General features: G+C 39.7%; 1 pseudogene across 1 annotated transcript; it reads left to right on the top strand.

Moving 5' to 3' along the window:
- The first annotated feature begins 37,874 nt into the window (after positions 1-37,874).
- On the top strand, positions 37,875-126,214 carry LOC149175404 (kinetochore protein SPC24 homolog; annotated as a pseudogene). The gene is made up of 5 exons (XR_016258551.1): positions 37,875-38,609; positions 39,432-39,577; positions 39,705-39,802; positions 124,974-125,047; positions 125,722-126,214. The product of XR_016258551.1 is annotated as a kinetochore protein SPC24 homolog (transcript).
- The last annotated feature ends 17,965 nt before the right edge of the window (positions 126,215-144,179 follow it).

Here is a 144,179-nt window from a genome sequence, read left to right as displayed (position 1 = left end):
CATTAGATATCTAATCGCAGAATGATCAGTATGAATAAAAGTTTCATAGCCTGTTATATAGTGTCTAAACTTATTGATTGCATGAACAATAGCTAAGAATTCTTTTTCAGTTACAGTATAATTCAACTCGGTGGGAGTCAAATTTTTACTGGTATAGTAAATGGCATAAGGAACTAAATCTTTTTGGCCCAACACAGCTCCTAGAGCTGTATCTGAAGCATCTGTAGAAATATGGAAAGGGAGTTTCCAATTTGGTCCTCTCAAGATAGGCGCTTCAGATATCCTTGTTTTCAAAGTTTCAAATGTTGATTGACAATCAAGATCCCATTTGAATTCATAGTCTTTTGTAAGCCGTTTGAAGAGTGGAGATGCTATTTTAGTGAAGTTTTATATAAATCTTCTATAGTATCCAGTAAATCCTAGAAAAATTCTAACATCTTTTTGACAATTTGGAATAGGCAATTTGGAGATGACTTCAACTTTTGATCTATCAACTTTAATCCCATCCCCTGAAATATGATGTCCTAAAACAATACCTTCAGTAAACATCATAAAGCATTTTTCATGGCTTAATGAAAGGTTTGTCTCTTTACATCTTATAAGGACTTTTTCCAAATTTTCTAATGCTTCTTCAAACGAATTACCATAAACTGTAAAATCATCCATATAAACCTCTACACAATCATGGATTAGATCAGAAAATATTCCTAGTACTACTCTTTGGAATGTTGCGGGTGCATTACATAATCCAAAAGGAAGCACTCGATAAGCAAAAGTTCCCCGTGGACAGGTAAATGTGGCCTTGTCCTGATCCTCAAGTGCTACCTGAATTTGATTATAACCACTAAAACCATCCAGAAATGAAAAGTACTTTTTGCCTGCTAATGTATCTAATACTTGATCGATAAAGGGCAAATGAAAGTAATCCTTCAAGGTTGCTTTGTTCAATTCCCTGTAATCAATGCATACCCTCCATTTACCATTCTTTTTGGGTACTATAACCAAAGGAGAAACCCATCGGCTATCTGAAATTGGATAAATGAAGTTTACATTGAGTAGTTTTTGGAGCTCTTCTTTCACTATCTCCCTAAGATTTGGATTCATCCTTCTCTGAGGTTGTCTGATTGGTCTACTGTTTTCCTCAATATAGATATGATGGATGCAAGTCTTAGGGTCAATACCTTTCATATGAGTATACTCCCATGCAAATGCAGTAGAACGTTTTTGCAAGATTTTGGTTAGCTCTTGTGATTTTTCCAAGTTTTTGTTGATATTCAATGTTTTACCTAGAAAAATCTCAATGGTAGAACTACCAAACTCTTCCATAGAGTAAAGAGACATTTGTCTTGATGATAAATACTCAATGTCAGAATCTAACTGAAATTGTGTGTGGTCATATTCTGAAGATGTTTCAAAATTTTCTAATGTGTTCAGAATTTGACTATCTTCACTGATTTCAGAAATGGTAAAAACAGGTTGTATAGTGTCCTCATCATCAACCCATTCATTGTCTCCTACTTCTGTAATTGCTTTTGCTAGAGGATACAAATTGAATTTCTTTGTCGAACTACCATCAGAAATGTACATATCCCCAGATCTACAACTAATGAAAGCATCAACTGTGGCTAGCCAAGGTCTTCCTAAGATGAGTAGGTGCCCTCCTAAATTACTCTTGGGAGTCAAAATCATGAAATCTACTGGATATTCCCAAGAATCTAAGGACACTGAAATATCTTCTAATACACCATCTGGTTTGATTATTGAGCTATCTGCAAGTTGCAGTAAGGTAGATGTAAAAAGAAGATTAGGAAGTTTTAGCTGTTCCATAGTCTGTCTACTCATAATATTGATAGCAACCCCTAAGTCAATCAAAGTATTTGGAATTTCTATCCCATTTATATGTGTCTTGACAATTGGACTACCTCGATCTACATATTTCTGCATGGTAATTTTTCCCATCATGATATCTGCAATTTTTCCTACCAGGTGGATTCTTCTTGTATCTCTTGGTTTCCTTCCTGGTCTTTCGAGACTCAACTCCTTTATTGTTTTTGCTAGAATAGGAATCTCTCTAATGGCTTGTAGCAAGGGAATCTTGATACAGACATTCTTTAATTCATCTAGAAAATCATAGTCAGGAAACAAGATTTGTTTTTCCACTCCTTTGTCAATTTGTAATCTTTCAGGGAAAGGAGGTGTGGATGAAGATGCAGGTTGCTCAACTACAGGAGTTGTGGGGGTTGACTCTTTTTCTTCTTTTTTTTTGAATGGTTGGGTTTTGAAGAGATGCTTCTTCAGAACCTTTATTGGCTTTAAGAGAATCCTCCTTAGAGGTATCTTGCTTTTGAACATCTATAGAAGGTTTTTCTAAAACTCTACCAGACCTAAGTTGTACATCGTTGAGAGGAATAATCATATAGGTAGGAAATTGTTGTCCTTCTACCATGTAAGCATTTTGAGGATTTTTGTTATTGGGATTTGGTAATGGCTGGGTTGCTAGTTGATTTGTCTTTTGTTGAAATGGAAGCAAGAGTTGAGAATTTGGATTTTGTTGAGAAGGTTGTTGTTGCGGAAATGGTAATGAAAGTTGTGGGTTTTGATTTGGAATTTTTGGATTTTGTTGATTTTGAAAAGATGGAGGATATTGATAAAATTGAGCAAATATCCCATAAGGATTTTGCATCCCTTGTGCCCATGATTGGTATGGATTTTGAGATTGGGGCCAAGGTTGTTGCCAAGAATTCCAATTTGGTGGGAGCTGAAAATTCATAGGATTGTTAAATCCTTGATTTTGTGGCCCCTGCCATGGTCTTCTTGAAACAAAACAAAGGGATTCTACTGAATTTGGATCTTCCTGAAAGACATCTTTGAGCCCAGGAATTGAAGGACAATCCTTGGTCTCATGGCTTTCTGAGCAAATCACACATGTCACTACAACTTTTGCATCCAAGGGACATTCCCTTAAAGCATGTTTCTTTCTACATTTTGGACAAAAGATGGCTAAGGCTTCGGCTTCTTCTTTCTGCTTGTTTTGTATTTTAAGGGTGTCTAGTTGTTCACTAAGGCTCCCTAGAATATCAGTTTTTAACTCATCAAACATATTGCCAATCTCTGCCCTACTTACTGATCCAGTTGCAGATTTGTTTGCTCTAATAAGAGAAGGATCTCTAGGCCCTTTTCCAGTTTTAGATTTTCCCCTTGAGAGATGGACACATAGTTCTGCTATGTCATGGAGTGGAAGTTGAGAAATATCTCCCTTCCCATCATGTTTAAAATATCTATCCATTCATCTCTAATGGCTTTCAATAGAAGGGATTTCAAGGTTTCCTCATCTAAATTACTCATTTTTGCTCTCTTTAAGTTGTATTGAAATCTTTCAAGTAAATCCTCCAAGTTTTCATCTTCTTTTTGCATCATCTTGAATACCTCATCCTTATGATTGGTGGGCGTACAATAATCCAAGTATCTATCCAAAAATGTTTGTTTCATATCATTCCAAGTTCTAATAGATTGAGTGACTAATCCCATGAACCATTTCAAAGCTGCTCCTTTCAATGTTGAAGGAAACAATTTGAGTTTTTGAGAGTCTTCCATATAGTCATAGGTTCGGCACAAGACTTCAAACTCAAATAGAAATGTTTCAGGATCCTCACTTCGCAACCCATAAAAGTTTGGGAGGACAGATGGTGAAATATTTTTCATTGTTGTATGGGTCTCCTCATCGGCTATAGGAAATCCAAATGAGTTATCTCCATCCCTATTTCCCCCATTGTTACCTCTACCTCCTCCATTGTTTCCTCCTCCTCTACCTCTACCTCTACCTCCTCCTCCAAATCCGTTTACTACTTCCTCTGTCATGATAGTTTCCTCAGAGTTCTCAGAGTCCTCTGGTTCTTCTATTAATGGCGAACGAGGAGGAATTTCTCCCTCTTCTTCTTCAAGTGATTCTACTTCTTTGATTACAATATGTTCCCCTGTAGAAGTGAAGAAAGGTTCTTTCCCTAGGTTAGATTTGATGGATAGTGTGGGAGAGTCTCCTAATTCAGCTGTTGCCCCTTGAATTCCAGGAATCCTAAGGCTGCGAGTGTGAGTTGGAGATGATGGAGGTGTATCTTGTCTATGCCTTGAAGTAGTTGGAGTTGTAAAAATCGAATTTTTGTCCCTAGCTATAAACCTTCCCCTAGAATCTCTTGCTCTATGCATGTAATTTTTTTATTTTTAATTTTTTTTCAAAGTCGGGCTAATAATTCTCTTTCTGATCTTCTAGGTCACACTAGGTGCAAGAAGAGAGCATAATCAAGAAATTATTAAACTAACAACTCTCTTTTCTGATCCTCCATATCACACTAGGTGCAAGAGGAGAGCATACTTCAAAAAGTTATCAATTTTTCCCCTTTTTTTTTAAGAGATTGGCTACCTAGTTACACTTCCCCGGCAACGGCACCAAAATGTTTGGTCAATTTAGTGTGTCCTAAATTGCTACATTAATTATCAATCCGGGAGTCATAAACTGATGAAGTGTGGCGCACTATATGTGCAAGATAGCCTCTTTCTTATGTTTTTGTCGTTTTTCAGTTTTTATTTTGTTTTGGGGGATTTTATTTTCATTTATCTCCTAATGTGAATGGAATTCCTATTCCTGAGTCTCTAGAAGGCAAGTATGGTTATAGATTTTAAGGCGATTGTGTCCTCTATAATGGTTCCCAAAACTTAACACTTCAGAAGGTCTTAGAACATACTAGTGATGAAAGTAGTACTTGAACAAGAATGAAAATGTGCTGCTATTTAAAACAAGTAAATAATGAACTACTGATCATGAAACTATCATCTCTGCTGCTGTCTAAATACAGAAAAATGATTTAAGCTACTGCACTCAAAGAAATTAAAAATTGCAAGGAAAGTAAAACTAAAATCAAATTACACATTCATAATTCGATCCCTCGCCAGTAGTCCAACTATGGCTTTCGGAGGTAATCATCAATGTCATGAGAAATATGATATCTAATTGCAGAAAAGTAAAAATAAAATCAAATTACACATTCATAATTCGATCCCTCGCCAGTAGTCCAGCTATGGCTTTCGGAGGTAACCGACAATGATATGAGCAATTTAATATCTAATTGCAGAAAAGTAAAACTAAAATCAAATTACACATTCATAATTCGATCCCTCGCCAGTAGTCTAGCTATGGCTTTCGGAGGTAACCGTCAATGATATGAGCAATTTAATATCTAAGCTAACTAATAAAGCAAGGAAACAAAACTGAAATCAACAAAACAGAACTGGAATTAAAAACTAGGAAAAGCAAAGTCAGCAGAGAATTAATCCCATGTCATTAGTCATTGTGAAAATTATATGCAGATGCCTAGGCTGCCTACTCTATCCTGAAACATACATGCACTGATCAGTGTTATACAAAGCTGTAAAATCATGAACAGAAGTGGAATGTTAATACCATGACAATTGAAATATACACAGGTGGAATATATGCAAATGGAAATAAGAAAACAATGCAGGAAACTTTACAGCAACAAGAGAAACAAAACCTCAGCGTACAGGGGCCCTCTGCACAGCCTCGGTCAACAGGCTATCAATCCAAGATTATGTTCACGCAATCATGTAGAAACAGAGTCTTCTCATATATTTCATAACACAGTTACAGCAATAAAACTAGTGTCACAACACAGTGGGCTTGAACAACAAAAATTACATTCACAAAGACTAAGACTATGCGTTATAGAAACGCATTATTTATAACAAAGTTTGCGTAAATGTTTACATAATTGTTTTCTTGTAGAATTGCATGAACAGGGGACACGTAAAAGACAGTTTCCATGGATTTAACATACTGGTTGTCGAAAATATTAAATCTATCAACTTGTGGTTGTTAGATTCTTGTCATGGGTAAGCCTAGAGGTGGAAACAGACCCGAGAGAGTTAGGAACGGCCACGCATCCTTCAAAATCCTTCACGTGCTGGAAAACAGAGTCTGGCTGCCGTAGGACTCTTACGTAGGACCACCGTTGACCATAGCTTCCTTTGATGAATTCGGCTGAACCAATAGGACCTGATCCATGTCCAAGTCATTTCTAACTTGCCCACATGGCTTGTTTTGCTTGGTGACACCTGCAAAATAGAGTTTAACAAAAACAGCTGCGGAAAGTGACTGGATTCCGCAGCTAATGAGCAAGATCTAGTTCAAACAGCAAACACAAAACATAGTTAGAAAACCACATTAAATGCTCTTTTAGAATCAATATGCAATGATTTTGATAACTTAGGAGGTCCAGGTGAGGGAAAAATTCTGGGAAAAATGTGTAGGAGAGGTGTAATTTCAAAGCTCTACAGAATGCAAATTGTTTCAAAAATACATAAATGAGGAAATCGTTCTCTTTTATTTTCAAAACAAAGAAATAAAAAACAAAAAGTATTCACTTTCAATCCTACCAAAACAATTGTAATATATGCTTGACAATGGAGTAAAAGCAATCTTCAAAGCATCAATATGACTCAATACTAATGAAAATAACTTCACATTAATGAACTGAAAGCAACTTGAAAAAGATGTCATGACTGTAGGAAGAATCCTAAATGGAAGAAATCAATCTCAGAAAAGTAGACGAAGCAATGAGTAGAGGGTGACCTAGAGACCCTAGAAACCCTAGAAGGCAATCAAGCTTCAAACACACATTAACAAAGCCAAGAGACAATTGCAATTATACAAGCACTACAATCAAGACAAATACACTGTAGTTACACTGAAAAATCACTTGACAGAGTTCAAAAATATTGAAACCAAGAAGAAACCCTATTTTTTATTCTATCCTGTGGGATCAACGCGCCTGTTATAGGCAAAAGGGTTATGCGAGGTGAATTAGTGTGATTGTAATTAAAAAATCAGCACTGACAACGCTTCTGTTGGAGCAAAAAACGCATTGGGCTAAAAAAAAAAAACTTCAAGACTGGATCAAACTAAATATCCTCGGACAATAACTAGTGATCGCAAATAGCTACAGTAATGCACATAAGCCAATAAACTAACGGGTGGTCAAACTCATCAGAGACTTTTATTGAAGGAATGGATGGAAAGGGTTATAGCTTCCCCAGTGGAATCGCCATTTTATTGTCTAGGAAAATCCTCTTTGCGGACAGAGACCATCCCTCTATCCCAATGAGTGGGACTAGCAACCTACGTGATAATCTACAAGGAAACTTTCCTAAATTACAATCGAAATGAGAGAAGAGGAAGATGTCCTGCTTCGTTTTGATGTTATAACATACTCCTTTGTTGAAGACCTCGAATCGCTTGTGCCTCAAGCTCAACTCCACTGCTCACAACGTTTGGATACCTGCACAAGATATCAAAGACACACCAAAGCCCACAAGTACAATAAGCATAATCGAAAGTAATCCACTTAACAGATCAAGGAGCATTAAGATAAATGATGCATTAACACAAACATTTATGGAAAGTGAACCAGCAGTTGTATATATTAATGAAATAAAGGAGGAAGCATGCAACCAAGCCTTGATGTCAATAATATCTCCTTGAGTGAATGTCTGAGTCCAAGCTCAAGCTCTTCGAGCACTCCTTGGCATGTAGGCATTATCTCAACATAAGGGTGCAAATAACCAAATACCAACCATTTGGGAATGGGAGAGGATGAATATAAAGGCAGAGAAAGGGAGTTATGATCTCTCCAAACATAGGAGAAGGCCCTCATCCCAAGGAGGTAGCTCATATGGATAAGATCAAAGGGCAATATTGGGAGAATTTGACCACATCCACACCGAACAACCTCTAGCTCGTTGTTCTGGAAGCCTCTAGAACACGAATATTCTTGTCGTCTTTGGGAAAAAATGCCTTTTAGGGATCATCACAAGTATCCAAGCAAAAAGTGCACTGGCATCGCGAGGTTTATATAGTTCAACTAGCGATCCAACATGAGTTTCCAGTGTCAAGGTTGTGCTGAACCTAAAATTAGGGTTTTAGAGCTCACTTCTTTAGGGAAGGCTCAAGGCATGTTTTCATCTGTGTTTCAAGGAGGATCTGAATTGTATATCAGTATGGGTACACTGCATGACTGCCAAGTTTTGGGCACTTCAGGGTATGACATAGGGAAGTGTAGGAGGCGTGACAAAATACCATGTAACACATCTACTCCTTCTGAGCCTAGCTCATCAAGTATTTGCATGCTTGAAGCATCGCGGGCCGCCCTTAAACGATCTGCCATGTCTGCACAACAATCCACACCTTCACAACCTGCTATGCCTGACTCAACCATGCCTAACAGTACAACTCCTCAAGGAACACCTCCTTTTGCTAGTGTCTCTCCTAATCCTTTTTCGCCTGAATTTGTTCCCCCAACCCTTAACCATGCGGGAGTTATTCCTCTAGGTCATTACCCTTTTGGTCAGATATCGTTCTTGTTTCCACCTCCCAAAGTTTATTCTACACCTGTCATGGCTACATTGAGTCTAACTAATATCACCTTCGAGATCCCAGTATGGTACATTGATCCCCCTGCAAACACTCTGCCTCATCAGTTGAAACCTTACACCGCTTTGACCCTGGTCCAACCGGTCATTCCTACCCTTGCCTTTGCTTCAATTCCACAACAACCTCAGCAGGAGCCTACTCCTACTATGAAAGCATCTGGTAAGGGAGGCAAATCCCGAAAAAAGGGATCTCAAGACAAGGCTCCCCCAAAAACTCCACCTACCCCTAAGCCCCTAAAGCATGTTCCTCCTTGCTTTGTGTGATGTTGTCGGTCATGCCACCAATAACAGTCCTGAACTCCCTCACATTAAAGAGGTTGTCACTGACACCTTTCCCGATCCTAACATCCCTAACGTCCAAGTAACATTTCCTCAATCGGCTAAGGGAATCTTCTCGTTATGCACAAACCACCCTTGCGCTTTGTGCGATGACTACGACCATTATTCCCATCATTGTCCCCGTCTTGAATATTTTCGTGATACACTTCAAGTACTTCGCGAAATAGAGGTCATTAGTTCTGAGTCCCCTTCTCCTTTACCTATAGAGTTTGGTCCCACCCCTACTCCAAAACAGGAGGTCTCCCAACCACCCATCATGATCCCTCCCCCTGATGTTGAGATGATGGACAGTTTTTCCCCCATCATCTACCTATCATCATTCATGAGATCGCTCCCTGAGAATTCCCTAGATATCTCTTGTGATTTTGTTGAACCTCCCTCAATAGACATATCAGTCTTAACATTGGTAGATGTCCCCTTTATTAGTCATATGTCTCCCAGTCGTGACGATGCGTATGTGAACCTTGTTTCTCATGAAGATGCTTCAGGTAGATCTTCCTCATCGTGTTGTTTTTCTTCCTCTAGTTCGCCCATCTTCCACTCTGACGAAGAAATCATGGAAGCCATGACCAATCCCGATTATCGTTGGGATGATATGCACCATCGTGCGTACTTCCTCCCGCAGCAAACCCATGACCAATATGTTGCGGAATCCAAAGACTTCACCCATAGTGAGGTCGATTGGTTCCATCACCCCTTACCTCAAACCCATGAATTCGAACCACATCCACCTTGTGGCCATTGCATTACCACTCAATGTTTGGGTAAGTAGGCATCCCTTTTTGAGAGTCCAAGAGAATTAACTCTTTCCAACCCTCCCAGTGCATCTGATAGAGTCAACTCTACTACCATTATTCTTCCCCATTTAGAAGAACCTCTAGAGTCTCATATCACTTCAGATCACTCTTGGGATGATCCACTTACTCATCCCTCCATCTTACCTCAACAACCCAGTCCCTTAGACATTGTTGTTGTTCAACCACCATGTTTTCTAGGTGAGCATCAGTTCATTATCTCTGAAGCCACTCTTTGGTATAGTGACACCATGTATGCAAACCTAGAAATTCAGTCCATTTGATTCATATATGCAATACCAAACGAGATTGGTAATCCACCATTTCCTTTCTCTAATTGTATACATCCATTCTTCCCATACGAATCCTAATATGAACTTAAACAGGAACACAACAATTTACAGATATAATCATAAACACAGAGCTGCAGCAGAAAAACACTTCATTTCATTAATAGAAAAATATTGAACTATGCTTACAAACAAAATGGAAATAAGATAGCTCGAGCGATGGTAGATTATCTATGAGAAGAGATGTGGAGGCTACATGCCCCTGAACTAAGTTACAATAAGGCTCAAGGGCATTTTTATTATTGAACAATAATAGAAAACCCTAAACAACAAAAACCCTAACCTGAGGAGATGTAACACCAAGACTTTATAGGCCCTATTAGGGTTAGTTGGGCAGCTAACTTCCCAGGGTTGTAACTTGGTCATATTATCTCTGTTTGACACGAATGATACCTCATTGGAAAGATGTCTCCAAGAACTATAGCAGTTGATGTGATTTCCATAGCAATCGTTGAACAATTTTTCCAAAAAATGTTGTTTAGGGCCTCAAAACGGCTTCGGAAGTTCAGGACCCAACAAACTGCCAAAAATAGTAAACTATGCTACGATTTAGGAAACTAAAAAGCTAAAAGAAACAATGGTGAGGGTCCAAGTGGAATGGGTGAGTGGCCACCAATATCCACCTGGATAAGTCCTCCCCCCTAGGAAGCAATGGTCCCCATTGTGTTGAGTTCCTCCATGAGATGAGGAAACTTCTACTCAACTTGGTCCCTAGTGAGCCATTTGCCTTGGTGAAGGAGTTTGCCTACTTTGACAACTCGATATAGCTATATCCTATGTTGCTGAGTGTTCTTGATCTGTGTGTCCATGATTTGATCAATTGTGGCTTGTTCCATGCAGTCCAAGTTGAGCTCTGATGATGTGAGTTGTTCTGCAATGTCAGATGTGTCCAATAATGGTGGACAGTATGGCCAAAGGCAATCAACATTGAACACTGAGTGCAGACCAAGGAATGGTGGGATGCTGAGCTCGAAGGCATTGTCACCGAAGGCCTTGGTGATGGTGTATGACCCATATCGGAGCCGGCGAAACTTGTGGGGGGTCCAGCAAGGCGCTCCTTCTGCAAATGTAGCCAAACTTTGTCGCCCACCTGGAACTTCTGCGACACTCAATGTTGATCATGACATTGCTTGTACTTAGCATTAGCTCTATCCAATATATCATGGACCTATTGATAGATGTGTTGAATGCGCTCAATTAAGTTGTTAGCCCTTTCATCTTCGGACTGCACATGAGACGAATCTACCTGAGTGGCTGCAAATGGTATGGCCACATCAATGGGGCATAATGGATGAAATCCCAGCCCTACCTTAAAGGGGTTTTGGCTTGTTGAGTTGTAGAGAGCTCTACTGTAGTTGTGTTGGACATAGGGGAGAATTTCATCCCATGTGCATGGATGCTTCGAGTTGTACATGCGCAAAATGTGTACGATCATCCTATTAACAACCTCTGTTTGGCCATCATTTTGGGGATGGAAAGTCGTGGACTTAGTAAGTTTTGTATCTAGCATCGACCAAAGACTTTACCAAAATTCACTTAGGAATCTACTGTCTTGATCTGACATAATGGACTATGGGATCCCAAAGTGTACACACACTCACTCAAAGAAGAGCTTAGCAGTGGCCTCTGCTGTGATACTCTTCTTGCAAGCCGCCATGATGGCCATCTTAGAGAATCTATCGATGACTACGAAAGCGCAATCATTGTCATACTTAGTAGAAGGAAGGCCAGACATGTAATCCATGGAGACAGATTCCCAAGGCCGACTAGGAGTAGGTAGAGGAGTATACAAGCCTTGCTTCTTGATGGTTGGTTTGGAAATGGCGCAGGCGGTGCAGGATCTAATGTACTTCCCAACATCCTGACGAAGTTTCGACCAATAAAAATACTTCTGCAATACTGCCACTATTTTATCTACTCCAAAATGTCCAACGACCCGACTGTAGTGTGCCTCCCAAATCATCTTGGCACACTCACTTGAAGGAACACATATGTGTCCCAAGTGGCATAATAGTGCATCCTAAAGGTGAAATTTTGGATCTTTCTTCCCTTCTAGGAGTGTCTGGTATATGATGTCGAATTCTAGATCGCTCTTGTAAAGATGCAGTCACCCCGATGTCTCATGCCCACAGGAGTCGAGCACAGTGATTAGCGCCATGACCGGTGGTCGGTTGAGGCAATGAACAACATTATTGGTGCTGCCCTTCTTATACTTAATGTTCAAATGGAACTATTGCGAATAGCTGGACCATTTCTAATGGCAATCGTTTTGTAACTTCCCTTGTGTATGAACTGTAGAGGTCGATGTTGTGTGTGGATGTCCATTTCCTTCCACATAATGTAATGCTTCCATTGACGGTATGCCTACACAATGGAATACATTTCTTTGTCCTAAGTGGGGTACTTTCAGACTGTGTCTGAAAGTGTATAACTGTGGTAAGCCACTGGATGCCCATGTTGAGTAAGAGTTGCACCAATAGCATAGTCAGAGGCATCTATTTCAATCTAAAATGGTTATTGCAGGTCTGGTAATGTGAGCACTGGTGTAGAACAGAGGTGATTCTTCAACTCAGAGAACGCTCATTGTTGGGTTTCCAACCAAAAGAACTTTGCTTTCACTTCGCCCTTGGTCACTTTACTTAAAGGCCAAGTGATATGAGAGAACCCCAACACAAACCTACTGTAGAAATTGGCAAGACCCAAAAATTTGCGGAGCTCTATTAGCGTGGTTGGGACTGACCAATCCCGAATGACTTGTAACTTGGATGGGTCCACATGCACACCCTTCTCTTCAATGATGTACCCCATATATTGAACCTAGGTAAGGCCAAAAGTGCATTTCTCCAAGCTATCACACAACTTGTGTTGTCAAAGGGTTTGAAAGACCTGTCGAATATGGTGGAGGTGCTCTTCCCAACTCTGAATAAAGATCAAGACGTCATCTAAATACACCACCACGAATAAGTTGGTGAAGGGCCGCAAGATGTTGTCCATCAGTCTCATGAAGGTTGCAAGGGCATTTGTCAATTCGAGCGGTATGACCAACCATTCGAAAAGTCCCTCCTTGGTATTGAAGGCAGTTTTTCACACATCGAGGGTTCAATAGGCACCTGGCGATAACCTAACTTGAAGTCAATCTTGTTGAAATATTTTTTCCCCTTTAGTTGGTCTAGAAGGTCATAAATTCACGGGATTGGGTACCTATTCTGGACAGTGATCTTGTTTAGTGCCCGATAGTCAATACAAAGCCTCCAGGACCCATCCTTCTTCTGTACCAATACAATCGAGCTCCCATAGGGTGATGAGCTTGCCCTGATGTGCCCTTTCTACAGTAGTTCCTAAATCTACCTCTTGATCTCATCGTTCTCCAGAAAAAAGAGTCAATAGATCGGTCCATTGGGCAGCGCCATGCCCAGGGTTAGATTGATGGAGTGCTTGACCTGACAGTGTAGAGGTACACCTGTGGGTGAGGCAAAAATGTCCATGTACTCCTCCACGACCTTGTCCATCTACTGTTGTTGTGTAGAGGAGCCCTGCCTGGAAGCCGTGGCCATAACCTTCTTCTTTCCTTGGGGGCGAATCATAAGAAAAACAAATTTCCTGGTTTGGGAAATGATCTTACTGCATTGCTTTGCAGTGATCAAAGAGATGGTGGTAAGTGGGGCTACCTCTGGTATCCTGTACAACTTATTAGCCAAAGTAATAATCACAAAACGAGGTCTAGACTCATATACAACATGTCGCTTCCACAAGTATGGTTGTCCTAACAATACATCAAAAACTTCAAAAGGAGCAACATCACACAATACCTCATCCGTGAAGGGCTTGATGCTGTAGGGAAGGTGACACTGCTGGTTGATGCAAAGATCTCGTCCTTAGTGAAGCCACCCGATGGTGTATGGCTATGGATGTGTTGTAGTCTTTCAGCCCAACCGCTTCACAACCTCTGCTGAAATGAGGTTCTTTTGGCTCCCTCTGTCGACAATGAACTGTAGTGGAGAACCCTTCACCAACATTTGTGAGTGGAAGAGTCATTCCCCCTCCTCTGGATCTTCAGGCTCAATTTTCTGGATCTTTGTGGTGGCCACGGTGGCACTGGGCTCTGCATCAATGATCTTCTTCCCTTTGTCAATTCCCTTATCGGGTTCTAATTCATAGTCGGAACTTACGTCTGATTCAAAAGCCTTAAGCTTGGCCACCAATGACTACTTGGCCCGACACTCACTTGTATTGTGAGTGGAGCTCTTATGGAACTCACACCATTTTCCTGTCCTTCTTCATCTTCGTGGTGTTGTTCTTTTCTTACGGCTTTGACGGGTTGTCCTAGGTAGCCTCGCCTTGGCTTGGTCCTTTGTTTTGTGGTTTGGGGGCGCCTTTCCCTTGCTTTGGATTCACAGATCCAAAGTCCCGCTTCTTCTGTTTAAACTTTTGCTTAATATTTATAGCGTACCAATACGTCGTGCCGAACGAGGAGATTTCTAGGAACTCCATCTCATCCTGGATGTACTTGTGTAGAGTACTTGAGCACCAAATGTCGCTTAGTATCCTTGATACCCAGCTTTGTGCGAAGGGTATGGAAAGTATTTGTGAACTCTGGCACATCTTGATCCCTTCCTTGTCATAGTGTGGTCCACTTTATGTATTTATCTTCATAGCTCCCGATAGGGTAATATTGTTCCTTGATGGCATCTCGGAAAGAATTCCAAGTGGATACGACTGAAAATAGCGAGGGTTCACTCTCATCCTTTTGTTCGCAGCAGGTTTCCCAAGAGTCCTTGACGTGTGGGGCGGCTTTGAGAAGTGCAAAAGTAATCTTTTTTCTGATTGGAAAAGTCATGAACTAAAAAATATCCTTCCAATAGATTTAACCATTTATCTACGACGTCTGCATCTATCAGGCCTTCAAATATGGGAATATCGAAGTTAACTTGTACCTTAAAAGGAGTGGCGCCTCCAGAGTGGCTGTTGGATGAAGATGCATCGCCTGTGGGTAGTCGTCGAAGGATTTGGGCAAAGTTATCCATCATCGCGTCCCTTTGTCGCTCAAGGGCTTCCTCGAGCAACATTTTGAAAGGATATCCTGCCCCCTCATCTTTCTTTTCTTCTTCCATGGGAGGTCGTCGGGTTTTGCGAGGCCGCTCCTGCAATGGTTCAACCGGATTGAGCCCCAACTCCTTATACCCTAACCTTGTTGGGGACATGCAAAGAAAAACAAAGAAAGAGTAGACCACTCTGATGCCGCTGGTCCAAACTTAAACATGAATGCAACAAATTACAGATATAATCATAAACACAGAGATGGAGCAGAAAAACATTTCATTTCATAATAGAAAAATACTAAACTATGCTTACAAACAGAATGGAAATAAGATAGCTCGGGTCATGGTAAATTATCTCTGAGAAGAGATGTGGTGGCTACATGCCTCTAAACTGAGTTACAATGAGGCTCAAGGGCCTTTTTATTATTGAAAAATAAGAGAAAACCCTAACCCGAGGAGATGTAACACCAAGAGTTTATGGGCCCCGTTGGGGTTAGTCAGGCAACCAACTTCCCAGGGTCATAACTTGGTCATATTATCTCTGTTTGACGCGTATGATACCTCGCTGGAAATATCTCTCCGAGGACTACAGTTGCCAATGCGATTGCCATAGCAATTGCCGAGCAATTTTTCCAAAAATAATAAATGGTGATACAATCAAGGAAACTGAAAAACCGAAAGAAACAATGGTGAGGTTCCAAGTGGAATAAGCGGGTGGCCACCAATATCCACCTGGATCAAAGCCATCCATAAACAAATGGTGAACCACATCGTGAATAACCATATTATGTACCATCATCAAAATGTGTTTTGAGTCCACTACTCTAAATACATCCAGTATGCCCATAACATACTCCATCTATCCCTACTGGTGGGCACATATGCCCCTACATCTATCCATCTGGGGTGAGATGCTTGAATCCCTTATTTAAGCACTTGGAACACAAAGTCGCTCCACAAACTCCTCCTGTTAGGGGGCATCATTCCCACCTTTGCATCCCAGATTAGTCCCCTCCATGACATATGTTAAGGGGCAATATCCCATGCTTGGGGGCATGATGGTTTCCCCCCTTAGCCACATTCTCACTTGATCAACATAAGTCTTGGCCTAGACCCCAATGATCTAGGTATGGTCGATTATCCTCTCATTTCTTGGATAGTTTGTCCTACCAGCCTCTTTGGCGAGCCATATTCATATCACATATCATAGATGCTTGATACCATATCTTCAAACATTCTACTCTATGTGATGCCACACTTACCACCTGGTCCCCATGTTTGACTTGGTGGGCGAGGATGATCCTAGACCTTCTCTAGTAGTTCATTCTTGTATTCCTTTCTTACCTTGATTCTTCACCAGGAACCATCTTTCCAAGAAGCATTAAGGCCATCTTTAGACGAGTAAGGCCACCTACCTAAAAGTCATAGATCCTGATTCCAATGGTCGGTTAGTCTGTTATGATCTCCACAAGATTTAGGACCTTATCCTCCTCTCCAAATTCTTCACAGCCCACTATGCAAATGAATTAGATTTGGAGGCAAATTTATTTTTTTTATTTTTTATTTTTTTAACTCCGTTTGACGAACCGTTAGCACCGTTGGAAAGCTCTCACCGATTTCTAGTAATTTGGAAAGGGTCTCTCTTTGTTTTTAGTAATTTGACACTTCACCCATAAGTAATTTTTTCCATGAAGTTTCACTTTGTCCCCCTTTAAAATCGAATCTCTTCATTTGAGCCACCCGTTCTTTTGTACCACTTTACCTTTGCACTGGTTGACTCTTGTGTCAATTTTCGTCATGAGTAACCATCATTTACTCATGTTTTTATGGTCCCCGTCGGGCCTCCCCCCATGTGGCAGCATCATTGATTCACCCTTGTTCAGAGCATCTGAGATGTCTCACCCTTGTACTTATGGAATCTGTTGAGTCCCCATTGTGTCCCGTTACAGTGTTTCATTTGTCGTCATGCCACATTTCTTCCATCATACTTTTATTTGGGCCTCCAGTTCTTCTACTCTGTCTTTGTCAAACCCTAGTTCAAGTCATTGACCACCCCTCTTGATTTGAGTCAATTGTTGCCATGTCAACCATTTTTATTATGCTCTAACAAGGGAAGTTGTATGTCCACCATCCATCATGTTTTCTTCCATCAGTCACTCTGTTATATTCCCTCGTGCCTTTATTGAGGATTCATCATTGCCTTAACTCTGGAAGGCTCTCTTCTGTCGACCTCAACACATTTATTCTAGAAGAGTAGTCTAGAGGTCGACCTCCCTTAGTTCCAACTTCCATATTTGTTTGGTGCCTCAGATCAGGAAAAGGGACTTATTATTTCCTTTGACTTGGTTGTTTCTCACATGCTCGGCATCGACTCCTTATCACACGATTGAGATTTGTACGCTTCATGGTTCAGTGATCCATACTATTGTTCCAATGATTCCCAGGTGTGTGTGAAATGTTTTCAGACCTCATGAGGGCGTGGCCCTTTAGGCAACCCCCCACATGCCCGAATGACCACAAATATTGATCCAGTCTTAGATACAATTCCATAAATTTGATGGGTTCGGTTTCCATCGCTTGCAGCGCTCACATCATGCATGTCTCCTCCAGATGATCCATTCAGATTTTCAAAGCCCTTTCCTGTTCAACAAGGCTTCCTTGGTTGTGATCCCCCCTCCCCATGTCAGTTTGAGGGGCATTGTATCTCATGTACTCATATATTATTGTATTCAGTCCTGACCTATGTTTTTTCCAGGCGCATTATGTATATGGGATCTGTTGTATTATTTTCTGGCCCATTGATGCTAGTGTATCATGTATCATGTACTTTATAGCTCAGTCCCACATTGTTGGGCTCACCATTATTCTTTGTACTCAGTTATCTCGGCGGGTATGGATATGCCTCCCCTGCCCCATTTGAGATTATGTACTACCACATAAAAGGAGACTTCTCTGAGTATTGTAAGCCTTGCCTCCTTCGTTATTTGTCCATCCTTGACTTGCTTCAAATCTCTCTCTCTCTCTCTTTGACTCCCCTTTTGGTGTCTTATGGGAGTCTAATCTACAATGTATTTCGGTCATACGATTTTCTCCTAACACTCATACATGTGGGGGCAATCTGTTATCACAAAAAAATGGTCACCTAGCCATTTCTAACTAAGTGGATCAAAATACACTATGTGGATTTAATTTTACCATAGTAAAATCACTTTCATTGTGGAAAATACTTTAGTAAACCACTTTTATTAAATTATTTTTTATTTAAATAAAAAAACCCCATGAAAATAATTAGATAAATCATTATTTATTTAATTTTCTCTAAGAATTTTTTATTTTATTTTTAACAAGAACGGTTATAGGATTTCATTATCTGCTTGGCTAATGGCCACACAATCGGTTACAAAGGGAGGAGCAATTTCCAGCGTGCCTTTCTACCAGGAGGGAATTGGCTTTTGCTCTTATCCACTTCCTCTTTTTACAATTATCAAAGTGCACTTTTGTTGCTAATTGTCCTAGCTGAAAGATACAGACGAACTGATTTAAAAGATAGCAGTAAAACATGGCTTTTTACGGGATAGGTGCCCACAGAGTTTCCTTATTTTTGAGAATAGTTCCAGCCTCTAAGTGGACTGCAATGTTTGCTTGGGTGTCTGCTGCTTTATTATTTGTTCTCAGTACATGAAAATAAGTCAAGTGTAGAGACTTTGATATGCTTTTGATTCTTGTAAATAACCTTGCTAGCTGCAGATCTGTTGGGTTGGAGTTAGTCGCCACTGCTCTTATGATTACTTGGGAGTCTCCAAAGATATTTGCTTCCCGAATTCCCAGCTCTTTGAGGAAGATTACACCTTGAAAGAGGGCCAACGCCTCGGCTTGCATGCTAGATGTGTGGCCTAGACCCCAGGCGAAATTATGTGGAGAAGTGTTGTCTGGCATAATAATGTGTCCTCCAGCCTCGGCCTTCCCTGGGTTCCCTTTAGCTGCTCCATCAAAGAATAGGGAGGGAATTGATTGCTTGGACAGCCAAACCTGAAAGTCTATCTCATTTTTCCTGATTTGCCAATCTTCAAGAGCTGGGGGTGAGCTTCTTGGCTTGTGGAAGCTAAGCTTAAGGGCAGAACCCAGTTCTCTGTCTTGCTGACTAAGATTTGAATCATCACCTGTGCCTTCCAGCCACTCGTTTAATTGGCATTTCACTGAGTTGGCTACTATTCTATGATCCTGAGCTTTGTTACGGAATATCCTCCTGTTCCTTTCTAACCAAACCTGCCAACTAGTGAATTTTGGCAATGCACTCCAAGCTGATCTGATCGTTTTGTTTTTTGGTTGAATACCTGGATATCTGGCCATCCAGCCCGCGAACAGATCTTGAACAGAAGTGGGAAAATTGAGATCGAAATTCCAAGGTTCCAGCAGCTCCTGCCAGATAGAGATTGTGTAATTGCATTCAATCATAATATGGAGGGCGGTTTCAGAGTTTGCCTTGCAAAGAATGCATCTGGACGGTCCATTGAATCCTCTTTTTTGGAGTCTGTCCTCAGTGAGGATTTTTTGGTGGCAGAGAATCCAGCAAAAGTGGTCTATTTTGGGAATAGAGGGGAAATTCCATATGCCTGCCCAAGGGGCAGGATTGGGAGGCACGTGGGGGCGCTCTAGATACTTAGAGTATCCCTGCTTGACTGTGTAACCTGCTCATTTTTTCCCCCAGCCTCTCGCGTCCTTCCTGCATGCGTGGATAGGGGCCAGTCCGTGTAAATGAGATCTGAGCACTGTCCATTCAGTTTGCAAGATGCTGGGCACAGATAGTTGTTTCCAACCCGCCCAGGAATCCTCTGTCCACAACGAGATGTCCCACAGAGTGTGGACGTTTGCTGCAGCAAGCCAGGTCCTTAACGCTGTAAAATCTCTCGATTCTTCCAGAGGAGGGCGATCCAGTATTCTGTCACTCCATAACTGTATTCGCTTGCCGTTTCCAGGGATCCAATGCGCGTGGTTTTTTATCATCGGAGCGATTCTGTTAATGAAGCTGCTGAAGTGTGTTCTGAATGTGTTTTTTGGCTGATCTAAACACCTGAGCCTCGTTCCTCTAAAATATTTCCTCCATAATGCGATCTGTGCCCAGTTTGGATTAGGGGCAATAATTTTCCAAATTAATTTGGCTCCCATAGCTAGATTTTGAGCCTTGAGGTCTTTAAGATTCAGTCCCCCTTCAAGAGTTGGTTTTGTGACTGTTTCCCAATTGATTAGGGAGAATCTCTTATCATTTTTCTTGCCGCCTTTCCAGAAAAAATGCCTGATTAATTCCTCCATCTTATTGATAATTCCCACAGGTGCCAGGAGGACAGCGAATTTGAAGATCGGAAGACTGCTGAGAACTGCCTTGATGAGCACTGCTTTGCCGGCGATGTTGAGCCAAGAGGATCCCCAGGCTTGCATCTTTGCTTTGAATTTGTCTAGAAGAGGAGACCAGTCTTTGCTTGACGCCCTCTTATTGAAGATTGGCAACCCAAGATATTTGAATGAGGACCAAATAGTGGAGGCTGCAAATCCCAGACATCTAGCTATGGAATTTGCAGTGGAAGCAGGGATATTCCAGCAAAATATTTGACATTTCCCCTTATTTAACACACTGCCTGAGATCTTACAGAAGTCGTCCAAAACTGCTTTGAAGTTAATAGCTGATTGCGGTGTGGCAGCTCCCAGCAGAAGAGTATCATCAGCAAAAAGGGCATGGTTGATGCGTTTCACCCCTCTTGCAATGCACAACCCGGTAATAGCATGTTCTTGCTGCTTTTTATTCAAATAGAAACTGAGAACAGAAGCCTGAATGACGAAGAGGAGGGGTGAGAGAGGGCACCCCTGCCTCAGCCCTCTAGAAGCTTTGAAAAAATCAGCGGCCCTTCCATTCACCAGAGGGGCAATCCAAGGTTCCGATATGCAAGCTTTTATCCACTTTATGAGGCCTTGCCCGAATCCCATTTTATACATTACATCAAACAAAAACCTATGTCTAACACGATCAAAGGCATTAGCTAGATCTAGTTTGATAACCATACCTTTTTCCTTTCGGTGTTGGCTGGAATGAATTGCCTCTTGCACCAGCACGAAGTTGTCCACCAGCTGCCTGCCTTTGATGAATCCCCCTTGATTGTCCGGTATTATTTTAGGGAGGAATCTTTTCAACCTGTTTGCTATCACTTTGGTGATCACTTTGTACCCAATGTTACATAGTGAAATTGGGCGAAATCTGCTGAAGGAGTTTGCCCCTTTTTCCTTAGGGATGAGGGCGAGAAATGCCGAATTTGTGCAGCCTCCAATCTTCTGACAGTCCTGGGATTTCTGAATCATTTTGAGGAATTCCTTCTCAATTATCTGCCAACAGGTTTGTAAAAATCTCGGTGTGAAACCGTCCGGTCCCGGGGCTTTATCCGGGTCCATGGCGAAGAGGGCCTCCTTGGTTTCCTTGTGCGTGATTTTACTTTCTAGAACCTGGTTCATTTTGGGGGTGATGAGCTTAGGGACAGCATCTAGTAGGCTGTCATTTTGTTCAGCTCCTATATCTTCCCTGTACAGCTTCTCAAAATGTTCTGAAGCTGCCTTTTTTATGCTTGCAAAGTCCTTTAGAACGCTGTTTTCTTCTTTTATTTCAATGATGGAGTTCTGTCCTTTCCTAGCTTGAGCTTGTTTGTGGAAAAAGGAGGAATTCCTGTCTCCAGCTTTGAGCCAAAGACTTCTAGATTTGAGCCTCCAGTACTCCTCTTCAGCCAGGCATGCCTTATGGAAGTTTTGTTGAAGCTTGGCCTCCTTTTCTAGATCTTCTTTTGAAATTTCAGCTGTTTCAAGATGAAGATGCTGGCTTTCAAGTTCTAATTGAGATTTTTTCCTTTCCGCAGCTGGGTTGGGCAGGGTCTTGGCCCAATTTTTTAGCATGGCTTTCACTCTTCTAAGTTTTTCCTCCCACACAAAGAAGGCAGAACCCTTGACTGGGTCTTTCCAGCAGTCTCTGACCTTATCCATAAAGTCCGCCTCCTTGATCCAGAGAGAGCTGAACCTGAATGGAATAGGCCCCAGATCTTTAGTGGTCAGCAATTCCAAGCTGATAGGCTTGTGATCTGATGTACTGCTGTGAAGGATGTGCGATCTAGCTTCTAATCCAAGGAGCAGGAAGGAACTTTGCACCAAGAAACGGTCCAGTCTTGCAGCTATGTGTCCTGGGCCAGCCCTCTTGTTTGACCACGTGTACTTGCCGGTAGTTGGCTTAATATCTATCAGATCCCAATCCTGCATGAGATCCTCTACTGTTTCTCTTGCCGGGTCTCTGACAATACTGCCTCCTCTTTTTCTGATGAAAGGAGGGTGAGATTGAAATCTCCGGCGATGATAATGTTCTCCAAAACTTCCAGATCTGCTAGGTTTTTTATGGAATCCCAGCATAATTTCTTTTCACCTGCATTATTAGGAGCATATACATTGACCAGACTAATAATTTCTTTAGATTCTAAATGCTGCAATTTTAACAAAATCCAATGAGTATTTAGGGACTCAGAGATAAGGGAGAACTTATTTGGATTCCAGAGTGACCCAGGTCCTCCTGATGCTCCCCGGGCAGAGGTTGCATGAGCTCCGTCTTTTTTCCAATTTTCTCTAAGAATTCTTATTAAATCATTATTTAATAATTATTCCTTGTCTCATTTGACTAAATCCCTTAGGAATATCTAAATAAATCATTATTTATTTGAATTTCCTTATTTATGTTATTAGAATAATTATTAAATCACTATTTAATAATTATTTTATTTTCACACCTTTATTGTTTCTCAAGAAATAATTAATAAATCATTTTATTTGTTAATTATTTCTAAATAAAGGATTTTAACCATTTTAAATTCTTCCCCCCACCCAATAAATATAATAAAGTATTCCAAGTAGTTAGATCTGAATTTGGTCAATAATATTTTATTATTCTCTGTTTTCAATATTAAATCCATACTTTGTTATATAAAGGAGGGTTTTTCATTCATTCCTCACCATGATCATTATCATTGTCAATATTATCATCATTTTTTTCTTGAGCTCCCATTAGAGTTCTTCACTTTGTTTAGGTTTTTCACACGATTCTGAAGCTTCAAGGATATCAAAGGACCCATCCCAAGGAGGAAGATTTACAAACCAATATGTAGATATCCTCTATCAGATGTTATCAATAAATATTTATTTTTTTAAAACTGTCTTTCCATTCGGTTATTATTCTGGATCTATCATTCCGCTGCTATTTCTTTAAGATATTGTTTTCTTTTACTGCAGATTTTCCATTTGTGTTGTAGATCTAGAACGACAACAACCATTAACTTGTTGTTAGGGTCACTTGTCACCTAGTGACTTAATTGAAAGTTTTTGGTACATCTTCCAGGAATTTTCATACTAACACTTTGTCTCAGCAATCTTGAAGGGCCCAAACCACAAGAGGTCAAATTTCCCATGTTTGCCTTTATCTTATCTTCTCGCATCCCACCTTAAAACTAGATCTCCTGGCTGAAGAGGTCTGTCTTTGGCCTTTATATCAAACAAGGGCTTTACCTTTTGCTGGTAGTTCTCTAGCCTGTGATTCACCTCCTCTCGGGTTTCCTGGAGCTCCACCAATTGATGTATCCTTATAGTTAGAGAGTTGGGTTCCGCTTTTGCATCCTGTAGTATATTAGCCACCAACATAACAAGTTGAATGGGGAATACAACAACTTTCCCATAAAATACCTCAAAATGGGATTTTCCTGTGGATCTTTTTGGAGTGAATTGGTTTGCCAATAGTGCGAATTTTAGCTGGGAATCCCAATTCCTCTGACTTTCTGGAATTGTCTTCTTGAGGATTCTTACCACTGCCTTGTTGGAATACTCAACCATCCCATTCCTTGGGGCTAGTAAGTGGTGGAATGGCCAACTGTGATGTTATATTTATGAGAAAAGGCATTAAACTTTGCAGACTTCAAAGCTCGGGTGTTGTCAGTCATGATCTTTACAGGGCACCCAAACCTAGCCAAGATATTCTCCTCCAAAAATTTCATAACCATATTGTTAGTTTCATTCTTGGCTAGAACTGCTTCTACCCATTTGGTGAAGTAGTCTGTGGCAATGAGGATCTACTTGTGTTGGCCACTAGAAGGAGGATGTATTTCCCTGATGAAGTCTAGTCCCCATTTTATGTATTAATATTATAAATAATAATAATATTAAATTAATGAATAGCAATTTGACCTAGGTCCGTAGGTCAAAATTAGCCGTTGGTCGATTTAGCCGTTGGAGTCTCTGCTCAGACTATTTAACATGCTAAGCTGGATCTGTTTCTTCAACTTGTCCTGACGATGAACCACACTGGTTGGTTCGAAACGCGTCGACAAAGGTCTTTCCTCATGTGATTTTCGCCGAAGTTCTGCTTACAACTATTATGGATCACAGAAGCCTCAATTCAATAACTGTTGACATTCCCTAACATAAGAATGGACATATCCAAATAGCGTGGGCCAATAGAACCCTGCTTTGAGTATCTTATACGCAGTGATCTTCCAGCTGTAGTGACTCCCACAAACTCCATTATGGAAATCATCCATCACTCTTTGAGTTTTTGTTTCAACCAAACATAGCAACAACACTCCCACCGGGTCTTTCCAGTATAGTTGCCCATTAGATATAACAAAATTCTGGGCTTGAGCCCTCAATGCTCTGTACTTGTATCTCTCCACCTTTGTTGGGTGTCTCGGAAATAGTAAATAGTGGATGATATTTTATTACCAGGCCGAAGTTTCATATTTGATATGAATCTTTTGGACTACGGTCTAGATCATGGGTTGTGTCCCCTATTCACCCTCTTTAGCTAATAGATTTATCCCCAATGCTTAACAATTTGATTCTACTAGGATTTTAGCAAGTCCTTGTCCTTTGGTAAGCTTTGTGGGTCTTACCTCCATGTCGTACTCATGGATTCTTGCAATCCACTTAACCCTTTTACCCTCGCTGTCTCCCTGCACTAGGATGTCCTTCACCGCCGTCGTTGGGACATAAGCCATGATGCTCGAATGTAACACATGGACTCTGAAAGCCTTCAGAGCTTTGACAAGAGCATATGCTTGCTTTTCCAATACATCATATTTTAGTTCAACATCTCACAACACGAGGCTGAAAAAAGTTATGGGCTGCTCATGGCATTTCTTATTTTTTTGAAGTAATACATCATCGATAGTATGGGGGGAGGCAAAAGAAAAGATATAAAATGGCCTCGAATAGTCCAGGATGACTAGCACCGGAGCCTTTGCGAAAACTCTTTTGATTCTAGAGAAGGCTTATCTAGAATCAGGGCCCCACTTTACTTCATTTTCCTTTTTCAACATTTAAGTAATGCCTTTGACAAATTGTGTGTAGTTAGGCACAAACCTTCTCAAGAAATTAATCCTCCCTAAGAAGATTTGGACCTCTTTCTCATTCCTTGGTAGGGAAATATGACTGATCGCCTCCACTTGCTTAGGATCGATCTTGACCCCTTCCTACGTTACAATGTGCCCCAACAGTTTGCCTTCGCTCAAAGCGAAATGAGATTTCTTGGGGTTCAGAAAGAGCCCATACTTTCTGCACTTTTCAAAGGTAAGCTTCGGGTGTTTAATCTGTTCTTCATCTGTTTTGGAGAAAACAATGATGTCGTCCAAGTATACCCACCACAAACTTATCTTTCTCTCCAACGAACACTATGTCCATCACCCTCTGGAACATTTGTCCTGCGTTTATTAAGCCAAATGGCATCCTATCATACATGAAAGTCCCCCACGAAGTCGTGAATGCAATTTTCTTTTGGTCTTCAGGTTGCACAATCACTTGGTTATATCCAAAAAAAACCATCCATCATTGACATCTTTGTAGAGCCAACTACCTTTTATAAAATGTGGTCCATTTTAGGCAATGGGTAGTTGTCCTTTAAAGAAGCTTTGTTTAGGTTCATAAAGTCCACGCACAGGCTAATTTCTCCGCTCTTCTTTCTAATAGGAACGATATTTTCCACCCATTATGAGTATCTTAAGGGTACAATGATCTTTTCTTGAAGCAACTTCTTAACTTCCTTCTCGATGAATGGGAGGATAAGTGGATTGATTTGTCTGAGTTTTTGTTTATAGGGCTTTACGTCATTCTTTAGGGGAATCTCATGTTTCATAATATTGACATCAAAGTTTTCAAGTGATCGTAAGACCAAGCAAAAACATCTTTATACACTTTCAGGAGATTTAAGTACCTTTGTTTGTAGTGTTGGGGGATCTTGGTTGATAACTTAACCAACCAGGGTTCATCCTCTGAGCCTATGTTGTAGTCCTCTACGTGTTCCTTAGGTTCCTGTTCAGCAGGCTTTGAAGCTACATCGTTTGGTTTGAATATCCTTTCCAAAGGGACTAGACCCCATGGAATGGCATTTCCTTCCAACTGCAGAACCTTCTGTACAACGACGCTTTCCTCCCATGTAGTTGGTTACTCTTCTGTTATTTCTTCCTCTCCTCCGTCAACCACGGAGTTTGAGAATTCCTCGATGACCTCCATTAAACGCTTGATCTGCTCATCATCCTCAAATACTTGCCAATTTTTCACATTATTTGGCATCAAGGGTCTATATCCGACTTCAAATTCATATTTGAGCAGAGGATTTTGTGGCAGCTTGAAGCTATTGGCAGCAATGGCTAAAGGATCAGCCATTCGATTTCCTTCTCTTGGAAGGAACTGTATATTGAAAGCCAAGAAGAATTTGTCGATCATGTACCAAACCTCATTTCTGTAGGTCCTCAAACAAGGGTGTTTGGTTTGGCATTGATCTTTGATCTGCTTGACTACTATTTCAAAATCTCCAAATACTGCCAGGCAGTCAATATTTAGATTCTTTGTTGCTTGTAGGCCCAGTAACAGTGCCTCATATTCTGCCACATTTTTGGTGGCCTCAAACTCCAATTTGAAAGATAAAGGAATTAAGTTACCTTCTAGAGATATCGGTAATACTCCTGCCCCATTTCCTTCTTTTGAATTTGCCCCATCAAAATATAGCTTCCACACCTTGCTACATTCTTTGAGCAGTCTGTCCAATTGGATTGCAGGATGTATTTGTGTTTCTTCTAGGATGAATCCATCTTCTCCCAGCATGAAGTAGGAGATGTCTATTTTTGTTGTATACACAGGAGCATTGTCTGAACAATCAACTTTGGTGACTATTTTGATGAATCTGGATTCCCTATACAACCTCCTTTCGTCCCCACCAAAGATAGGAATGGTAGCACAAGTCAAATCCAGCTTCATAGACCCTCCAATCTTAGATCCCCAAGACCTGGACAAAAGCATACCAAACCTTGCTGGGATGTCAACAACTACAATGTCCATCACCACACTTTTCTCTGGGATCGGGGCCAAATTAACCACCAGGTCCTTGATTATTCCCAAGCACCTGACCCTCTTAGAGTCAAAGGAATAGAGGTCCTTATACGGTCTGGTTATTTCGAGACCAAACTACTCCATTAAGGATAATGGCATAAAATTATGGGAAGCTCCAGAGTTTAACATGTAGTTTTGCAGCAGGAGGTCATGTACTACCAGAGTGACATAAAAAGGTGGTGTGGAAGGATATTGCTTGTCAACATGAGGTCCGAAGACTACCATAGGTCTTCCTTCTTGCAGGTTTAGGCTATCAAGGGGTTGAGTTGGACTTGAAGGAAACAAAACTTGAGAGATTTGGGCCTTATAAGTGGTATGTTGCAAGAGATCAAGCAATGGGACTGGGATCTTGACTTTTTCAAGCTCTTTATGAAGGTTAAAGAGCGTATGATTTCTTTCTCTAGTGCTAGTTTCTACAAACTCCTATTCTTTTTCAAGGAAAAGTTTAGTGGGGGCCGGTGACTTATCTCTCTTAATGACTTCAAGTTGGTGGTTGTTTTGTTTAGAGGACTCTTTCTTCCTTGATATAATTGGGTCTACAAGTCCTTTCCCTTTATCCAAAGACTTAAGGGGCTTCTGGGAGGGAATGCCTTCATTCTGATCCTACACTCTCAATCTCTTTCTGGATGATTGAAGATCGTACTTCTTGTGCAATTGAGCCTGCATGAAGTCAGCGAACTGCTTGCAATAGCCATCTATCCCATCATCACCCAGTGTGCCCTATAGCTCCTCCTCCTCTTCATATGTCTTGAGTTCTTGCCCCTCCTCTGAGAAAGAGGAGTACAAGTTCCCCTGAAAATTACTTGGTTCTGGTGACAGTTTCTCCGGATCATCTTATATATACAATGGAGGATGAATATGGTCCTGTTTCTATTTCCTCTCCCTTTGCATTAGATGTAGGGGAGGTCTTCTGTATTAGGGATTGTAGCCCCGATTAGCAGCTGGGAAGTTCTGCCTTTGAAGGCTTTTGTTCTCCAGCTCCATCTTTTTCAGTTTACTAGAAAAGTTATTTTATCAATTTATCCATTTCTTCTATCTTCTGATCTCGAAATTCTCTTCCACTTGTGGAAGCTACCTCCACTTTTCCCTTTTTCTTCTCTCTGAAGTCAATTCTACTTCTCGACTTCCCTGTGGAGTTATAGTTTGCCTCTACTTCACGGGCATCAGTTTGGATCTGATCTAAGGTCGGAGACCTTCTTTCTCGAAGAGTAAAACCGAAATCTGAATCAAAGGCCACAACAAAGACCACTCGGGCAACGCCTCGTGGAGGTTTGATTTCAACAGGCAGATTATTGTACAACTTATTAAATCTTTTAATGAAATTTGAGATATCCTCACCAGATTTTGTTAGGTCCCTATAATACTAATGATTACCCCATTACTATTGTAGTTGTATCCCTTATTGTTATTACTGTGCCCCATAGAATCCCTCTATTGTTATTTTTGTGCCTCTATATTATTATTGTTAGGTCAACTGGGCTATATTGTGACTCCTTAGACTCCTATATATAGAAAGGAGGTTTTGTCATTTGAATCATCAAAGAATCACTCATTTGTGCAATGTAAAGGAGGTTGCCCCCTCGAAGAGGCTGAATTCTAAGGTGTTGATCTAACTTTTCTATTTTTTTGTGAGCTGGTTTCATAACATTTGGTATCAGAGCTTTGGATTCTAGGGTTTCGCTGCTCCAAACAGGTCATCGTGGCATTTTCGCTATAACTTTTTTTCTGCGACGTTTCAGAAGCGAAAAAAACCCATTTGAGACGAAATCACACTGAACCTCAGATCCGAATTTCAGATATTTTCGTGCTATATTTGCGGAGATATGATCTGAGGAAGTTGGTCTTTTTGCAGACTCCTGAATTACATTCCAAACAGGTGACCTGGGGAAAATCGTCATAACTTTATCTTTGAGCATCATATTGAAATTTCGTAAGAAGGTACAGAAAGAGGACGGACTGTAGTTTCTTGTATATATTTTTAAGAGCCAAAGGTCAAAACAACAACATGTGGCATGTCGTACAAGTTTTCTCTACTGAACTAGTCTATAATGAGGTCACTGTGGGAGATTTGGCGTAACTCTTCCCTGGAGAATCCAATTTGGATCAGACTGGTGGCATTGGAAAGAGGACGCAGAGGGCTACTGCAGGTTGAAATTTTCAGGACTGGATGATCCGAAATTACAGAGACACATCAAATTCAATATCAAGCTCCTACAAAGTGAAAAAAGGTGTGTAGTTTTTTTTTTTTTAATTTTTGCATAAGCTTGGTTTGAAAAATTAGTTTGAAGGAATTCAATGGGCATAGTAAAGCATTATTATCGGTAATTGATGCCCTGAGGAAAGAAAATGCAAACACCTAGTAAGCAACCTGAAATCTCTAGCATGACTCATGAAGAAGAGGAAGAAATGCAACATGATATATCAAAATTACGAGACCAAGTGCAACAAGTGTCACTTGCACAAAAAGTAACAGAATCTAAGATGGATGGTTTAAAGAAAGATGTAGAAGCTAAGATGGATGGTTTAAAGAAAAGCGTAGAAGCTAAGATGGATTGTTTAAATAAAGGCGTAGAAGCTAAGATGAATGACGTAGAAGATAAGATGGACGATTTGAAGACAGATTTGAAGACAGACATGGAAGATTTGAAGACAGATTTGACAAAGTTTCTACAAGAAATGCTTACTAGTGGTGAAAGGGTAGTAAAGGAAACTCATGATGAGAACAAAAGAAATGCTAATCATGATTTCATAGACTCTAATGTTGGATCGAAGACCCACCATATTCCAAAAATCGATATGAGGAAGTTTGATGGCAAGGATCCCACAACATGGATATTACTGATGGAGCAATTTTTCGATCTCAATAATGTGCAAAACAAACAAAAGGTACGTATTGCAACTTTATATTTGGAACCAAATCAGTTTGTATGGTATCAATGGCTTTGCTCTCGTAAAAAAATTATCACTTGGGCAATTTTTACGGAAGAATTGACAACACATTGTGAGGATACAAAAAGAAACACTTTTTTTAGCCAATTGATAAGTCTCAAACAAAAGGGTTCAATAATGGAGCACATTGAGGAGTTCCAAAAATTGAACATAAAGGTAACAAATATTCCAGAGGAGCATAGGATTGATGTGTTTATAGGGACTTTAAAGGATAATATCCAACATGATGTTCGCCTTTGGGAACATGATTCATTAGAGAAGGCATTCAGGCTAGCAAGAAAAATGGAAAGCAAAATTATGGCAACCAGGAAGCATACCACTCACAACTATAAAGATGGAAGTGTTGTTGCCCCTAACCTTCCACAACCTATAAGGTTGACACCACAACAATTGGGAGAAAAAAGAGCAAAAGGGCTTTGTTACAGTTGTGATAGCAAATACACTAAAGGTCATAAGTGTGCTGAGAAGAAATTATTCTACATAGATTGTGAAGAGGAAGAAGAAAATGAGCAAGAAAAGCCAAAAGAAGAGGATATACTCCAAGAACAAAGCCTAGATAAAGAAGAAATGAATCTGACCATATCTTGTAATGCATTGGCTGGAATTACCACTCCTCAAACCATCAAGATAGAAGGACAAATCAAGAAGAAAAAGGTAATAGTGTTGATTGATTCAGGAAGTACCCACAATTTTATTCATTGTAAGATAGCCAAAGAATTGAATTGCTTCTTATATCCAGCACCAGAGTGTCAAGTGATGGTTGCAAATGGAGGAACGATAAATTTCTCTGGAAAGTGCCATAATATCAAGCTATCCATGGGAGAATATGTATTGACTAGCCCAATGCTTTCCATTCTAATGGGAGATGTTGATGTTGTACTAGGAGTCCGATGGTTACAATCCTTGGGTACAATAGCTTTTAATTTTCAATAAATTTTCATGAAATTTTCTGTGGAAGGAAAGGAAGTTGAATTAATGGGTATTGCAGGGAAACCGGGAAAGATAATCAGCTCTAACGGTATGACAAAGCTTCTAAAAAAGGAACAAAGAGGTGTAATTGCACAATTATGTTTGCTAGATGTTTCCACATCGAAATCATCTATTTCTCAATATCTCCAAAAAACCTTGGACAATCATTCCAAGGTATTTGAGACTCCCTAAGGTCTCCCACCTATTCGTGATCATGATCATGCTATTCATCTGATTCCAGGAAGTGTTCCTCCAAACATCAGGCGGTACAGATATCCGTATGCCCAAAAGAGTAAAATTGAACATATGGTTGCAGAAATGCTAGAGGTTGGTATAATTCAACCTAGTCAAAGTTCTTTCTCTGCTCCAGTAGTATTGGTGCACAAGAAGGATGGATCATGGCGCATGTGTTCGGATTATAGGGAGCTCAACAAGCTCACTATTAAAGATAAGTTTCCCATTCTTGTCATTGATGAATTACTGGATGAATTGCATGGATCAATTTACTTCACCAAGTTGGATCTTCGTTTAGGATATCATCAAATCAGAATGAAGACCGAAGACATTCCGAAAACAACATTTAGAACTCATGAGGGTCATTATGAATTTTTGGTCATGCCTTTTGGCCTTACCAATGCACCTTCTACATTTCAAGGTTTGATGAATTCCATTTTCAAACCCTTCCTTAGAAAATTTGTGTTGGTATTTTTTGATGATATACTAATCTACAGCAAGTCTTGGAAGGATCATGTTGAACATGTTGACAGGGTGCTACAACTATTGGAGGAAAAACAATTATATGCAAAAAGATCCAAATGTTTCTTTGGAGTACAAGAGGTGGAATATTTGGGTCATATTGTATCTTGTGAAGGAGTTAAGGTAGACTCTAGCAAAATTAAATCCATTAAGGAATGGAAAATCCCCACATCCATAAAGCATCTACGAGGATTTCTCGGGTTGACAGGGTATTATCGCAAGTTTGTTAAGAATTATGGAAGAATAGCAGCACCTCTAACAACATTATTAAAGAAAGGTGCATTTTCATGGACTCCAGAAGCAACAAAGGCCTTCGAACATCTTAAAGAGGCAATGTGCCAAGCACCGGTCTTAGCTACACCGGACTTCACAAAAACCTTTATTGTTGAATGTGATGCTTCAGGAAGTGGAATTGGTGTTGTTTCAATGCAAGATGAAAGACCCATTGCTTTTGAAAGTCGTCCAATCAAGGGAAAGTTTTTACACAAAGCTATTTATGAGAAGGAAATGTTGGCAATACTACATGCACTTAAGAAATGGTGACCCTACCTAATGGGAAGACACTTCAAGGTAAAAACGGATCATGATAGCCTTAAATACTTTTTAGAACAAATATTATCCTCTGAAGAGCAACAAAAGTGGGTCACAAAGATGTTGGGTTATGACTTTGAAATCATCTACAAAAAAGGGAAGCAAAAATGTGGTGGCAGATGCACTCTCAAGAAAGGATGAGGATGTGGAAGCATTATTGTGTGCCATTTCTATTATCCAACTAGATTGGATAAACGAAGCAAGGGAGGAATGGAAGAATGATGAAGAAGTGTGGGGACTTATTTGAAAGTTACAACAAGATTCCAGTACATCTGATACATTTAGATGGCAAAATGATTCCTTATGGTACAAAGATTGCTTATACCTTTGTAAGAATTCCCAACTCAAACAAAAGATTCTTATGGAATTGCACACTTCTCCGTTAGGAGGGCACTAAGGATTTTTAAAAACTTATCACGGGGTTAAGAAGGAATTTTTTTTGGGATGGCTTTAAATTGGATATTCAAAAGTTTGTGGCGGAATGTTTGGTTTGCCAACAAAATAAAGTTGAAACAATTAAGACCCCGGGTCTATTACAACCTTTATCCATTCCAAGCCAGCTTTGGGAGGAGGTTTCAATGGATTTTATCACAGGTTTACCTAAGTCTGAGGGAAAGAGTGTCATCATGGTGGTAGTTGACAGACTTACCAAGTATGCACACTTTTGTGCATTATTACATCCATTTAAAGCCAGTACAGTTTCTATTGCATTTATGGAAACAATTCAAAAGCCACATGGAAACCCAAAGATTATTGTAAGTGACAAAGATCCCATTTTCATTGGAAAATTTTGGACAGAATTATTTTCTTGTCTTAGTATTCAGTTAGCTCATAACTCATCTTATCATCCTCAATCTGATGGGCAAACTGAGATAGTAAACAAATGTTTGGAAGGATATCCTCGTTGCTTTGTATCTGATAAACGGACACAATGGGTCAAATGGTTGCCTCTGGCTAAATTTTGGTATAACACTTCCTTCCATACAACAACAAAATGACCCCATTTATGGCACTTTATGGATATCAGCCACCATCCATCACATCATATTTAAGAGAAAATTCTAAGGTTCAAGCAGTGGAACATCACATTAAGCATCAACAACAAGTCCTCCAACTCTTAAAGGATAACCTCGTGTTGGCGCAGAATAGAATGAAACAATAGGCAGATCAACGTCGCAGCGAAAGAAGTTTTGATGTAGGTGATTGGGTATTCCTACAGCTACAACCATATAAACGAATGTCCCTCAAGCAAGCTAAGAAGGATAATAAATTATCACCAAAGTATTATGGTCCGTACAAGGTGTTGCAAAAGATTGATACTATGGCATACAAATTAGAGCTTCCTGCAACTTCTCGAGTGCACCCAGTTTTCCATGTTTCATGTTTAAAGAAGGTTATAGGCGACAAGCTCCCAGTTCAAACAATATTGCCAGAACTTGACGAGGAAGGAAAAATTATATTGGAATCGGAAGCAGTCACAAAAACAAGAACTTGAGAGCTACGAAATCGATCAATTTCGAAGTATCTCATCAAGTGGAAGAACTTATCCGCTGAAGATTCCACATGGGAGGATGAGAATTTTATACAGAAGCATCCAAAACTACTCAAGCGTTGAGGACAACACTTTTTTGGAGGAGAGGGGCATGTTAGGTCCCTATAATACCAATGATTACCCCATTACTATGTAGTTGTATCCCTTATTGCTATTATTGTGCCCCATAGAATCCCTCTATTGTTATTTTTGTGCTTTTATATTATTATTGTTAGGTCGGCTGGGTTATATTGTGACTCTTTAGACTCCTATATATAGAAAGGAGGTTTTGTCATTTGAATCATCAAAGAATCATTCATTTGTGCAGTGTAAAGAAGGTTGCCCCCTCGAAGAGGCTGAATTCTAAGGCGTTGATCTAACTTTTCTATCTTTTTGTGAGCTGGTTTCATAACAGATTTCTCCTTGATAGGGTTGAACTCAGTGAGGATATACCCATGGTCTCCTTTCTCACCCCATCTCTACAAAAAAGAATTCTCTATTTCTTCCCGAGTGTTGATGGAAGCATTTGGCAGGGATTTGAACCATTTCTTGACCTCCTCTTCCAGAGATTAGACGTAAAGCCTCAACATTACATCCTGATGTTCAACATTTTGATTCCCTACAAAGGCACATAAAATTTCTATGTGTCTCTGTGCTATTACATCAGATTCCTTATTCTACCTGGGCAAGCGCTCGAGGTAATCTTGGGGCATGGAATGTGGAGGTTGAGGTAGGCTTAAGGGAGCATACTTATTTAGAAAGAAGCCTAGGACAACCATTTGGATTAGGGGTGCTTGAATCCCTGGAGGAGCTTGAGGTATCACCAATGGTATGATAACTGACAGACAGTGGAATAAGGGATTGTTCACACTGTGGGTAGGGCTGCCTTGGGATTTATTTTTTATCTCCTCAACTTCTTCTCTATCCTCTAGGGAGGCTGCACTAAGGGGTGGACCACTCTCGGGGGGATATACTAGAACTCTAGGAGGAGATTCAGAACAACGAATTGCGATCTTCTACGAACTAGATAAAGATTTATGTTGAGAGGGGTTTGCACGGGTATGGGGACTTTTAGGAGCCATAATGAAAAATAAAAACATAGATAGTGGAGTTGCCAAGGTGAAAATTCTTCAACCCACACTTCCCTCGCTCACCCAATAGGGGGAATGTAATGACTCGTCACACCCAGGGAAAAGTATTTCATAATTCCTTCCCCGGCAGCGACACCAGAAAGATGTTAGGGCTTTTCCCAACACTTGGAGCAGGGTTGCTTCCAGGGATAGGAAAGCTTCCTAGAGACAATCTCTGGGTTGATTATAGACCAGTGCCTAGGACATATTAAGTAGTGTTGGTAGATTAGTCTTGGGAGCTTGCAACACTAATAGTTTTCTATCACGAATAACTTGAAAGGGTTGGTTCAGAACCACTCATGAAGCACACTGTAAGAAATAACATGTGTGCATAATTCCATAGGGAGTAATACTCAAACAGTGGTGGCCAAAGCAGATTAAAACTCACAATGAATCAATTGTTAATGGAGATGGAATAGTAGGAGATAATAATGAGAAAATCCATCAAAACAAAGCTTAAATTTTAAGAATTTTGTATCACTGGATCTAGAGGAAAACAAGAGCAATGAGAGGTTTATGAGATGTTGAGATGCATGGAGCGCCTTTTAAAGACGTTATCACCATATCAATATAGACATTCTTTATCAAAGATTTGACTGAAATGAATTTGCATATAATGGAAATATATCTAGCTGCTACTTACACGCAATTCTAGGAGAACATCAAGCACATAATGAAATACTGAGAGAGAAAAACATACTGCAAATCAAGGAGTTTAGAATCACCACAATTCTTCCATTAAATTCTCTGATAGAGTGCATACATCAAAGTTCATACAATGCCTCTATGAAGCAGGAAAAAGATAAACTTAGGAGTTTCTTTCCCAAAATTCTAAACTTTTTAAAGAGTGGCTTCCCTCTATTTATAAGAAGAGGGGAGCTCTAAACTATAATTACAACAAATATCTCGGCCCATCCTTAGCTGTCGGATCAACTAGCTGTTTCGGCCTAGGATGGCTCTGCGGCCCAAAAAGACTACAATCAGATTAATTGCCTCAATAAATTATGACAAGTACATGATAAGAAAACAAGTCAATTTACAAAGAAAAACTTCTACAAAATAACTTAATGCCCATCCCTGTGATGGCCTTTGCTAAGGTTGTTGCTTGCCCACGGTTTGGCCTCCTTTGCTACTCAGTTGATTCCCGTCGCTTCTGCCTTTATTGCTTGAATAATTCGTTTTCTAGAGCTGCGAGTGATCGAAAATCAGTTTAATGACACAGTACAAAAGTAGAGGTCACTTGGGTAGTACTTCATCGTCCCTCTACATATAACACCATGCTGAATCATCAAGTCCTCTCGAGTTTTTATGCCTTCATTTACTCTATCTGTGTTGACCCTGATTTTGTGTCACAAGGGGCCTTACAAGGTTAGCCCATGTCGATTTTTGAATGCTCCATCTCCTTCTTAAATGCCTCAATTGCCAACCCACCATGCCGTTAAAGCTTTGCATTACCTTATCACGCAGTTATCACATTGAGATTTCCCATTAAAAGTCCTTAACGGACGGGGCATTTTGATCCACTTTAGCCCCTTTTGCTTCATGTGACCCGGGGCTATGACTAGATGCTTAGTTCTCGGGTGCTAGGACCTTTGGACTCGTATCTAGGAGATTCGTCGCTTTGCTAAACATAATCCCTCATATCGACGATTTCTAATGCTTGCCTTTGGTGCCTCCTCCCCAACGTTGCAATCTCCGATGCATGATGTGGTCTGGCCCACTTAGAAAAAGAATAAGGGAAGGTCTGTGCCCTCTATAGTTTGCGATTGTCGAATGCTAGTTGGGCCCACCCGGGATATCACAATCGACACATCGAAGATTCCCAGGCCGTGCCACTGACGTGACCTGCCTTCCTACGATCGTCGACTGTGGGACTGCTCCTTAACACTCAGCCTTCGGTCCTTTGCTCCTCAACATGATTGTGGGCTAGCCCCTGTATTGGGGGTTCGACATTAACGAATTCCGTGTGATGCACAATGTGTTGCTACCCCCGATTGCCGATATGCAGGATTCTCTCTTTAGGCCTTTTCTCCTTGGCTTTTAGCTTTCAAGGGCAACTCTGATTTGTTATAACTTTTGATTCCAGGGTTGATTTGAGGGGTTCTATACGTCGTTGGAAAGCTAATTCTGAGCTTTACCCATTGGAGGAGGTTCAATCAATCTTTGACTGCTTTTGTGACCTTGAAGATGGCTGCAGACTTTTCTGGCCAATTGCACATTTTTAATAGCTAAAGATAAGCTTTGCAAAAGGTGATAACATATTGATAATATAAACTTCTAAGATAGCCTCTGGCCATCCACGTCATGCCGTACACACCTAATTAAAAATAAGTAAAATCTTACTTGTTGAGAATCATAATTCTAGCCTTAATAAACTTAGCCCCCTCTTTGATGGCCCAATGTTATATATGAAAATAGATACATGTGAAAATTCATATCTAGTAGCTGCATTCAATTCATTTTGTTTGGGTTTTTAGTTCATTTCAAGGAGTATGTGTTATACATATGCCTTTTGTTATGTGCGTTGAGAGGGTTAGACTCTTACTATTATAAGCACAACTCGCAATTTTGTGCAAGTTTCTTTGGAGATTTCGGTAGTTGGGTCACCCAAATTTGGCGACTGGTTTTATACATATTTCTTCGGCGGGAAGGCCAGAGTTTGAATACAGGTTTTTTTTTCAGGGTCTTGGCTATATTGCACAACTCGCAATGTTGTGTAAGTCTCTTCGGAGATTACGGTAGTTGGGCCACCCAAATTTAGTGACTGGTTATCGTTCCTTTATACATGTTTCTTTGGCGGGAAGGCCAGAGTTTGAATACAGGTTTTTTTTCAGGGTCAGGGCTATATCGCTTCTTCGTATCATCGAAAGAAAACGAGATCTTCAACGTCTACTCGCTATTATACGCCTGAATCCACATATGCTACAATCCTCATTTGTCTCGTCTACTCGCCATTCTACGCTTAACTCGACAGGTGCTACGATCATCATTTGCTTCGGGAGGACACAGTTTTAGCAGAATGCCGACCACCCATTTAAGTAAACTTCACACAATTCAAAACATAAACACCGACGATGTTTTATCCCTCAGTGATGACTTAATCCGAGTCATTGACAGCGCAAAAGATGGCGCGGCTTTAACCGAAACACAGGAAGAAGTGAGCAGGCTTCAATCTGCTGTAGATGAAGATTGGTCCCAGGTTCAAATCCTCTTAAAAGGTATACTGTTGTTGTATTTTTGTTAGCCTATTTAAGTCAAGATCTCATTCATTTGTTTGGGGCATGGTTCTGTCCCAGACTCTGAATTTGCTTGGGTTAGGGTTCTGATTTCTTCATCTGTAGAGCCTTTATAATTTGATTTCTTGCAAATCCACGGTTTTAAGGGATTTATATTGCCAATTTTCTCTCCAGCCAACCGAGGTGAATTGGGTAGGTGAAAGCGGGGTCTTTTGTTGTAACGCCATTAGGATTCGATTCCTTTGAAGCTCACCGGAATGCTCTCAGAAGGGGGCATTATTAAGTTGTTGAACTATCATGGTCATTCAGTCTGGCCGAGTGGTCACATGCCCCACATAATAAACAGTGTCCCACTCTTCACAGGGGTGTAAGGTCGTCATCAAGTATCAAGGAAGCATCTAGTGACTTCTACTTTTCCCAGCTGCACTTCCTTTGCTTTGCTATCTGTCCTTTTGTGCATATTTGACTCATGGAAACCAGGTGCTCAACAGCCGGGGTTGGGGAGATGCAGTTATTTCGTGTGTGTATGTTTACCTGTAATGCATCCGCCACCGATCCACAAACATAATTCTATTTCAATTCTGTATCTTTAAGCACTGTGAGATTCACACAAGATTTTTTTTATTTTTTTTTAACCCTTTCTGTTTTGAATGAATCCAATGATTTTTAAATCCCTTTCGTTGCTCAATGAAAACGAATCCAGGGATAAAATGGATCTATGCTATTATAAACAACCATTGGGAGATATACTTTTGTCTATATTTACACAATCATCTGAGGAAGTTGAAATTCTGAATGACGCAGAGATTCAGGAAAATGTTTTGGCATGTGAGCGAAAAATCAAGGCAGCAGAGGAGGAGGGTGTGGACGATGCAAAACTGGAAGCACTGCGTCGTGAATTGAAAGAAGAGCTGCAAAATGAACAACTACTAAAACTAGAGCTTAGATAAGTTGCCAAAATCTTTACTGACTTCTTACTATTTACCGAAAACTCTTTTGAATCATTGGGTTACTTTATTGTTGGAGATGTCTCATCTTAGCACGACCTTCTTCTAACAAAGCTATTCTCACACACAGATCGAGGATGAGATGAATAGATTGGAGTTGCAACGTGTTAACATTGAAAAACAAAAGAAAGCATTGAAGGATGCAATGACTGAAGACGCAAGGGCACGGTAAGACTATCATTCATATTTCCTATGCATTCTACAGTCTGACATTTGATTTTTAGAAGCATTACTATACTCGCCTTTTCAAAATACGGAAGTGTTTTCATCATATGATAGCTTTAATTAATATAGCACTACATTAAATGCTTTTGTTTAAAATAGACCGTATTCTCTTAAGATCTGCTTATATGATGGCTTTTCTGTGTAAAGAGACCAGATTCTCTCAAGGTCTACTAATATAATGGCTTTGGGGTCATCATTTAAATAGATGAGCTGCGAAAGGTTGACTGGCATTAGAAGTATTAGAATAGTTGTTAAATTTGGCAACTAGGGTCAAACTCCACCTTGGACAGCTCATATGATGAAATTGATATTTTTATTGGATTCCTCTTTCCGAGATGTGTAGGATTGATCTAAAGATCATCTCATTTTGACATGTACAAATGGAATTATGAATTTATTTCTTTTATGGACAAATTGTCAAGGTCGGCTTGCAAACTAATGTAGGCTCAGAAGCCCAAAAGTCATGTCTTTTCACCCTCAACGTTGTGTATATATAGAGGAGTCATTTTTCTCATTCGGACACACATCAATCACTCATCTTTCTCTCTCCTCTCCTCATTGGTTCGTACAACAAGCAGGAACAGCCTTCTTCTCTATGTGCTGACTAAAATTGCAGGCCGAAATTTCAGATTTGTTTTTGGGCTATATTAGGGACATTGATCGAGGATCAAACTCCATCTGTTGACTACATTTTTTAGGCAGGAAATTCATTTTTCTTAGCCACAGCTCCTTGCACATAAATCAAGGTGTTTGCAATTGTTTGATCAGCGTTGATTGCAAAACTGTTGACCACAGAGGTTGACTGTGTGTTGACCAAGTTTGACCAGATTTTTCGGGACTGTTTTGGGCTGCTTTGGTCTATCTTTGGAGGCCGAATTGATTGGTTTGACTGCGCTGATTTGGAGGTGAAATTCTGCTAAGTTGACCAGCATTGACTTTCTAGTTAGGGCATCCTGTTGACTGCAGTTTGACTGGACAAATTTCATTGTGATTAGGTAAGTGAATTTTGTATATTGTACTCTCTCTTTGTGCTGAACTTTTGAAGAATAATAAGAAGACTTGATCAAAAGGTTTCTCCACATTGGGGTTTTTCTCTAGCATCCGCGAAATATTGTGTCCTCTTGTCTTGGCTTGTCTTATGCTTTTTATGTATGTTCTATTTGCATTTAATGTCATGTTGATGTGATTGCTAATCTGGAAATTGATATTTGGCTAATAAGAAAAATTGAAGTAAATTGCTCTTAAGCATAAAACATATCATTGTTATCTAAAATTAACATGGTATTAGCGCTGAGGTGAAGACAAAGCCCAAGCTTGAGTGAAAAGAGAAATCACTAAGATTTGTTGGACAAGGACAAGAGTCAATGGCCTCCGCATCTTACGTCAAGCCTGATGACAAGCTCAATGATAAGTTTGATTATCATGCACGAAAGATATCTCTTGATTTGACTTTGGAAGAGCAGGATGTTATGGATTATGTGCAGGGAAATATCACTGAACCTCATTCAATGCACTAGTTGCCGTTAAGACAAAGTACAAGAAATGTGAAGTCAAAGCTAAGAAGATCATCAGGTATTCTATTAACAAGCGTTTGGTTGCATACATCTCTGATTTGAACACATCCAAGAAGATGTATGACAGGTTGGTTGGCATGTTCAAGGTTAGCAATGCAAACCAAGTTCTTTTCCTCAAGAACAAGTTGAAGGACATAAAAATGGGAATAGGTGAAGATACCCAATCCTACTTCATGAGGATTACTGAGATAAAAAATGATCTTCTTTCAATTGGAGAATTTATTGTTGATAGGGAGCTCATTTTCATTGCCCTTCGAAGACTTCCTTGTGAATGGCATTTGTTCAACACTACTATCCTCAACAATGATAGGATTCCAGGTTTTTATGAATTGTTGACTAGATGCACTCAAGAAGAGATAAGGATGATGGAGAGAGACATGCCTTCAAATAGGAATGAACCTATTGCATTCTTCGCTCATGCTAAAAAGAAGAACAATGCAGGTTCAAAGAAGCAATGTTAAGGAAGACTAAGATTCAAAGATGGAAGGGAGGGAAGATGCTTCATTTGTAACAGGTTTGGCCATTATGTTAGGGAGTGTCCTAATAGAAGGGATACACCTCATGATGATGACAATCACAACCACAACAATTTCAGGAGCAACAACAATCAAAGGAATGACAGATTCAACAACAAAAAAAAGGAATGCTCCTGCTACTCAACATGGAAATGGTCAACCTCCCAAAAGATCAAGAAACTCTAGGTATGATGAATCTAATGTTGTATCCTTTGTCCTCCATTGCCAAGATGGATACCGGATTCTTCTTTAGATCGGGTACATAGAGTACTTCTTGTAGATGAATGGTGTTACTTTGATTTAATTGAAGAGTAACATTTCCAACTCCTTTCACGGGATAGGTGGCATTGATCGATGGAAAAGTACGCGTTTGGAATAGAAATTTCAAAAAAGCATTTACTCTTGGATTAAAGGTTGATAGCCTATATCAAGTTGGAGGAAGCTCATTGGGAGCTATGTCTTGCGACACATCACTTCAATCTAAATTATGGCACCAAAGGTTTGCTCATCTACATTATAAGGCTCTACCTGATGTAAGGAAGATGGTGACAGGTATGCCTGAATTTAAAGTAGAACATGAAGGTGTTTGTCATGGATGTGTTGAAGGAAAACATACAAGGGGACCATCCCCTTAAGTGATAGCAAGATTACCGATATTTTGCAATTGGTTCATTCTGATCTATTTGGTATGTGACATTTTTGGGAGGATATTTATATTTTGCTATTTTTGTGGATGACTTCTCTCGCAAAACTTGGATATATTTCTTGAAGAAGGACAAAGTATTCTCATGGTTCTATTCTTTCAAAGCCTTGGTTGAAAATCCAACACGGAAGAAGATCAAAATATTGAAGACCAATAATGGAATTGAATATGAATCAAATGAGTTCAATGACTATTGTAGAGAAGTTAGCATTAAGAGGGAGACTACTACCACATATACTCTTGAGAAAAATGGTGTTGTTGAAAGGAAGAATCATTCTATTATAGAAGCCACTCATGCCATGCTTCATGGTTAAAGCCTTCCGCAGTTCTTATGGGCTGAAGCTGCCAACATTGTTGTGTACATTCAAAATAGATGCCCTCATCAAGCGTTGGACTCCAAAACTCCCGAAGAAGTTTTCACAGGGAAAAAATCTGATGTTTCTCATTTTAGAATTTTTAGTAGCCTTGTATATTTTCATATGCCGAAAGAAAAGAGAAGCAAATTGGATGCATTTGGGAAGAAAGGAACATTTGTGGGCTACAATGAAACTTCTAAGGCATATAAAGTCTATGTGCCTGGTCAAAGAGAAGTGGAGATAAGTCATGATGTCACTTTTGATGAAGATGTTGCCCTTGGGAAGATTAGTAACCTTTCTATTCCAAGGAAGGACAAAGAAGCAGATACAAGAAAGTAGAGAGAACTGCAGGATGAGCCGATGCTTGATGTTGAAGGACCAATGGATCCCATTGATCCACCTCCTCATGAGCCCTCCTCCTCAAAGAGGAGACCCTCATGGCTTAGGGAAACTCTCGAAGATGCCGAGAAACATGTTGCACCAAGGGGGACATTTTGTGAAAGTAAGAAGCCAAATAGGTAACAAAGGTACTTAACTGCCATGAGCACCATTGTTCAAACTGAGCCTTGAACATTCGAAGAAGCTGTGAAGCACCAAGTTTGGAAGGATGTTATGAATGAAGAGTATGAATCGATTATGAAAAATGATGTCTAGGATGTGGTCCCTAGACCCAAGAATAAATCTGTTCTCACCTCGAAATGGATCTACAAGATTGAGCATGGAGCTGATAGAAGTGCTGAAAAATTCAAGGCCATGTTTGTTCCTCAAGGCTTCTCTCAAAAGGAAGGTGTGGACTATGATGAGATATTTGCACCAGTTGCTTGATATACCACCATTTGTTCGATTATAGCCTTTGCTGCCTCGCAAGGTTGGAACTTACACCAGATGGATGTCAAAATCGTGTTCTTGCGTGGTTCAATTAAAGAGGAAGTTTATGTAGAACAACCCGAGGGGTTTGAAGTTCAAGACAGTAAGACACATGTATGTAGGTTGAAGAAAGCCCTCTATGGGTTGAAGCAAGCGACCCAGGCTTGGTATGAGAGGATAAATAGCTATTTGATGAAGTTGGGTTTTATAAGAAGTGAAGCTGATCCAAACCTTTACTTTAAGGTTGAGAATGACGTGCCTCTCATCTTGGTACTTTATGTGAACGATCTCTTTCTGACAGGTGCATACCCTCTTATTCATCAATGTAAGAGGGAGTTGGCTTTCGAGTTTAAAATGAAGGACCTAGGACTAATGCATTATTTCCTAGGGTTGGAGGTTTGGCAAAAGCAAGGTGAGATTTTCCTTTCTTAAGGAAAATACATTGTGAAGCTACTTGAAAGATTTGGGATGGTGGATTGTAAGTCTGTGACTACTTTGATGGAACTTAACTTCAAGAAGTTATGCAAAAATGTTGCTGGGCCCGATTTTGGAAATCCTTCGGAGTATCGTCAACTTGTGGGGGCCTTGATGTTCTTAGTGAACTCCCATCCGGACATATGCTTTGCAATAAATACATTGAGTCAATTTATGGGCGAGCCTCATCGCATACACTGGATTGCTGCCAAGAATCTTTTGAAATATCTTCGGGGCACAATCACCTATGGATTGAGATACACTGCCGGGAATGTGAGGCTCCATGGTTATTTTGATGCTGACTGGGCTGGCAGTGTGGTGGATCGTAAGAGCACATTGGGATGTTTCTTCTCACTAGGTTCTGCTTTGATATCCTGGATGAGCAGGAAGCAGAAATCGGTTGCTTTGAGCACCGCCGAGGCTGAATATATTGCTGCTAGTATGGCCTCCTGTGAAGCTGTTTGGTTGAGGAAGCTCTTTAGTGAGCTGTTTGGACATGTGCTGGATACCACTGTGATCTTCTGCGACAACCAAAGTGGGATTTGTCTTTTTGAGAATCTCGTGTTTCATGACCGCTCCAAGCATATTGATATCAGGTACCACTTTATCCGAGATATGGTACAACAGGGAGCAATAAGGCTCTGTCATATTGGGATTGATGATGAGGTTGCATATATTCTTACCAAGCACCTGGGGAAGGTCAAATTCTTAACATTTTGTGAACAACTTGGAGTCGTGGAGAGACCCTCTTATGAGGGTCTCGTTTGATTTGGATATTGACCTCTGGGAGCTTCGGTGGAGGGGGGGCTTGGGGTACTTCTTGGAGTGATGAGTGACCATAGGGTGAGTGGTTCATCTTCCCCTAGTGGTGCACGATGTATAGGGTGAGTGGTTCACTTTCCCTTGTGATACCCCATGATGATTGAGATATGCATAGGATAAGTGGTTCACCTTCTCCTATGGCATATGAGTAGGATGAGTGGTTAACTTTCTCCTGTCGATACATCCTACCTATGTAGTCTGAGACTCATAGGAAGTACCTCTCATTTGGCCAATGAGTAGGGAAATGAAGATAGGGACCATACAACTACTGATAGATGCATCGTGTAGTACTGTACTCCCTATGCTAGGATGTTTGATATTGATTTGGATCAATGGAGATTGACTTCGGGTCAGTGGAGAGTGGTATGATACAACCTTGATCATTGGAGACTAACTTCGGGTCGGTGGAGTGTGGTATGACACACTCTCGATTATTTCTTCTTCATATTTTGTCATGGTTCAGCAGAGCAGAGCAAAGTATGACAGGGATGTTAGAGATGGTATAGATTGATAGATAATTTGGCAGGTGGAGTTCTCCCTAGTTGAGAGGGAGTATTAAATTTGGCAACTAGGGCCAAACTCCACCTTGGACAACTCATATGATGAAGATGATATTTTTATTGGATTCCTATTTTCGAGAGGTGTAGGATTGATCTAAAGATCATCTCATTCTGACATGTACAAATGGAATTATGAATTTATTTCTTTTATGGACAAATTGTCAAGGTCGGCCAACAAACTAATGTAGGCTCAGAAGCCCAAAAGTCATGTCTCTTCACCCTCAACATTGTGTATATATAGAGGAGTCATTTTCCTCATTTGGACACACATCAATCACTCATCTTTCTCTCTCCTCTCCTCATTGGTTCGTACAACAAGCACGAGCAACCTTTTTCTTTATGCATTGACCTGGGTTGATTAAAATTGCAGGTCGGAATTTCAGATTTGTTTTCGGGCTATATTAGGGACGTTGACCAACGTTGACTGAGGGTCAAACTTCATCTTTTGACTGCATTTTTCAGGTAGAAAATCCGTTTTTCATAGGTCGCAGCTCATGGCACATAAATCGAGGTGTTTGCAGCTATTTGACCAACGTTGATTGCAAAGCCGAATTTGGTCTATCTTTGGAGGCCGAATTGATTGGGTTTGATTGAGTTGATTTGGAGGTGAAATTTTGCTAAGTTGACTAGTGTTGAATTTCTGGTTAGGGCATCCTGTTGATTGCAGTTTGACTGGACAAATTTGACTGTGATTGGGCAAGTGAATTTTGTATATTGTACTCTCTCTCTTTGTTGAACTTTTCAAGAATAATAAGAAGACTCGATCAAATAGTTTCCCCACATTGGGGTTTTTCCTTGGCATCCGCCAAATATTGTGTCCTCTTGTCTTTTGCTTTTTATTTATGTTCTATTTGCATTTACTGTCATGTTAATATGATTGCTAATCTGGAAATTGATATTGGGCTAATAAGAAAAATTGAAGTAAATTGCTCTTAAGCATAGAACATACCATTGTTATCTAAAATTAAGTTAGTTAATATTTCCAATGACTTGACATTTAAACCATACACATCTGGACATGTAGAAGGCTAATGTTGTCGTGCTTGAATTTTATTTTATTTTTTTATTTTTTAGAAATGCTATTGACTATTATATTATTTAGCAATGTTTAGATATGACCTAAAAAAAATGCAAGAAAGTAGAGTCATAAAGAAGCAATAAATACCTAACCCCTTGAAAAACTAGGGTCTAAACGCCAAGGCATGGCATTAAAACTTAACACTCTACCAAATCGTATTGCAACTAACTAATCATTGGCCTTGGGCCACAAAACACTGCACTATACAAAACATTAAAGTCAACATTGAGGTGTGTTGTAGAATCTTGCCAAAATCATAAATGCTTGAACACATGTAGTTGTTACTATTACAACAGCCTATAGGTCATCATCTTTGTGTTTTAGGGGCAATTTTTCATTTGAGGTGGCTTATCTACAACCACTGCCCTTCAACAACCACTCTTTTCTTGAGGATCAGGCACATCAAAGATGGTGAAAGAAATAAATCTTGCCTGCAAATAGGTGTGGTGCCTTATCGTATTGACCATGCAACCAACTTTACCTCCTATGTTGCTATTAGGGAATTGGCTTCTTGCTTGGTCACAAGGTTGATAATGGCTCGAGCCTTGATAGAAGGATGTAGTGGTGAATTGTTATTGTGATCAATCAAGTGGGATTCAACTCATTGTACAAGGTGCTTTTGCCAAAAGTCAAATCATGGTGAGCTGATTTATTACTCAAGAACTAACCTAAAACCTAACGATTGTGAAGGCTGAAAATGCCAATTAAAATTTCTGATAAGTGTAGCTAACCTACAAACACATAGAATAGGCAAAATAAAGCAACAAACCCAATTTTCTAAACACTCAAAACTACATCTAATTTTTCTATTAATTATGAAAATAGGAGATGAAAGGTACGATGCAAAATTCAAATTCTCGAACCTCAATGATGCAACTTGCATCTCCTTTATAGACTAGAAAGAAGAGGGATACAATGTATCTAGATGCATGCACAACGAGGCCTTAATTGGCATAAAGAAATGATAAAATCAGTAGAAGTGTCTTTAGTAGACACATAATTTTATTAATCAGAAATAGAACTTACATAAGGTGTGAGAGGTATAGCATATATATAACCTCTCTGGCCTTATATCAACATGTTATGTGTCCTTGATCGACAACTCAAGGATAATCACCATGACAAGGCTGTGACAAGGCCTATATATCACCTAGGAAATACAACACTTCTAGAATTCACTTTATTATTCTAGAACTAATACATTCTAGAATAACTTTATTTATCTAGAAAAACTAATTAACTAATTATCTAAATAAACTTTAGGATTAGGTGGTTAACATCCCCCCCTTTAATCTTGAAGTTTATTTTTACAAATGCCAAGTTCTTCTCTAAACTTGGTGAATTTTATTTTTCCTAACGACTTAGTGGAAATATTAGAAATTTGATCTTGAGATGGACAATACTTTGGCTTGATGATGCTATATGTTGATGAGAGCCAGTGTTCCACCGACTTTCAGGATGGGGAAGTGCGGGAGAGGGGATATGCACAAGGGGGATGTATATCAGCAACCCCAAAATTTAGGGAAATGTCGAGGAAACAAGGGGATGTTAGAGTCATAAAAGTTATAAAATTATTAAAAATTTAATATATAAAAATAAAAAATAAAATCCCAACAATATGTTATAACTAAATAGTAAATCTTAATAATTATGCAAAGTACATTTAAATTGAAATTCATCATTTCGTATTAAACTATTATGAATTATCATTTCTGCAATGTACATCTAAAAGTAAATCAAATCCATCTTTTGACATTATGTAATGTTCCATCTAAATTCATCATTTGGCATTATGCAAGGTACATCTAAATTAAATTCATTATTTGACAATTGAAATTATGCAATGCACATCTACAACTACCTTTTTTTGAGGTGGAATGTAGGTTATGTAAGCTTTAGAGGTCTCATTGTAACCCATAAAGATTCCCTTCAAACTAGAAGGCTCTAGCATGGTACTTTTCTCAATAGGAATATGAATGTAGATAGGACAATCAAACACAAAAAGTGTGCTACTTGAGGCTTCCCACTTGTGAACGCCTCTTCCAGTGTCTTTTCCTTGAAAACTTCATGAAAACACATGTTCAAAATATAGACAATGGTATAACATGCTTTTTCCCAAAGACACATGGGTAGCTCTAGATCACGATTCATAGATTTGGACCTTGGTTGTTATGATGGATATGTTCTTCCTTTCTGCAACCTTGTTTTGTTGAGGGCTACAGGGCATTGTCAACACCTTCTCAATTCTTGCTTGCTTGCAAAAGAAGTGTCAAATTTCTTCGATGTATACTCCCCTCCATTGTTAGATCTTAATGCCTTAATCTTCGTTGTTGTCTAATTTTCTATGAGAACCTTTAACTCTTGACTAATTGTCTAATTCATAGACTTGCCTTGGTTGTCTTTATGATGGTTATGTTCTTCCTTTTTGCAACCTTGTTTTGTTGAGGGCTGCAGGGCATTGTCAACACCTTCTCAATTCTTGCGTGCTTGCAAAAAAAAGTGTCAAACTTCTTCGATGTATGCTCCCCTCCATTGTTAGATCTTAATACCTTAATCTTCGTTGTTGTCTAATTTTCTTTAAGAGCCTTTAACTCTTGAAACTTCTCGAAGACCCTATCCTTGATCTTCATGAAGTAAGTGCAAGACTTCATAGAATACTCATCAATAAGTGACACATAATGAATATTCCCTAATAAGAATGTCGAAGTCAACGATCCACATTGTTAGAATTTTAATATCAACCTTGATTTATTTTATCTCAACAATTAATGCAAAACCTGGAAACTATTTTTCGGAAATAAATTTCAAAATTGCTATAAACTAAATACACTGATATTCTAACGCAATAAATTAATTTGCAGCGGAAAATAATTGCGGGAAATCAAACATGCAACAACATGCAACAACAGAAACTTCATCCAAACAATTTTTCGTCACTTTTATTAAAATTTGGAAAATCTGGGTTAGATCCACAGAAAAAATTTTACATAGAGAAATTTTATTGCTTCAACAAAACCTATTACTTGGCCTCCTCTTGAAATCAACCACAGAAATTCACTATTAGCTGGAAGAAATCAGCTTGCAAGAATTTCGGCCTGCTACCTTGTTGCCTCACATGTGGGCTCGACTTCTTGTTGCCACATGTGTGGACTCAACTTGTTGTACTTGGCCCGCTCTCAACAAATGCACTATCTCTCGCTGTACTCGGCCCTTTCTCTCTCCAACGTGGCTCCTCCAAATTTTTCTTGAAATCTCTTCAACATTTTTCTCCTCTTCCTCCTTATTCAAGTCGAGCCTCTCTCTTAAGAAAATCTCTTGCTCAAGTGCTCAACATTGTCTTTCACCTCATCATTAGGCTTATTTAATGATTTCATTAGGCCAAATCCCTAACCCTAATCTCCTAAGTGATCAATGGCTAGGATTAAATCCTAAGATCACTTGAGATCAATAGTTGAGATTATATCGTCTAAGTCACTTAAATAAAGTAACTTACTTATCATTAGACTTAGGCCTAATAGTTCTCAATAATTAATTATTGAACTTTTCCTAAGTTAAACTTAGGAAAGAAATAAAAAATCACTTACACCTTGCATGCAAGCACCCAAAGAGGCAAATCGAAGTCTTCTCCATGCTAAGACACAAAGCTAGAAGAAGACCTTCCGTAGCTACAAAAATCAACACAAATATGTTTGAGTGGATTAGGTCAAGGATCTCTCTTGATTCATTCTCATTAATAGGAAAAACAACCTTCACATGCTCGCTAAATGCATAACCTTTGCACACTCCTTTTCTTCTCAACATTTAAGTTTAGTATTCCTTACACCATGTCCTTCAAGATAGACAATGCTTCATAGTGCACTTGACCTAGCCTCTTCTGCCAAAGCTCACACAAGTTGTCATGATCCAATGTACAAACCAATGTTGCATTAATCGTTGTCGGGATTAAATCGGCGCGGGGAAAAAAACGGAAAAAATCGGAATTATCGGAAAAAATCGGGAAATAATCGTTTGGTACAAAAATATTCATTTTTTTTCAATTTTTTTAATATCTAAACCATCTACAACATAAAATAAATACATTGACACATAAATATGATAAAAAAACTAATATATAAGATGTTTAATATCATTTCTAGCGCTAAAAGCACACATAACATTGAATCATGCCCTGAATAGTAAGTCCTGACTCCTGAGTCCCAACTCAGCCTCAAAATATCAACAAAAAATATGATAATGTATCTCATCATGTCATAATGTCATATACAATAAAATGAAGAAAATAACTGAAGTCTAATCCTATTGATTTCCTCTGTCCCTCTTGCAAGAAAATGCCACAACTTTCCCTTTCCCTCTAGATGTAGATGCTGGTGCTAGTGGAGTTGGCAGTGGAGTCTGCTATGCTCTAGAAGTTGAAGAACTAGAAGTAGGAGCTATAGGAGGTAGACCACGTCCTCTACTGGTGGCAGGGGTAGCCCGGGCAGGTGGTGTCACCTGGAAACATTACAATCTCCCAATCCTGAAATCCTGAAAAACTGATAAGTCTGCTGGATTTTGAATGAAATCTAAAATTCTACTTTCTCCATATGAAATCCAATGAGGTCGGAACCACTCTCAAACATCCTGAGTTATTTCATGGTAATGTTAAAAATTTAAGTAAAAGGATGAAAATGAAGATTAAGGAGAATGTCACTTTTACTTTAAGAATTTAACATTACCATGAATAGCATATCAATACTAGGGCCTAGACTTGATCATTAAGCTGCCCCACTCAAAAATTATTTGTTTCTTTCAAAAAAAATTGCATTTCAAACATTTAGCATCCTTTAAAAAACCAAAAAAAACATTATAAAACCTCGCTGCCATCTGTCGCGACTGTTGGGCGATTTTTTAAGTTTTTATCGCGATTTTTTTCAATAAAAATCGGCAAAATATCCGGCGATTTTTTCGTTTAATTATCGCGATTTTATTGGAAGAGGGGAAAAATCGTGATTTTTTCATTTTATCACGATTTTCACAACATTGGTACAAACCGCCTCTCAAATTCTTTTCACAAGATCTTGATGAAGATTTGAGCATCTCTTTTAGATGAGGGCTTGTTGATCATCAATCCCAACCATATATCCTAGATTCATCATTACTTGAGATGGATCTTGGTCCTATTATTGGATAAGTGGTGTCATCATCAAGTTCCACTTACATGCTTGCTTCTTGATCTCAAAGCTTATTAAAGGCCTTATTGTTAGAGGTCATATCTTTGCAACATTCTCTAGTCTCGTCTCCTCGTAGTTGAAGTCCTCCCTTATTTTTTCAAATGTGGGAAACTTTTCTTAGGCACAAACCACATGGACAAAACATTGCTAAGAAGAAGAAAGCCCATGTAATGTTATGGGTACTAACTCTTCACTCTTGACCTCTTCTCCAATAGTTTCACAATGATCACGAAGTTCATTAATCTTCATCAACTAAGTGGCTATGGTATTTGGCTTGCTCATGTGTGTGGCTTTAAGTGTATTCACAATAACATCTTTTGATTGGTATTCTCACTTTGATATAGAGTGGCTAGAGCAACAAGTATGCCATTTCTTGTGGTCTTCTTGACAATGCAAGGGATTAAATTTCTCTTCATAGAGTTCTTTGATGTAATTGGTTGAAAGATTAGGCTTGGAGTTGCAAGGGCCTATGAAGCCCTTTGCTATCTTGAACATCACAATAATGACACCTACAATATATCCTTTGGTGTTGCTTATAAAAAATAGAATGTTGAAATTATATATCCTACATGCTTTCTCACAAAAAGTTCACAACCAAATAATATTTCCTATTGTAAAACTTTGATTGGAATAAAACTTAGGTGATATTGATAAGAAATCACAAACATGCACTTCTTCCAGTGTAAAAAATAAGACTAAATCAATGATTGTCATAGTTTGAGGAAGGTATAGTGCCTTTGTTTTGTTGCTTGGTCTCTTTAATCAAGGATGCAATGCTAATGAAGACAATTCTAAGATTCTTCTTGCTCTTGCATCTTATTTTCATTGGCGTCTAGATGGTGAACTGTAAGAAATGGTATGAGTTAGGAGGGAGGATTAATTCCATATCTTCTACTAGACATTTATTCATCACTTGGAATTCTTCAAGGTTGTGATCTCATGACTTATGAAGCTGTATTTGTTATCACCCCAAGAAACTCTCCGAGGTTGTACCTCAGAGATGTTCGGGAACATTACAAACTCAACAAAAATGTTGGAAAATGGTGGATGAATGTAAGAAATGATGCATATTCAAGCCAGATAACCACTTCTACTATGCTTAACCCTAGACATGGGTGAACACCCCCAGACTACAAGGCTTTAGACCACCAATTACTCACAGTTTAAGGAATAGGTGAACATGGAGAATACTGACCACTCCAGCAGATGCACAAGACCATGTGATGGCTGGCTGCAACCAATAGAAAGGTCTGTAAATCTATTTCTTAATGCACAGACAGGATGATAGCTCTCTGGCACCAAGAAAACAGAAACTTGCATACACCTTCAATAATACATATTAGATTTTAACATAGAGGTGGGATGACAGCCCCTCTAATGCTAAACATCAAGAGCACATGAAAAATGCATAACAGGCACAACCTGGAACAAAGAAGAAGTGGAAAGTGAGCAATTAACAACAAAAGAAGCTTGCATTAGTTGAAAATGAAGACCAGACGTTGTAGGTATCACAGTAGTTACAGTGTCCAGAAGTTGAACTTTACATCAAAACAATATCCATCAACTTTGATTACATTTGTGTTCTGGGTATATATAGAGGTTGATTACAAAAATATCTGCTATCCTATGTGTGGAGGGGTCATAATGGACCACCAACCACATTAACTGTCTGATATGGGTCTCTGATACAATCTGCTGCTTTAATGAACAAAATTTGACATTCTCTGGTACTTAGGTGTACTCCTCGAGCAGGTGGAGTGTTGTATGAATAAATTTCTATAACTGCTGAAGGAGTTTAATTGCTTGAGGCTGTCCTTTTCTTCTTCGGCCATCCTTTTTGTTGAATGCAGTGGTTGAGGAATAACTGTGCCGGGTACATGGTAGTTGATCGCTGTTATCTTTCGGGAGCACAAGATGGGCCATGGACACGGGCAGCATGGAGGAAGATCCACTGTTGGATAGCGTGGATCGACAACGGAGAGCGCTTTGCAATGGCTATTGGGAGGAAGTGGGAACAACAAATGTGGGCCGTTGGATGAAACAGACGGACGGCTAAGATCATTTGATAGGAGGAATCAGGAGATGCGGGATCAGGAAATGTGGGCTCTCGGATCACGGTCGGGCAGATCCGACGGCGATCGGGCGCGAAAGGTGCGCGGAGATTAACGGCCGGGGAACAGTGGTTTCGCAGGTAGGCGGTATTCCCCGCACCGCCTTTGGAGCTGCGGCGGTTTCCGTATAAACCTGCGTGATGCAATAGAACTGTGACGCGTGGCTTCTGCGACGGGCGAGAAACCGCTTTCCCCGCTGGCTAACAAGCGTGCAGGTTACGGGAGCGGGAGCTGCGGATGCCGTCTGATCGCGGCAGGGGTTGATCGGATGGTGGGGAGATGAACGTGGTTTAGCGGGATTGATGTGACAGGGACAGCCGCGGGTAGCGCTTTTTGCGAAGGCGCAGTCATATGGGTTTAACGCCATTAGCGCTTGGGGGCCTGGGGAAAATGGGTTTATAGAGGGTTTTGGGAGGAAAAACAGGGATAACGGGGTTATGGGAACGTAGAAAAATGAAGGAGGAGGAAACGGAGGTAGCGGGAGTTATAGAGTTATAAAGAAAATGAAGGAGGGAAGGAAAACCAACTGCTGTGACCCCCTTTTTGATCATCAACAACCCAATCAGGCCTGCATTTGTCCTTAAAATGTTGAAAGTAATAGCAGAGCTAACACTGGCTCCTTCTGGGGATGAGATCCTTTTTGTGAAGTCTCAAGAACTTGCAGATCAATGCCTTCCTGATGAAAACAAATTAGCAAAATTCCTAGTGTTCCATTGGGCATGGAGTCTGACTAAAATTGATAAAACCAAATATTTACAACCTTTAAGGCCAAAAAACCTTAAATCACATAAATTTTGAGAAAACGCCCATTAATTGGGCCATCAAAAACTGCTTCTCCTCCCATACTTTTCACTAAGAAGGTGTTGTTCCCTTGAATCTGAGAAATTATGAAAGGCCTTGTCCAGAAAGCATCAAATTTGCCATCGTTGCCTTTCTTTTCTTTTAGTGCATCCCATTTAAGGACCAAGTCTCCAATCTGAAAATTATCTGTTTTTGTCTTCCTGTCAAAAGCATCCTTGATCTTTTTTTAATGTGCTGCAGCCTTTTTAACCAATTGTTCTCTAATCTGATGTACCTTTGCTAAATTAGTGATCCTCTTTGCCATTTCTTCTTCTTCATTCTGCTCTTCTTGAAGGAATTTTGCCGCAAGGCGAGTTAACTGAATTGGGAATACAGCTTCAGTGCCATATACCAGCTTGAAAGGAGAATTCCCTGTGGATTTCTTAATGGTCACTCTGTCAGCCCACAGTGCATACTTGAGCTTAGAATCCCAATTCTTTTTATTGTCCTCCAACAACTTTTTAATTATCTTGATCAGACTTTTATTAGAGGATTCTGCTAAACCATTTCCTTGAGGATAACATGAGGTGGAATGAACCAGTTTAATACTCATTGAATCACACATATCCACCAATTCCTTTGCCCTGAAGGCTGCTGCATTGTCTGTGACTAACTTATGTGGACAACCAAATTTGGTAAAGATATTTTCTGTCAAAATTTTCATGACCACTTAATGATCAGCCTTTCTGGTAGGGACTGCTTCAATCCACTTAGTGAAATAATCAGTGGCTACTAATATCCATCTGTGCTGGCCACTGGAATGTGGATTGATTTCTCCAATGAAATCCAAGCCCCACTGCTGAAAAGGTCCTTTTGCATGTATTGGTTTTAAGGGCAGGGACTTCAATTGCTGTTTTCCTTCAAATCTTTGGCACCTGTCACAGGATTTAACAAATGAAAATACATCAGCAAATAAAGAGGGCTAGAAATATCCAGCTCTGAGGATTTTGTGGGCTGTAGTCTTCCAATAATGGTGCCCTCCACACATGCTGGAATGAAACTGCTGCATGACTTCTATTGACTGTTCTTTGTCCAGACACCTCAAAAGCACTCCAGATGGATCCCTCCAGTAGAGCAGATTTTCATTAATGCAATATTTAGCTGCTCTAAGCTTAATAGTTCTAGCTTGACTTTTAGTAGAGCCTGGAGGGAATTCTAGCTTCAGCAAGAAATTAACTATTGCAGAATACCGATCACATGAAGCTAGATTCTTGGCCACTAACTGCTTTCTCTCTGGTTCAACTGCTTTCATTTCTTCATCTGTCTGACCACTTTCTGCAATTGTGCACAGGAAATCAATATCCAATGATCTGCAATTTTCTTCAGCCAATAACTTGGCAAGACCCTGACCTCTGACAAGTTTGGTGGGCTTCAATTCTATATTAAATTCAATTAGCTTTGCAATCCATTTAGCCCTTCTTCCATCAGCATCAGGTTGTGTTAAGACATCTTTTATTGCAGCAGAGGGTACATATGCAATTATCTTGGAATGCAGAATGTAAACTCTGAAAGCTTTCAAGGATTTGATAAGAGCATATGCTTGTTTTTCAATAATGTCATACCTCAGTTCAACATCCCTTAAGTTTTTGCTGAAAAACGCCACCTGATGCTTTGAGCCTTCTTCATCTGCTTGCAATAAAACTGCTGCAATAGTGTTTTCAGAGGCAAATGAAAATATATGGAACTCCTTGCTGTAGTCTGGACTTACTAAAGTGGGAACCTCCATAATAGCTTTTTTAATGGACTCAAAAGATTTTCTTGCTGCATCAGCCCATCTGACCTCTGACCCTTTCTTCAACATGGAGGTAACATGCTTCACCAGTTCTGCAAAATTTGGTATAAACCTCCTTACAAAATTAATTTTGCCCAAAAAGGATTGGATATCCTTCTTCGATCTTGGGACAAACAAAGTTTGTATTGCTTTTACTATTTCTGGGTCAATTTGAACACCTGCAGCAGAAACAACATGTCCTAACAGCTTGCCTTCTTCTAAAGCAAATTGTGATTTTTTACGATTGATTGAAATTCCAAACCTTCTGCACTTCAGAAACAATTTTTTCAAATGTTGCAAATGATTTTGATGGCTGCTGGAGTATATTGTTATGTCATCAAGGTAGATAAGGACAAATTTATCCTTCTCTCCTGCAAATGCTATATCCATAGCTCTCTGAAAGGTTGCTCCAGCATTCATCAATCCAAAAGGCATCTTGGCATACATAAAAGTGCCCCAAGGAGTGGTAAATGCAGTTTTCTCTTGGTCATCTGGATGCACAACAATTTGCTTAAACCCTGAAAATTCGCTCAGGAAAGACATCACTTTGGCTCCTGAGACCTTCTGCAGCAAATGCTCCATCTTGGGTAGACGATAGTTGTCTTTCTTAGAGCATTTGTTTAAGTTTTTGAAATCAACACACAGTCTGATTTCTCCACTTTTCTTCTTCACCACTACTAGATTGGCTACCCATTTGGAATATCTAAGAGGAACTATAATCTTGGCAGCCAACAATTTTTTAATTTCTTTTTCAATTAGAGGAAGAAGCATAGGATTTATTGGTCTCAACTTCTGTTTGAAAGGAATGGTGTCTTTCTCTAGAGGGATCTTATGCTGAATAATCTTTTTGTCATATGTTTTTAGATCACTATACTCCCAGGCAAACACATCAGCAAATTGTTTCATTAAATTGCAGTATTCAGAATTTTGGTCAGCAGATAGATGAGTGGACAAATTTACGTTTCTAGGCTGACCTGGACTTCCTATATCATGTTTATAGACTGCAGATTGATTTTTTTTTTGGGCAGCCTTGTAAGGCACATCATTTTGGTCAAACAGTGTTTCTAGGGGAATTAAACCCTTAGGAATATGATTAGTGGGAAGCTGGACAATGCTATTTTTGCCAATTTTATTTCTAAGCTGGGACTGGGGGTTTTCTTCTAAGGCTTCATTTTCTTGATCAATTTTCATTTCAGAAAACTCATCAATGACTTGAAGAAACCTATTTATCTCATCATCATCATCAAAAACTTTCCAATGCTGGACATTATTAGGCAAGGATGGTCTGTATTTCACTTGCACTTCATAAACTAGTCTGGGAGGCACGGGAGGAATAAACAGACTAGCAGACACAGCAAGGGAATTAGCAAGCTGATTTTTGGCTCTAGGGATATATGAAATACATAAATTTTCAAAGGAATCTTTCAATTTCCATACCTCATCTCTGTATGCTTTTAGCCTTGGGTGCTTTGCCTGAAATGTTTTATTTACTTGCTGAATGATCAAATCCGCATCTCCAAATACCTTTATGCTTCTGATTCCTCTGTCTTTTGCTGCATTAAGGCCCAATATCAAAGCCTCATACTCTGCTATGTTATTAGTGACATGAAAAGTCAGCTTAAAAGACAACAGTGTGCTTTTTTGTTCTGGAGATATCAACACCACCCCTGCTCTTGCAATCTCCCTGGAACATGCTCCATCAAAGAACATCTCCCAAACCTGACTTCCTTGCTCTTCTTCGGCTTGAACTGGTTTCTTAATCTGCATTGAGGCCTTCTGAGATTTTTCTATTTGGAGAATACATGCTCCAAAATCTGTGTCCACAACATAAATGGGATGATTAGTAGGGTTCTTCTCATCATTGATGATGTATGCCAATTGTGCTTCTCTGTACAATCTCCTGCTTTCCCCTCCAAAAACTGGGATGGTGGCATAAGATAGATCATTCTGTAATGTTCCACCTAGTCTCTTAATCCATCCTCTAGACAGCAGCATGCCAAACTTGGGAGGCACATCTGTTACCACAATATCCATCATCATACTCTTCATGGGCAGCTGAGTTAAGGTAATGGCCAGATATTTAATCAATCTTAGGCATTTCACTTTCTTTGAATCAAGAGAATAAATCATGATAGGGTCTGGTGATATCAAGGCCTAACTCTTCCATGATAGCTTTAGGCATTAAATTGTGGCTGGCCCCTGTGTCTAGCAGGCAATTGTGGAGGATTTTGTCATGAATGGTCAAGGAAACATAAAAAGATGGAGAATTATTATCAGCAGGTTCAATCATGGGGCTAAGCACAATGGCAGGTTTGTCATCTTGCAAATTGACAGAGTCAGTGGAGGTCTGTGTGGTTTCCAGCTCAAGAGCTTCAAGGATAGGCTTTCTAAACACTTCACTCTTTACCAACTCTACCAGAGGCACAAATATTTTTAATTTCTGGACTTCTGACTCAAAACTGAAAGAGGAAGGTAACTTGTCAGAACCTCTTACCTCTTGAACTGGTGCTTTTAGGATGATTGGGTCAGCTGCTGGTCTTCTCTGTCTGATATTCTGTGACTTTATTTGGACAACAGCTCTTTGGGTAGGATTCTCCTTGACATTTTTTGCATTTGACCTCAGATTATATCTTCGTTGCTCCTCAGTTTGTAGAACAACTTCTCTGTCCCACTCTTGACTATCTTGTTCCTGCAACAATGATTCTTCATACGCAGCCAATGTCAAAAATGCAGCACTGCCTTTATCTTCCATGCAGTGGATTTCATCCTCATCTTCAAACTGTTCCTCCTCCATGACTACATTTTGGAAAGGAGCTTTAACTTTCTGTTCTTCTTTTGATTTTTCACCCCTTTGAATAATTTTCAACTGTTCATTTGCTCTTCTAAATGGATTTGGATTTCTTGGAGCAAATGTATTCTATTGCCTTGTCTTCCCTGAATTCTGTTCAACCTTTAGCTTAGATATTTCAGCAGCCAATGACTCTATCATCTTAGTTATTTTGTCTAATTTGGGTTCTGAAGATGAAACAGAGGAAGTAGAAGCTTGACCTCTCTGCCTTCTTTTATCAGCATTACTTTTCAGCTTTTTTGTAGCCATAATATTGGATTCCACCTCTAGTGCTGCATCTTGCATATCAGCTAGAGTGGCACATCTTCTTTCTCTCAATAACAGGCAGAAATCAGAGTCAAAAGCATTGGTATAAGTGAGTTTGGCAGAGATGGGGGTAGGCTTTATCTCAACTGGTATCTTACTATACATACGATTGAATCTTTATTAAAATCAGGCAATGATTCCCCATTTTCCCTTTTCAGGTTACCGAACTCAGTATGGTAATATAGCAAATCCTTTTTATCTCCCCAATGCTTAAAAAATGCATCATCTAAGGCTTCAATATTTTTTATAGATCTCTGGGGTAATTCTCTGAACCACTTTCTAGCTTCCCCATCTAGGCTTTGGACAAACACCCTCATCCACACATCCTCTTCATTGATATCTAGGTTATCAACATAGCTATAAAAGGCCTCAAGGTGCTCTTCAACTGTTACTCCTTCTGTACCAATAAACTTAGGCATATATTCTTGATAATCTCTTGCAGGCATGGCACTCAAAGGGACAGGCAAGACCAAGGGTCCATACCTAGCAGCAACGATTCTTTCTATCTTTGTAAGGACTTGCTGACCTGCCATGATTGAGGTATATGAAAGGATACTGATAGACTGAGTGGTATGGATCAATGAAAAGGATGACAGAGACAGAGGAATATGATGGACAACATGGGCTACTTTCTTTGGACTGAGATCCGAAAGGGAAATGAATGACTAAGGAGCTAAATGAATCTTTGAAGGTGACTTTCACTAACAGAGATACATGGAATTTCTAAGGCTTACTTGATCCTGGTGCTCCTTTCTGCGATGTTTTCTTTTGCTCAACGATCTTTTTAGGGTCAGGCATTGGTTCAGCTGGTGGTTTCTCAAGATTTCTCTGAGCATGCTTCACAAACTGAGCCAGGACTGCAATGTGGAGTCGCCAAAGGTTGGTCTTCCTCCAGTGGAGTCGCCAGATAGATGATTACAACCAGAAATTTGCCCAGGCCTTGTCTATCATCAAAATCTGGAACTGTGTCATTCTCCCAGGAAAGCTAAGCTTCAATCTCCTCTCCCCGGCAACGGTGCCAATTAATGTTATCACCCCAAGAAACTCTCATAGGTTGTATCTCAGAGATGCTCGGGAACATTACAAACTCAACAAAAATGTTGGAAAATGGTGGATGAATGGAAGAAATGATGCATATTCAAGCTAGATAACCACTTCTACTATGCTTAACCCCAGACATGGGTGAACACCCCCAGACTACAAGGCTTTAGACCACCAATTACTCACAATTTAAGGAATAAGTGAACATGGAGAATACTGACCACACCAGCAGATGCACAAGACCATGTGATGGCCGGCTGCAACCAGTAGAAAGGTCTGTAAATCTATTTCCTAATGCATAAACATGATGACAGCTCTCTGGCACCAAGAAAACAGAAACCTGCATACACCTTCAATAATACATACTAGATTCTAACACAGAGGTGGGATGACAGCCCCTCTAATGCTAAACATCAAGAGCACATGAAAATTGCATAACAGGCACAACCTGGAATAAAGAAGAAGTGGAAAGTGAGTAATTAACAACAAAAGAAGCTCGCATTAGCTGAAAATGAAGACTAGACGCTGCAGGTATCACAGTAGTTACAGTGTCCAGAAGTTGAACTTTACATCAAAACAATATCCATCAACCTTGATTACATCTGTGTTCTGGGTATATATAGAGGTTGATTACAAAAATATCTGCTATCCTATGTGTGGAGGGGTCATAATGGACCACCAACCACATTAACTGTCTGATATGGGTTTTTGATACAATTTGCTGCTTTAATGAACAAAATTTGACATTCTCTGGTACTTAGGTGTACTCCTCGAGTAGGTGGAGTGTTGTATGAATAAATTTCCATAACTGCTGAAGGCGTTTAATTGCTCGAGGCTGTCCTTTCCTTCTTCAACCATCCTTTCTGTTGAATGCAGTGGTTGAGGAATAACTGTGTCGGGTACAGGGTAGTTGATCGCTGTTATCCTTCGGGAGCACAGGACGGGCTATGGACACGGGCAGCATGGAGGAAGATCCACCGTTGGATAGCGTGGATCGACGGCGGAGAGCGCTTTGCAATGGCTATCGGGAGGAAGTGGAACAACAAATGTGGGCCGTTGGATGAAACAGATGGACGGCTGAGATCATTTGATAGGAGGAATCGGGAGATGTGGGATCGGGAAACGTGGGCCGTCGGATCACGGTCGGGCAGATCCGACGGCGATCGGGCGCGAAAGGTGCGTGGAGATTATCGACCGGGGAACAGTGGTTTCGCGGGCAGGCGGTATTCCCTGCACCGCCTTTGGAGCTGCGACGATTTTCGTATAAACCCATGTGATGCAATAGAACTGCGACGCGTGGCTTCCGCGACGGGCAGGAAACTGCTTCCCCCGCTTACACAAATAGATCAACGATCATAACACTAGTGCTTTTATGTGGTTAAAACCTTCTAGGGAAACAATCCACAACCCCATTCAACATGGCCACTTGAGGCAATTTATTAACATAGAAGGAAAATTTGTATATAAGAGAGTTTCTCATAATCAATCATCAACAATTGACCCTCCATGCTCTTTAAATAGAGATCGTGGACAAATTGAGTGTTAAGCCACGAATCAATAATCGTTAGTATCCAGGAGAATATGAGTTGTTAGATCACTTTATGTAGAAGATATCGTAATTGTCAGATTACATAGCTACAAATAGTGTTGCAGGATTTGACCCTTGCTCCTAGCCCTTGAACAACACTCCAAGTGGGGAGCGTTGAGGGAGCACCCTTGGGAGCTTGCTCTTAACCTTTTGGGCACACTTCTTGCTAATTTGGGAGCTTGGTGCTCCGAAGGATGCTCCTAGAGCCAAGGAGTTCCTTGCATGCTCCCTACTCATTCCTTGGACCCATGGTATTTTGATGATCCATGGTATAGTCCAGTGTTGCAAACATTCGATTTTATCACAAAAAAATTGTGAATCATGATTTTTCGGCCTAGTTGATGTTTGTCAATTTTACCGATATTTTGGTCGTATTTTAATTTTGCCGATTTTTACCAATATTTTCTCGAATTTTCTTTTTTTTTTGGTTTTTCAAACCCTTATCAATTTTATCCCAACGCTGATGTTTGTAACATTGGTATAGATCCATGGTATTGCACCCTTTAAAAAGCATAAATTAGAAGCCAATGGAGAGGCTTTTGATCAATCATGAAGAGGAGAATAATGGATGTTTCTTCTTGATTGGAGTTTTGATTTGCCAAGGTAATTACAGTTAGGTCGAGGGCTAGCAGGTGGCCAACTGGATGATATACACAGACCACTGTAAACAAGGAATACCGCAAGGCCTGTGTGCAATGGTTTGGGGTCCAAAGGAAAGTGCCAGGTCTACACAACACCAAGGATGGGGTTGTGAGCCCTGTTGTGGTAGATGATAGAGAAAGGGGGCTTGTAGGTGCATCCGTAGGTAAGAAGCAAGGGCTAGACCTGTGGCAGGGACAACTTGTAACTAGAAGGAAGGGCTAGGGGTTGTTGTTTGGAGGCTTGTAGGAGCCCTGTGTGAGGGTCATGGGCTACAGGAGGTAGCCTTAGCAGGACAAATCAACATAGAAGGAAGTTTGCAGGTGGTTCGGGGATTTGAGAGGGTTGGGTAAGCCCCTTGGTGTTACAATAGAATCTTAAAGTGGCAACAACAAGGTTGTGAACTACTGTAGGGGTTCCATGGTAATGGACAGCCAAAAAAGCATTGTCTATAGCGTAGTGAGGGCCTGAAAGATTAACCCTTAGCCCAAGGAAATTGACAAGGGTCTTGTCTTGTATTTGGGCATATTTTCCAGGGATTGTAAAGGGCCATTTTCCTTGGTACAAGAGCCCTAGGATTCTTATTAAAGGATTGATAATAAATCAATTTAAAATCGTGTTCTATGTTTGATCTAATTGCGGGTATATTCTGTTGTGCTAAAGTTGTTTTAAAGTTAGGCATTTCAGTGTGTTTATGTTTTTTTGTTTTGTGAACTACCAAAACATAGACCAGACTTGGGCTGCACAAATTTCTAACAAAGAAGTGGTGTAACATGCATGGCGGTGCTACCCCCAGCTACAACATTTGGCAACAGGGGTACTTTCACGATTGGTGAACACTTTTTTTGTAGAGAGGTGTTTAGCAACTAGTTCAATTTATTGTTTTGGACCTTTCGGTCTCATAAAGTTAGGCCTATTTTGTAAACATAATTATTTGGTCATGTTATTGTTGACAATTGCTAAATAATCTATTTCATTTCACGAGTTAATGGTCTATTGTCTATTATATGGCTTAAAAAATTGTTTGTTTGTTTGTAATTGATAGAATCTAGATTCTAGATGGTTGATGCTCGAATGGCTAATCATTAATGTGCTATGGATACCATTTCTATTTTCATTGATGTACAAATATGCATATTTTCATATACTCTGCAACTAATTTGGCATTCTAGATGTTTTTTTTCCAAATATAATGCCATATATATATATATATGCTTCTAGGATGCTCTGTTGTCGAGAACTTTTGGAAAATGATGCTCTTGACGCTCTTGCTCTCAAAAACATTGTTATATAAAAATTAGTTAATTAAGTAGTTATTAGGCAAAGGGCATGATCAAAGATCATGCCCATTCACCAAGAGGCACCCAAGGTAGTATAAAGCGAGGGACCTCCCACAAATTGTAATCACCTTCTATCTTTTAATAATAATAAATATGAATTTGCCGAATATCTAATTTGTTTGTGCCATTTGGTATCAGAGCGGGTCGTTCTTCAATGCTGGAGAGGATCACAATTTTTTCCGGCATTGTTATCCCTTCCAGGTGCGCTATCCAGTTCCCCATCATTCGCGTTCCTCTTCAGCCCCGCAGACCTTTTTGTAGTCAACCCTTGCCCTATCGCCAGAGCCCTACACAGACACCGTGCTCTGCTACTTGTCGTTCCCCTTCTGCTCGACACTGTGCTCCCCACTATAGTCGTCACCCTCGCTGCGTTGTCTGCACATCCCACAACAACATACTTTGCTGCATTCTCCATTGAGCTTTCGCCATACCCCCGCCGTCATAAAACCCGACAAGCCGACTGTCCCCATTGCCTGTTGGTTGGTCTCCTCGATCAAACTTCCCACCGGGGCTGTCTGCGTTCTCCCTCTCCGTCATTTTCACGTGGTCCCCGGGGTATCAAAAGTCGTATTGTTAATACATACGATTTCATAAATGGTAACTCGTCAGTCCATTTAAACAAAAAAAATGATTTTAACCAAAAATTAGTCAATCTCGAGAGCAAAGTTACCGGACATTCCGATGGTATCAAGAAGCTGCAACATACAATAAATTGGATAGAACAACAGCTCGGGTAGAACCATATCAAATCCAAAATGTATCATAGTTGGACAATGACAATGCTGACTATTTTGTGTGAGAGGATGAAGATTACACCCAAACAACTATCGCAGGATGATGGAGGTAATCAACTGCACAATTCGTCAGATTCAACAAATTTAACAGATTCTCATGAAAAAACCGAGTCTCCAAAAAAATCATCCACGCACCGCCAAGAAAATAGTAACACCACCTTTTCAAATAAGCAACTTTGGAATTCATTCACCAATTAATACCCTCTTTTTGCTCTACCGTTAGTGACATATCAACGAAGAGCAAAAATCGAGCTACCCAAATTTGATGGTAACGAAAAATGCAGTGTTGCGTGGTTGAATAAAGCAGAAGAATATTTCGAGATTTACGATATTGACAATGATGACGAAAATATTAGGCACACTTCCATGAAAATGGAAGGTGATGCATATAATTGGTATATGTGGTGGAAGAAGACGACACTTGCTACTAGTTGGAGAAAAGGAAGAAGAGTTCTTTTCAACACTTGCTAAAAGATTCTAGGGTGTAAAGGAAGAAGAGTTCTTTTCAACACTCATCAGATTGCGACAAAAAGGAGACGTGGATGAATACACTAGAGAATGGGAGACCTTAGCAACACGAGTACCTGGGTTATTGGAATCTCGTCTAATTCAATCATACATCTCTGGACTTAAAACTCATCTACAAGTAGAACTTGAGCTTCATTATGTTATGCCGATAGAAGTAGCAAGACAAAAAGCAAAAGTTGCTGAAAGGAAATTTGAAAAAATACTGTGGTTAAAACTGGAAAAAGTATATTCGAGATGAAGAATTCCTAAGTCCATGAATACGGATAATACAAGATATGTTCCACCACATCTTCGTGAAGGCGAAAAATCTAACGTAGAAATGCAAAGGATGAAAGAAGGCAAGTGCAAACGTTGTGGCGAAAAGTGAGACCCTAAACATAGGTGTGCTAAAGGAAAAGAGTCAAAGAACCTATATAACTTTGAAGCAACTAATGATTCAAACAATGATGAATCAGACATAGAAGGAATTGAAGATGCCCCAAAATTCTCTCCAAAATTAGATGACGGAAGTATTTCGCAAGGAGTCACTATCAGCTATGGCAGGTATATCACAACCCCAGACTTTAAAATTAAAAGGACATATAAAGAAGAACAACGTAGTGGTTCTCATCGACTTTGGTAGCACCCACAATTTTTTAGATTCAACCATGGCAAAGAGACTCAACATTTTCACATTCCCCATGCCCAACATGAAGGTGATGGTAGCCGACGGTAAGAAGATTGAAAAGGTAGGGAAATGCCACAAGGTCAAATTGTAGATTCAAGCCTTTAATTTAGAATCCCCGTTCTACACTGTACCATTAAGAGGAGTAGATGTGGTCTTAGGTATCCAATGGCTACGAACCCTAGGCACTTACTCTGCCAACCATCAAGAGCAATTCATAAGCTTTAACTCGGAAGGGCAGAGGTACAAGTTATACGGATTCCAAGCACCATAAAATCAAATCGTGTCATCGTCCCAGATGATGAAAATGATTCGAAAGGGAGCACCAACTTATGTAGTACAATGTCACCAATTAGAAATGTTATCTGCAAAAGTGATTAGCAAAGAGTCACTAGAAGTACAAGAGCTAATTCAGAAGCATGAAAAAGTATTCCAAGACTTGCCCATGAAAATGCTGTCTAATAGGGAAATTGAGCATATACAATAGAAGTCAAAGCAAGATCAGAACCTGTCAACATCAAGCCGTATCGATATCCGCATCACCAAAACACTGAAATTGAGAGATTAATCCAAGACCTTTTAAAATGTGGGATCATCTAAAAAAGTAAGAGTCTGTATGTGGCTCCAGTGGTATTGGTAAGGAAAAAGGATGGATCATTCAGGCTATGCATTGATTATAGAGGATTAAACAAAATAACGATTAAAAACAAATTCCCAATTCCCTTTATTGACGAAATGTTGGATGAACTACATGGCGCAAAATACTTCTCAAAATTGGATTTAAGGCTAGGCTATTACGAAATCAGAATCAGTTTGGAAGACATGCCAAAAACTGCATTCCGAACACACGAAGGTCACTACAAATTTAAAGTAATGCCCTTTGGGTTAACCAATGCACCAACAACATTCCAAGCCACTATGAACGAGTTATTTCGTCCATATCTTAAGAAGTTTGTATTAGTATTCTTTTATGATATTTTAATTTACAGTAAAACTTGGAAGGAGCACCTACAACGTTTGGATAAAGTTCTTACAGTACTGGAAGAGCATCAGTTCTATGCTAAGAAATCCAAATGCACCTTTGGCAAGGAAGAAGTAGAATATCTCAGACACATAATATCCCATGAAGGAGTAAAAGTGGACCCTAATAAAATCAAGGCTATAAAGGAATGGACCAAACCAGTTAATATATCCAAGCGAAGAGGGTCCTTAGGATTGACTGGATATTACTGAAGATTTATTAAAAGCTATGCACATATAATTGCACCTCTAACAAACCTGTTAAAGAAGAATTCATTTCAATGGAATGAGGAAGCAGGAAGGTGTTTTGAAGAACTGAAGGAAGTTATGTCTAATGCACTGGTATTGGCAACTCCGGATTTCTCTAAACCCTTTATCTTCGAGTGTGATGCTTCCGGGTTCGATATAGGTGCAGTGTTAATGCAAGAAGGGCATCCAATAGCTTTTGAAAGCAAGAAGCTTAATAAATGAGAATGCCTTAAGTCCACATACAATAAGGAAATGCTTGCTATTATGCACACACTAGCCAAGTGGAGACAATATCTTTTGGGAAGTAAGTTCTCCATTTGAATAGACCATAACAGTCTCCAACACCTCCTTCAACAAAAAACACTTTTCGAAGAACAACAAAAATGGATTGGAAAAACCGCTGCCTTTGACATGGAGATACTGCATAAAAAGGGAAAAGACAATGTAGTAGCAAATTCCCTGTCTAGGAAGGACGAAGAACCAACATTACTTGCAGGCTCAGCTGTTATTCCTGAATGGCTTAATGAGATGCGAGGTGAGCATGCCAACGATCCAGAAATAACTGCAATAATCAATAACCTTCCAGACAACTCAAAATTTGAATGGAAGAATGATATTCTATGGTACAAAGGAAGAATCTATCTGAATTCAAACTCCAAGTTTAAATCCAAGATACTCAAGGACTCACATGATTCATTGTCAGCCGAACATGTAGGATTCTTTAAAACTTACTACAATGCACGACAATCATTCTTTTAGAAGGGGATGAGTCGCGATATTCAAAAATATGTAGCAAAATACAACAAATGTGAAAGAAATAAAAGTGAAAATATTATGCCATTTGGATTACTTCACCCCTTAAACATTCCGAATCAGAAATGGGAAGAAATATCAATGGACTTTATTGAGGGGTTACCTGTATCTAAAGGCAAGGATAAGATTTTCGTAGTAGTCAACAAACTCACCAAATATGCTCACTTTATTGCAATGAAGAAATCGGACTCAGCTAAACAAATTGCTGAGATATTTTGCAAAAATATTTATAAATTACACGGTTTTGCGAAAGTCATTGTGAGTGATAGAGATGCCAAATTAAAGGGTAATTTTTGGAAGGAATTGTTCAACCATATAGGACCATACCTAAATATGAGTTCTGCTTACCACCCTCAAACAAATGGACAAACAGAGGTTGCGAATAAATGTTTGGAAGCCTACCTACATTGTTACGCTACAGAAAAACAAAATAAGTGGGTTCAGTGGTTGCATCTCGCTGAATGGTGGTATCATTCTACTTATCCCACGTCAACAAAAATAACTCCTTTCCAAGCTTTGTATGGGTACGAACCTCCGAAATGGAAGGATCTAGCTATTGTCTAGACTAAAAACCAACTAGAAGAAACTCAAAAAACGTCAAAACCATAAAAGAAAATTTAAATAATGCAAGAAACCATATAAACCAACAAGCTGACCGAAACAGAATTGGGAGAGAATTTGAAGTTGAAGAATGGGTATTTGTCAAGCTCCAACCATACAAACAGTTGTCCTTGAAACACAAAGGAAAAAATAAATTGGCACCGAAGTTCTATGGACCATACTAAATCAACAAAAAGATCAGCCAAGTTGCATATAGTTTAAGCCTTATGGATAAAAGTCGTGTTCACAACGTCTTCCATGTATCCTGCCTTAAAAGGGCATTGGGCGACCATCAGTTAGCACAAACAATGCTTCCATCCTTAGATGATGAAGGAAAGGTCATTTTAGAACCAGAAGGTTATTGACCTAGGTTGTCATTGATGTCAATACTAGATGACGATATGAAGCCAAGGGAAGCAGAGCAAATCCATGAAGAGGCAAGAGCAGGGCCATCAGGATAGCCAAGCCATACGCAAGAGTCTGTTAATAGAGGAGCTAGCAAGAAAGGCATATTGCAGAAGATCAGAGCAAACAGAGGAGGTCTCTTTGAAAGACATCGCCAAGCAAGAGGAGCCACATTGGAGCAAGAGGAGCCATATCGGAGGAGCGTTGCATGTAATACATGCCCAAGAAGAACCAAGAGGAACTACAGGAGGAGCCATATATATATATATATATATATATATATATGCCAAAACAGAGCTATTGGAGCTACATGAGGAGCCATATATATATGCCAAAGAAAAAAAGGGAAAACAGAGGAGCAAACAGAGCAAACAGAGCCAAAACAGAGTTATCGGGAGCTATATAGTATATATATGCATTTACACTATCGGAGGCGCAGAATTATATCTATATATATATATATATGCATTTGCACTATTGGCGGGATAAACATATATGCATAGGCCATATACACTATTGGCGGCAAAAACCATACATATATGCAATACACTATCGGAGCGGAAAGGCAGAGTTTATATATGTGTGTGCGCAATACACTATCGGAGCGGAAAAGCAGAGTTTATATATGTGTGCGCGCAATACACTATCGAAGAGGGCATATACATAAATATCGACAACAATGGAAATCGGCGGTTCGGCTATGTGCCATCATCCCAAACCCTCGATTGCGATACATATATATGGACTCGACGACATATATGTTCGGGTATATAAACAGGTGAAGTCTGTGTAGTATTTCATATATATTGTTATGTATATGGGCCTTAAGCCTCGCCACGTTAAACACTTGCAAATTGCAACATATATATATATATATATATATATATATATATATATATATATATATACGCGGACCTGCTGCAACATTGTGCTCTGGTTTAATGACATATCGCATCCGCCATATCGCAAGAGCTTAAAGCCTTGTCGTTTCAAAAGTGCCGATTGCGATAGTTGTCGCGGACTTGATGGTCCGATTATAAAACAGTCTATAATAATATCGCGTCTGTCATATCGGGAGTTATGTATCGTAGCGCATAAAGCCTTGCCACACTAAAGCGCTGATTGCGATAACGCTGTGGAGGAGCAGACCCGATGCAGTTTTAGATGCGGGCATAATGTTTTTTTGAAGTTCGGCCTTAAGTACTAGGGCGGGTTTTTGTCCATGTATTCCTGTGTAATTCAAATATTTGTATTGCTCGGGGTTTTTTAGGCCAAAAGCCTATAATAACGGTTCCGATAGTTCAATAGGGTGGAACGATGCCGGTTACGATTGCAATGGTAACGTGACATGTGGGCTCACCTTGATGGTATAGTCTCTCCAATTGAAAGCCTCCATAAGCACTGAAGTCCTGTGTATGAAAGTTATTGAAAAAAGGGATCTCTCTGCTATCTTTTAATAGGCAACGTTTCTTTGTAATACAGCCTCTCTTCCTCCTGAACGTGTCCTGTGAATATTGGAACGCTCGAATAGACAGAGGAAATCGAAAGCCGGGAAGCCAAAGAAGCAAGCGAGCGCAAAGGAAATGACAGCGACCGAGGAGGAAGCTGATAGGATAAGCGAGTGTTGAGGAAGCCAAAGAGCCAGCGGAGAAAGGAAGCCAAAGGCCAGGGGTGTCAGGTATAAGAAAATAGAGAATTGTTTGAATGGCGTTGCGGTGGTGTTGTTGAAACAGTTGGAGAAAACAGAGCCCGTAGCAGAGGGTCCAACAGAACAAAAAAGGGGCTGAAGGACCAACAGGATAGGAGACAACCGAAGGGGAGAAGTAGCCAGCAGAGAAGCAGTCATGCTGAAGCATTCTCTGTGACATTAGAACAGATGCTTGAACAGAAAGTTATTCTTATGCATAGCTTAGTGCAGCTATGAGTAGACTCACTAAAGCTGTGTGGAGACATTATCAGAGGTCATCTATTGGAGACTGTGTGGACAGTATGAAGAATTGTAAAGACTCCTTCATGAGAAGACTGGCTGTCATTGATGCTGTAGCATGGAGACTACAGTGAAGTTGTAAACAGACAGAACTCAGTGATGAAGAGTTATGAGATTAGAACATTACTATCAAATGTGCCTTGACAAGATTGGGTCTGAACCCTTGGGGCTGGCGCCTCAGAAGCAAGAAGGATTGGAGTCCTTGGGGCTGGTGCCTCAGAAGTAAGAAGGATTGGAGTCCTTGGGGTTGATACCTTAGAAGTAGGAAGGATAGGTGTCTTTGGGACTGGTGGCTCAGGAATTGGTCAGTGTTGAAATTTGGTACTGGAGGACAGGTGGTTCCCTTAGGCTTTGATCTTTGGCCTAGGGAAAAGTGTCCAAAAGAATTTAACTTTTCTCCTAAAGTGAGTTTATAATTTTATAAAGTTAAATCTAATTTAAAAGTGACTTTAAATGATAAAGTTACTAAGTCTAATTTTAAAGTAACTTTTATAAAGTCAATGAAAAATTAGAAAGGAAAAGTGACTTTGGAAATAAATGACTAAGTGGGTCTTTATTAAAGTGGGGTGAATTAAAAAATAGAAAGTGAGATTTAAATGAGCATTTAATCTCAGTCATTGATCTAAATCTATTTCAGCCATTGGATTTAGAGATCACCCAAAAGTCACTTGGATCCCCCAAAAGTCACTTGGAGTTATATTAAAGGAGGAAAAGGAGGAAAAGGTCATTCATTCTTTCATGAGCAGATTGGGAGAAGGAGAGCAAGAGAGCAAGAGAGATTTCTGAGCAGGGAGGAGAAGGAGACAGCAGCTTGGCACACATTCCAAGGCAGCAGTTGAGCAGATTTGTACAGCTGATTCATCACATAGTGAAAGGCAGATTTTTGCACAAAAATCGAGGAGCAGTTTGTTGATTTTTCTGCACACAAAACGGAGGCCGTACAACATTTATTGCTGTCCTGTTTGCTGTAATTTCCAGATTGCTGTGAGGCACAGGAAATGAGATAAGTTGTAAATTTGCTTGCTGATTTTTTGTTGAATAATTCTCACTGTAAAAAGGCAATTTTCAGAAATAAAGAAGAGCTCTCAAACTGGTTTTCCCCAAGAGTTGTAGGGGGTTTTTCCAGGGTCACATTGACCAAAAATCTCAGTGTTTAAATGTGTTTTAATGGCTGTTTATTACTGCTGATTTTTATTTCTGCAATTTCCAGCATTCTGTAGAATTTCCAGAATTTGTGTTTTCAGCAAATTTATTTTTTTCAGCTTGTTAAATGTATGGTTATGGGAAAGAGCATTTAACTATATGGGAGAAATAAGGAGAAACTGAAAACCGGGGTGGGAAAACAGAAATTTCTACATGGTATCAGAGCTTGAGTGCTGAAGGGCAGTTTGGGACAGCAAAAAGGAAAAATTACAGTTGCTGATTTTTCACTCAGAAAATTCCAGCTAGCTGATTTTTTCATAAACAGCAGTTTTATCTTTACTACAGCAGTGCTATTTTTCAGTTTTAGGACAGCAGGATGTCATTGGGATTGAGGGTGGAGGATAGGCTGGATGGGCATATAAATTACAGCGTTTGGAAGGAGAGAATGCAGAGTATCTTTGAGGAGGCAGAAGTCTGGGATATCATGGTGCATACCACACAGAACCCTGTTGTTGTGCCTACTGATGCTACTCAGTTGACAACTTATAATAAAAAGAACAACAAGGGTAAGGGGCTGATTCTAGACGGAATCAAAGACCATTGCATTCCTCATGTGAGAGGAAAGAGCAATGCCCATGAGATGTGGACATCATTGTCCAATCTCTTCCAGAGTACCAATGAGAACCGGAAGATGGTCCTGAAGGAGAAGCTGAAGAACATTAAGATGGGTAATGATAGTGCAGCTGGATATCTCACAAAGATTACTAATGTGAGAGATGAGTTGGCAGCGATTGGAGAGGCCATTCCACCCACTGAGTTGGTGCGAATTGCAGTGAATGGCCTTTCCCGTTCATGGTTGAACTTTGCTGATGGGGTTTGTGCACGTGAGACCCTTCCCACATGGGAGAGGTTTTGGGATGATTGCATTCAGACAGAGATCAGGAAAGGTCAGCTTGGGGCAGCCAAGCCAGTTGAGCAGGATGAGGATGTAGCACTGGTGGCAGGAGGCAAGAAAGGCAAAGGGAAGAAGCAGGCTTCCACAAGCAGTGGTGGGGGCAAAGACAAAGGTAAAGGTAAACAGGGGAACACACAGAAGGACTATTCCAAGGTGAAGTGTTGGAATTGTCAAAAGATGGGACACTATGCAATTGTGTGTCCGGAGAAGAAGAAGAAGAAGGGGAAGAACCAGGACGTGGCAGCTTCAGCAGAGATTGAGGACTTTGCTGGTCGTTTTGACCGAGAGTTTGCGTTCACTACGTGTGAGTCCTCTAGTGCACGATCACCTGCCACACAGGTTCAGAGGGAGCATGCTTTTCCCTCGATTAGCGGAGCATCTTCAGGTATCTGGTATGTGGACAGTGGGGCTTCACGTCATATGACAGGAGTCCGTGAGTACTTCTCAGAGCTTTCAGAGAGTGGCACTGATATTGAGGTAGTACTCGGTGATGACAGAGTTGTTAGAGTAGTCGGGGTGGGGACAATGACGTTTCAGAGGGAGTCCAAACCTCCCTTGAAGGTGTCAGAGGTTCTTTATGTGCCAGGGATGAGGAAGAACCTCATATCCGTCTCAGCTTTGGAGGACAGAGGATATGAGGTACTGTTCAGGGGAGGACAGGTGTTGATGTATCCCAGGGGCACTCCAGCTGATTCAGCTAGAGTGATAGGTGTACGCCATGCAAAGGTGTACAAGTTTGCATTCCAACCCCTTTTGGCATTGAGTAGTAGTACCGACAGCAGAGCTAGCAGTTCTGAGCTGTGTGAGATTTGGCACCGCAGGATGGGACATATGTATCATGGAGCCTTGAGGACATTGCGAGAGATCACTACAGGTGTGCCAGATTTCAGTACTGATCACTTTGATACTTGCAGAGGTTGTGCGATGGGCAAATTTGCCAAATCCCCTTTTCCCAGCAGTGACAACAGAGCGACGGGGATACTTGATTTGATTCATTCCGATGTGAGCGGTCGGATGTCTCATGTTTCCTTGAGTGGATATGAGTACTATGTTTTATTCATTGATGATCACTCCAGGAGGACCTGGATTTATTTTTTGAAGACCAAGAGTGAGGTATTCAAGCGGTTTCAGGAGTTCAGAGCTCTTGTGGAGACTCAGACAGGTCGAAAGATCAAGTCCTTGAGGTCGGACAATGGAGGAGAGTGCACCCTTGGAGAGTTTGTTGACTATTGTGCGGAGGCAGGCATTAGGAGGGAGTTCACTGTTCCTTACAACCCCCAGCAGAACGGGGTTGCAGAAAGGAAGAACAGATCCATCATAGGGGCTGCCAAAGCCATGTTACATGATCAGGGGTTGCCATTGTTCTTGTGGGCAGAGGCCTGCAACACAACTATTTACTTGCAGAACAGGAGTCCGCATCGTGCCTTGGGGCACATGACTCCGGAGGAGGCTTTCTCTGGGAAGAAGCCTGATATTGGTCATCTTCATATCTTTGGATGCATTACATACTCCTATATACCCAAGGAGAAGAGGACCAAACTAGAGCCCACTGCAGAGAAGGGTATCTTTGTGGGCTACAGTGAGACCTCAAAGGCCTTTCGGATTTACATTCCTGCACAGAGGAGAGTTGTTGTCAGACGGGATGTGAAGTTCGAGGAGGACAGGGCCTTTAGGAGGTCACGGGAGTTAGAGTACCTGGATCAGCTGACCCTCAGCAGCAGTTGAGTCAGTCGCAGGGATCCAGTGGGCAGGGATCAGAAGGATCAGGAGGTACATCTATGAGGATGTCAGGTCCGTCAGTGAGCAGTGGCTCATCGAGCCAGAGGGGTGGTGCTCCGGGCAGCATGTAGAGCAGTTCACTAGGGAGTCCACTGATGGACAGTTCACACGGTACCTCAGCTTCTACAGGTTCAGGTGCAGGCAGGAGGACAGTAGACAGACAGTCAGGAGTTCAGGCTCTTGATGATGATGAGGAGGAGGAGTTTCATTCTCCGGTGGGAGAAGTGCGCTCAGGGAAGAGGAAGCCCAAGTGGCTTCAGGACACCTGGAGAGATGCCACATTTGTTGCTGAGCCGAAGAGGCCGGTCAGAGAGAGTAGACCACCTGAGAGGTTTTGTAGCTATATGGCGATGGTTACCAACATCCTTGACTCTGAGCCTTCTAGCTATGAGGAGGCAGCTAGCCAGCAGGTCTGGAGAGAGGCCATGCAGGAGGAGTATTCTTCTATCATGAAGAATGATGTTTGGGAGGTGGTGTCGAGGCCTGAGGGCAAATCTGTGGTTACTTCCATATGGCTTTACAAGGTAAAGCATGCTGCAGATGGCAGCATTGAGAAATTCAAAGCGAGGTTTGTGGCTAGAGGGTTTTCCCAGGTAGAGGGAGTTGATTATGAGGAGACCTTCGCTCCCGTGGCTCGATATACTTCGATCCGCTCCATTATATCGATAGCAGCGGAGATGGGTTGGAAGATCCACCAGATGGATGTGAAGACCGCATTTCTCAATGGCTTTATACAGGAGGAGGTGTACGTTGAGCAGCCACAGGGCTTTGAGGTGCATGGGAAGGAGTCCCATGTGTGCAGACTGAAGAAGGCCCTTTATGGCCTGAAGCAAGCTCCCAGAGCTTGGTACTCCAAGATAGATACATATTTGCAGGGGATGGGTTTCACAAAGAGTGAGGCAGATCCGAACCTTTACTTTATTGTGATTGGTGAGGAGCCTCTCATTCTGGTGCTGTATGTGGATGACTTGATCATTACAGGTGCAGAGAGACTCATAGAGCACTGCAAGAGAGATCTTGCGGCGGAGTTTGAGATGAAGGATATCGGTTTGATGCATTACTTTTTGGGCTTGGAGGTGTGGCAAGAGGAGGGGCATTTCTTCCTGGGGCAGGGGAAGTATATTGTGGACATCCTTAGCAGATTCCACATGGAGGATTGTAGACCCATGTCGACACCGATGATCACCAACTGGAAGAAGCTTCATGCTTCGGATTCCGAGTTGGTGGATCCCACATTGTACAGGCGACTGATTGGTTCCTTGATGTATTTGGTCAACACTAGACCAGATATCTGTTTTGCAGTCAACACGATGAGTCAGTTTATGAGTGAGCCTAGGAAGGTTCACTGGGTGGCTGCAAAACACATCTTGCGGTACTTGCAGGGGACAGTGGATTATGGTCTGGACTAGAGGCAGGGAGATGGAGTGAGATTGGCAGGATACACTGATTCTGATTGGGCAGGTTGTGCTTCTGATAGGAAAAGCACTTCAGGGTGCTGTTTTGGGTTGGGTTTAGCAGTAGTGTCATGGTTCAGCCGGAAGCAGCAGTCAGTAGCACTGAGTTCAGCGGAAGCAGAGTATATGGCAGCCAGTCTAGCTAGTTGTGAGGCTATCTGGCTTCGCAAGATGTTGTTTGGCTTATTTGGTCAGCCGTTGAGACGTTTAGTGATTTACTATGATAATCCGAGTTGCATTAAACTCACGGAGAATCCAGTATTTCATGACAGGTCAAAGCATATCGGGATCAGATATCATTTCATTAGAGACTATGTTCAGAAGGGAGTTGTGAAGCTTGAGTATATTTCCACTGATGAGCAAGTTGCAGATATTCTTACCAAAGCCTTACCACGGGGCAAGCATGTCTACTTCAGAGACAAGATGGGTGTGGTGAGGAACACCTTCCTCGGTAAGAGGGAGTGTTGAAATTTGGTACCGGAGGACAGGTGGTTCCCTTAGGCTTTGATCTTTGGCCTAGGGAAAAGTGTCCAAAAGAATTTAATTTTTCTCCTAAAGTGACTTTATAATTTTATAAAGTTAAATCTAATTTAAAAGTGACTTTAAATGATAAAGTTACTAAGTCTAATTTTAAAGTAACTTTTATAAAGTCAATGAAAAATTAGAAAGGAAAAGTGACTTTGGAAATAAATGACGAAGTGGGTCTTTATTAAAGTGGGGTGAATTAAAAAATAGAAAGTGAGATTTAAATGAGCATTTAATCTCAGCCATTGGATTTAGAGATCACCCAAAAGTCACTTGGATCACCCAAAAGTCACTTGGAGTTATATTAAAGGAGGAAAAGGAGGAAAAGGTCATTCATTCTTTCATGAGTAGATTGGGAGAAGGAGAGCAAGAGAGCAAGAGAGATTTCTGAGCAGGGAGGAGAAGGAGACAGCAGCTTGGCACACATTCCAAGGCAGCAATTGATCAGATTTGTACAGCTGATTCAGCACATAGTGAAAGACAATTTTTGCACAAAAATCGAGGAGCAGTTTGCTGATTTTTTTGCACACAAAACGGAGGCCGTACAACATTTATTGCTGTCCTGTTTGCTGTAATTTCCAGATTGCTGTGAGGCACGGGAAAGGAGATAAGTTGTAAATTTGCTTGCTGATTTTTTGCTGAATAATTCTCACTGTAAAAAGGCAATTTTCAGAAATAAAGAAGAGCTCTCAAACTGGTTTTCCCCAAGAGTTGTAGGGGGTTTTTCCAGGGTCACATTGACCAAAAATCTCAGTGTTTAAATGTGTTTTAATGGCTGTTTATTACTGCTGATTTTTATTTCTGCAATTTCCAGCATTCTGTAAAATTTCAAGAATTTGTGTTTTCAACAATTTTTTTTTTTTTTTTTTTTTTTTTTTTTGCAGCTTGTTAAATGTATGGTTATGGTTAAAGAAATAACTATATCAGAGAGCCCCCCCCTTTTTTTTCAATATTCATACAATGGACCCAACATTCTTTACGGCAATCGCATCACTCCTTTAATCGCAATCGCAGCTTCCGCATTCGCAACTCTTTGTCTTCACAATATAACATTGTCGATGCCCCTTAACATCCTCTGTCCTCCTGTAACAATATCATAGATTAACATAGTTAGAAATATATAATGGGTGGTCCCACATGCCACATCACAATCTCAATCACAATCGCAATCGCAACTTTCAGGAGGTCTTTTATAAGTCATGTCTATAACATCGCCGATGGCCGATTACCGATTGCCCCTACTAGATGCAATATGATTATAAACTGTTGTTAATAACTCCGTTGGGTCCATAGCTCCATCGCAATCGGCGGATTTAACATCCCTTTGTACATTGTGATTACCGCGGATGCGGCATTTGATTAAGCCATGCTATAATGGTGTAGTCGGGTCCGCAATTATATCGCAATCGACGGATTTCAATGTGGCAAAACTTTAACAAGTCTTGCGATATTGCGACGGACACGATATTACAATAGGGCATGTTATAACGTTGCAGCAAGTCTGCATACGTATCGTAATTGGCATTTTAATGTGGCAAGGCTTTTAAAGAGGCTTGCGATATTGCAACGGACGCGATATTATATTACATCATATTGTAATGGTTCCGTGGGTCCATATATATATATATAGATAGATAGATAGATAGATACCGCAATTGCATATTTTATCATGACACGGCTTTACACTCTTGCGGTAATCCTTAGCGATCCTCCACCGTTGATCTTCTCTCCAGATCTAACGGTCCCGACTTAACCCGATCAACCCAAAACCATCTGTTGATTCTTTGCCGTCGATCAACCCACGCTAGATCCAACAGCCTACATGCATTTCCGGTGAGCCTTGCAAGAGAAATAACCACCTGAAAAAGTGGTTTTCTCTCTTCACCAGAGTGCTACGTGTCGCTCCGTTAATGGAATTGGGCGCTCTCCTCTAAATACCACTTACCGCCTAGCGTACACTCGATAACCATTGCCACTATTACAAACCTGCCGGTTAACTGTTGAACGCGGTTACACAGAGTAACGACTCTCTGCTCTTTGCTTCTCGTGGTTTCAAATGACTCTTCCTCTATGCTTCTCTTGCTCCTCTGATCGGTCTTCCCTTTGGATTCCGATAGTTCTTCTTTGGCATATATTACATGCGATGCTCCTCCGTTAACTGCTCTTCCGCTGGCTTCTCCTCCTGATGCGTGTTCCTCTTTGTTCCTTCTAATGAACTTCTTCCCTGCTTTGATAGCTGCTATGACTTCCGATATTGGTTTCCCTTGGACATATCTCTCTGTGATTTACGATGACTCTGTTTATGTACCTTCGCGGATGTGATCCTCTTTCCAGTGGTTTTGCTCCTGTTCTTCACAAGTCTGCTCTGCTTCTCCTTGGCTTCATATTGACATTAATGACAATCTAGATCAACATTAACTTGGTATGTATGATAAGTGGGAAAGTATTGAGTGATATGGTCTTGGATTATTTTTTATTTTTTATAACTTGGCTGAAAAGGTTTTTGCAACTGTTGTGAGAGGAAAGGTTTTATTATTAAAATAGAAGGAATCAAAACCACAATCCATCGGTATCAAGCAAAGAGAAAAGACTGCCACTACCTGAAGGAACTGCCACAGCAAGTTAATGGAGCCACCACAGCAATTTGAACAGAGCCCCGTTAGAAATATAATCTGCATTGAAAACAGAGACCTGTACTGACTGCACTGAAACTTGACCTGTACCCGGTTTACAGGATTGTTATTTATCTTCAAAAGTATGCACAAGAATAACTTCTTTCAAAAGGAGGTAAATTTTTAATATTTAATGATCATCTTTGATTATCCTGAAATTCTGGGAAGAGAGACAATTTTAGTTTCGAAGAACAAAGTGGGCAAATACGCATAGTTTTACTTTTATTTATAAAGAATTTCTAGAATTTTCATACGAAGGAAACAACAGAGATTTATAATTAAAAAGTTCTTTTTTCATGAACACCCAGAACTGCAGAAACAGAGTATTTGCTTTTTTTGAATATTGAAATTTTAGTATTTCTGTGGAGAGAAAGTTAATGTTTTTTACAGATTCAATAGGGGAGAAATTTAAACTCAAATAGAGATTATTGTTTCCTGATTTTATTTTTCAGCAGCATCGTTTTCTGTATTTTTAGTAAGTTCAGGGTTCTCAGTATTATTTCTAGCAGATGTAAGTTTGGAACAGATAAACTCTGTACCCAGAATATTATCCTAGAGAACTAGGTGAGCACCTTGGCTAGGTACCTTGGTCACTTGGCAGATAGAGACATTTCCATAGCAATATTTGATGTTCAATCTTGTATAAATTTTGAAGTAGCACAGAAGACTTTGTCTGTGTGCTTGATCAGAACAGAGGACAAGAAAAAATGATGATCACTCTCATCGTTTAAGATGCCTACATGTTGAAAATTGGCAGCGATGGGATGAATATCCTCGAATAAAATTTCGTTTCTGACCTTTCTAGGGCGACTTTATAAAAATAGAAAGTAATGTCTATCTTTGCAACTTCCAAAAATAGCAAATCACCTTCCATCAATTCGTAATCATATATAGATGATGGAAAATCACTTAACTTGTTCTCAATCAATTGCAATTACTTAATTTTTAATTTAATCATCAATATTATTAATATTATTATTATTATCCTTCTGATGCTTTAATTATAATAATAATAAGAACAATAATAATAATAATAAAAGAGAAATTCATGTCACCTCTACTACTTGGCAACCAATCCAACCCATCTCTCTCTCTCTCTCTGTTTGATGGCTCTCATACCCCTCTCACTAAATGAATTAGTTCCTTTCTTTTGAATGCTCTTACGTACCTCTTAGTATCTTACACATCTCTTACACACATTTATAACTTGTCATAAGATTCCTCTTACACCTCTTCAATGCATAATTTAGACTCTCTTCAAGGCATGTGTACCTCTTTCTCTTTATGTTGTAAGTTACTCAAGGCATGCGTACTCCCTCTTGATGGCATGGGTTACTAAGGAGAGTGTACGTCCTTTATGACATAAATTACTCTCCAATTTTGGCATGAGTAACTCCTCCTCAAGGCATAGGAGTAACTCCCTCATGAATTCGACCTCCTTGCTCTTTCTATATATTTGTGCCTCTCATTCTCACTTGATACACTTACATGTGCTTGTGAAAGGAGAATTCGAACTTGAGAGAGAGAGAGTTGGAGAGGCTAGAGAGAGAGAGAGAGTTGGAGAGGCTAGAGGGAGAGAGAGAGAGAGGGTCTTGAAGAGCAAGAGCAAATCTTGGAGAGCCAAAGTGATTCAATGTCTGCATCAGCTATTGTTATTAGAGATCTTCTCCGGATTTGGGTGAACTTCTTCATTCTTCCATTATACTTTGTATCTTTGTTGAACAATTGATTTCTAATAGAGGAAGAATTTGGTTGGGTTTCCCCTAGTGGGTTTTGCTCTGGTCATTGACCTAACTTCTCTGTGTCTCATTGAGTTCTTCGCTGTCTTCTATTGTGCATATGGTTTATGTTCTATCTACAATTACTTAAGATATATTGCAACATAAAGAAGTTCTGGATTTAAGTGATTGTAATAACACAAAAACATCAAAATTTCAACACCACATGTAGCAGACAAGGAAGGGATCAAGGGTGATGCTCAACATAGATTGTTGCCCATTAGTTCGAAAGATTGTGTATCTTGGGAATTATCCCTCAATAATGAAGTTATGAGACATGCACGTGTATTGCTGTCCAATAGTTTAATTTGGGAGATTCATAATTCAATTGTTTGGGTATGTATAATCTCAGAACTCTGGAAATGGCTTAGGAGCTACACTTGCACAAGGGTTATGAGGCAACTTGATGGAGCCCTACTTAGTCCAAGCATTTTTTTGTCAAAGAGAGGCATTTAAAGAATGGTCTAGTTAATGCTTTCAATTGCACTGTAAGCCTTACAAAGGGGTGTTAGTATACGAAGCTTATCAATGTAATAAAGTCACGTTCGTGCAAGTGACTAATAAAATGATAGATAGATAAGATTTGAATTACATTCTAATGGTAGCTAAACTACCTTGCCAATGAGATAAAAAGGGATCAACCCCCTTGTAGCAATTGATTTCATTGTAATAAAAACATATCTTTTACTTGAGTTCATCGAGTTTGTTTCTAATCATGTTTACAAGCTTTCTTGTCTATTTAGAAAAATAGCAATGAAGAGTATTTTGAATTGTTGAACAACTAATTTTCATAATTATATGGAGAAGCAATAGACATTCTTAGGCTTGCAATGGCAACAATGTTGCTTAGAGACACTAAGGAAGAAATGATAAATCTATGTGAGGACTCTTACCCACCAAAAGTGGGTAACCCATAAGAGAATATTTCTCCCCATTGGTCAGCGAACCAACCAACAACCTATGATGGCCCACAAATATCTTTACATCAATTCCCTCCACCTATGTTTTGGTTAGTGCTCTTTCCCATTTGGCATGCTTCTTGAAGTAAGGTGGGTCATCTATCAGAAGGTTCATTAACTATTTCTCTAATCATGTGCTTTCATTTGATGTTTTGGGGCACAATAATATGGATCACATGCTTAAGCTAGATGATTGATTGCTCTTGATCTGTAAACTTTCGTGGATACTCCATTGGAAATTTCGTCACAATAGATTTGATAAAATTATACCTAAAAATCTGAATCTACACTATTAGGGTTTATTTCTCTTTAGATTTATGGATTTGTAGCTTACTATTAATTACATATCGATGCAAATTAAAATTATGCAAAAAATAAAGAACAACGAAATAAAAACTCACAAACCATGATTTGGCACAAGATATAACCTGGGAAACCCTTTCGAGAGAAAACCTAATTGGAAGGTGAGGCTGCTTTGTTCTCTTTATCTAGATAGAAAATGGTTGTGAGTACAAAGATGTATGGCCTATGGCCCATGGGCTACTACAATGCCCAAGTCCTCTTTGTGTGCTCTATCTCCTATCCCGTTCTACTGTTCTTGCTCATTTATGGAACAAATGTACTAGAAAAGAATGGGACCCCTTTTCTTCCTAGTGGCTTAGATATAACACAACTCGATAGCCTACTAGTGGTTACTTTTGACTACTTCAACTCTTAACTAGAGTTACAATATGTACTCTTCTAGAGTCTTATTTATCATAATCACGCGGCTGGCCCCTTTTCCATGAGTTATGGAGGCTGACGTGACATCCTCTCGAATTATGGTGGTGAAAACAGGATGTTAACTTTCGAGCGGCATAATTTTTGCATATGGAATTCGATTGCGGTGATTCTTGCACTAGTGGAAAGGCCGCTATGTGTAGAATATGAAAAAAAGCTTTGTGGTAAAGCGTCGAAGTTTTACCCCCAAAAAATGTCATTTGGTGCCTCAAAATGCGCTCGAAAGGTTTCAGACCCCAATTGTCAAACTGGGCCCTGCAGTAAAAAATGGTCATGTGAGCTAATTCCTCCATTGTTTCCAATTTAAACACATCGAGATTATGATAAACAATATAATGATCTAATCTAGATCATACCTCTCCATTTTGGGAGGCTTTTGGTCCCAAAAAGCTTCTATTGAGTGAGGTGAGGAAAATTTTCCTCCACCTTCTCTCAGGTGTACCATTTAGCTTTGCTTGGAAGTTGTCCTTTCAACCCAATATGCCAAAGGTCATGCTGCTGTTGTCTTATAATTCTGGACCTCTTCTACAAAACTTTATCTTGTAGAAAATTTGAATGATCTGCATCCTTACCCAATTTACAAATTTTGCAAGTGTTTATGAAGCCCAACCCACTTGTTTTGGCATTTTGAAATAAACTTTTATGCATTCATTTAAAACATTTAAAGAGTGCTTCTACTAATATTTTTCCATATTTGAACTAGAGAAATAATAGCAAGCACACATAGATTTTGACACTCTTATTTTTGGTCAAATTGACCCTAGAAAAACCCCATTGCCTCTTGGGGAAAACTAGTGCTGGAGAAAGAGATTTTATTTACTTCTTGAAAGAAATTTGTACAACAAAATACAAGAAGAAATAGACTTATCTCTTCCCTTTAACTGCTTCTTAGAGGTTCCTTCTTTGATTTAAATTTGTGATTGATATTAACTTCTCACATACTCTCTTTCTAGCAGAGACCACTGCCTCTTTATCATCTCTCTCTGTGCACAAAAATACCACCAGACTTTGTCCTTTTTCCTGGAAACTTGTGTTTATCACTGTTACTATACACAGTTGTTTTGTAGACAACTCTCACCCAAAATTGAACCAAAGTGCACTTAGAAGAACACTTATTAGGCTACCCGAACTTTACGTTGAGGCTAGCTCAAATTGGCTCGAAATCTAAACTATTCAGGCCCGAAATGTTCAGCCTTCTAGGGGTTGACGAACGGTGAAAGCATTGTTGCCTGTACGTTGGATTAACTCATAAAATTGAGTCGACCTGGGTGCTGGACTTATAGTAAGTCTTCTTCTTGGATATTCGTGCCTCTCTAAAAGCTGTAACTCTGCCTCTAGGGAATCAAAGTTTTGCTGTAGCGTTTTCTTCTTGAAGTGTGCTCCTTCTTTCTCCCTTGCTCCTCTTCCCTATGTTCTCATGACAATTGAATGAGCAAAATATGGTCTCTTTTCTCCTTTTGTTTGCTTGGGGGAAAACCCTAGGAATGTATGGCTACGATTTTATCTTGAGATCTTAGATTTGAGGGCTGAGATTAATTCTCAAGATTTGGACCCCTCATACATTGGCCCCATCTTTAAGTGACTTCTTAGTACATTATAATATCCTTTCTCCTTGGTCACTTTTGTTTCATAAAGTGAACTTTAAAACATAAAGTCACTTTAATTTTAAAAGGTGTCACATTACTTTTTCCTCATAAAGTGATTTTATAACACAAGTCACTTTAATAATAAAGTACAAGGTGCATAATACATTAAAAGTACGCTTTCCCCTCGTGACAATTATAACACCTCAAGTCCACCACAAAAGTTATTAAAGTGTCTTCCTAGGCCTAGAGACCAAAGACTACAGGAAACTATTCCTTGGTACCCTCCTTAATTTTTCAACACTCTCTATTACCGAGGAAGCTGTTTCTCACCACTCCCATCTTGTCTTCTTGGCAATAACTTGGTGAGAATGTTTGCTACTTGTGCATTAGTGGATATATACTCAAGCTTCACAACTCCCCTTTGAACCTAGTCTCTGATGAAGTGGTACCTGACCTTAATGCGCTTTGACTGGTCATGAAATACTGGATTCTTAGAGAGTTTAATACAACTCTGATTATCGCAATATAGCGTAGCTGGTCTTAGCCTCTGACCAAGTAATCCATGTAGCATCTTGCAAAGCCACAATGCCTCACAACCTGCTTAACTAGCTCCCATATTCTTTGCCTCTGCGTTGGTCAATGCCACTAACCTCTGTTTCTTGATGAACCATGACACAACTGTTGAGCCCAACGAGAAACAACACTCGGAAGTACTCTTCCTGTCACTAACACTGCCAGCCCAATCTGAGTTCGTGCAACCAATCAATCTAACTCCATCACCCCTGACATAATCTAGACCATAATCCACCGTGCCTTGTAGGTACTGCAACACATGTTTTGCAGCCACCCAGTTGACTCTCCTGGGATCCATCATAAACTGACTCAATGTGTTGACTGCGAAACAAATATTTGGTTTAATGTTGACTAGATACATCAATGAACCGATCAACTGAAGATACAAGGCGAGGTTCACCAACTCAGAACCTAAAGCATGCAACTTCTTCTAGTTGGTGATCATAAGAGTGGTAAGGTCTGCAACCCTCCATATGGAATCTCCTCAAGATATCACTTGCATATCTGCTTTGGCCCATGAAGATAATGCCCATCCTCCTGCCAAACCTCCAACCTCATAAAGTAATGCACCAACCCCATATCAGTCATATCAAACTCTGAAGCAAGATATCTCTTGCATTGTTGGATGAGTCTGCCCTCCCCTGTAATAAACAAATCATCCACATATAGTACCAGAATGAGTGGATCGTCACCAACCATAATGAAATAGAGGTTCAGATCTGCATCACTCTTTTGGAAACCCATCTATTGCAAGTAGGCATCTGTCCTCTTGTACACTCAGTGCCTGCTTCAGTCCATATAAGGCTTTCTTAAGTCTGCACAAATGAGACTCCCTCCCATGCACCTCAATGCCATGTAGCTGCCCATTGTATACCTCCTCTTGTATTACGCCATTGAGAAAGGCGGTCTTCACATCTATCTGGCAAATCCTCCAACCCATCTTAACTGCTATAGATATGACTTCTCTAGTGGAATTATAATGACCAATTAGTGCAAAGGCCTCCTCATAGTCAACTCCCACTACTTGTGAGAATCCCCGCACCATAAAACGAGCTTTGAACTTCTCCATGCTGCCATTTGCAACATGTTTGATCTTGTAGAGCCACTTTGAAGTCACCACTGACTTCCCCTCAGGTCGCGACACTACCTCCCAAACATCATTTTTCATGATGGAGGCATACTCCTCCACCATGGCATCCCTCCAGATCTACTGATTGGCGACTTCCTCAAAACTAGATGACCTTGTCTATAAAACATTTGCCACAAAGCCACCCAACTTATTTGGTGGTCTGCTCTCCCTCATTGTCCACTTGGGCTTCCCCACAACCTCTTGAGCCTCCTCCAGGGTCTCACGAAGCCATCTGGGCTTCCTCTTCCCTGTAGTAGCTTCCTTTGGTGGTATGGCAAAATCCTGAACTACGACCTCATTGACGAGGAAGGCTGAACTATGATCAATGGAGATCCTGGAATTTGAGATCCTGCAACTAACGATCCTGCACTCGGTGATATTGGAGTTTGAGACCTTGTCACTATTGAAGTAGTGACCCTCCTGATCCTGATGTACCACCTGATGCTCCCGAAACCTGTCGTGTGGCCCCCTGTTAAGAATCTTGCTGCTCTACCTGATCAACCTCTCGAGTTCGCCTCAAGGCCTTCTCCTCCTCAAATCTCACATTAGGCTTCTGGACAACCTTCCTCTATGCAAGAAAGTATATACGATAGGCCTTGTTGGTCTCACTATAACCAACTAGGATACCCTTCTTTGCAGTGGGTTCCAACTTCGTCCTCTTCTCCTTAGGGACAAGTTAATATGCAAGGCACCCAAGGATCTTGATGCACCTAACCTCCGGTGTCTTGCCAGTAAACACCTCCTTAGGAGTCTTGCTCCCCAAGACTTTGTGTGGGCTCCTATTTAGCAAATACACTGCAATGTTAGATGCCTCAACCCAAAAGAAGAAATGTAATCTCTGGTCATGCAACATAGCTCTAGCTACACCCACTATGGTCCTGTTCTTCCTCTTTGCCACCCCATTCTATTGGGGGTTATAAGGCACAATGTACTCCCTCTTGATGCCCGCACTCCTACAAAACTCCTTCACCTCCGTGGAGGTATACTCACCCCCATTATCTGATCTCAACACCTTGATCTTCTTCCTTGTCAGGTTCTCCACAAGAGCCTTAAACTCTTGGAACCTCTTGAAAACCTCATCCTTGGTCTTTAGAAAGAAAATCCAGGTCTTCCTAGAGTGGTCATCAATGAAAACCACATAGTACTCACCATTGATCTAGATTTTCATTGATGTCAATATGGCAATATTCTAGGATACCAAATGATGATGTGAAGCCAAGGAGAAGCAGATCCGTGAAGCAATAGGAGAAAGAAGCCAAGGAGGAAAGCCATCAAGGAAGTCGAAGAATAGCTATTGGAAGAACGAAAGAGTGAAGAGAAGTCACAGGAGCTAAGAACCCAATAGTGCTATCGGGAGTCATAAGAGTGAAGAGAAGCCACAGAAGCGAGAACCCAACTGTAAGGGCCGGAAGGAAGAAAACAGTGATATCAGAGGAGCTAAGAACCCAACAGTGATATTGACGAAATATCCAATAAAGAACCAAATCATATCATATCGATGATATATAATATTGGCGTTTTTATTAATGTATTACCGCTCAAAACCTCCGATTGCGACATATGTTACGGACCTGATAGGACTATCAAAATAATTTTATTGAAATATCGCATCCACCACGTCGCAAGTCTTGAAGCCTTGTTACATTCAAATCCTCCGATTGCGATATGTATTGCGGACCCGATGGTTCCATTACAATACACCTTAATACAATATCGCATCTGTCACATAATCGCAAACCATAAAGTTTATTATGTATCACCGCCCCAAATCCGCCGATTGCGATATGTGTATTGCGGACCCGTTGGACCATTACAATACTCCTTAATGAAACATCGCGTCTGCCACATCGGAAGGTATCACAAAGTCTTGAAGGTATGTCACACCAAAATCTGTGATTGCGATATCACTGCAAACCGAAAATAGGTTATGAATACATCGTTATGTTATATCGCGTTCGCCTTGTCGGGAGTCATATCACAAGCTTTAAGGGTTGACATGGCCAAACTGCCAATTGCGATAGTATTGCGGATTGCCGATTGCGATAAGGGCATGGACCCCGAATCGCCGATTGTGATAAACTCGACGGACCGCCGATTGCGATGAAGCTGTGGACTCGACGAATTTATTAATTGCTGTTTGATACTATATCACATTCGCTCCATCGGCAGTAGGGGAATCTCTATGTTATGTGCAAACCTCCGAAAGTTGCGATTGCAGAATTAAAGGAATAACTCCGATTTTCATTAATGTTGCGATTGTGATTAATGTGATAACGTGGCATGTGGGACCTCCAGGTGGGTATGGCCTTGGATGAATATTAAAAAGGAGGGCCTTCCTGATATATTGTGTAATAAGCAACCTCATATAATAAGTTGGCTACTCTTCCAAATGAACGTGTCTTTTGGGTATTGGGGAAACCCGTATAAATACAAGTTATAATACCTCACCTTAAGCATCAATTTGGCATCAGGCACAAAGAAGAATAAAAAAGTTCACAACTTGTGAACTTGAAAAGATAGAGGAAGCCAAAGGTCAAGAAGCCGAAGGTTTAGCAGAAGACGAAGGTGCAATAGAAGCTGAAAGCCATGCAAAGAAGGAAGTGGAAGACAGAGCAAGAGGACAATCTTTTGACCTGATTCATCTTGGAAGGTTCAGACTTGAAGTGAAGCCATAGTGCAGAACAACGACCTGTTGTAAAGACTACAAGGACAGGTTTTGGTAAAGAAGTTCTTGGAACCAGTATAATACAATCAAACATTTCTTGATGGAGTAAATCTATAGGGTCTGAGCCCTTGGGTTTGGTGCCTCAGAATTGGAAGGATTGGTGTCCTTGGAGTTGGTGCTCCTAAATTCAAGGTTGGTGCCTTGGTAAGATAGTGTCAGAGCCCTAGAGGTTGGAGCCTCATCAAAGTCCAAGTTGGTGCTTGGAAAAATTCATCAGATATTGTATTCAATCTTTTTCTATATCTAATAAAATCATTTCTTTGATTGAAATTGTAAAGAATCTAAATTGGTAATAATAATAATTGAAAAGAAATATTGATTCACCCCCCTCAGTATTTCCAACACTCAGATCCACTCAGTGACACATAAGACATAGGACCACATGCATCAGAATATACCAAGTCAAGGATACTTGCAGCTTCGCTGTCACTGCTCGAGAAAGGTGTCTTGGTGTACTTTCCCAAAGCACACTCTCTACACACATCATGATGATCAATGTTGAACTCCAGTAATCTTGTAACCATCTCCCTCAACATCTTGAAAGCTCCATGGTGCAAGTGGTCCATCTTCCTGTGCCATAGCTCACACAACTCATTGCTGTTGGTCTGTGCTACCAAGGCTCTAATAGGTTGAAACGTAAATCTGTATAGCCTCCCACTTCGGGCTCTAATAGGTCTAGCATGCTCAACACTAGATCCCTTGGGATATATCAACACTTGTCCCTTTCGGAATAACACCTCATACCCCTTGTCCTCCAAGCTAGAGACTGATATCAAGCTCTTCTTCAACCTTGGAACATAAAGAACAATTGCTGCCTTCAGAGGAGGTAAAGACTCCCTCTGTAATGATACTGTCCCCACTCCTGCTATTTTGACCTTGGAGTTGTCTCCAAGCACAACCTCTAAGTCAACATCATCCTCTAACAGACATGTGAAGTGCTCTCTCACTCTGGTCATATGGTAGGATGCTCCATTGTCAACAAACCATGCATGGGAAGATGTAACATGAGTGGCTAAACTCACCACCAAGGCAAACTCATCCACCTCTATTGATAAGGCAAACTCAATGTCAGATCTGGAAGCGAAATTGCCCACTTCAGTAGAAGTTGCAACTCCCTACTTCTTGTTCTTCTTATTGCGACACTGAACAACACAGTGACCCATCTTCCCACAAGCAAAGCATTTCACTTTGCTCATGACCTTCTCCTTTGCCTTCTGCTTTCCCTTCTCATGGTTTGCTCCACTAGAAGACCCCTTCCTGGCCTTCTTCTTGTTGCCCTTCACCGCAAGAGAAATTTTTTCCTTTGCTCCTCCACCACTCTTGCTGCCCACCTTGGCACTCCTAGTCTCCTCTTGGATAAAATCATCCCACATCCTCCTCTAGTTTGGAAAGTGCTCTTCTGCGCAAGTGCCATCTATGAATCCACCCCATTTCCCGGTGAACCCATCTAAAGCAATCCTGACCAACTGGTCCTCTAGGATTACCTCTCCCACAACAGCTAACATATCCTTCACCTGTGAGATCTTGGTGAGGTATGAGGTCACACTGTCAATCTTGGTAATCTTGGTGTTTCTTAGCTTTTGCCTCAACACCATCTTCTTATTCTCATTAGAACTCTAGTGTAATGTGAGAAGAGATTCCCACGTCTCATAGGCAAACTTCATTCCTGTCACATGAGGGAATAGATGATCTTTGATGGCGTCAAGGATGATGCTCTTTGCTTTTATGTTCTTCTTGTTGAACTCACTCAATTGAATAGGATATGTAGGAGGTTGTACAAGACTCTCCACAATGTCCCATACCTCCAACTCAAACAAAACCGCCATTCTCTCCTTCCAAGGGCCAAAATTATTAGTCCCTGTCAATCTATCCTCTACCCTCAACCTTGTTCCCATGACCTCGCCAACCAATAAATGGGGCAAATCTGTGAACTAGGAACCTTCCTCCCTCTCAACTGCTGAAGTCTTTGGGTTTTTGGCAAGGTTTTATCAGTCCTGTTCACTGTTAGCGAAGATTTAATGCTTGCTGGTCTTGTATCAGTTGTCATTAAGATCTCTGGTCTGACCCCTCTTTGGCTCTGATACCATGTAGAAAATTTGCATGATCTTCACCCTTACCCAATTTAAAATTTTTGCAAGTGTTTATGAAGCTCAACCCACATGTCTTGGCATTTTGAAATAAATTTTAATGCATTCATTTAAAAAATTTAAAGAGTGCTTCTACTAATATTTTTGCACAACTGAAACTAGAGAAATAATAGCAAGCACACACAATTTGACACTTACATTTTTGGTCAAACTGACCCTGGAAAAACTCCAATTCCTCTTGGGGAAAACTAGTGCTGGAGAAGGAGATTTTATTTGTTTTTTGAAAGAAATTTGTACAACAAAATACAAGAAGAGGTAGACTTATGTCTTCCCTTTAGCTGCTTCTCAGAGGTTCCTTCTTTGACCGAAACTTGTGACTGATATTAACTTATCACAACCTCTCTTTCCAACAAAGACCATTGCCTCTTTATCAACTCTCTCTGTGCACAAAAATCGAACCACTAGACTTTAAATCGAACCACTAGACTTTGTCATTGTTCTTGGAAACTTGCATTTATCATTGCTACTATACACAATTGTTTTTTAGACATCTCTCACCCAAAATTGAACCAAAGTGCACTCAGAAGAACACTTAACAAGCTACCTGAAAATGCTGATGCTAGCTCAGACTTGGCCCGAACTCTAAACTATTTAGGTCCGAAATGTTCAGCCTTCTAGTGGCTTACTGAAGGTGAAAGCATAGATGTCTGTATGCTGGATTAACTCAGAAAATTGATTCAACCTGGGTGCTGGAGTTATAATAAGTCTTGTTCTTGGATATTTGTGCCTCTCCAAAAGCTGTAACTCAGCCTCTAGAGAATTGAAGTTTTGCTGTAGCATTTTCTTCTTCAAGTCTTCTCCTCCTTTCTTCCTTGCTCCTCTTCCCCTATATTCTCATGAGAATTGAATGAGCTAAATATGTTCTCTTTTCTCCTTTTGTTTGCTGTGAAATTTTCAACTATTGTAGAAATTGGAAATTATTCTTCTAACTGTAAATGAATTATGCAGTTTATTTGTTATGACAAACAATGAATAAAATCACAGTTGCAATTTTCACCATAAAAATTCAGCGGAAAATAAAATATTGGAAACTGAGAAATTCTAGCACACACACACAAAAAATTTAACACCGTCATTTTGGCCAATTGTTCTTGGAAAAAAGCCCAACTTGGGAAAACCAGTGCAGCAGATGAGGGTTTTATTATTATTCTTCAGCAACAAATCTGAGTTCAATAATTTGGACGCTCTATTGGCAATCCAATCTAAGAGAAATATTGGCAAAATTATTGTGAGAATTTTTCCTCACCCCACAACTGATTTCTATCCTTGGAATTGCCTCCCCAGCCTCATGCAAATCCCTCTGCGTCAACCTTTGCGCAGTCTCTGCTACAGCTGCCCTTAGAAAATTTTGAAATCAACAGCTCTGTCTGTCTCTGGCTCTGGAACTGATTCACTAGATCATCTGACCAAAATCCCAGCCTCCAGCTGCTAAATCACTAACTCATGTCGCTAGTTCGAACTATACTTTTGTTATGCCTGCACAGTGCTTGCGTAGATCCTCTGGGAATTTCGCACTCCCTCTCACTGCCTCTTTCAGAATTGAAAGACTTCTTTTGGAAACATTGCTGATTTCTTTTGCCACCCGCTACTCATTCTCTGTCTTAATCTTCTTTGCTGGAACACTGCTACTGAGAAAATCGAATTGCTTGGGCAACTAAGTATCTGCACTAGTGTCCTCCGTCTACCCATCAACTTCCTCTTATAATCTCCAGTTGGGACTCCAACGACCAAGGTTAAGACATAATCGATGGTTGAGATTATTTTTGGATTGATCCGTGTGAGTTTCTAGATAATTCACACCTTATCTCAATTAATATTGATTAATTAACTAGTTTTCCTAAGTTTAGACTTAGGAAACATTAAAATAATAGGTTAATAATCTTATCATTAAAATAATAGGTTAATAATCTTATTGAGCCACTTATAGGTGGAATTTCTAGAAACGATTTATGGGTTATGGAGAACTCGTGTTTTAGCTTCTCCACAAAGTTTTGAGACTAGAACACCTTTGATGCTACAAAAACTAACACTCCCTCTTAGCAAGGAAGATGTTCTCTCTAGTGCTGCATATACTGCCACAACACCCTGCTTCTCTACCACCCTCTGTCACGTTGTTGATGTCTGGCCACTATGACTTCCAACCACTGTCCAACAACCACTACGCATCTTGGACTCTGCATCCGTGCTGTTGTTGACACTATTGTATTGTCGCCAACTCTGCATCTGCACTGCAACTCCCTGTCATTTGTTATTGCTGCAACTACAATAACTGCAACTAAGAAGTATCCTAAAATAACCTGTCACTGCTACTGAAATGTGTTTCCCACCATACCCATATGTTTTGTGAAATAGATGGACTTAGCTCTCCCTAGAGCTTTCATGAGTATATCTGCAACCTGCACTTTTGTGGGAACAAACTGTAGCTGGATTGCTCCATGCTGCACACAATCTCTGATGAAATGATACTGAATATCTATGTGTTTCGACTTGTCATAAAATACTAGATTCTCAGAGAGATTGATGCAACTCTGATTATCGTAGTAGACACTGGCCACCTCCGTCCTCTGCCTGAACAAGTTTACCGGCAACTTCTGAAGCCATATAACTTTGCATGTGGCTGTGCTTGTTGCCATATACTCTGGTTCTGTAGAGTTTAGTGCTACTGACTTCTGCTTCTTGCTACACTAAGAAACCATTCTTGATCCAACATTGAAGCAATACCTGGAGGTACTTTTCTTGTCCACTTAACTGCCTGCCAATCTGCATCTGTGAACCCACATAGTCTGACGTCATCCCCTCGGGGATTTCTCAACCCATACTCGATTGTGCCGCACACATACCTCAAAATGTGCCTTGTTGCTGTCCAATGTACTCTCTTCGGTTCCACCATGAACTAACTGAGGGTATTGACCTTGAAGTAGATATCTGGCCTAGTGTTGACCATATACATGATAGACTCAATGAGTTGTCTATCCAAGGTGGGGTAAACATCCTTATCGTCTGATGCATCTATTTTCTTCCAGTTGGTGATCATGGGTGTAGACATGGGTCTACAATCCTGCATTTTGAATCTCTTCAGAATATCTATAACATATCTTCCTTGCCCAAGGAAGCTCTCCCCGTCCTTCTGCCACACTTCCAATCTTAGGAAATAATGCATCAACTCCAAATACTTCATATGAAACTCTATCGCCAGGTTCCTCTTGCAATCCTCTATGAGCCTTGATGACCTTGTAAGGAAGAGGTCATCTACGTACAATGCTAGGATGAGTGGCTCACCCTCTACCATCAAATAGTAAAGGTTGGGATCTGCGTCACTCTTGACAAATCCCATTTGTTGCAAGTAGCTGCCAATCCGACCATACCATGTCCTAGGAGCTTGTTTCAGCCCGTATAGAGCTTTCTTCAATCTGCATACATGAGTGTGCCTTTCATAAGTCTCGAAGCCCTCTGGCTGTTCTATGTACACCTCTTCCTCTATCACCCTGTTCAAGAATGTTGTCTTGACATCCATCTGGTGAATCTGCCACCCCATTTGAGCTGCAAGGGATATAACTGTTCGGATAGAAGTGTATTTTGCAGCTGGGACGAAGTTCTCTTATAATCTATTCCTTCTTTTTGTGCATACCCCTTTGCCACGAATGTCTCCTTGTACTTCTCAATGCTGCCATCTACAACGTACTTGATCTTGTAGATCCAACACGAACTTACAACTGACCTATCCTCAGGTCTTGGTACTTCCTCCCAAACATCATTTGACATGATGGAGCTATACTCCTCTACCATGACATCTACCCACACCTGATGTTGTGCGGCCTTCTGAAAGATGGAAGGTTCTGCAACCTGAGCCACCACTGCTTGGTACTTGTCAGGATGTCTGTAGTGTCACTTGCTCGTCCTGGGAGTTCCAATAAACTCCTCTTCACCTCTCAATGTCTCACGAACTTCTTTGTTGGCTCGACCACTAATGGTGGGAGGTTCAACAACTCCTCCTCATCTTGCCTCAGCTGCTTTGTTTGCTGCAAACTCACTGGATCTCTTGTACTCGAGGAAATTCTGGTACTGGTTATTGTACTAGATCCCTGTGACTGTCCTACTGGTAGTCCCATTGGATGCCCTTAATGTTGGACCAATGGAACTTCTGTTGCTTGATTCTGATCTCCTGCAAGCATCTCACGAGATCTTCTGAAAGCGTGATCCTCCATGAACTTCACGTCTCATCTCACTACAAGCTTCCTATTGCTAGGAATGTAGATCTTGTATGCCTTTGAGGTTTCACTATATCCAACGAGGAACCCCTTCTTTGCAGTCTGATCTAACATGGTGCGCTTTTCATCTGGGACATGGCAATAAGCAATGTTGCCGAAGATCCTGAAGTGACTAACTTTTGGCTTCTTCCTTGTGAAGAGCCCTTCTGGCGTTTTCTTCCCTAATGCTTTATGAGGAGTTTTCTTTTGAATATACACTGCTGTATTACATGCTTATGCCCATATAAACTTGGGTAGATCTTGATCATATAACATTGCTTTTGCAAGCACCTTCTTCCCTACGAAGTGGACATCATATCCCTTATCATGTAGCTGAGATAATGAAATTAGGTTCGTACCCAATCTTGGGACATGCAATACATCTTTAGCGTTGGTACTTGCTCCTGACGCCCTCTGAAAATTGATGGTACCTCTTTTCACTGGAGTACACTTTGTTTTGTTTCCCATCGTAATCTAGAAGTTCTTCTATACGCTCCTCATTGTAGCTAGGGTAATATTCTCTAACCCTTGTCATGTGAGTTGACGCTCGACTATCTATATACCAGACACCTTGTAAAGTTGAGCCTGCTAAGCAAGCGAATTTGTCCTCTAATTTGGAAGACAGCTCTGAAGCCCCCTGAATGTCAAATCGATCCATGGTCATGCTAGAGAAATTACTGAAGACAAAGTTGTGTGCTATTCCTCTTCCACCCAAAACTGATTTTGCTTTAGCAATCTGCTACAAAACCCTATGTGTCCAGCCAAAGAATCTACTTAGCGAAAGTCTGAGATGCTGCTGCTCCCTCTGCCTGCCGGAATTGCTTAGTCTGGAAAGTCAATTTTTTCTGCTATTCTGCACTGAAAAATTGAACTTCTCCTAAGCAACTTGGATTGCTTGGCTAGGCATTGCGTAGCACCACAAACTTTCTGCTTGTTGTTTCTTTTGAACAATGAAATTTTCTTCTTTCGCCTATGAGCTTCCCAGTTGATCAATCAAGCTCTGATACCATGTGAAATTTTTAACTATTGCAACAACCAAAAATTACACTTCTAACTGTAAATTAATTATGCAGTTTATTTGCAACGACAAACAATGAATAAATCCACAACTGCAATTTTCACCATAAAAATTCTGCGGAAAATAAAATACTGGACTGAGAAATTGTAGCACACACAAAAATTTTAACACTGGTATTTTGGACAAGTGTCGTCAGAAAAAACCCAACTTGGGAAAATCGATGCAGCAGATGAGGGTTTTATTATTATTCTTCAGTAGCAAATCTGAGTAAAATAATCTGGACGCTCTACTGGCAATCCAATTTGAGAGAAATACTGGCAAAATTATTGTGAGGATTTTTCTTCACCCCACAACTGATTTGTGTCCCTCGAATTGCCTCCCCAACCTCACGCAAATCCCTGTGCATCAACCTCTGTGTAGAGCTTGTGCAGTCTTTGTTGTAGCTACCCCTAGAAAATTCTGAAGTCAACAACTTTGTCTGTCTCTGGCTTTGGAACTGATTCACTGGATCATCTGACCAAAATCCCGGCCTCCAACTTCTGAATCACTAGCTCCTCCAGCTAGATTGAACTATACCTCTTCTATGCCTGCATAGTCCTTGCGCAGATCCTCTGAGAATTTCACACTCCCTCTCACAACCTCCTCTGGAGCTGAAATACTTCCTCCAGAAATGCTGTTGACCTCCTCTGCCACCTACTACTCACCCTCTGGCTTAATCTTCTCTGTTGGCACTCTGCTATTGAGAAAATCGAATTGCCTGGGCAATTGAGTATCTGCACTGATGTGTTCTCCATCTACCCATCGACCTCCTCTTATAATCTCTAGTTGGGACTCCAATGATCGAGATCAAAACATAATCGATGGCTGAGATTATTTCTAGATCGATCCGTGTGAGTTTCTAGATAATTCACACCTTATCTCAATTAACACTGATTAATTAACCAATATCCAAAGTTTGGACTTGGGAAACATTAACAAAATAGGTTAATAATCTAATTGAGACACTTCTAGGTGGAATTTCCAGAAACGATTTCTGGGTTATGGAGAACTCATGTGTTTTAGCCTCTTCACAAAGTTTCAAGACTAGAACACCTTCGATGCTACAAAAACTAACATTTGCTTTGGGGAAAACCCTAGGAATCAATGGTTGTGATTTAATCTTGAGATCTTAGATTGGAGGGCTAAGATTAATTCTCAAGATTTTTCTTACTGATACATCGACCCTATATTTAAGTGACTTCCTAGTACTTCATAATTTCTTTTCTCCTTGGTCACTTTTCTCTCATAAAATGAACTTTAAAACATAAAGTCACTTTAAGTTTAAAAGGTGTCACATTACTTTCTCCTCATAAAGTGTTTTAATAACACAAGTCACTTTAATAATAAAGTACAAGGTACATATAGATTAAAAGTACATTTTCCCCTCATGACTTAATTATAACACCTCAGGTCCACCACAAAAGTTATTAAAGTGTCTTCCTAGGCCTAGAGACTAAAGACCCTAGGAAACATTTCCTTGGTACCCTCAATTTTTCAACACTATTGTCAACTCCGCCTGAGCATTTGGTGCCAAATCTTCTACAGAAGGTAGGACTTGTTCCTCTTCCTGATCTAGCATGGAAGGCTTATAGAGCTTCAAAATCTCCACATTCACAATTGAGTAAATGCGCATGTATGGGGGTAGATTGAGTTTGTAGGTGTTATCTCCCACCTTTTCCAGTATCTCAAAGGGACCATACTTCAAAGCCTTGATTTTCTTACCTGGAACCTGTAGCCTCTCCTTGTTCAATTGTAGTCTGTAACCATACTCTGTCTCCCACCTTGAATGACTTGTCTGTTCTGTGTTGATCATGTCTGGGCTTGTATTTTTCTAGTGATTTTTGCAGTGTCTCCTGTACTTGTATATGGATTTGCCTAATCTTTTCTACAAATTTTTCTACCGTCAAGGTATCTCCTTTAAGATACTCCTTACTCCTCTGTGCTGCCCATATGCAATATCTAAAGGTGAAGGTGACAAATATCCAAAACAAGTTTCAAATGGGGACTTACTGGTAGAAGTGTGGATTTCTCTGTTATAAGAGTGCTGTATATATACTAGATTTTTATCCTAGGTCTTCAGATGCTTTTGATTGTAACTCGTCAAATGCTGCACCAAAGTCATGTTGACTACTTTTGTTTTCCCATCTGCTTGAGGATGGAATGCTGTAGACCTCTTCAACTTCGTGTCCAACTTCTGTCACAATGTAGTCCAAAATGCACTGAGAAATCTCGTGTCCTTGTTTGAAACAACGCTCCTTGTTATCCCAAAGTGCACCTAGACCTATTTAATGAACAAGTTTGTTGCTTGTTGCCCATTGATGGTCCTTTTATAGGTCATCAGAACAAACACCTTGATGAATTTGTCAACTACCACGAACATGTAGTCATGTCCCTTCCTGGTTGTTGGTAAACCTCCCACAAAGTCCATGGAAATGCTTGCCCAAGGATGAGTGGGTATAGGTAAGGAATGATATAGACCGTGGTTCTTGTGACTAGGCTTGTTGGTACAACAAATTATGCATCCTCTTATGAACCTAGCTACTTGTTCCCGCATCTTGGGCCAATACACATACCTTTGCAAGTTGGCCACTGTATTCCCTACACGAAAGTGCCTTGCAACCTTGGAGGTGTGAGCCTCTCTAATCAACTGCAATCACTCACCTTTAGAAACACATAACTTATCCAGCCTGTAGAGTAACCCACCTTGGATATGGTAGTCAACGGTGCTGTCGCCATCGTGCACATGAATCTGACTCTGCAATTGCTGAAACACCTCCCTAAAGTCATCCTCTGAATATGCCTCTCTGTATGCCTCATGGGTGAATGGCGCCATGTGCATAAGAGTTCCCAAAGTTGTGATCTTTGATGTGGGTGGCCTTGAAAGCATGCCTACAAACTTGTTTGTGTTGTCTAATGTAGCTTACGTTGGGCTTGTAAACACTGTAATGGCTGGTGATTTGTGTCCTTTCCCATCAAATACTGCTTCCACTTCTTCACATCTTGCAAAAGGGCATAGAGCTCGTTATTGTAGGTAGGGTAACTAAAAACTGCCCCATAAAATAATTCAGAATGATAGCATACATGCTTTCCACCTTGCATCAAGATCACTCCCATAACATACCCACTTGCATTTGTCTCCCCTTCGAAGGGTTGCTACAAGTTTGGTAATGCCAAAACTGGTGCTTGATTGATCTTCTTTAGCTCGTCAAAGGCCCTGTTTGACCCTTTCCCCATTGTAAACTCTTGCCACTTGCTATTATGGCGTGGAGTGGCATTGCTATTGCTGAAAATGAAGCTATGAATTTCCTCAAGTATTGTGCTACTCCAACGAAACTCCTAACCTCGAAAACATTGATAGCCATCAACCATTTCATGATGGTCTCCATCTTGGCAAGATCTATCTTCAACTCTCCTCCACTTATCCCATACCCCAGATAAACCAAAGACCGCTGAGCAAACTCACACTTCTTGAGATTTCCTAGCAGCGAGCGCTTAAATATCTCCAACATCTATGTCAAACGTGAGATGTGCTCTTCTTAGGTAGCAATGTATACTAGTATATCATTCAAATAGACAATAACTAATGAATCCATTAAAGGGCGTAGTACATCATTCATTGACCTCATAAATGTGGCTGGGGCATTGCATAGGTTGAATGGCATGACTAACCACTCATACAAACCTTGCTTGGCTTTGAAGGTGGTTTTTGTTGAAAATGTAACTAGTTTTGGTCTTCATAATTGTTGTTGTACTCGTTTCAGTATGTATCCTATGTAACAAGCAAGAGAAGAAAATAAAAATGTATTATTATTAAAGCATGGGTTTCATGCTTTTTATTGATGGTCTTCTAGGTAAAAGCATGTTCTTCATGCTTCTAGGGTTTGTTAGGTCTTATGATTTATTGTCATGAGTCAACATCATGTTTATAAGACCCTTCTGGGCAAAATGTAATTGTAAACATAATTATTTTTGAGTCTAGAAAGTCCTGGAAACTCTGAAAGTACAAGTCGACCTAAAGGAGGGAATTCGACCCATTGGAAAGGCTATATCAAGAAGTAGTTCGACTTCATTTAGCACACACTCAAGAAGTTCGATTTCTCAAGAAAGAATTCGATTTGTAGCTAGGAAGCTCGAAAAAGAAGAGCAGAGGTCCAGGAGAAGCGAGGCGATGAAAAATCTTGTTTTTGGGCGTAATCTCTCACATGTGTGAAGTTTGAGGGTTTTTGGTGCTGCAGAAGGAGGCCGAAGTTGCAGTAGGACGAAGTGCAGAATCTTGTAGCTGGAAGGAAGAATACCCTACCTTGACCTCATTGACCTTGGGAAGAGCTGTCTTGCTCTAGGACGGTAAAAACATCTTCTTTGTGCTTATAGGGTTTTTTAGGTCTTAGGATTTTTTTTTTCATTAGTCAAAGGAGTCAACATCATGTTTAGAAGACCCTTATGGGTATTTTGTAATTGTAAAAAGAATTATTTTTGAGTCTAGAAAGTACTGGAATCTCCAAGAGTACAAGTCGGCCTTGGGATCCTCAAGTTGGCCTAAAGGAGGGAATTTGACCCCTTGAGAAGGCTATAAAAGGAAGCAATTCGACCTCATTTGGACACACTCACTCACAAGTTTGATCTATCAAGGAAAGAGTTCGATTTGTAGTTGGAAAGCTAGGAAAAGGAGAGGGAAAGTTTAGAAGAAGTTGGGAGAACGAAATTTGTTGTTTCTAGGCTCTATCTCTCTCACACGTGTGAAGAAGCTAGGGTTTTTGCAACCAGAAAGAGGCTGAAGTTGCAAGTACGAATTGTTGGGGAGCGAAGTTATTGCTAGGGAGCAGAATTGCATGAACACGTTGCTGGATAGTGCGAAATCCTTCTCTTGACCCTGTTGACCTTGGGGAGAGCTGTTTTGCTCCAGGAAGGTCTCAAAAGGAAGATAGATTATGGTTTTTGTAGTAGTTGTTGGGACATAGTTGTTGGAAGGAAGAAGTTGTTGGGTCAAGCAACTGACATGTCGAAGTTGCAAGGAAGAAGCAGTTTAAGGGAAGGTCTTGAGGAAAGGCTGAGTTGGTACTAGGAGGACTTGGTTTAGGAATTGGGTCATTGTATCTCATTTGAAGCAGATTCTAAGAAGAGAAGAGTTTCCGAGTTTCCCATTGGAGGGGTTTTGCCTTGGCTGAGAGCCTATATCTGTGTCGTCTTTTTGTTGCTATTTCTTGATATTGTTGATGAAAAGATCTAACTAAAGAACATAAAGAAGATAACTAAATTTCACAATCAAGTATCAAGGTTGAATAAAATAAGTTATAATTGCTGCCATTTTACATTTTCTAACATGGTATCAGAACTAAGGTGAGCAAGGAAGGCGGCTAGAAGGACACTAGAAAGAATTATTGATCAAGGGATAAGAAGCTCTCATGGCCTAAAAGAAGAAGATTCTCTCTTGAAGGGATTTGGTAGAAGGCTCTTTGATAAAAGACCTTGTAATCTAGGGTTTCTACATTGAAGAAGATAAAAAACTACATGAATCTCGCAAGAAGGGTGTTGATCTCGCAAAAGCAAGTTTACTTGGAAGGCATAAATCTTGGAAGTTGTTCGTGGAGGAATCTTAGGGAACATCATTCAAGGGCATCACCAAGAACTCTTTGAACGTCTTGAATACATCAAGAAGGTTGGAGATACTATTCAAGTAAGTACTGTGCTATCTCATAATGGTTGAATCTTCAAGTCATTTAAGTTATTTTTGCAAGGGGAGGAACAAGCTCATTAGGGTAGTAAACTATCTAGCATGGAAGAAGAGGATTGACTTGATTCTCATAGAGCAAGATGTAGTGGGATATGTTACCGAAGAAATTATTGAACCTGTAAAGACAAGACACAAGAAGTAGCGAGGTACAAGAAAGGGAAAGTGAGAGCTCAAAGGTTCATTGTAGAATCAATCAATGATTCTCTTGTTCCATTTGTGGCAAACTTGAAAACTTCCAAGGCATGTACGACAAGCTAGTAAATTTGTACTTCGTAAGTACATCAGGTCAAAAGATGTCCTGGTGGAACAAGCTATATAGAATGAAGAAATCAAAGGATTAGGATATGGCATCCTTCCTCATGAGAGTCTCTCAATTAAGAGACCATTTGCAAGGACTTGGGGAACCAATCACTGATTCAAAAGTAACTATATGTGTTCTAAATGCACTACCACTAGAATGGAGCAACTTTGCAACAAGTATCTACTCCAAAAAAGATTCAACTTCCTTTGATAAGTTATGGGCACAACACACTCTAGAAGAGTCAAGGATCAAGCTCAAGGACGACATTGGATTCGGTGAGCAGTTGCAAGTCTTTCTAGCTCGAGTCAAGAAGATGAAGAAGGGAAAGTTTGGCAGGTCCAAGAAGAGATATATGTCCAATGTTCAATGCTTCAAGTGTCAAGAATTTGGACATTATAAGAGGGACTTTTCAAATCAACAAAAGAATAAGAGGAAGGACAAGAGTGAAGCTCATGTGGCCGAAGCCGTGGGAGAACATGAGAAGAAGGCAAAGAAGGAAGAAGTGAAGGATATTTATTACTAAAGAAGGTTCACTAACTTCTACGCTCTTTATGAATGCTTTTCTTTTGGATGATATGTTTTGCATAAGCATCATAGGATAGAAACATATGATAGTAGCATGCTTTGAATGTCGATTTTTGAGTAGCTTGGGAGGTACTCCAAGCTCTAGGGTTCAGGGTTTGGACGATGGAGTACCACAAGAGTCACTTGTGGGCTTGGAACCCAAGGTTGGGGTTTTGCACCCATCGATGTTTGGGCCAAAACCATGAGACATTTTGGACATGTGATGGATGGAGATGATAGAGGACGGTGAGTAGAATCTAATGCTTTGAGAATCGTCGAATTCTGAGATGTCCTTGATGAGATATGAATTTTCCAAGTTGACAATGAATTTTTTGGGTGTTCCAGTCATGTAGGCTTGGAGTGAAATTACCCAAAAGTCACGTCTCTTCACTAAGTCGTTGAGCCCTCTTGTTTGGTATAAATAAGAGGTGAATGTGTTTCATTTGAACACATCCAAAGTGAGCAACACAAGGGTAGCATAGAAGAAAGAAGAAGCTTGTTCAAGGAAGAAGAGGATCTCTGTTTTTGCGTTGCATGCTAGGGTTACATCAGCGAAGGAGGAAGAGAGGTTAGGTCCTCTCCTAAGATTGTCTTGAAGTGCGGTTAGCCAATAGGGAGGTTGCATTACAAAGAGAAATGTATGGGCTGTTTGTGAGGGTGTTTGTGGCACAGTTCATTACTGTTTCGGTAGCGGATTGCACAAGAGTTTTTGTAGGCAGGCCGAGTCCCAAATAGTGGGTTGTTGAATATGTATAGGGGCTGGTTTTAGCCCTACATTCCAGTGTAAGTCAACAACAAGGAGAAGGGTGCATGCTGCAACTGTTGGAGGCAGATAGAAGGTGGAATAGTGGGCTCACAAGTGGCTATTTGAAGCCCTAACCAGGCAACCTCATCAACAATAGTTCACTTCAGTTTGGAACAATAGTCAAAAGATATGTTTGACTGAATTTTTGCCTTGTGTTGGATCCTTGTTTGTGGATCAGTTTTGGATCAGATTTGTAGCAGCCTATGGGAGCCATTTGGAGGGCTTAACTTGGTGCTTAGAAGCCCCGCCTAGGAACAAATCTCACAATGATTGTATTGGGCATCATTGGATTGGTGGAGGGCAGCATGTTGATGGCCCAAAGTAGCCCTTGACAAGCAGTCATAATGAGAGCTTGACATCTGAAGGTTGGGTGAAGGATTGAGCCTAATGTGGAGCTTTTTGAAGGACGAAAGAAGCTGCTAGAAGGCAGATTGGAGCTCAGGTGTTGGCCAACCTAGAAGAGCAGATTGGATCAGTCTGTGATCATTGTAGCAGAAGCGACTTGCAACAGTGATAGGTGGTAGCCCTCCTGGAGACTCTATGTGTTGTCCTTTGATGGACTAAGGGGCAGCTAGAGAGCAGAATGGAAGCAAAGGACCGACAAGACGAGATGCGGCATAGAGACTGCATCGAGATTATCATTGTATCTTGTATCCCTTTTATGGGAGCCCTAGATTGTTGTATTACTCAGTTGGTTTAATATAACAAAGATTGCGCTGTTGTACATATTTGTACAATATTTTGTAAAACGCTGTCTATACTTGTGCATGTGTGATTTACTGCTTTATATTGTTTTGCTGTGCGAAGTAGCTTTGTTGAGATTCTTGGGTTGGTAGCATCAAAGAGTCTAAGATTCTATCCTAGACCCAAGATCGTGGAAATTCAGCATGGTATCAGAGCGTCTCTGAGCTACTTTGGAAGACAGTGAATCATCAAAGTGCACAACGAAGTACAACTTAAGAGGGAGTTGGTCACATTGTAGGTGAAGGGCACACTACAATGTCGAAGTTGCAGGCTGGTCTCCGGTATGAAGACAGGTTGGAGGGGTTGTACAACTATAGTTCATTGAAGGAAATGATCAAGTTGGTCTTGCAGGCCAACAGGATCTCGGAGTTCGCCAAGAAAGCCATCAAGAGGCCAACTGACCCAAAGACGCTGGAAGTGTATGAGGATTTGGATACGAGGGCGAGATTGATCATCCTAGATGGTGTGAAGGATCCCCTAATACCTGATTTGTTCGAGAAGAACACTGCACATGAGATGTGGACGACTCTTCATGATTTGTTCTAGAATAAGAATGAGAATCAGGTACTTGTATTGGATGATAAGTTGAAGTCCAATAAGATGATACAGGGTGAAGGAATGACTTCATATCTGATGAAATTGTCTCCGATCAAAGATGAGCTTGTTGTCGTCGGTGTAACTATCTCAGATTCTGATATGCTGAGCATTGCTTTAAAAGGGTTCATCGAGGAATGGAAGCCCTTCATCAAGGGGATCGTTGACAGGGTAAAGTTGCCAGACTAGAATAGGTTGTGGGACAACTTCATTCAGGAATAGGTTGTGGGACAACTTCATTCAGGAAGAGTTGCGAGACGAGGATCTTCATCCAAAGAAGAAAACTTTCGGTGATGATGTGGCACTTGTAGCCCAAATGAAGTGTAAGCATAAGAAGGGATTGAGTAAAGTCAAGTGTTTCAACTGTGGCAAGATGGGTCATTTTTCGTCAAGATGTCTAATGAAGAAGAAGACGGGAGATGACAAGAAGAAGAAAGGGAAGCAGGTCGCTGGTATTGCCACCTTTGCTGAGATAGACGCTCTCACTAGGAGGTTGGAGGAGGAGAACTTTGCTATGATCTCTCATTTTTTGCAGGGTAGTATCGATGAGGATGGATGGTACCTGGACAGTGGTGCGTTGAAACATATGACATGGTCATAGGAGGTTTTCAAGACTCTAGTTGAATGGGACTCGAAGTTGCACATGGTGTTGGGCGACAAGAGTAAGAGGGTGGTCCAAGGATCAGGAGTTGTGCCATTCAGGATGGAGACATGACGGGTGATGCGGGTCTAGGATGTACTGTTTGTACCAGGACTCAGATATAGCTTGATATCTGTCTTGATGATCGAGAAGAAGGGGTTTGAGATCTTGTTCTAGGATGGGAAGGCAAGACTCAGACTTAGAGGCTCTAGCTCTACAAGTAATGTGCTTGGAGTTAGAGAGCATGGTTTATATAGGTTGACGGGCAAGCCTATGGATCATGGGAAGAAGAAGCAGGTGGACTAGGTGCAAGTTCTAGAGAAGCAGTTGTACGTGCAGGCTTCGTAGGGGCAGGTACAGGTTCCAGAGAAGAAGGTCTAGGTTCCAAAGGCTCAAAGGGAGTCGAGTTCTAGCAGGAGCTTGCAGATTTAGAGGGAGACTTTGTAGCCCAAGACGAGCGTGAGTTCAATGGGGAGCAAGTGTGCTTCCACATTGCCAGGAAGGAATCATAGAGGGATTGGAAAGCGATACATGAGAAGAAGAAGTAGAAGGATGCTTCCAGTGACAGTGACACTTCCGAGATAGGCGTAGTTCATGCTATATGGATTGCTGCAGTAGTGAGCGCCAAGAGTTGGGCAAGTGTTGTGAGTAGTGATGATGATGATGAGTTACATCCTAGTCTTGGAAGTACCTCCCTCGCTAAGAGGGAGTGTTGATTTTTGAGTAGCTTGGGAGGTACTCCAAGTGCTAGGGTTCAAGGTTTGGAGGGTGGAGCACCACAAGAGTCACTTGTGGGCTTGGAACCCAAGGTAGGGGTTTTTCACCCATCGATGTTTGGGTAGAAACCATGAGGCATTTTGGACATGTGATAGATGGAGATAATAGAGGACGACGAGGAGAATCCAACGCTTCAAGAATTGTCGAATTCCGAGATCTACTTGATGATATATGAATTTTTGAAGTTGACAATGAATTTTTTGGGTGTTCAAGTCATGTAGGCTTGAAGTGAAATTACCCAAAAGTCATGTCTCTTCAATAAGTTGTTGAGCCCTCTTGTTTGGTATAAATTGTTAGTTTTTGTAGCATCAGATGTGTTCTAGCCTTGAAATTTTGTGGAGAGTTTAGAATGCACGAGATCTCCAAAACCTAGAAATTGTTTTTGGAAATTTTGCCTAGAAATGACTTAATTTTTTAATTAGTCAATTTTTAAATATTTCTTAAGTCTAAACTTAGGGAATATGACTAATAAATCAGAATTGGTTAAGTCAAGGTGTGAATATTCTAGAAACTCACACGTATGGACTTCAAGTTAATCCTAGCCATCGATTAAGATCTAATCTTCGCTGTTGAAGTCTCAACAAAGGATTATAAGAACAAGTCGATGGGGCTTGGAGAAACAACTTCTACAGTTAGATTTCATGAGCAGATCGATTTCTTGAGTAACAACTTTCATTTGCCGGAGAGAGAGCCAAAGAAATCGAAGCAGTGAGAGAGGGGCAGAGATAGTGAAGTCGGAGGAATATTTCTAGATCTGGTGAGTGCATTTGCGGAGAAGCAAACGAGCCACAATGAAGCTGATGCAGAGCAACGCAATAGCCTCTAGAGGCAAAGTCGAATTTCTGGGGAGAAGCAGAATTTCAGTGCCAAAAGTTGGGCAGAGACCCCAAAGGCTAGGAGAAATTCATTCCCAGACAAAAATTGGTTAGGCGGCTTGAGGAGAAATTGTTCCAAATTGAGAGCAACAACCATTGTGCTAGGGTGACACAATGACTGCGTAGAGGCAGTTTGGATGGCTTAATTTGAGCTGAGGTTAGTGTCGGGATTTGCTTGTGGAGTGAGGAGTTTCTCCTTACTAGATTTTCTTGCCATTATTTCTCTGTAGGGTTGCCAGTTTTGGCATCCAATTGTACTCAAATTATTTCATTGCTATATAATAATAAAACTCTCAGTGGTTGCACCAGTTTTCTTGAGTTGGGTTTTTCCGTGGACATTGGTCCAAAAATAACTGTGTAAATTTATGTGTGCATGCTAGCATTTCTTCAATGGTTATTTCCTCTGCAATTTATTTGTGTATGTTGCAGTGTGATTGATTCAATATTTACTGTAGCAAACAATAAATAAATTGCTAAGAATTAATTTAACAATTAAGAGAATTATTTCCAGTTGCTACAATAGGATTTGGGTCATTGAATTTTCACATGGTATCAGGCACAGATGATCAGCCAGAGAGCTCAGTTGCGAAGGAAGAGGGAGTTTCACTGTTCATTGAAGGGCAGGAGATCAAAACCCCATAAGCAGCGCAATCACCTTGGCCAAGAGGTCGAATTCTTGAGGAGAATCGATTTTTCCTAAGAGAGGGATAGAAAAAATCGATCTCTCCAGATCGATGGTTTCCAGAGGAAGAGGGAGCAACCAATATTTTTAATAGAGCAGATTTGTAGCTAGACGCCGCAGTTTTGCAGCAGCAGAACTAGCGTCGAGTGAAAGAAGAGCACACATTGAGGGAAAACTTTCTTCAGGAAACTTCTAGTCTCAAGAAGTTCGATTTCCCTTGCAGTTCAAAAATCATTGTGAACAGAGTTTCTCACTCCAGAAGGGAGTGTGAATAGCCTAACAGAAGGGAAGAGGGGATTTTCGAGATTGTTTGAGATGGCCACTGCTAGACTTTGAGATCAGGACAAGTTTGATGGTGCTTCCAACTATGTCATCTGGAAGGCAAGGATGTCCTTCGTTGTGGATGAATATGGCTTGAAGCCTGAAATAAATGTAGTGGTAGCTATCCCCACGGATGCAGATCAATTGAAGGAGTACAAAAAGGAGATGACGCAAGCAAAGTGGCTGATCCTTGATGGTGTTCGGGATCACAGTGTATCACGCATAGCGGCCAAGGGAATGGCCAAAGAGATGTGGGATACACTTTCCACGCTGTACCAAAGCACTTTTGAGCAACGGAAGATGTAATTAGAGGAGAAGTTGAGATGCACCAAGATGCAGAAAAGGGAACAAATAGACCCCTTCCTCACCAGGATTCAATAGATCCGGGGCCAACTTGCAGGTGTTGGGGCAGCTCTTCAACCCACATAGCTAGTGCGATTGGCACTCAACAATGTCCTAGAGGAGTGGAAAGTATTTTTCCAAAGTATCTTAGGCAGAGAAACCTTGCCAAGGTGGGATAGGTTATGGGCTGATTTGCAGTAGGAGAAGTTGAGACTAGAGCTGGTGAAGAGCTCCATCAATGGCAGCAACATCGATCGAAGTAGGTGAAGGAGGAGAATGTGGCCTTCGCATTGAAGGGTCCCAGTCAAGGACAAGGGGAGCAACGAAAGAAGGACTTGTCAAAGGTCAAGTGCTTTAGATGTGGTGAGCTTGGCCACTACAATACCCAATGTCCTCTCTAGAAGGACAAGGAGGAGAAGCAGGACCAACAGACAACATCAACAAAGATCGATAGGTTGTCCTCCAGGTTGGAGGAAGACTTTGCCATGTTTGCTGACATACCTCCAGGAATGAGGTGGCGAGATTTGGTTTTGTAGCCCCAGAGTGCTACGGTTGGGCAATATTCTTGAGGAGGTCCACCTCTTGAATCAATACCTTGCTACGGGGGACCCACAATATTTTGTCGTAGGATGGATCAGTGGCAGTAGAGGTAGTCAGATGCTAGAGTGACATATGCAAAGTCTAGTGCAAGAGGCACAGTGCACTGTCAGCAACAACGTAGATGCCTCAGTGACAGTGCAAATACTAGCAACAGTTAGAGATTCCAGAGACAAATGCATCATACTAATCACAATTGATTCAACATTTAAGATGGATTTTTAGTTGCAGATGTTGCAGTTGCAGCAACAACATATGAAGAAAGAGTTGTAGTGCATATGCAGTGTTGGCAACAGTTCAACAGCAGCACAGATGCAACACATATGAGAGTTGCACATTAGTTGGTGGGTAGCAACATCCAGACATCAACAACATGACAAGAGATGATGCAAAGACATGGTGTTGCTAGAGGGGACAACAACTCTAGAACACATTCCTCGCTAAGAGGGAGTGTTAGTTTTTGTAGCATCGGATGTGTTCTAGCCTTGAAATTTTGTGGATAGGTTAGAATGCATGAGATCTCGAAAACCCAAAAATTGTTTTTGGAAATTCTGCCTAGAAATGACTTAATTAGATTATTAGTTAGTTTTTAAATATTTCCTAAGTCTAAACTTACGGAATATGATTAATTAATCAGAATTAATTAAGTCAAGGTGTGAATGTTCTAGAAACTTACGTAGATCGACTTCAAGTTAATCCTAGCTATCGATTAAGATCTAATCTTGGTTGTTGAGATATCAACAGAGGATTATAAGAAGTCGATGGGGCTTGGAGAAACAACTTCTGCAGTTCGATTTCATGAGCAGATCGATTTCCTGAGTAGTAGCATTCAATTGCTAGAGAGAGAGCCAGAGAAATCGAAGCAGTGAGAGGGGCAGAGACAGTGAAGCCGGAGGAAGATTTTTAGATCCGGTGAGTGCATTTGCAGAGAGGAAGAGGAGCCACAGTGAGGCTGATGCAGAGCAACGCAGTAGCCTCTAGAGGTAAAGTCGAATTGTCGGGGAGAAGAAGAATGTCAGTGCCAGAAGCTGGGTAGAGAACCCAGAGACCATGAGAAACACTTTCCCATACAACAGCTGGTCAGACAGCTTGAGGAGAAGCTGTTCCAAGCTAAGAGAAGAAGCAACTGCGCTAGGGTGACACAGTGACTGTGCAGAGGCAGTTTGGACGACTCAATTTGAGCTGAGGTCAGTGTCAGGAGTTGCCTGTTGAGTGAGGAATTTCTCCTCACTATATTTTCTTGCCAGTATTTCTCTGTAGGATTGTCAGTTTCAGCTCTAGTTGTACTTAGATTATTTCACTGCTGCATAATAATAAACCCTTAGTTGCTGCACCGATTTTCCCAAGTTGGGTTTTTTCAGGGACATTGTCCCAAAAACAACTGTGTAAATTTATGTCTGCTAGCATTTCTTCCATTATTTATTTATTTATTTATTTTATTTTATTTTCATTTTTATTTTATTTATTTATTTTTATTTTATTTTCATTTTTATTTTATTTTATTTTTTAATTTATTATTTTTTTTCGTAGTTTATTTGTGTAGGTTGCAGTGTGATTAATTCAGAATTTATTGTAGCAAACAATAAATAAATTGTTAAGATTAATTTAACAATTAGGAGAATTATTTCTAGTTGTTGGAATATGATTCGGGTCATTGAATTTTCACATAAATAAGAGGTGAATGTGTTTCATTAGAACACATCCAAAGTGAGCAACACAAGGGCAGTGTAGAAGGAGAGAAGAAGCTCGTTTAAGGAATAAGATGATCTCTGTTTTTGGGCTTCAGGCTAGGGTTACTTCAACGAAGGAGGAAGGGAGGTTAGGGCCTCTCCCAAGACTGTCTTGAAGTGCGAGTTAGTCAGGAGGGAGGCCGCATTGCAGAGAGCCATTCTAGGCTATTTGTGAGGGTGTTTGTGGCATTGATCATCACTGTTTGGGCAACAGATTGCACATGAGTTATTGCAGATAGACTGACCCCCAAACAATGGGTTGTTGGGTATGTATAGGGGCTGGTTTTAGCCCTACATTCTAGCGTAAGTCAACAACAAGGATAAGGATGCATGTCGCAGTTGTGGGAGGCAGATAGAAGGTGGAATAGTGGGTTCACAGGTGGCTGTGAGAAGCCCTAACTAGGCAGCCTCATCAACATCAATTCACTTCAGTTGGGAACAACCGTCAAAAGGTATGTTTGATTGAAATTTTTGCCTTGTGTTGGATCCTTGTTTGTGGATCAGATTTGTAGTAGCTCGTGGGAGCCATTTGGAGGGCTTAACTTGGTGGTTAGAAGCCCCTCCTAGGAACAGATCTCACAATGATTGTATTGGGCAACATTGGACTGGTGGAAGGCAACATGTTGATGGCACAAAGTAGCCCTTGACAAGCAGTCATAACAAGACCTTGACTGCAACTCCATGATGAGCTTAAGTTCCATGACATCACCTCTATAAAATAAGTTGGACAGAAAGCAAAAGCTACAGAAAAGAAGCTCAAAAGAATACAAATGCCAAAAGTTGAAAGAGTCTATCCTAGACAAATTTCCTCAAATAGCTAATGTGGATAATACAAAGTATGTTCCATTGTAGCTACATGAAGGAGGAAAAAGTAATTTGGTAATGAAAAGAATGAAAAAGGGTAAGTGCAAACGTTGTGGTGAAAAATGGGACTCTAAAAATAAATATGTTAAAGGAAAAGAGACCAAGAACTTGTATACATGTGAAGCAACCAATCCTTCAAATGGTGAAGAATCAGACGTAGAAGAAGTTGAAGATTCTTCGCAATTTTCTCCAGAATCAGATAGCGAGATTATTCCGCAAGTGTCATTATTAGCCATGACAGATATATCTCAACCCCAAGCATTAAAGTTAAAAGGACATATCAAGAAGAGCAATGTAATGGTTTTAATAGATACTGACAACATCCACAACTTTTTGGACTCAAATATGGCGAAAAGGCTCAACATTTTCACATATCCCATGCCCAATATGAAAGTGATGGTAGCTGACGGAAAGAAAATGAAAATGTAGGGAAATGCCATAAAGTCAAATTACAGATTTAGCACTACGTTCTAGAATCTCCGTTCTACACTGTACCACTAGGAAGAGTGGATGTGGTCCTAGGTATCCAATGGATACAAACCCTAGGCACTTACTCTGCCAATCATCAAAAGCAATTTGTAAAGTTTAGATGGGAGGGGCAGAAATACAAGTTATATGGGTTTCAACCCCCTCAGAATCAAATTGTATCATTATACCAGATGATGAAGCTGATCCAAAAAGGAGCACTGACGTATGTAGTGCAATGTCATCTGATGGAGATGCTAGCTTCAAGATTGCTTAGTGAAGAACCATTTGAGGTTCAATAACTAACACCTGAAGTTCAAAAACTGATTCAAAAACACAAAAAGGTATTCCAAGATCTTCCTTTGAAGATGCCTCTTGAAGAGAAATCGAGCACATAGTCGAAGTCAAATTGAGGTCAAACCCTATCAACATCAAGCCTTATAGATACCCACATTATCAAAAAACTGAAATCGAATGATAGTCCAAGATCTTTTGAAGTGTGGAATCATCATAAAAAGCAGAAGCCCTTACGCTGCTCTGGTGGTTCTAGTATGAAAGAAGAATGGATCCTTTAGACTGTGTGTAGATTATTGAGCACTGAACAAGGTAACGATTAATAACAAGTTTTCGATTCCCTTTATAGATGAAATGCTAGATGAACTTCATGCAACCCAATATTTTTCAAAATTGAGATCGGGATACTACCAAATCAGAATAAGGCTAGAGGACATAGTGAAGGCTGCTTTTCAAACACCTAGAGGTCATTATGAATTTAAGGTATTGCCCTTTAGATTAACTAATGCTCCAACAACCTTCCAAGCCACCATGAATGAGGTATTTTGTCCATATCTAAGGAAGTTTGTGTTAGTGTTCTTTGACGATATTGTAATCTATAGTAAAACATGGAAGAAGCATCTACAACATTTGGAGCAAGTTTTCACTATATTAGAAGAACAATAGTTCTATGTAAAGATGTCTAAGTGCATTTTTGGAAAAGAAGAGGCAGAGTACCTCAGACACAATATCCAAGGAAGGAGTAAAAGTAGATCCTAATAAGAGGAAAGCTATAAAAGAATGACCCAGATCAATTAACATCTCCAAATTAAGAGGATTCTTAGGGTTGACTGGATGCTATCGAAAGTTTATTCGAAATTACGCTCATGTCTTCGCACCCGTAACAAATCTGTTGAAAAATAACTCCTTTCAATGGGGTGATAAGGCAAAAGAATGTTTTGAAGACTTTTCAAAGCACCTGTTTTAGCAACTCCAGATTTTCCAAAGCCTTTTGTTTATTGAATGCGATGCTTCAGGTTTTGGCATAGGAGCAGTATTGATGCAAGATAGTCATCCAATAACGTTTGAAAGCAGGAAGTTCAACAAATGAGAATGTCTCATGTCTACATACAACAAGGAAATGCTTGCCATTATGCATGCATTAGCTAAGTGGAGGCAATATCTCTTGGGAAGTAAGTTCTTGATACAAACAAACCATAATAGTCTTCAACACCTCCTCCAATAGAAAACAGTATCTACAGAACAACAAAAATGGATCGAAAAGATTGTCGCCTTCGACATGTGTATATTACATAAGAAAGAGAAATACAACGTAGTAGCAGATGCTCTGTCCAGGAAGGATGAAGAGTCATCATTACTTGCAATTTTGGTTGTAGTTCCATAAGGGCTCAATGAAATTCGAAGTGAATATGCAAAAAACCCAGAAACAAGTGTTATAGTCAATAACCTTCCTCATAATTCAAAATTTGAATGGAAAAACGATATTTTATGGTAAAAGGGAAGAATTTACTTAAGCCCAAATTCCAAATTTGAAACCAAAGTTCTCAAGAAATCCCATGATTCACTTTCAACGAAACATGTAGTTTTCTTTAAAACCTATAATAATGCATGCCCATCATTTTTCTGGAAATGAATGAATAAAGAAATTGAAAGATATGGAGCAGAGTGTGATCATTGCTAGGGAAATAAGAATGAAAACATCATGACACCCGGTCTACTCCATCCCTTTAAATATACTTAACCAAAAGTGGGGAGAAATATCAATGAATTTTATCAAAGGGTTACTCGTGTCTGATGGCAAAGACAAATTTCTCGTAGTAGTCGACAAACTCACTAAGTATGCGCACTTTATAGGAATGAAGAAATCAGATCCAACAAAACAAATCGCTGAGATATTTTGCAAGAATGTTTACAAACTACATGGGCTTTCCAAAGTCATTGTTAGCGATAGAGACGCCAAATTCAAAGGAAATTTTTGGAAGGAATTTTTCAAACATATAGGAACCTGCCTCAACATGAGTTCAACATATCATCCTCAAACAAACAATCAAACAGAAGTTGTCAATAAATGTTTAGAAACCTACCTATGTTGTTATGAAATCAACAAACAAAATAAGTGGGCTCAATGGTTATATCTCGTCGAATGGTGGTACAATTCCACTTACCACACTTCAAAATGACTCCATTTCAAGCTTTGTATGATTATGAACCTCATGAATGGAAGGACCTTGCCATCATTGAGACAAAATTTCCAATAGTTAAAGATTAGTTAGAAGAAACCCAAAAAGTCTTCCATGCACTAAAGGAAAATCTAAATATTGCAAGAAATCGTATGAAGCAACAAGTGGACCGAAACGAAACAAAAAGAGAATTTGAAGTTGGAGAATGAGTATTTGTTAAACTTCAGCCTTACAAGCAATTGTCCTTAAAATAAAAGGGAAAAAACGAATTGGCACCAAAAATTCTATGGACCATGCTAGATTAACAAAAAGTTCAGCCTAGTAGAATACAGTTTAAACCTTCCTGATAAAAGTCGTGTTCACAACGTCTTCGATGAATCTTGCCTTAAAAGGGCACTTGGAAAATACCAAGTGGCACAATCAACACTTCCGACATTAGGTGATGAAGAGAAGATCATTTTAGAACCAGAAGGTATCATCTCTACCAGGGAAATGAAGTTGTGATCATGAGTAATCAAAGAATACTTGATTAAGTGGAAAGATCTACCAGAAGAAGAAGCCTCCTGGGAGACAGAAACATTTTGTCAACAACACCCATTGTTACGTATGCTTTGAGGACAAAGTGTCTTTTTGAGAGGAAGGCAATGTTGTGTAAAAATTGTAATATGATTTTTATGTAACTATAGTTAATTAGGGAAAGGGCATGATCCGAAGACCATGCCCTTCCATGAAAATGCACCCTAGGTTGTATATAAGCCAGGGGGTCCTCCATGTAAAACCCATCCAATCGATCAAGTATTAGTAAATAAATTTATATTTTTTTTGTCAAAACCGAGTTTATATGCTCCATTATCATATTAAGAACTATATATAAGCCTGTACGAATGGTCATCACAATTTATGCTAGGTAGCCAAAGAATTAGAATCCACAATGCTAAGACCTATATCACAAGGTTCATGGAATTTCAACTTTGATGTTGAAAATTTGGCGAACCTAAAAATCTTTTTGAGGTTCATTAAGGTTTGTCGAACCTCATCGCTGTTGATCGAGTCCACAACTCAAGCTTGTAATCTATCCTCACTATTTCTGTGTCGATTATAACATTTTATTATGTTTATTGATGTTGATTTCTTACTATTTTATATTATATTTCATTTTAAAGTTGATACCTATGAAACTGGATTCGTCCAAAACAGGCCGCGTGTTCGAATCCCACGAATCCGACATGATTCGATGGGAATTCGAATCCAAAAATGGGACACCACGTGTCTTGATGGGACACCATCGAATCCCGGTCGTGTCCCGTTAGGACACATCGTGTCCCGATTTTGGGATTCGAATCCCAAAAAAGTGAGGGTTTATGAGGTTTGTGAGGGCTTATGAGGTTTGGGAGGGTTTATGAGGTTTGTGAGGGTTTATGCAGATATTTGAATTTTGTATGTACTATGCATGCTATAATGTTACTAACTGTTATAGATCTGATGTTGTCTTGCGGGGTGATGTGGGTGATGATATGTTGAATTTTTAACCCACAATGTTTTTTTCTTTAATTCACCACTTACTGGAGCCTAACTGTTATCTGGTGCATGTTGTGGTGCCTGCTGTGGTGTCTTATCTTCCAATATTACTTCAACCACTAAGCCCTCATCTGATGTACCAACACCTGTATCTTTTTTTGCTTCAGCCTCTGTTTGTGTTTGATTGTCGATCATCAATGGCTCATCATCTGATATGTCAGTCCCTGGAACATCTTTTGCTTCAGCCTCCATGGACTCTACCTGTTTATTGAAGGAAATATCCTGTAATGTAATTTTTTTCTTTTTGTACCAGAGCTTCAGGTATTTCTTCTGCACATTAATATTGATAGTACCCACTAATTCCATCCAAGGGTATCCCAAAACAACATCTATGTTATCCATATCTGAAGTATAAAAATCACCATGCAACAACACATACTTATCCATAGACAACTTCAAATCCTTATAAACTTGAACATCCTCATCATCAACCTGTGTGTTTTCAATGTGTTTAGCTGGAACTTGCAATTTTTTTGCCAAATTAACATTGATAAAATTATGCTTGCAATTAGGATTTATAGACACAATGATCTTCTCCTTCTGAATCAATCCATGAACTTGCAATAAGGAGATACCAGCAGAAAATAACCTTTTAGGTTTCTTGGTCTCCTTTCCTGCAAAAATAAAATCTTTGCTAGGTTGTGTGCCTGTCCGTGTGAGCTTAGTAAGAGGACCCACAAAATTAGATTTACGGTCAAAGTGGTCACAAATAGATTTTGCGAACATCTACCAAGTTGTTGTCCTTGGATGCCATTTTTGATGACACTGCCACCATTGCCATCTTTCGTGGTCCAAGTACATGATTCCCACACTCAGCTGAGTTGCATCATCTATGATGTAATTCAATTTGAAATATTTCTCCATTTGTGCTAGCCATTTGGCTAGATGAGAGCCATCAAATTTATTCAAGTCTCTCAAATTCTGATCTAGGCCCGCCATAAAAAAAAGGCGAAAATTTGAAATGGCCACAATTTAGTCAATATTGCTTAGAATCCCTATTATGACCTATTTTCGGAAACGGAACAACCATTCTGCATCTTCCCATGTGGTAGAAATCTCGATCTAGGCACTGGAATTGCCGATCCACGCTGCAACTGTCCCGCCGTCACAAAAAGGTGCTGAAAAATAGCTGATTTTAAATCAGCGATATCTCCTTCATCCGGGTTTCGATTCGACTGATTTTTTTTTTTTGAAATCGGGTATTTTTTCACAAAGAATCCAGATTTACAATTAGATTCTGCAGATTTTGCACCAGGATGTCCAGATCTGCGCTGCAAACTCGCTGCCCCGAAAAATTGTCTGCAACACCACTGATTTTTAGATCAACGATATCTCCCTCATCTGGACTCTGATGCGGCAGATTTTTTTTTGAACTTGGGTATTTTTTCACAAAGAATCCAGATCTGCAATTAGATTTTGCAGATTTTTCTCCAAAACGTACAGATCTGATCTGCAATCTTGCCGCCCCAGAAAGTTCCTGCAAAAAATTAAAAAAAACTTCTCCACTTTTGCTCAAGAAAGTGCTCTGATACCACTTGTTATAGCTCTAACCTAGAAATATATGAGAATATAAATAAACCCAATAAATAACAAGATCGAAATATAGATAGAAATGCTTCTTTATTGATATCAAACCCTTAAGGTAGGGCAACACCATACGTTCACTCCTTAAGGAAAGAGAACACTCCACAAGACATAGGCCTGTTCATGCAATAATCCTTGACACCCCTCAATGTGGAGTCTCTAGCCTTTATATAGGCCTCATACATACAATACCATGGGTTATTACCATGGTTCCCTCAATACCATCTATCTAATACCGTGGGCCTATTACATTATTACTAACTACTTGTGGTTCCTTACATGATACGGGTTAACCACCTTATTTATTACTATGGCCCATCCCATTATTACATTATTCCCTTGGGTACCTCCCTTTGTACCCCATATTATCCCCCCTAGGTATATAACACTAACTTACTTTGTAAACAGTAAAACTAACATCTAGATGAAGATCTATGTTTGAAATCAATGAATTTGTATAATTAATGAGAATTTGTGTAAGAAATATCTAATTTTTAATTAATATATATATATATTAAATAAAATAATATATAACGAATCGTACGTGTCCTGTTCCGGGGGTTCAATGTGTCCGAATTCGACACACGAATCCCTGTATCCTACAAATCCCGAATCCCCGTGGCAGGTGACTTAGGTTGATACATATATTTGCGCGCGCGTGTGTGTTTTATGTATGTATGTATATGTAATGTAAAAAATGTGTATGTATATATGATAGTGGGCCTAACAGTTAAGAACATTTGTTTCCTTGTTAGAGATCATAGGGTCAAATCCAGATGAATATATATAGATGTACACAAATCTAACAAGCATCTCTATATGCTTTTCTGAGAACCCTGCATATCTATATAAATATAAGAACTTTGACTGACAAAAAAGGATGGGGGGAGCATACAACCTTGTATTGAATTTATATTTATTGTTCATTATTGTTTCTTTTCTTAACTATTTACATTTTTGAAACCCTTTTAATTTATATAGCTCCCCCAAATCATACCTCTGTCCTATATATATATATATATATATATATATATTAGAGTGTTTCTTTTTTACAAGAAATTACCACCAGAAGTGCATTTTTTGCCACCGGAAGTGCAATTTTTTTGCAGTACACATATTTTTAAATGCGTTCATTGCTCTCTATAGTTGGAGTAGTTCTCTTTGGGAAAGAGAACTATCCATCATGGTCAAGGAAGATTAAACACACTCTCATTTTCAATGAGTTGTGGAAAGGAGTTTGTGTAGGAGAAGGAGATAATGAATCGACAAAGCCTGCCTTAGATAAGAAGACCACCTTTGGGAAAACAAGAACAACAAGGCCTATGCCTTGATTGCAACATCTGTAAATGAAGAGGTGAGTTGCCATATTTCACCATTTTCAAATGATTTTGAAGCCTTACAAAAGTTGAAGGAACTCTATGACTCACATTCTAAACTTAAAGTTGTCCAATTGATGATTAAATTGTTCAATCTTCAATTGAAAAGTGATGATCCTCTTGCTTTAGCATCATAAGTAAGATCTATTATGCATGATATCAAAACCATTGATGTTCAACTAGACATTCCTCTCATAGATTTTGTCAAGGCACTATATCCCACTTACTCAAACTATCTTGAGTCATTGCAAGCAAGTGGAAACCTCAAAGAGATTACCTTTGACTCCCTTGTGAAGAAGTTTGCTGAGAGAGAGAAAGCTTTTGGGAAGAAGACATCTCCTTAGTCTTTTGAAGAAGTTGTGTGTCTTTCACATACAGAGAAGAATCATGCTCAAGATTCTCCTAGAGGAAGAGGTGGCCGAAGAGGAAGAGGAAGAAGAAATTTTAGAGGTGGGGGGGTAGACATTGTCAAGGGGAAAAGTCTGATCTTCATTGCATACGTTGCAATAGAGATGGACATGATGCATCTACATGTAAGTTGCCTTGGGATTGAATTGAGTGGGAAAGAAATCAAGCTAAAGGTAAAACCAATGACAAAGAAAAAGGTAAAGCACCTGAATCTGCTCACTATGTTGTGGCAAATTGTAATATTGGAGTAACTGAAGACTTGTTCAATGCTTCACTTTCTTCTTGGAAAAATGATTGGTTGCTTGATTCAGGGGCAACTTGCCACATGACTTCTGGAAGAGATTTTTTTTGAAGAGTTTACTGACAACGTTGATGGAGCAATATACTTTGCAGACAAATCAAAACTCAAGCCATCAGGGCTTGGCACAATCAGACTCAAACTGCCGAGTCTTCCAGACTTTCTTCTACATGATGTTTTATATCTCCCAGAGCTGAGGAGAAACTCGCTGTCCTTGGTCCACATCCGCCAACAAGGACACTCAATTCATATGTTTGATGGCAAGGTTGAGGTCAGAAAAGCATTAGATCGCTCACTTATCATCATGGGGATAGAAGAAGAAAGACTTCTGAAGTTGCAAGGTACCTCTGCTCGTGCACAAAACTTCTCATACAGTTCTCATTATGATGAAAGTATATTTCCATCAAGTTTTTTATGGAATGCTAGATTTAGACACTTGAACTATGACAACTTTCGCTTGTTGAAGAAAAATGGTGTTACTAGTTTGCCTACAATTCCTAGGTAACTTAAGCAATGTGATGCTTGTATTCTAGGAAAGCATAGCAAACAACCTTTTCATGATTCACATTCTAGAGCACATAGAAAATTGAACTCATTCATTTAGATTTATGTGGTCCAATGCCTGTTCCTTCTGCAAATGGAAATAAATATATGATGACATTTATTGATGACTACGCTAGAATGTGTTGGGTTTATTTATTGAAGAACAAATATGATGCTTTTCAAACATTCAAGAACTTGCATACATGGATTGAAAATGATGCACAATCTCATATTGGCTCTATTCACACTGATAATGGAAAATAATACATTTCAAATGAATTTGAAAACTATCTTCACCAGCATGGGATCAAACATCAAACAACTGTGCCTTATAATCCCCAACAAAATGGAGTAGTTGAAAGAATGAACAGGACAATTTTAAATATGGTATGTTCCATGATGTTTTTCAAGAATGTAAAATTGATGTTTTGGGCTGATGCAGTTCTATGTGCCGTGTATGTAAAGAATAGATGCCCATCTAATGCTATTAGAAACAAGACTCCTTATGAAATGTGGTATGGCCACATTCCTTCAGTAGAGCATCTTAGGGTCTTTGGTTCCACCTGTTATGCCTTGATACCAAAGGAACAAAGAAACAAACTTGGTGCAAGGAGTCGTAAGTGTATCTTCTTGGGGTATTCAAATACCTCCAAAGCATACAGTCTCTATGATAAAGTTAATTAGAAGTTTGTTGTATCTAGAGATGTAATCTTTCTTGAATCTTCCAAAGCTGACAATGTTGTTGAGCGGCGACTCGATCGCTTGGATAGATTCGGACATGCAAAATCGTTTCAAGAATTTGATAATCAAATTCCACAACTTGAAGGGGGGATTCCTATAATGGATCAATCTGTGGAATCTTATTCTGAAGCACTCTCTCCCCCACATGAAGCTCCAACCACTGATGATACTTTGAGTGATGTGATTGACAAAATTGGGAGACTCAATCTTGATTCAGTCCCAACTCAGTCAACTGAGCAGCCTGGGCCATCTCAGAAAGTGCCTCCAAAATCGCTGGCAAAGACACTTGAAAGTGTTCATCAAGATGAGGTTGGAAAGACAGGAACAAGAAATTCAACTAAGAAAAATGGAGCTGATGTAGATGATTCTGATTCACCTGTTGATATGGATGTTTCTTATGATTGTGAACTGAATTTGTCTACAGATTTTGAACCAACTTCCTTCAAAGAAGCCGCTTCTCATGATGAATGGAAAGAAGCGATGCAAAAGGAGTATGATGCCTTGATAAAGAATGGCACTTGGAAGCTGGTTGATCCTCCATTGAGAACCAAACTAATTGGCTGCAAGTGGGTCTACAAGAACAAGTATAAAGCTGATGGCTCACTTGACAAGCACAAAGCCAAGCTTGTGGCAAAAGGTTTTGCATAGAAGGAAGGGGTTGATTATGAGGAGGCTTTTGCCACCACATCAAAATGGGCTACCATCCGAACACTCTTTGCCTGGGTAGCTCAGAACTGTTGGAAAGTCCATCAAATGGATGTAAAAACTGCTTTCTTGAATGGAGATTTGAAAGATAATGTTTTTATGTCCTAGCCAGAAGGATTTGTTGTGAAGGATCAAGAACACAAAGTATGAAAGCTTGTGAAATCCTTGTATGGCCTCAAGCAAGCACCGCGAGCCTGGTATGAAAAGTTAATTGAGCATCTTTTGAAACTCAACTTCAAACATTATGATCTTCATGATGCAACTTTGTTTGTCAAGAAAGTTGGCAAAACAATTGTATATCTTGTGGTGTATGCAGATGATCTTTTGATGACAGGGAACAATGAGAGCTACATTGCATCCATAAAAAAGGAATTGAGGAAAGGTTTTGAAATGACTGGCTTGGGCCACTACTATCTTGGTATTGAAGTAACTCAACATCCGAAGTTTATATTCCTCTCTTAGAAGAAGTACATTGGAGATCTGTTGAACAGGTTTAGCATGGTTGAGTGCAATCCTTTGACTACTCCAATGGAACAAAACTTGAAGCTCACATCCATTGAAGGAAAAGAATTTGAGGATGCAACAAAGTATAGACAACTTGTAGGAAGTCTCAACTACATGATTACTACCAGACCGAACATTTCATTTGCTGTTGGAATCCTCTCCAGGTTTATGCAAAAGCCTTGTGAGGGATATTGGTCTGCTGCAAAAAGAGTTCTAAAGTACTTGAAGGGAACTCAACACTTTGGACTCAAGTATACACGTGGGCGACTTCAACTTGATTGGATACTCTGATTCAAACTTTGATGGAGACAAAGAAACTGGGATATCTACTTCAGGTTATGCTATGAGTCTTGGATCAGGAACTGTCTCTTGGAGATCACGCTAACAATCAGTTCCAACAGATTCCACAACAGAGACAAAATATGTGGCAGCAGTTGAGGCAACAAAGGAACTTGTGTGGCTCAGGAAAATTCTAGAAGATTTGCAGGTGAAACAAGTGCATTCAACTCCACTCATGATTGATAACACCTCTGCAATAAAGTTGGCCAAGAACCCAAAGTTCCATGATTGAACGAAGCACGTCAATACAAAATACCATCTGATTCGACATCATGTTGAGGCCAAAACAATCCATTTCTGCCATTGTTCCACTAATGAGTAGATTGCAAACATCTTCACCAAAGCACTTGGAAGAGAAAAGTTCGAAAGGTTCAGAACGATGCTTGGACTCACCAACATCCCTTCAGATTAAGGGGGGAATGTTGACACCTAATCATTGGGATTGGGTGAATATATGTAAATAATGTAAATAGTAAATAATGGAGAATAAGAATATGAAGAGACACTGGGAGGTGAAGCCCAAGAGTCTCTCCCTCCTTGTATATATCCATGAGCAATCTTAATGAAGAAACACAATTTTATTTGAGGAGTTACCTCCTAGCTTGACATATACCATTCTGGTTAATGACTACAAATGTATATATTGGTTAGCCCAATATCATGTCACTTAAAATATTCCTCATATACAATATTAACTGTGTTCCTAGCAGCCAACATTTCTCTTGATTTGTGGATCTACAATATTCATCGAAATGCATGTGGTTGACGTAACATATTTGTTGCAAAATTTAATACCACGACATGTGTATAAACTTTTGCCAAGTATCTTGTCAGTGTCACTGAAGAAGGAAAGTTACTTTGAGACTGGATGTCCAAGTGTACGTAACCATAGTAGTTAACCTAGTTAGATGTATGAGTAGTCTCGTGGAACACGTGGTGTAATGGGAATCCCTTGCTGCCCTTGCTTACAAAAAATGTTTGTAGTACAATTGTTGATGTCTAGATATTAATCCCACCAAACAAGGCTACTAGTAAATTCAATTACATTTCTGCATAAAGTGAACTCTAATATTATTCCATGCAATCTTCTTATATAACCATTACTGGGAACATGCTATAGAATGGTTCAGCAGCTTGTCTATCCTTTAGCTAGTTTAACTTTTTTTTTTCAAGCGTGGTGGTCGGGGTTAATTTACTTGCAAAATATTTCCCTTCTTTTTGTGTCACTTTTTGATTTTAGGTTGCAGTTTCAATTTACGTATGTGGCTTTATTGCTCTAGCTGTGTGAATTTCTCTGACTAAAGCTGTTAATAATTGCAGGAGTTCAATCTCTTTGTATGCATCTATTACAAAGATAATTCCAGACTTGAATGAAAAGGATAGAGACAAAGGCTGTATCCTTTGGAAAGCTTGCACATTGAGCAGGAAGTTGTGATTTAGTTTATTTTTCTATTATAATATTTTTCACAGAGAGATATTAATATGTTAATTAGTTTAGTTTAATGGTGGAGGCACTACTTGGCATGTGAATCCTATTGAACTTTTCTTGAAAGAATTTATTTTTAGTGTTATTTCTTTTCCAGCCTAGTTGATTGAAATGAACATATTTTACCCTGTGTTCTAACTTCTATGCTAGTTTCTATATCTCTAGTTGCAACCATTGTTATAAGAACTTGACTGGTCATTGAACTGTTTGACCCCAAAAATGTGAACCGGACTGGAACTGGAACTGGCTGATTCAGTGCTGAACTGGCCTAAAACTGCCCACATCACCTGACTGAACTGGTTTTCTCTCCAAACTGGTTCGGTCCAGTTCTAATAACACTAGGTGCAACTGTCTCCAAGCCTTATATTCCATATTGTAAGAGGACAAGTAATATAAACTAGGAGTGCATTTGTTACAAAACAGGGATTTTTACATCATCCACAATGATTGTAAAAGCTTAGAAGCTTTAATAGCTTGAACAATGGAGCATGGTAGAAAATAACAATGCAGTATCCTAGTAGAATTGCATATCTTGGATATAATTCCATATATAGCGGCACTTGTGTTCCTGAACTCTTACAGATATTGTAGACAGGGACAGGAGTAAAATGGAGAGGTTCGAGTTTGATCAGACAACAATGTCTAATGTTGAGCTATGTAACAGGCTATGGAATATGGGAGATACAATCCAAAGGCACTAGCATTGGACATGGCTAGTATTTTGCGTACAATTGTGCAAGCTAAGGTTCCCCAAGGCTGGTCAATGTTGTAAGAATCTGGTTGAACCAGGTTGTCAAAGTTTCCAAGGTCCAACGAATGAGAAACATACAAATAATATGATTGCATTTTGTAAGTAAAATTATAGTGACGTGAGATTGATTTAATCTCTCACTTCATTTCCGTACGTCATTCTCATATTTTCTTCTTCTGAAAGGTTATATTTTGATGTTTCATTCTCTAATCAATTGCCATATTTTATGCTTGTGAAAATCAAGCTTTTGTTTTTTGAATCTGTATTTTGTGTGAGCTCTTGCAGGGATGGTCATATATAATAATATGTTCTGTACTTCGTTCTGTCCCCCGGCTGATCATTTACTTCCCGCCAATTTATGTATTCTACTGTTAGTGAGAACGATAATGGCCATTACTAGACGTTAATTTATTAGATCATTTTAGTATTTTGAATAGTCATATCTTTTAGCTTCTTCGTGAATGTAAAAAAATTATCACAACGGGCCACTTTTCCCTGTATAAATTGCTTCTGTTGTTGGCGTCTATGTGGTGATATGCGCCCAATTAAACTTCTTGCTCATCCCAACACTAATTCCCGATAACATTTTTATTCATGAGAAGTCCTTTATATTCACAAGAGATGAATATACATGTTGCTGTCCTGGACAGGACTATTGTTCATGTCTTTTCTGCATATCTCATCCAAACTCCGGTCCAACATATGTGATCTTATTCAAAAACTATTTACACAGTACAGTAAGAACATTTTATCTGTGGTAGGAAAATAACAATTCCTGATACCATGATAAGCTTTTAAAAATCAATCTATTGATCAGTTTCATCTATGTCATTGTAAAACAATTTTAAACTTATAATATATTCAATATTCTCTGTATATCCTCTATTATCATTTCATTGTCATGCTTAAAGTGGGGCTTTCTGAAAATGGAGAGGTCTAAGCTTCATAAGATGTACAAATACTTGAATTTCATGTTAGAATTTTAATGACTTGAGTTGTCGGCTTATAATTTTGTATAATTCAGCTTGTCACTCTTTCTGATTCCCGTATATTTAAATTGTAAAGTTTACTGAATCCTCTTTGGAGTAAACAAAAAACATGCTTGCGTTTACTTTGTTTCTATACATAATTGTACTGTGTTTCCATACATTCATGCTGTGCAATGCTCAACACCTAAAATTTAAATATCATCACTTTGCTGCCAGGATACCTTGGAGTTCAGCATTTCATCGACAGGTTGCCTTCTAGTGGACTTAGTGGTGTAGTGGATAACTTAAAGCCAGTTCACTATAGCTATGCTTGCTTTACTTAAAATCATTGCCGTTTGTTCTTTTGTCAGGTTTCGTTTTGTCATGGTTTTAGGTGTAATAAATTGTAAAACCCATGTATACTATTGGGGTTGCCTGTAAGTTAAGATATATCTCTGAACGTCATTTTGACAAATTAAATATATAACTAGTGTTTCACAGGGTGTATATCCTATTGTGGGGGCACCCCTCCATGTCGCACACTCCATGATGACAGAATACTTGTGGAAATGTTTCCCTGCATCACCTTTGGACGAAATGCATGGGAAATGTTTCCCCAGTCTCAAAGGAGGATGTCTGGGCAACCCCTCCTCCAACCCTTTCCCTGAACCCAGATTTTTTGTCAAAAACCCATGAAGACAAAACAAAGTTTTGAAGAGCCTATGACTTTGGTAATTAATGTTAATATTAAATTTTTAAAGTAAAATGATAGAAAATGTAAGATAAAGGAGAACACCACTTTTACATTATCTTTTATCTTGTTTCTTAATCCTTTTATTTAAATTACCATTAATTGTTTTAGGATGTTTGAGAGTGAACCTCAGTGGACTTCATATGGAGAATGTAGACTTTGATATCCCATTTAGAATTCAGGAAATTTAATAGTTCTTAGGATTTCGAAATTGATAGGGTTATAGCATTTGCATTAGATTTCACAATGATGAATTTGCATGAGAGAATTGTTATTGCTGGGAAATTATCATTATATTATTTTTATTTTTAGAATTTTAGAGATGGGGATCCTTATTCTAGGGATGCTTACCCCCTCACAACTGAATTTACCTAATATTTGAGGGCACTCCCACATGTCCCCTTGTGTCCTCCCTTGTCCCATAAACTTGGTGGAGCATAGTTTAAAACTCCTATAAGACAACTTTTATTTATTTATTGTGGTTGTTACATACTAGAAGATGGTTTTGCAATAGAGATAAACTGTAATCGAGATTTATAATTGCTTCTAATTGACAAATGTAATCGAGATTTATAATTGCTTCTAATTGACAAAGGTAGACGTTGGTGACTAAACCTTGAGTTGTATAACATTAGAATGTGCAAGCCTTTAGTGAAGGTTGCAAGTAAACACATTATAATGTGTGCCGGGAGCTAAGTCACATGGTTCTAGTTGAAGTTTGCATTTGGCAGCAATATTTGGATTAGGTTTGTCTATATACATTTTTCCAATATATATGGATTTTTAACATAAAATATAAGTTAAAGTAATAAGCAATCAACATCAATAAATATAAAAAAATGTTACGATGGACATGTAAACTAAAAGGATGGTTTATGTTGATTTTTGTAGTTTGCGAGGTACTCCAAGCCTTGAGGATCGAGGGTTTGGAGGAAGGAGCTCCACAAGTGGCCTTGTGGGCTTGAAACCCAAGCTTGAGGTTTTGCACCCATTGATGTTTGGGCCAAAATCGTGACGAGATTGCGACATGTGATGGACAAGGATGATAGTAGATGACAAGATGAATCCAATGCATCGAGAATCGTCCAATTTCAAGTTGTCGTTGAAGAGAGATTAATTTTTGAAGTCAATGAGTGGGCTTGTGTCACAAAGTTTAGGTCAACCTAGTATTTTTGGTCACCTTATGATAGTTGGCAACCCACCTTCATGAGATTAGTTGAAGCCCTTGAGATGGCTATATAATAAGGGCATGTGTGAGGTTATTTAACACATCCTAGTGATAATCCATCAAATAAATAACTCTGAAATAGACAACGGCTAAGGCAACAAGGACGAAGAGGCAAGGAAGCCAAGATAGAGAAGAAGTATCTCTGAGTTTGGGTGCGGGTTCCTTGGGAGAAGTCAACGTAGGTCTGAGGCATCCTTATGGAGGTTAGGAGGTCAGGCTAGTAACAAAGGTATGTAGTGGATGTTTTTTGTGCTAGATAGGGTGTGATATATCTATGTAAAGGGCCACAGGTCGTTGGTTGTTGCAACAATGTGTAGGAGCACTGATCGAGTGGGCCTAAAGGCCTAGGAAGGACCTCCTAACCCAACCGCAATTACCTAGAGGAAGCCACAACCAAAACATGGGTATTCTCCATGTGATTGCGAGCTAGTTTGGTTCCTGAAACAACATGCTTGCTATAGGGTGTTGTAGGGTCTCTTGTGAAGCTTTTCCAAGGCCCATAACAGTGCAATGCATAAGATGCCTAGTTTGGACAACAAAAGGAGCAGCTCCTTGGGAGAGGACTACACTGTGTTTGGGCAGTGGTTTAGGGTTGTTGTGTGCCCTAACCAGTCATGTGGATGCACAGATCCCAAGGTAAGGAGACAACAACAATATATTGCAGATATCTTCTTGATTGGAGGTATGTTAGTTGGATAACAATCCTAGCTTAGGACAATTTTGTGATCATCTTGTGGCAAGTCCATCAACAATAGGGCATGTGTCAAGAGGAGCAATAGGAGCTTGCAGAGAAGAGGTATATTAGTCCTCTTGAGTTGATGTGACTTGCGGGTGGATGGTGTCCTTGGAGAGGTAGATTTGAGGAGTCTGTTAGTAGCCATGTGGAAGGGTCTCCATAGGTGTTGGATGCTCTAACTAGGAGCATATGCTACAACAGGATTGGTCCCTTGTGGTTTGTTGGAGGGCAGCGTGAGAGTGGACCAAGTGTGAATGTGGATTGGACATTTATGGTCTGGTGGAGGACAACGTGATAGTGCCCAAGTTGGAGCTTGGTGTGCACCATCTTCATGGACTTAGATGGTTGCTAGAGTGGTAGTTGTTGAGCTCAAGTTTGATGAGCCAGAGGAATAATCGAGCAACCCTAGACTTGTGTGTAGAGAAGGACTTCTACAACACATGATGGGAAACCCTCTTAGCCCATGTTCATTGTGGAGATGGGCATCTTGCGGTGATAGGTGGTAGCCCTCCATGCCCTATTTGGTCTTCATTGGCGCAGCACAAGAAGACGATAGTGGACTGAAGTCCTTGAGTAGCTGAGGAGCAACAGTGGGCAGATTGAGAGTTGTTCACAAACGAAGTTGTGAACAACTTGACAGGAGTCTCGATGTGTTGTGCCCTTGATGGACTAAGGCACAACTAGTGAGCAAATTGGACAGTCGAGATTTAATGGCCAGATGGACTTGGATCATTGATAGAGGTAGTGCTGTAGATTGGGCGTCGAAGGACTGGGCAGGTATTGGGTATGACCGAGAGGAGCTGAGAGAGCATGCGACAACCAGAGGGTCAAAGTATCTCGTTGAGGGTAGATTGGTTGTCGATGGATTGACACCAAGCCCCAAATTTGTATTCTTGTACTAGTGGATGTATGAGGGCCATTATCCCTAGTACAGGAGCCTTAGATTGTTGTATTATTCAGTTTGATTAATATAACGAAGTTGAGTTGTTGTACATATTTGTACAATATTTTGTAAAAAGTTGTCTATATTTTGTGCACTAGTAGATTTACTGTTGCTTATATTGCATTGTGCAAAGTAGTTTCGTTGTGATTCTTGGTTTGGTAGCATCAGAGATTTAAGACTATCCCAGACACCAAGATCATGGAAAAACAATAGTTTATGAGTTTGAGCTGTGACATGAGATTTACAAGTAACAGGGAAAAGAAAAGACGACTTGATCAATACTAGTGAGGTTTGACAAATTTGAATGAACCTCAATTTTTTTTAGGTTCACCTAATTTCAAATCTCAAGGTTGAAGTTTGATGAGCTTTGCGACACAAGCCATGAATGATCGTACAAAACTACTATAGTTTTGTGTAACAATGTTTAATTTACTTATCTCAATTCGTAATTCTGTAGTTGCAATTTATAACTTACATCTAAAGCATCCAAGTGAATGATAGAGGTCTCCACAAAAGAAAATTGATGAGGATGTCAAAAGCTTATAGAATATGTATTTGTTAATTTCATGGTAAGGATACCTCAATTTGAGAATCGCGTCTTTTAATCAGGTTGACTTGGCTTTCACAACCACTACATAACTAGCAATTCAGTTTCACTATTATATCTTTGTCCATGGCACATCAAAATTATTGATCATGGAAACCATATCCTTGTGAGAACGAAGGGAATTAAGTGTTGTCAATCCATGAGGCTTTGTTTTCCATGGATTAACAATTATGGTTATTGTGCCCTTGTATTAATTTTGTTTGTTATTTGAAACATAAGTGTTAAACACACACATGATAGTGCACAACAAATTAAGATAAGCGTGAGTTACCTTTTCTTTCATAAAGATGTACATTTATAATACATTGTTATGATTGTTGGATTCATATTCCAAGGTCCCTTGGACTCCCTTTGACTGTTCAACTTCCACACTATAACCCTTAGCGGATTAGGTGTCCAACACCCACCTTGCCCACCCCCTTAATCTAAAGGGGTATATACGAGTCTAAGAAGAGAGCTATAATACAAAAATACAACAGTGCATGATAACAATAGGCTGAATGCGCTATTTGAAATGATGTAATAAGGTGGGAGAGCTCGAGGTCTCAACCACCAATGGTTTAAGGATGACAACCAACACTGGAACGCTTAGTGCAACTCCTGGAATTCTTCTAAATCTGGCAAGAAGCTGAAGACTTTTGCTGGAGGAAGTGCTCCCAATTTTTGTGAAAATGGAGACCTTTGGGTCTCAAACCCAGAACGCTTATTGTGATTCTCAAAACTCTTCCAAATTTGGTAAGAAGCTGAAGTCTTTTGCTAGAGGAAGTGCTCCTTATGTTTTGAAAAGGGAGATCTCCAACCTAGAAAAAAAGGGAGGTCTTCAACTTGTGGTGGTTTAAGGAAAGCCACCAACCAAAGGCATGCTTAGGGGCTTCTCTGTCTCTGGCTACAACTTTGAATCTGTGTATGGTTGTCTTTGGATGTAGGCTCAGGCTTGCTTGATGTATCTGTGAAGCTTGTAGATGACCATCGATTCCCCCTTGTCAAATATAAGGTGAGAAGATGAGAAAAGCTCAACTGCAAGACTTTTCAAAACTCTAGAACAAATTCAGTGATACGAGCGAAATATCTTCTTGGTTGTTGAAGTCCATTGCTAAGAAGCAATCCATCCAAGGTGAATCTTTGTTCTTGCAGGAGGTTTATTTTTGAAGCATTTGTTTGAAGAATGAGTGTGCTGACCACAATGCTTGCACGGGTGAAGATCAAAACAATGATCTTTCACATGGCCAACTCTGTCACAATGTTGGCATTTGACTATCTTTTGTGAAGGAGGATGAGGAGCATGATCTGAAAGAGGTGAAGATGAACTAGCACGAAGAAACCCAACACTTTGAAATTGAATGGGCTTGGAATAGTCTGGAGTATGAAAAGACACATCCTTGTCATATCCAAGATCGATTCTGTGCTTGTTGTTGACAAGCTCTTCCCAAGGTCTAATGATGGGCTTGGGAAGTGCAGATTGAGTTTTTGCATCTGCATGCAAATCTGCTCTTGAATCAACCTCAACTTCACTGTCATGATTAACTTCTGCATGTTGATGGGAGTCAACTTCAATGTTATTGATTTGATCACTTTTTGGCAGTTGATGGGTGTTTGTCTTGAACTCAAACAAAGGGTTGTTTTGAACAAAAACAAGTTCAGAATGATGCTTACGCTGCTGTAACCCATCTCGCTGAAACTGTGACTCAAGTTGTAAGAAATTAATCTTTTCTCATTCGTTTTGCAGATAGGCCCGAATGTCAGAGAGAGTGTCTTTGCTGATTTTGAATGTGTCATCAGTAGTAGATTGTGTTAGAGTTTTCAAGAACTCTAATACTTCATAAACTTCGGCCATTTTCTCAGGGAATGAGAAAAAGATAGATAATAGAAAATCCTTAGTGCTAAACTCCAAATCAGTGCACCAAATCTGTTTAGTTATGCTTACACCTTAGAGTTTCAAAAAAGCATAAAGTAATATAGTCACCTGTCACCTTGAACATGGTCGGCAAATCGAATCTGAACTCAAGATAATCATCACAATTTTGCATACAACAATAGTTATAACCGATAAAGATTCAATACTTGATGATGCTGCTCCTTCTCCGTAACTGCCCACGTTATTCAAATATAAAACAATATGTTCACTCTCAAGGCAAATAGTCGAACAACAAGAAATAATAGACAACTTTATTAACAACACAGAAATGATTGACCCTCTTAACAGTTCACGACATACCTCAAATATATAACACTGCAATTAATATAAGCAACAACTCATAATGTTAACCACTGTCCATACGTAGCCCTTAAAAAATTTCAACGCACAGGACTGGAGCATACCATTACACACATATTTCAAATATAGGGATTCCAACAAGTGAAATGAGGGACTTGATTATTTGGAGCTTACACCGCAAAAATTCCAAGATAAGTACTAACACGATGCAAACCTCGAAGCTCTACTCACAAAATTAGTTCCTCTGTGCGTAGCCGAATTCCATACACTCCATAACTTTTGGAAGCAAAGGAATAAAGTCAATTGCGTCAATGATGTTTACCGAAACCTATATTTCATATATTACACATGCTAGCAAGATCAACATTTGTTGGCACACTAGTAAATTCTTGGAGAATAACACGAGCACACAAATATGGTCAATCAAATCCTAGTCCTGTGGCTGTGATGTTTGGGGTTGTGCATATTGGTGAGGTCGTGCCAACACCGCTTCAACAAATGTTTAAGAGTGGTTCAACAACTTTGATAAGTCAACTTCACAAACATACATAGTCAAGAATCATCCATCGTCGAGCTATTCAACACATGTTTCAACAAATTTGAATGGATACAAGAAACAGTGACAAAACTAATACAATCATTTCATTCTCACTATTTAACGCTACATTCCATGCTGAATTATGCATAGATACCAATGCTTCATTCACGTTCCATCGTATCAGCTTCATCACAAATGTAATTCAACGTTTTGTATTCCACGTATTTCAAGCTCAACACACAGAACTCAACAAGCCTGATCCAACGCAGGTGCAATACATTCAACACATAGATGGCAGGATGATGGACAACACTGGGGAGGTAAGGCCCCAAATTATGTGTATGAATATTATTGATTCAAGAAGTTGCAGGATAAGAGAGAGCGAAGAGAGAAAACGAGGAAAGGATAACTAGTGAGAATCATGAGCCTCTCAAACTTGATCGCAGGAAATTGAAAGAGTTGTAATCATAGTGATGCCATAAGCATTTATTCAATTCAAAACCCCTTCGATTCCTTTTACTCTCAGCGAATGATATCACAACCACTAAACCACAAGCCTTGTCGATTGCCCTACGAAGATCTCTTATGCAGACACAACAATATAAAGTCTGAAAATTGAGAATTCTTGGTGGTTGAGAGTTGCTTCCCACAGTATAACAAATCAGCCCTACGCATACACATTTATGGACTCATTCACTTACATACATACACATAAAAGAATCAATTCTTCTGTTGTAGCCTTGATAAAAATTTCAAAAACTCGGCCTTGCACAGTCAATGGAGAGAGTAGTTAGAATAGGAGTGTCAGGCAGAGGATAAGGCGTTCGTGTACATTAAACAACTGCAGGATTCTAGTTTTTGGTTGGAAGAAGTGCAGTGGTTTTGCACAATCGTAGAGAAATGTTGAGATACCAGTGTTGTCATTGATGGCCATAAAGATTGAATACAACATATGAATTGAATATCATTAGGGGAGTTTTGAGGTCTAAAATGGGCCTCCTAAGGAAATTATAAAATAATAATGGAAATAATAAAATAAGATTAGATTACATCATCAAATTTTAGAGGGAACAAATAAAAAACTATTTTTTCAACTCGTATTTTCAACTTATCTTCTTATGGGTTGACTCAAATTTTGAGCGGAAACACTCGTTGGATGCAAAATTTGATTCTTCATCTAAGGATTATCCATGTTTCATACTTTTGATGGACCCTGCTACACGAAAAATTAGAAATACATGAAAAATGTGATTGCAATCACATTTTTCATGTATTTCTCATTTTTCATGTAGCATGGTCCATCGAAAGTATGCAACATGGGTGCTCTTTGGATGAGGAACTAAATTTTGCATCCAACGAGTACTCTCGCTCAAAATTTGAGTAAACCCTTAGGGAGATAAGTTGAAAATACTAGTTGAAAAGGTAGTTATATTATTTTATTATTTTTTAATATTTTACCTTTTTACTCCAAAAATGGTGAATCATCCCCCATGATTGACATTATCATATTGAATTCTATTGGTTCTTATAAAGTTTATTTTAGTTGTACATTTTTCTTAGGAGGCCTATTTTAGACCTCAAAATTCCCCTAATGATATACAAACATAACAGAAGTAGTGGACCCAAGGAGGAAAGATATTGGAAGCCATCGAAAGAGAAAGAGAGAGTAAAGAGAAGTCATCGGAAGAGAGAGAAAGAGTAAAGAGAATAAGCCATTAGAAAGCTATCGGAAGCCATAAGAAGTAATCATGAAGCCAAAGAGTAAGAGGAAGAAGTCATTGGAAGCCATCGGGAATCAAAGAGTAGCCATTAGAAATCACAAGAACGAGAATCCATAGGAAAGCCAAGCCAAGGAGGGATACAAGGAAGCAAACAACAAAAACGGAGGAATATTGAAGAAATCATATCGGCGCTTTATTATGTGTTACCACTCAGAAACCCCGATCTTCAATCTCTGATTTGAATGGGACCTCCGATATGCGGACCCGATTGATTTATTATAACGGCTCTAATGTAATATCACATCCGCCTGCATCACAAGTTTTGAAGCTTTGTCACATTAAAATCTCCGATTACGATATGAGATGCAAACTCGATTGTTCCATTATAACACGCTTTAATGCAATATCACATCTGCTGCATTGCAAGTCTTGAAGCCTTGTCACGCCAAAACCTCCTATTGCGATATGTATTGCGGACACGATTGCTCCATTATAACATGACTTAATATAATATTGCATCCGCTATATCACAAGTTTCAAAGGAATGACATCATAAAACCTCTGATTGCAATTTGGTTGTGGACCCAACTTTTTATCAAAATAACTTTAATATAATGTTGCATCCTTCAATGGTCAGGGTTTGATGTTGACTCGATTGGAAGTATCAAAAAGAGCTTATTGGAATAGCGCATCCGTCGGAAGTAGGGGCATCGACGATGTTGAATTGGAAGAAATAACATATGCATAACTTGAAAAACCTTTGATATTCATGAGGTTGCGATTGCGAGATTAAGGTGATGATGTGGCAGGTGGGACCAGCCGTCATCCAGTGTAATGTGGCTTTAGCTATGGTACTGTGGCTTTTGTAAATAACGAGTCTATGGTTGAATATCATTAAAACTCCCCTTTGATATATTTTTAATGTGCCACCTCATGCACAAGTCGGCCTCTCCTCCAATGAACGTGTCTCTTTGTTTATTGGTGAAACTCATATATATATACAAGTTAAACGCTTCATTTGAAGGGTGAGTCTTGGGGATTACTACAAAAAGAAGAGACATTTCACAACTTGTGAACTTAAAAAGGAAGACAAAAGATAGAGAGGTTGATCACTGGATATCTGAAATAGATGAAATCGTAAAAGCTCGGACCTGTGAGACATTTGTCAAGTTTGGGTAAAGTCTTGTTCTATGGACAAGCACGTTCGAAAGGATCAGACTAGGTGAAGCGGGCATCAGTGAGTAACTCAGAGTTACAACGAATGTGTGAAGGAGCAGATCTTTTGTAGCTCGGCAGAAGTGCAGACCGTAAGAGCAGTTTTGTGAAGGAGCTCGGTGGAAGAACTAGCGCATTAAGGTGTGAAGGAAGCCTCAAATCGTCAGTAAGGGAAGGTACTGCAGCATCAGGAGATGGATCTAGCTGTACTCTGTTGAAGCAAACAGAGATGTGAAAAGCAAAACAAAGTTGTGAATAATCTATCTTGAGAAATCTGAGCGGTTGGAGCCTCTCAAAAAAAAAAAGACAGGGTTGGAGCCCTAGAGGTCGGAGCCTCACGAAAGTCCAAGTTGGTGCTTGGAAACAGGTTGGAACCTGAAAGATAAAAGGGTTGATGGCCACAATTATCATTTTACACAAATTTTAGTAAAAGAGGTTTGGTGTGCTCAATTATTTATAATAAAATCCTTATTATTTACTTCTATGTGTGTAATTGTGAAGAATTTTAACTGGTGAATTTAACAATTGAAAAGAAATAATGATTCACCCCCCTCTCAGTATTTACAACAATTGGTATTAGAGCCTGCTTCTTCATAATCAACCTAATAGTTGGAAGAAGGATTCTTGAGTCACAATGAAGAATCAAGATGCAGGAAAAATACCTCAGTTTGATAGAACAAACTTTGGTTTTTGGAAGCGTAGGATGACATTCTATTTAATGACTCTTGGACCTGAAGGATGACAATCAATTACTGATGGGTATATTGTTCTAGCCATTCTACCGATAGATAAGACATACGAAAAGCCTATATAGAAAATTCCAAAGCACTAAATTCGATAACAAGTGGAATTATTGATTCATAATTTACAAAAGTTATGAACTGTAATTATGCCAAGGAAGTATGGGACAAACTTATTGGTATCTGTGATGGAGACTCTGAGGTAAAAAATGCGAAACTCCAAACACATATAAGACAATTTGAGAACCTTAAGATGGATGATGAAGAGGATATTGCAGCATATTTCCTCCGGGTAGCTGAAGTTGTCAACTCACTCAAAGGCCTAGGTGAAATTGTTGAAGAAAGCACGGTTGTCCAAAACGTTTTGAGATCGCTTCCAGAACGTTTTGATTCCAAAGTCAGTGCCATAGAGGAATTGAAGGATTTGGATAATCTAAAAATGGATGAACTTCATGGGATCCTCACTGCATATGAAATGAGAAAAGGAATCCACAACTCCAAGGAAGCTGCATTCAAAGCTTCAAGTTTATCAAAGAAAGGAAGAAAATATAATAATAACAATGATGATTCGGACGCTGAAACTGAGCTAGCCCAATTCATGAAGAAGTTAAGGAAACGGTCCAAGCTCAAAGGTAAGTATCCTCTCATTTGTTTCAAATTTGGAAGAATAGGAAATTATGCTGTGAAATGCCCTCATAAGCATGATAGTGATGATGAAGATGAGTATAAAAAGACATTAAAAAAGAAAGGGATTAACAAGACGAACTTCTTCTCCAAACAAGATGACCCTGATGAAGATGAATTCATGATTATCAAGAAGAAATTAGCTAAAGATATCTCTCTACTCATAGGAGATGACGATGATGAGTTCGATAAGGAATATAACTGTGCCGAAGACAATGAAGTATTATTTATTGCATTCACAAACAAAGATGATTCCGATCAAGAAGAAGAAGGAAATGTGGATGAGCTACTAATAAGCGCCATTGAAGAAAATGAGAAATTCCGAAAGAAGGTCATTTATCTCAAAATCGAAAACGAGGAAACAAAAAGGAAGGAGGAATTCTTGAACAATAAACTAAAAGAAAAAGAAGAAATTTGCAAAAAACGAGACGCTGAAGTGTTTCCCTAAGAAAGGAATTGGATCAAGTTAAAAGTAGTTGGGAAAACTCTAAAATTCTTGATAACATTCTTAATACACAAAGACCTCAGCATGACAAGTTTGGAATTGGCTTCAAAGGGGAATCATCTAGTACAAAGGAAAGTGGAAAAACTCGAGAAAGTTATGCTGACATCCTGAACAATCATCCAAAAGAAGAGAAGCCATCCCACCAGGAGCAAAGGTCCACCTTTAACTGTCCAAGAAATGAAGGAAGGCTACCTCCAAGGAAGAATACGACATCAAGTCAAGGCTATCTTAACAGGTATCAAACAATATTTCTTGGTCATTGCTTTCATTGTAAAAACTTTGGTCATCAAGCTAGGCATTGCAAAGCTAATAAGGACAATGATTCAAGATATAAGATCGATTATCAAAGCAAGCCACGTAGCCTAAAAACACAGGGACAGATCAAGACTTACAATTCATTTGATCCTTTGGTTAAGTATGATCCTGTTTGCTCAAAATGCAATGACTATGGCCATGATACACAAAATTGTCCATCCAAAAGTGAAGGAACTACTTCTAAATGTGGTCTAGCTTTATGTGCACATAGTGATGAAAACCAATGGTTTGTGGACAGTGTGTGCTCAAGACACATGACAGGTGACCAAAAGAAGTTTATCACATTAAATAAAAATGATGGAAATGTATCCTTTGGAAGTGGATCTGCTAAAATTGCGGGAAAAGGGACTATTGCACTTGTTAATGGAAAAGGAAAATCTCAAAATGCATTACTGGTGGATGGAATCAAACACAATATTTTAAGTGTCAACCATATTTGTGACCAAGGACATAATGTTGTCTTCAGTTCTAAAAATTGTGAGATAAGGAATTCCTCCTCTGGAAAACTTGTGGCAAAAGGAGTTAGAACGCCTGACAACATATATATCAGCAAAACAATGCAGTAAGAGACATTCCAAAAATTGTTAAGCCAGATCAAGTCATGTGTGGTCCATGCCAACATGGAAAGCAAACTAGAACTTGCTTCAAGACTAAGGAGATCTCAACATAAAAACCTCTCGAGATCATACATGCTGACTTATGTGGACCAACTAGAACTCCAACTCTACAAGGTGAAAGGTACTTTGCTCTATTTGTTGATGACTATACTAGAATGATGTGGGTATACTGTATAAAGTTTAAATATGAAGCATTTGAGTGTTTTGAGAATTTCAAAGCCCTTGTGGAAAATGAAAAAGAATAAAAAATCAAGTATGTTAGAACAGATAGAGGAGGAGAATTTACTTCCAAGGAATTCAATGATTTCTGTAATCTACATGGAATCAAAGAGAACTTTTCGTAGCTAGAACTCCTAAACATAATGGAGTAGTGGAAAGAAGAAACATAACCGTGCAAGAAATGACAAGAACAATGTTACCAGCAGTTGATTCACAAGCTAAATTTTGGAGAGAAGCAGTTTGTGCAACAGTGTATACTTTGAATAGAGTCTAGTTAAGACCAAATAATGACAAAACTTCATATGAATTATGGAAAGGAAGACCTGCTTCGGTAAAATATTTTAGGATTTTTGGAAGTAAGTGTTTTATGAAGATCAATGAAGACTCACCAGGCAAGTTTGATTCTCTGGTTGATGAAGGAATATTTCTTGGATATTCTACAAGGAGAAAGGCATACAAATGCTACAATAATCGACTACGAAAGATATTTGAAAGCACTGATGCAAGGATTGACGAGGGACACCTAGAAAAAGAAATTGAAATATATGAAGAAGATTCTTTCCCTGAATATGTCGAAGAAGATACAACAAAAGAAGAAAAAGATCAAGAAAATCAAAAGGAACCATCTCAGACTCCAGCAAAAGTAAAATTTTTTCAAAAGCACTATCCGAACGAACAAATTATCGGCAATACAGATAATGGAGTACAAACTCAAAGAAGATGACTAATATGCCAAGGAAAGAAGATGTCTACTATGTATGATAGAACCATAAAACTTTCCTCAATCGAGTAAGGATCCTCATTGGGTAAAAGAAATGGAATAAGAAATGTCTCAAATTGAATAGAATGAAACATGGGAGCTTGTACCTCGTCCAAAAGATAAAAATATAATTGGAACCAAGTGGGTGTTGAAAAACAAAATGAATGAAGATGGACAAATCATCAAAAATAAGATCGAATTTGAAGAAACCTTTGCACATGTAGCTCGTATGGAGGCTATAAGAATGTTTTTGGCATTTGCTTGTTCAAAAGGATTCAAACTATATCAAATGGACGTGAAATCTGCATTCCTAAATGGTGATCTAAAAGAATAAGTTTACATGGAACAAACAGAAGGGTTCGACCTGACAAAAGGAAGAGAATTTGTATGTAAGATGAAAAAGACACTATATGGATTAAAACAAGCTCCTCGGGCTTGATGCACAAGACTAGACCATTATCTACAACAACAAGGCTTCAAAAAGGGAGTGTAAGGAAGCAATCTCTACATGAAGTTGGACGAAAATAAACTGTTAGTCACTCTTGTATATGTTGATGATCTGATTTTTGCCAGGAATGATGATGAGATAAGCCATGAATTTGCTCAAAATATGTCGAAAGAGTTCGAAATGTCAATGATTGGTGAGCTGTCTTACTTCCTTGGATTACAAGTAACTCAAACTAAAACAATTATGTTCATATCCCAAGCAAAATACCTTAAAGACCTGCTTAAAAGGTATGGGATGGAAGAATGTGCATCTTTGAGCGCACTGATGACTACAGATTGTAAATTGAGCAAAGATGATGAATCTCCCCCGGTAGATGAAACTCTTTGTAGGTCCATAATTTGAGCTCTCCTATACTTAACTACTACAAAACCCGACATTATGAAAGTAGTAGGAATGGTGGGAAGGTTTCAATCAACTCCTAAGCAATCTCATTTGTTGGCAGTAAAAAGAATCCTCAAATACTTGAAAGGTATTTCTAATTTTGGTCTCTGGTATCCCAGAAGCACTACTCTTACTATGACAACCTACACCGATGCTGATTGGGTTGGAAGCGTAGATGATCGAAAAAGTACCAACGAAAATGCATTCTTCATGGGAAATTTCCTAATATCTTGGCTCAACAAAAAAAATCTTCTATATCACTCTCCACAACTAAAGCCGAATATATAGCTGCTGCATATTGCTGTACACAAATATTGTAGATGAAGGAAGCACTGAAAGATGTTAACATAGAGACTAATCAACCAATCAACATTTACTATGACAATACCAGTGCCATTTGTCTTTCAAAGAATCTGATAATGCATTCAAAGACCAAACTTATTCCAATCAAATACCACTTTCTTCGTGAGCAAGTTTCTGAACAGAATATTAAGTTGGAATATGTAAATACAAAGGAGAAGATTGCAGATATCTTCAAAAATCCCCTACCACGAGAAGCATTTGAACATCTTTGCCAGAAGATGGGGGTCATTTCTCTTGCATCACATTAAGAGAACACATTGACTAGAGTAGAAGCGACATGACATGGGGAGAAAATTGATAGGGGGAGTATTTCAGCACCCCATTTTCCATTGATGCCAAAGGGGGAGAGATTACAACAAGGAGAGGATCTAGGAAAAGGAGGTTACAACAAGGAAAGGATCCATGAAAATAAGTATATTTCCATCAATGAAAAATGGGGAAATTGTTGAGATATTAGTGCTGTCATTGATGGCCATATGTATTGAATAGAACATATGAATTGAATATATATAGAGATAGAATAGAAATAGTTGACACAAGAAGGAAAGATATCATAAGCCATTGAAAGAGAAAGATAAAGAGTAAAGAGAAGAAGCCTTCATAAGAGAAAGAGAAAGAGTAAAGAGAAGACACCATCGAAAGAGAAAGAGAAAGAGTAAAGAGAAGAAGCCATCGAAAAGCTATTGGAAGCCATTAGAAGCCATCATGAAGCCAAAGAGTAAGAGGAAGAAGTCATAAGAAGCCATCGGGAATCAAAGAGTAACCATCAGAAATCACATGAATGAGTACCCACAGGAAAGCCAAGCCAAGAAGCGATACAAGGAAGAAAACAATGATAACGGAGGAACATTAGAGAAATCATATCAGCGCTTTATTATGTGTTACCACTCAAAAACCTTGATCTCCGATCTTTGATTTGAATGGGACCTCTGATATGCAACCTGATTGATTTTATTATAACGACTCTAATGTAATATCACATCCGCCTGAATCGCAAGTTTTGAAGCCTTGTCACATTAAAATATCGATTTGCAATATGAGATGTAGACTCGGTTGTTCCATTATAACATGCCTTAATGCAATATCACATCTGCTGCATCGCAAGTCTTGAAGCCTTGTCACGCCAAAACCTCAAATTGAAATATGTATTGCGGACCCGAATGCTCCATTATAACACGACTTAATATAATATCACATCCACCGTATTACAAGTTCCAAAGGAATGACATCATAAAACCTCCAATTGAGATTTGGTTGTGGACCCAACGTTTTATCAAAATAGGTTTAATATAATGTCACATCTGTGAATGGTCAGGGCTTGATGCGGAAGTATAAAAAAAAGCTTATTGGAATATCACATCTGTCGGAAGTAGGGGCATGGATGATGTTGAATCAAAAGAAAGAACACGTGCACAACTTGAAAAACCTCCGATATTCATGAGGTTACGATTGTGGGATTAAGGTGATGATGTGGTATGTGGGACCAATCGTCATCTAGTGTAATGTTGATTTATCTATGTTACTATGTGGCTTCCGTAAATAACAAGTCTATGGTTGAATATCATCAAAATGCCCCTTCGATATATTTTTAATGTGCCACCTCATGCACAAGTCGACCTCTCCTCCAATGAACATGTCTTTTTGTTTATTGGCGAAGCTTATATATATATATATATATCTCTCTCTCTCTCTCTCTCTCTCTATATATATATATATATATATATATATATATATATACATATACATATACATATACATATACATATATATATATACATATACATATATATATATATATACACACACACACACACACAAGTTAAACACTTCATTTCAAGGGTGAGTCTTGGGGATTATTACATAAAAGAAGGGACAATTCACAACTCGTGAACTTAAAAAGGAGTACAGAAGATGGAGAGGCCGATCATTGGATATCTGAAATAAATGAAATCGTAAAATCTCAGAGCTGTGAGACATTTGTTCAGTTTGGGTGAAGTCTTGTTCTGTGGACAACCACATTCGAAAGGATCAGACCAGGTGAAGTGGGCATCAGTGAGTAACTCATAGTTACAACGAATGTGTGAAGGAGCAGATATTCTGTAGCTCGACAGAAGTACAGATCGTAAGAGTAGTTCTGTGAAGGAGCTTGATGGAAGAACTAACACATTAAGGTGTGAAGAGAAGAACAAAGTTGTGAATAATCTATCTTGAGAAATATGAGGGGTTGTTGCTCCAGGGGTTGGAGCCTCTAAAACATAAAAAGATAGGGTTGGAG

Source organism: Pinus tabuliformis, chromosome 4_1, assembly GCF_031772625.1.
Source record: "Pinus tabuliformis cultivar Carrire ecotype Pingquan chromosome 4_1, CPIR1, whole genome shotgun sequence".
Lineage (NCBI taxonomy): Eukaryota > Viridiplantae > Streptophyta > Pinopsida > Pinales > Pinaceae > Pinus > Pinus tabuliformis.
Note: the sequence above shows the minus strand (reverse complement) of the source record. Positions and strands in the feature narration are given on the sequence as shown.